The sequence below is a fragment of the Amblyomma mixtum genome, chromosome 8 (genome assembly GCF_055824585.1).
Source record: "Amblyomma mixtum isolate Tamu chromosome 8, ASM5582458v1, whole genome shotgun sequence".
NCBI lineage: Eukaryota > Metazoa > Arthropoda > Arachnida > Ixodida > Ixodidae > Amblyomma > Amblyomma mixtum.
This window is the reverse complement of record NC_143019.1, coordinates 4,294,960-4,436,206: the sequence shown is the minus strand read 5'-3', so window position 1 is coordinate 4,436,206 and position 141,247 is coordinate 4,294,960. Positions and strand designations below refer to the sequence as shown.

Below are 141,247 nucleotides of genomic sequence, written 5' to 3'. Positions count from 1 at the left end.
GCTATATAATCGGCACGCTTCAATAAACACACGTTCTTCTTGTTCTGGACATCATGCTGTTGCCACGTTCTTTCCAACTCGGATACATCGTGTCAGAAGTGGGGTTGACTTTCAATGCGCAGAAGTGCAAGTTCAATGTGACCGAAGTAAAGTTCCTCGGTGACATAATAACCGGAAATGTATTATGTCACCGAGTATGTATGTATCCGAGTTGGAAAGAACGTGGCAACAGCATGATGTCCAGAACAAGAAGAACGTGTGTTTATTGAAGCGTGCCGATAATATAGCCCGCTAGTGATAACAGGCAGCTCGCACCGCGCATGTCAGCGACAGAGACGCACCGTCATATACGTGCCTGATACATCTTTTCGCGGGAACAAACAAAAACAGTTGCAGCAACAGGGATTAGTTAAGCGCACTGATTAAATTCCTCGTCATAGCAAAGGCGTTGCGGGGCCCTCCTGTTCCGGTACGATCTCCTTAATGCTGGTGGCTGCACGGCACCCGGAGGCGAGCTTCCCGCTGTATTGGCCGCGCACGGTGGTTCCCCAGCAGTGCTTTGTGGCCCTCCCGAGGCCTGCGATGCGAGGCAGGTACCAGGCGACGAAGGCGAGGCAGGTACCCGGGGGTTGTCGATTGGCCCACTTGTGTCGCCACCGTCGTCACTGCTCGTCTCGGCATACCGCTCTCGCGTCTCTGCGAGATGTCGCCGGTTACGTCGCAGAATTCTTCCATCTTCCGTTAGAAGCTGGTACGACCTTGGAGCCGGAGCGCTTACTACCCTCGCCTTCCGGGCCCACGTTGTAGTTCCTCGCAGCCTTACCACGTCGCCTCGAGAAAGCTTCGGCAACGGTTTGCCCTGCGTTTTCTGGCGATGCTTCTCTACCTTGCTGCGCGGCACTTCTTCAAAGTCGGGAAGGTTGGCTCGCAGGCGTCTCCCTTGCAAAAGTTCCCCCGGGGATCGGCCGTCTTCGAGTGGTGTTGATCGATAGGCCAGCAGGCCTTGCCAGAAATCATCCCCGGAATCCTGGGTTTTCTTCAAGATGCGTTTGACCACCTGCACACCTTTTTCAGCCAAACCATTTGACTGAGGGTAATGGGGACTCGAAGTCACATGTGTAAAGTCATAGTTCTGTGCAAACACGGCAAACTCGTGGCTCGAAAATTGAGGACCATTGTCCGTGCACACTTCTAGTGGCACGCCATATCTTGCGAAGATAGCGCTGAGTGCAGCAATTGTAGCCCTTGCACTAGTGTCCTGAAGTTGCTGCACCTCTGGGAAGTTAGAAAATGCATCGTAAGCAACCAGGTACGAGTCTGCAGCAAAGAAAAAGATGTCCACTCCCACCCGGTACCATGCACATCGGGGAGTTGGCCGCATGAGGAGCGGTTCTTTTCCGTGCACGTAAGCGAATTTCCTGCAGGTTGGACAGCTAGCTGCCAGAGAAACAATCTCACTGTTAAGGCCCGGCCAGAAAACAAGACGACGTGCCCTCTCTTTACATTTTTGCATGACAAGGTGTCCCGCGTGAATTCTAGACAGAATTTTCTTTCGCATGCTCTTTGGTACGACCACTTTGGAGCCTTTAAAAACTATTCCATTAACCACAGAAAGGTCTTGTGTAAAAGGCTTGAGTTCACCCTCCACTGGTTGGCCCCTTGACAGACTTTGCACCACGGCTTGCAGACAGTCGTCGCACGCCGTTTCTCTCTGCAGTTCGCGCTGCGTCGTTGGCGTCACCATATAACCCAGGGATTCGACTGCGTGAATTTCCACTTCATCCATGCCTGTGTCTTGGTGGCTGCTGCTGTTGCCATCAGCTGTGGATCGTGATAACATATCTGCTAGAACCAAGTTCTTGCCGGGAATGTACTGCAAACAGAAGTCATACATAAACAAGCGCAAAAAAAATCTTTGCAGTCGAGGTGGCATGTCATCGATTGCCTTTTCCGCAATTGATAAGAGTGGCTTATGGTCAGTTTCTATTAGCAGTTGTCGCCCGTAGACAAACTGATGGAACTTTTCGCAACCAAAGCAAATGCCAAGGGCCTCCTTTTCGATTTGAGCATACCTCTGCTCTGCTTGTGTTAACACACGGGACGCGTATGCCACGGGTCGCCATTCATCAGAATGACGTTGCAGAAGGGCCGCCCCTACCCCGTTCCGCGAAGCGTCGCATGTAATCTTTGTGTCCCTTCGAGCATCAAAGATTGCGAGCACGGGAGCGGTAGTCAAAACTTGCGTTACGCTTTTCCACTCTCTAGCGTGGTTTTCAGTCCATTGAAAATCGGAGCGACATTTGATAAGATCCCTTAATAACGCCGTTCTTTCCGACAGCCGCGGCACGAATTTTCCAAAATAGTTGAGGACACCCAGCATACGTTGAACCTCTGCTTTGCTTGTTGGTTCTGGCATGTCAATCATTGTTTTAACGAGCTGTGCGCCAGGAGATATGCCATTTCCGGTTATTATGTCACCGAGGAACTTTACTTCGGTCACATTGAACTTGCACTTCTGCGCATTGAAAGTCAACCCCGCTTCTTCGACCGCTTTCAGGACAGCTACTAGTCTGTCATCGTGCTCTTGTCTCGTTGAGCCCCACACCAGAATGTCATCAATATATACTAGCACGCCTGGCAGCCTGTCTAGAACTTGCGTCATTGTTTGGTGAAACACTTCCGGTGCAGATGATATTCCAAACGGCAACCGCAAAAATCGGTACCTCCCAAAAGGTGACGAGAAAGTACATATCTTTGATGTTTCTTCGTCTAGCGGTATCTGGTGGTACCCCGAGTTAGCATCCAAGCAACTGAAGTACTTCGCGCCCGCCAACTTAGCTTCCATGTCTTCTCGTCTCGGGAGGGGAAAATGCTGCCTCTTAATGTGCCGATTGATCTGCCTGGGATCCAAACAAACTCGCAAACCGCCATCTTTTTTCTTGACGACAACCAGTGGACTTACCCAGTCAGTAGGCTCATTCACTTTCACAATGATGTTGGCTCGTTCCATTCTTTCGAGTTCCTTTTTGAGAGGCTCCTCCAACGCCAAAGGCACCCGGCGGGCTGGCTGCACGACCGGTACTGCTCCAGGTTCCAGGACCATGTGATATGGCTGCTTCAAGCAACCAAGTCCTTCGAAAATATGCCTATAATTCTTGAGAGAACCATGTTTAGGAGGCGTATTTATAACATTCACGGCACGCTGAACCAGTCCCAAAGCTTCACTGGCGTCCAGTCCGAGTATAGGCTGACGACCGTTTTTCACAATGAAAAGCTTCACTACCGTGTGGGAATTTCCAACGCGTACAGTTGCCGACACTGTCCCAAAGCACGTAATAACGCCGCCGTTATATGCCCGTAGTACTGTGCTCGTCGGAGTTAGTGCTCCAGCTGATGGCAGCTTTCGATAGACTGAAAACGGTAAGAGGCTCGCTTGCGCCCCTGTGTCTATTTTGAAGGCAATTTCCTGACCGCCGACTTCAGCATTTACAGTCCACTCATTCGTGCCACTTTTAATTCCTACGTCTAGTACGTCATCTAGCAGAACTTTTTGCTGGGCTAGTTGGTCCATTCTGACATTGGTGAAAACAGCGCGAAAGAAGAAGCCCGAAGGCGAAACGAGGAAGTGACAGGAAAGAGCGACAGGACAGCGCTCTTTCCTGTCACTTCCTCGTTTCGCCTTCGGGCTTCTTCTTTCGCGCTCAGCGCTCTTTCCTGTCACTTCCTCGTTTCGCCTTCGGGCTTCTTCTTTCGCGCTGTTTTCACCAATGTCTAGTACGTCAAAATCGTTCTCCGGAAGTGTGTCGACTTCGCTCACTTCTTTTGACTTCCTACAGCAGACAGCAAAGTGGTGAAACCTACCACACACGTAGCACCTTTTACCAAATGCTGGGCATTGCTTCGGTTTGTGCTTGCGATTACACTTTCTACACTGCCATTGCTCCCCGTCGCACTTGGGCTCTTTACTCTGTGCATGCTGCAAGTCTGTGCGCCGCCTTGAAACAAAATCCACACAACTCTCTTCTTTACGCCACACCTCTTTTTGCTGTGCTACTGATTCTGCAATTTTGCACATCTCCTCCGCTTTTGCTAACGTCAATCCTTTCTCTTGAAGCATCTTCTCCCGTAATCTAGGACTGTTGGTACCAAAGACGATCTGGTCTCTTACCATTGAGTCGTGTAACGTCCCAAAGTTACATTGTGAAGCTTGCTTCTTCAGGTCACGTAAAAATTTTTCGAATGGCTCTCCTTCCGCTTGGTTCCTCGTGCGAAAAAGGTACCGCTCATGCACCTCGTTGCTCACCTCTGTGCAGTAGGCGTCGAACTTTCCTATCAAGGTGCTGTAGTCATCCTTGTTCTCGCCCGACTCGAACTTAAAATTGTTGAACACATCGAGTGCCTCGTCACCGGCGATGCTCAGCAGGAGCGCAGCTTTCGAAGCCTCACTTCTCGGTTGGTCCTTGACTGCCGACGCTTGCAGGAAAATCTCAAATTTCTGCTTGAAACGCTTCCATGATGCCGAGACACTCCCTGCCAGACGCAGCGGTTCCGGTGCGACCAGCCGTTCCATGCTTCGTCCGCCGTCGGTGTAGCTAGATCGTCTTAGCAACGTAACGTATGTGTTTCACAAGCACTCATGTAATTTTTCTCTTCGTGCTTTATTAACGCTGCTAAAGATCACAAAGGGAAACAATGTCAGCCTGGTGCAAGATTGTGGAAGGGTTTGAAGTGAAAATCGGTTCATGGAATGGCGGCCGCATTGGCTACTGCGACTTGCTTATTACGACAGCGCAGAACAGTAGCAGGGTGCCATTGAAAAAGCGCGCTTACCATTAGGAAGTTTTGAATGGGTTTTCTGCTATCATACTTTCCGAGGGGAGACTAACGCCAGGACCACTTTAAAGCTGGTATGGCAAGAGGAAAGCTGAGACTGAGAGGGTGTTTTAGTCAGCCTTCGTCATTTTTCTTACTGTCCTTAGTTACGGAAATATTTTGGGGCTATAGCCCTAATTGAAGAAGCATTAATCTGCTGTAATAAGGTTTAGTGGGCGGTGCTTTTGTATTTTTCTATTGTTTCGATTTTTTGCAGCACTACTAACTGAATGCATCCGCCGCCTTCCACCCCCTCCCACCAAAACACACGCACTCACTCACACGCACTCACACGCGTACGCCCACATACATGCGCGCTGACATGCATACACACCGAGACACATGCATGCACACAACGACCCTACTAATCACATTAGAAAAGCAGTTCAGGAGAGCAAGCTGCCGGGCTAGTTGGTGAAGCATGTTGAATTGAATTCAGCGCAAAAATACAGACAAGGGACAAAGAGAGACACACTGAGACGTTCACGAGCGCTAACTACCAACTGTTTATTCATGCTGAAATACAGGGGATATATAGGAAGGGAATGAAGAGCATGCGCGTAGCGAGGTACAGATAATGCACATCCGTCAAGCAAACGAGTTAATCAAAAAACGAATCTAAAAAAGCACATTCAGATGAGTATATGTGTACCGACGGGTCACTGACACAACGTTCGGACAGCTTTCTGATATAATAAGCTTCTAAAACGAGCCTTGCCTTATCATTACCGCTCTTGCCAAGAATCGTGGTCTTCTCTAATCCCGCCCTACATTTACACGAAGCAAGGTGCCGCACAAGATTCACATTCGTGTCGTTATTTTCTATGTTTTTGGCATGCTCCCGTAGCCGGTCATTAATACAGCGGCCAGTTTGGCCAACGTATGAAGCCCCACATGAGAGGGGGATGCAGTACACCACACCTATTGCACATTTGGCGTAGGCGAACCCATGTTTTTTGTTGCAGCCCCTGCCGGCACAACCAGTAATGCGAGGGCATAGCTTGGACAGCTTGTTTGGAGCTGAGAATACCAAGGGCACGTGGTGCCTGCCAGCCACTTTTTTGAGGTTGTGTGAGAGTTGGTGTACATAAGGGACCACCACCGGCTTAGAAGAAGGGGATTCATGTCTTTTCTGGGCGCCTTTATGCTTCTGCAGGAGGGTTTCGGCAACAGCTGAAATGACCGGGCCAGGGAAGCCTGCTACTGAAAGTCGCGAAACCTGATCGTTCAAACTCTCTAGCATTTTATGTGGGCAGGATTTTCGAAGCGCAGATTCCAGGCAAAGCGACGCAATAGCTCGCTTTACCACCTTGGAATGAGCGGAATCAAAGCTGAGCAACTCTTTGTTGGCTCGGGGGGAGTACATCCAGCAGGTATGGTCTCGGCAGAACGTGAGCTTAAGGTCTAAAAAACGCAAAGTCTGACTTTCAGGTAGTTCATGGGTAAAAACTAAACCTTTCCCCAGTTGATTAAAAGTAGATAAAACCAGTGAAACAATATGGTCAAGGGATGTAAAGTTCCCTGACCTTAAAATAATTAAAAAGTCATCAACATATCTAAAAACTTTAAAAACTGGCCCCCCTTGAAAACTCCGTGCAAGAAGGCGGTCAATTGAAGATAAAAATATGTCACATAAAATGGGAGCTACACATGAGCCGATACAAATGCCCTTACGCTGCAGAAAAAACTCGTTGTCATGAGAGATAAAAGTTACCTGCAGGTAGTATTCTAGTAATTTTAAAAAATTGTCTACCGAGATACCAGCTGAGTTCTGAAAAGCCACAGCCCCCGAGCCTTCAATGCTTTCTCTGACCGAAGCTAACAGCTCAGCATGTGGAACAGAATAGAACAAGTCTTGGATGTCAATGGAAAAGGCTAAATCCATCCGATCGTTATTCTGCACAAAATCGGCAACTTCTTGTTGCCCTTCTTGTCGCCATCAACAGGACTATAGCCTCAAAGGCGATAAACGAAGACCAGGAACGTTGCCTACTGGATGGCGTGGACTGCTTAAAAAGGTGTGCTAAACATCCCATGTACTGTAAGACTGGTTCCATTGATGTTTTTTCCGTTGTTAAATATTTTAAGGACCATGGTTTAAGCTTATTGCAATCTGACAAAGAAGGCATGTTTGTTGTCATGCCGAACGGCCTTTTTAAAGAAAAAGCGCTCCAAGCGGTTCACAAAAATTTTATGCCTGTCAAACGAAGCCAAACCAGGGTGAAAACTAAATTCATTGCTTTTTGTAGCAGCCTACAGTTGTCTTCTCTGGCAACTGCCATCAATGCCAGCTCAAAGAATTCCTTGGATATTTTTTTCGCGGCAAAAACGCACAAACCGGATATGCCATTCAGGGCCATTGTTAGCGAGAAGGGTTCATGGCAACACAACGTGAGTCGTTTTTTGCTCAGCAAGCTTAAGCACATTCCTGTTGATGACCCCTTTCTGATAAAGAAGTCACAAGAAGTTGCCGATTTTGTGCAGAATAACGATCGGATGGATTTAGCCTTTTCCATTGACATCCAAGACTTGTTCTATTCTGTTCCACATGCTGAGCTGTTAGCTTCGGTCAGAGAAAGCATTGAAGGCTCGGGGGCTGTGGCTTTTCAGAACTCAGCTGGTATCTCGGTAGACAATTTTTTAAAATTACTAGAATACTACCTGCAGGTAACTTTTATCTCTCATGACAACGAGTTTTTTCTGCAGCGTAAGGGCATTTGTATCGGCTCATGTGTAGCTCCCATTTTATGTGACATATTTTTATCTTCAATTGACCGCCTTCTTGCACGGAGTTTTCAAGGGGGGCCAGTTTTTAAAGTTTTTAGATATGTTGATGACTTTTTAATTATTTTAAGGTCAGGGAACTTTACATCCCTTGACCATATTGTTTCACTGGTTTTATCTACTTTTAATCAACTGGGGAAAGGTTTAGTTTTTACCCATGAACTACCTGAAAGTCAGACTTTGCGTTTTTTAGACCTTAAGCTCACGTTCTGCCGAGACCATACCTGCTGGATGTACTCCCCCCGAGCCAACAAAGAGTTGCTCAGCTTTGATTCCGCTCATTCCAAGGTGGTAAAGCGAGCTATTGCGTCGCTTTGCCTGGAATCTGCGCTTCGAAAATCCTGCCCACATAAAATGCTAGAGAGTTTGAACGATCAGGTTTCGCGACTTTCAGTAGCAGGCTTCCCTGGCCCGGTCATTTCAGCTGTTGCCGAAACCCTCCTGCAGAAGCATAAAGGCGCCCAGAAAAGACATGAATCCCCTTCTTCTAAGCCGGTGGTGGTCCCTTATGTACACCAACTCTCACACAACCTCAAAAAAGTGGCTGGCAGGCACCACGTGCCCTTGGTATTCTCAGCTCCAAACAAGCTGTCCAAGCTATGCCCTCGCATTACTGGTTGTGCCGGCAGGGGCTGCAACAAAAAACATGGGTTCGCCTACGCCAAATGTGCAATAGGTGTGGTGTACTGCATCCCCCTCTCATGTGGGGCTTCATACGTTGGCCAAACTGGCCGCTGTATTAATGACCGGCTACGGGAGCATGCCAAAAACATAGAAAATAACGACACGAATGTGAATCTTGTGCGGCACCTTGCTTCGTGTAAATGTAGGGCGGGATTAGAGAAGACCACGATTCTTGGCAAGAGCGGTAATGATAAGGCAAGGCTCGTTTTAGAAGCTTATTATATCAGAAAGCTGTCCGAACGTTGTGTCAGTGACCCGTCGGTACACATATACTCATCTGAATGTGCTTTTTTAGATTCGTTTTTTGATTAACTCGTTTGCTTGACGGATGTGCATTATCTGTACCTCGCTACGCGCATGCTCTTCATTCCCTTCCTATATATCCCCTGTATTTCAGCATGAATAAACAGTTGGTAGTTAGCGCTCGTGAACGTCTCAGTGTGTCTCTCTTTGTCCCTTGTCTGTATTTTTGCGCTGAATTCAATTCCACATTAGAAAAGCATATCACATTAGAAAAGCAGGTGATTAGTGTGTTAGCACCGCTTCCTTGTCTCTTCTTGATAATTAACTCGCGTTTTTGGACCATTGCGGTTAAATGCCACGAGACGATAGTAGCGCTGTACTTAAGCTTTGGTTTCCGCAATAAAATTCAGTTGGAAGTGCAGCATACGCCCTGTAGTACTTGTGTCTTTTTTGCCCCCGTTTTTTCGTGCTGCTACGTTTTCAAGATAGATAACAAAGCCAGATTAGTGATGCTCTAGGTGACATCAGCAGCACCTAGTCATCTTTGGCTGAAGATCAGAAGCACAGAGTAGATAACCGCCATCCCCTTAGCTTAATCGTGTTGAAGCTCAGGGAAAGGCAACCTAGCCGCAAGCGACAGTGACGCAAGTGGTGAGAAAAACGCAGTAGATTTGATGAAAGATTGCCCCACAGTGGGGGCAGTTGCAGGCACACACGAGATTAGAAGAAGGGCCTTTTTTTCGTAGTGGGCTTAATCAAGTTCATTGTGAGGACAGTGACATGCCTACCTTCGTCCCCAGTTTGCCCCTGGATCCGGTGCAGCTCTTCCAGTTGGCGCTGATGGTCAACGGCTTTTCGGCAAACACGACAGCTTCGATTAGGGTTTCGTTAGAGACGCAAAAGCTATAGAGTGGCTTGAAGGTCCACAGGCTGTCCAGGCCAGTAACCTCAGGTGCGCTGATCCTGAATCCCATGATCAAGTTCTTCTCAGCACCGGATGGGGCAGTTATGGTGGTCGGTATCTTCCGTAGGAAGGCATGCACGCTTTCTGACCAGTCGACGTTGGGTGTGCCGCTGCATCTTGCTGAAAACCGAAAATCGGCATGATATGCACTTCAACACTGTCAGCTGTCAAGAGGCACACTGCTGTTATTAAGTAAAATATTAAGACTAGAAGCAGAAAACCGACATCTCATAAGAGACAACAACATGGTACACTGATCTCATTCGATACATGACATTTTCTATGCGTGTTAAAACACATTTAAGCTTCATTACATTTGAGGGTTTACTCTGTGTGTATGTAGGTTGTTAAAATTTTGCATCATTTCACAGAGTGTTCAGCAAAGCGCCACGCAAGCCTCCCACAAGACGGGCTTCGGCCAAACAGTAGAGTAGACTAATGGTAGAGCAACTTCATGTGTCATTATTATCAGCCAGATTGGATTAACTACAAGATTGATGTCTCTCAAATGTATATCCAATTTGTGTGTTATCCCGTTCTCGCCCCGGTCATCCTATCCCAAAATTTTGTGCAATCTCATCTCAGCACCTTGTTTTCTGCTTCATATCTCTAACTTATACACATCTCGATTGAATTTCTGGCCTCGCGCCGGAGTTGAATAGGGCGACAGTTTTCACGGCTGTTCAGGTGCAGTTAACGGCTTAACGAAGCGCAGCTTACGAAAAGCATTAGGATTGGTAAGAATACATCTACATAGTAAGGTAGCGACCGCGGACCCGGACAATAAGTAGGAGAACAAAGAAGAGGTTGGAGCGAATTTTGCTGGCCCTCTGAGATAATTAATTACAGTTTACCGGTAGTCCTTAAGAGCAAAGTATATAACAGCTGTATCCTACCGGTGCTCACCTATGGCGCAGAAACGTGGAGGCTAACGAAAAAGGTTGAACTTAAATTGTGGAGAATTAACGCGGCCAGCTACGAAACGAGAGTGATAGGTCGAACATTAATAAATAGGTAGACAGCAGAGTGGGAAAGAAAAGGAATGCAGTTAATGATATACTTGTAGAAATGAAGAAGAAATCGGATTGAGCAGGACATGTAATGAGAAAGCAAGATAACTTGTGCTCATTAAGGGTAAACGACTGGATACCAAGAGAGGCAAGCATAGCATAAGTCAGATGGACGGATGGAAGTTTTTGGGGATAAGGTGGCCGCAGCTGGCAAAGGACAGGGTTTATTGGAGCGTTATTGGAGACGGCTTTGCCCTGCATTGGGTGCAGTTAGTCTGATGGTGAAGAAGCTGAAAAATCGAATATTTCTTGCACGCAATCTACAGGCCATATGCGATCAATGACAAAAGCGCTTTCACCTGGACTCGACTTTGAAGGAATCCATACTGCGCTATAGCTGTAGTTGGAAACTATAGCCGGCGGGCTATACATGTATAAAGTGAAAATTTTAGCCTTTTGGGGTTATGATTAGGTGGAGACAATGCAGCATTTCATTTTTTGGATACCGCTCAATAAAACATAAAACGCCCAGCGCGATTCTACGTACCGGAAGCGGACAACATGCCGGAAGTGGCCAATGTAGTCAGTAAGATTTTTTTCAGCCAAAAAATGCGCCCCGAAGATTATACTCAGGGTGCGGACTATACACATAAAATTACGGTATTTGAGATTTCTTGCAGAGAAGGCATAAAAACTTTTCCGTAAAATGTTTTAGTTACATCCGCGGCACGCAGTAGGTGCCACTGGGGAAACTTTTTGGCTGGAATAGCGCTCAATGCTAGAGTTGGGATTCAGCAGCAAGTGCGGATGCCGCCAAAAACGTCGGTTCGCCTCGGGGCAAGAGAGTAAAATCGTTAGTTGTGTCACGAAACTGGAAATTGTTACGCCTGGGTTAAGATAGCACCCCCTCACAGGTGCTTTTTGCTGCCGGGTCGTAGACGGGTGTCTTGCCATGACGCCACTCACGTAACTGGAAGGATAGGACTGGGGTATAGCGCATTTGGCAGGTGCCCTCAGACCATGAGTAGCAGTTTGCCAGTACCCCTCAAGAGTAAAGCATATATCAGCTGTTTCTTACCGTCACTCACCTTTGAGGCAGAAACGTGGAGGCTAGCTAAAAGAGTTGAACAGAAACCCAAAGCAGCACAGCGAGCAGTGGAATGGAACATGATAGGTGTAGCGTTAGCAGACAGGCAGAGAACAGTGTGGATCAGGGTACTAACTGGAGTTAATGGTATCTTCGTCGAAATCAAGATGAAGAAATAGGCATGAGCAGAGCATGTAATGCCAATGCAAGGTACTGATGGCCCGTAAGAGTAATGAAGTTGATTAGAAGAGAAGGCAAGCTTAGGAGGCCGCGGCGGATTTGGAAGTCAGGTAGGTGGATGTGGTTTGGTCCTGCCTTGTAGGAAAAAGACAGGGTTAATTGGATAGAAATAGCGGATGAATTAATCCTGCAGTGGGAGTGGTTTGGCTTATTATGCATTCGCTTTTTCACTTGAGGAAGTTAAAAGTGTAGTTTCTTGCGCGGCTATTAAAAATTGCCATTCGGGTACAATTTTTTTTAATTTTTGGGAAATATTAGAAATAGCTGTCCTTTTGTCGTTCGCCAGCGCTATTGATGACGAGCGGGACTACTTTTTTGGGGGGTAGCATTGAACATACCCCATAAGTTGGTCTGTACAGTCAGGAAGTCCTCTATACTGTGCCGTCTGATTGAGAATCAGTGCTTTATTTAGACTTTTTCATTAGTTTCCTCTAGAATAAGAAATGATTTGTGTTTGACGGGATTAGTGTCAACACTGCTTCATTGTTAGTTTGTTCGTAACCATAGACGACATACACATTAATCATGAGTCTAGGTTTTTCAAATGCGATGGGGGCGACATTTGGAAATGATGGTGATCTAAATGATGGAGGTCGGATAGCGATTGTTGGTTGTGGCATTTGGGCCTGCAGCTTGAGGGATATAATATGCAAAATCTCTTCAAGATTAAGATTCATATTAACGCGAATGCTAAAGAATTCGTTGCGCAGAATTTGAACCCTTTCCTTCTTTTTCATCATAATGCTGATATAAAATTATTTTTTGAAACCATTCTTTCCTACTAAAGAGCTCTGCGGAAGTTGTCTGTGCGCCAGAAAGTGTGGTAAAACAAAACGTTAGAGACAGCTGTCAGTTCTAAAATATTTCACTTACGTGTAACCAGCCTCTGGGAGACTGCTGCAGCGCTGTGAAGTCCAATTGTGACAAGTAGAAATAATGCAAGGGTGTTCATTGCCATGGTCATTGGGTGGGGTCTGTATGCTGATAGGTGGTGCTGCTAGAGAAGAAAAAAGACGCTAGAATAAATCGTAGAAAGGCTGATAATTTTGGCACAGGAAGCAGACATCAGGTATTCACAGCAGAGCACGCGACTATCTGCTTGCAGCCACCAGATGTTCTTGCTCGTGCTAAAAAAAAAAGAACAGTGCCGCACTTTTAGCCCTGTGTTGGACACGTAGTACATGAAGTGTGCATCAAAAGTTTCCAAGCCATATGTCTGCTTTTCAGCCAGAGAAGAACGGCACTGGCAGACAACGGACGAGCACAAGAAGGACACACAACTGCGCAGTTGTGTGTCCTTCTTGGTCCTCATCCGTTGTCTGCCAGCGCTGTACTTCTCCGAATGATTCTTAACCAACTCGCCCAGCAGCCTAGCTTAGGTTGTTAGTCAGCGCTGTGTATCGTCCCTTCTAGTCTTCTGTCCTTGTGCCGTTGCGCTGTTTCACAAGAAATCATGTCTGACCAACGTGCTCATCAGTTATTGTTGAACATACCTTGCTTTTAAGCATTATAATTTGACATTTAGGACACCCAGAGAGTTACTAAGGTTCTCAGAAGTTACAATTATACTCTTTCTTCCTCCCACTGTTTTCATGTTAGAGTTGTCATCAACGCCACGCTACAGGCTTCAACAGCCGACCCTGTGGCTTTGGGAAATTTTGATGCGTCCTCTCTGCCGAAACTCACGAAAAGAGACACGGAAAATAAAAGAAACGGCACACTCAGACCAGCTTAGCATGAGAGCTTACGGGAACTATGCAGAACTCGAACGACGCTATGAATGTAAGCGCTTCATTAGAAGGAACTCCCCACCGTCACTGACGCAGTCAAGCTCTCACCCTCATTGCCCTCTTGCTGGGCCCTATCGCTGCTGGACATGTGAACTATCTGGATGCGCAGTTTCCCATTGCTGTCCTACCTTGAGTCCATTAATGATAGCTAAATACTGGCTTCGTTTTAGCTTTGGCCCGCTGCTCTTACAAATAAATAACTCCGAAAAAAAAGATACATCGCGGATTTTCGTATACACCGTGTCCGTCACCCGCTCGCCGCTGGGCAAATGTGAGAAGTAACCTTTTGTAGTACCTTCAGACACAGAGTACGCTGTTTCACTGAGTCCTTCATTCTAGATCCGATCAAATGCTTTGCATTTGTTCACAGGGTGTACCGTGCTGAATTACAGACGCAGAAGAATTATATTGGCTCGAGATTAGCAAAGGAATATCAACTGCGGCTTGAAGTCATCATGCGCAACATGGCAACCTAACGGAACAGTGGTCGATACATGGTCATTCAAATCATTAATTCAGGTGGAGCAATTACCTACAGGCCACTGTAAAACCAATCCCTCCTTTATACATTACCGACGCTGCCATCAACATTGCACCAGCCGGAAGTTCGATATAAAACAAAGTACTGGCCTGATGACGTAGAATGCACCAGTACCAAATCTCCCGCGGATTTAACCCTTCTCCTCAAAGGCCGCCGCGGTGGCTCAGTGGTTATGGTGATCGGTTGCTGACCCGAAAGGCGCGGTTTTGATCCCGGCCGCGACAGTCGCATTTAGATAAAGGTGAAATGCTAGAGCCCCGTTAAATGTGCGATGCCAGTGTAGGTTAAAGAACCCCAGGTGCTCGAAATCATCCTGAGCCCTCCACTACGGCGTCCCTCATAGCCTCTATTGCTCTTGGACGTTAAACCCAATAACACCAAACCTCCGCTACGAATATGTGAATACGCAGGCAGGGGTACCAACCGCAGTGCGGCTGACCCCAGTGCCACTAAGCCCATTGGCTTGGTGATCACTATTGCCGTTTGAGCAGTCACCTAGTGAAAGAAATAAAATGCATGTCATTTCAGAGCGATTATTTCTACTGCAGCGGACGCTTCAAACGGGATTAAGGTCGTGCGAGAGCGCTGCCTATATCTGTCTATTAAGATTAAATTAAGGTTAAGGTTAAGAAATTTCGGACAAAAGCAATTTTCAATGGGAAAAGTTTACGAACGCAGTTTTATCTTTCATGTATCGTAAGAATTCACTATAGCAATCAATATATCCGCAGATCTCCCGTCTGAAGGCTTGCATTTTTTATTTTAAAGTTTCTGTTATCGTCGAAAACGCTGCCTATTGGTTTTCTATACCAGTCTTAACTGCTCGATACGAGTAATGGAGAAACCCTTAAAGAAAGATTTTGCTACACATCAGAAGAATGGGCCATTACCTTCAATAGTTCCATAACAGTACCTTGCAATTTTCAAGTTATTAAAATGTTTATCCAAGAATGCTGGACATGTATTATGCTCAACAGATAAAACGGGATCGGACGGAGCCCACGGCCTTAGATATCTGGTGCGGAGTGATGTATGACGTGCGCCGAAAAGTTTTCACGTAATGCTGGTTTTAAATATGAAGAGTTTTAGTATGCTCTGGAAACAGGTACTCTTCATCGTGGCGTAGAATGCAGGGGGCGAATAATTAATTCAGTTATTAGGCGTAAACGCTTGCGAGCCGCACATTATTTTCTCATTAGTCTCGCTCTAGACGGATGATTCCTTTAACTCCTCTTTTTATTTTTATTATTTTTTATTTTATTTGAAAATACTGCAGCCCCATTCAAGGGGCTATAGCAGGAGTGGGTACAAAAATGTGGAACAATTCCACGCATACAAAAGTACATACAAGCATTACAAATATAAACGCTAGAAAAACAACATACAATGCTACGACTCAATTGCCGACGCAAAATCAGAGATTGATAGTGCACGAATGTTGCCATCCAAAGAATTCCAACACTCCACAGTGCGCGGAAAAAAACTGTATTTGAAAACGTTAGTGCGGGCAAAAAAAGGTTGGATATTAAGATCGTGATGGCTCCTGGTTGCAGATGGTTTTGAAAAAGAGATATGCTTACCCTCTGAAGGGCAATTAGCAGAATGTACTATGGAGTGAAGAAGTTTTAAGGACTCAGTTTTTCGGCGGGATGCAAGCGGGCTTATGTTTAGGGAAGACATCGCAGATGAGGGTGAAAAATGAAAGTCGTAGCGGCCGTATGCAGGAGTTAAGTGGTTATTCTACGCGAACTAAGCCTTCTGTTCCATTATGGCCTATCTTTTCCGTAGGTCAGTCTTTCCCGTCCCCACGTTTTACTCGTTGAGCGGCTTACGCCTCATTGAAGCGCCCATGGCGTAATTGGACGTCCCAGTGCCTTATCTTTACTAAAAAAAAAAAGAATTCTGTCCATTTTCATTTTTCGCAAGATACCTTGACATACCTAGGAAATTTCTCACCTTCCTGCCATCTTGCCGCTGCAGCGCGCAGTAGAGGTAGCAATGGGTCAGTTCTAGTAGCAGTAGTCGAGTAAATTCTACAGTAGTGCGCGATAAAGGAAAGTGGATTTTCGCATTTCATAAAAAAATCTTGAACAAAAATCGCGACAACTCACTGATTTTACAGGTCACCAACACAACGCTGTCATTTCTGACCTTAAAAAAGTACTTGCTTCAGCAGATGGCATGAAAGGGCTCACAAAAAATTAAGACAACTAACCTTTGCTTGCCCGTAATGCAGCCGAATATCTTTTAGGTCATTTCTGACCTCTGCAATTGGGTTTACGGTTTCACTCGTTGCTTATGCTTTGGAGAATGTCGCTACGAAAAGTTGGAGAGCAGCCTCCGTGCTTACCTTGCGTATGACCGGCGGCGCACGAACCTTCTCCTGCTGCGCCTCGCTGAGGATCTATCTCGCCAGCACAGCGACAGCGGCTTTTTAAACGTACCACTCCTTTACGTAGCTGGCCTGAAGCGTGACACAAGACGCGCCGTCGGAAAACAGCTGGAATGACCACACTGGCTGCGTCTTGACTGATGCAAACTTTTATCTCGTAGACGCACGCGTTTCCGCACCAATTAGCGACACTGGGAGCCTGGTACTGCGCGATACGTTGCACTTGGAACGGAACATACGCCGGTTGGACCGCCTCATATGCTGACAAGAACAAGAAGAACGTGTAATTGGGAACCAATCATGGCGGTCGGCTCGGTGACAGCGTGGCTGTAAGACACGGCTTCATGGAAGCACTTCAAGAATACTGAGATGCAGGTTTACGTAAAGCAATGAATTAAGCGTTGTTTTATCTTTAGTTTTCACAACCAAATGAAAAAAAAATTAAAAGAAGCTAGAACAAACGGAGTTTCTTGTATAATAAGGCATGTTAATTCGCGTTGAACGCATTGTGTTTGGCCGCGACGTCCACTTCCGCCGTTAGAACAAACTTTCTGCAGTAAACCTTTGTGACGTGTAAAGTCTTGCTTGAGTCATCGACTCCAAAACTGAAAAAAAAAGAGGATACACAAGCCGCAAAAAACAACCGCGAGGTGCAAAAACGCGTTGACAAACTTCAGCAAATGTAAAAGAACAGATATTCTTTATCCGAAATAGAAACATAAAGTTTTTACGCAAACTGCACCAAGCTTTGTAATTTAAGTCGTTTCACTGATATTCTTTGTACCTTGGCTTCATTCTTTGAAACATTTTCAGTTTCAACGCGCGCAACATGCGCTTGGAAAAAAGTGCTTGAGCACTCCGTCTATCATCCATCCATTCAAACAAACAAAAAGGTCTTTTTGGACAGTCGGGCAAAAAAAGAGCCAAAGCAAGATGCTCTGTAGCTTTTACAGTTCATGTTTCCTGTGACCTCAAGCTACTGTTTTCAATAAAATGGTGCAGGTAGTCTTTGTCCAGCTTATTTATGCACCCACACCATTCGGGATCTACGTCAAGTCAAGTAGGCCTTTAATACAATGGTGCTGCCATGAATGTGATTCCCATTTTTGCTACATCAGGTCTGATCGAGCCAACGATGAGCCGGTGCATAAGGAATGGCTGCATATGATGTCCCACTTGACAAGGCACGAATGAATGCAACAGTGGGTATTCGAGAAAAGCACATTGCTGATTCTTGAAAAGTTCATCAGAAGGCCTGGTGCATGATTACACAAAGTGACAAATGAAAGGCAATCGCTGCTCTTACTAGTTAAAAAGCGCAGAGAAGGAAAAGTGCAAGAACATGAAGTGCTCATTGCAGAGACGCATGCACTGCGATGGCAGTCATGAGCGTCTGAGAAACGCGTGTATTGCCTGGAATACAACGTGCTGTCAGTGGAACAATATCGCAACAGTGTGCAAAGCTGTCTGAAGCGTCGAGCAAAGCACACCCGTTCACAACCAAAATGAATTTCAATGCTGACAGTGGTGCTGCCATGAAAGTGATTCCATGCCGACGTCAGGTCTGATCGAGACAATGATGAGCCTGTGCATATGCTTGGTTTGGTTTAGGGGGTTTTACGTCCCAAAGCGACTAAGGCTATGAGGGACGCCGTAGTGAAGCGGAAATTTTGACCCCCTGGGGTTCTTTAACGTGCACTGACATCGCACAGTACACGGGCCTCTAGCAGTTTGCCTTCATCGAAATTCGACCGCCGCGGCCGGGATCGAACCTGCGTCTTTCGGGTCAGCAGCCGAGCATTATAGCCACTGAGCCACCGAGGCGGCTCGGGATCTACGTCCTCTTCCGTACTGATGAAAATTTGTGCTGCACCAACCCGTCCAATCATCTGCTCTCAGAAACTCCACTTAGCACAAAAACTAATTCATGCATGTCTCCTCCAGCCAGTGCTGCCAACCATAGGGATTTTTCCCTAGACCTAGAGAATTTCGACGTTGTTTAGGGGAAAAAGGATTTTTTGTATGATCTAGGAAAATTTAATCTGCTCGGGGAGTTTTTTTTCTTCCATTCTTTCATATTGGGAAGACATTACAAGCTTTTCGTTGCTTTTTCTCTACAACTGACGGAGGCCCGCACAACACCACCGCGCGCTCGAGTAAAGCCTGTTTCACATGCAAGTGAAAACGCTTTGTTGCTGCGGCGCAAAAGCTGTTTAGAGCCATCGCGGCGGCTACAGCAGCCAGAGTGGCGATCCTTCCAACAAGTTACAAATTTTTTGCAGCACTGTGCTACTCAATTTTCAGTCTCTTGCCTGCGAACCAGCCTTTACACGGACGTAATCGGACGTGCATGGTCCCTGACGTGGCCAGTGGCACCCGCTGCTGTGATCTGGCGTGCCACCGCCTTCCCTCAACACGCGCGCCCTTTCCTCACGCTGTGTTTGGAGTTCCCTGCATGACGTAAAATTCCCATTCAGTAAGCATATCTGCATGTCTATTTTGATAACTAGGAAAGAACAATGGCGTCATTTTTGCTTGAGAAAGGAGAGCCTTGCTGGAAATCGTAGCCAGTCCAACTAAGGGAACCAGTCCCAGTTCTGCCGCCGCGATGGCTCAGTGGTTATGGAGCTCAGCTGCTGATCCGAAAGACGCGGGTTCGATCCCGTGCCTCGGTGGCCGGGTTTCGATGGGGCGAAATTCTAGAGGCCCGTGTACTGTGTGATGTGAGTGCACGTCAAAGAACACCAGGTGGTCGAAATTTCCGGAGCCCTTCAATATTTCATCCCTCATAGCCTGGGCCGCTTTGGGCCGTTAGACGCCCCAAGACCATAATGCCCAGATCTACCACGACGAACAAAGTGAGTTGAGGTCACATGAGGTGCACAAAAGCTGAAAGAATCATTGCTTCATTTTTTAATTGACTCAAACTGCTACATCAGCCACCGTCTAGAGCAGTCGCAGCAAATGGACAAGCTGCTTTTATATCTCAGTTTCCGTACATTCCTCGAGCGACCTCCAGTCATTTTGCACGTAGTATCCTTCGCCTGAAGTCGTAACCGACGGAACGTGATAGAAAAAAATTCAGTTAACTCCACATGCCGATGCATGTTTACTAATATCTTGCGTACAGTAAAAAAAAAAACACATACACGATATAGAGCCATTAATTTGTAATTTCCAAAGAGCGCTATACGGTTTATCTTGCAGTTTCATTTAGGAGTTCTTCATTTTAGATCCTTCATTTCAAATTTACAGCTAATTTGCTTATCAACGTCTGATAATAGAGTAGCTGCATGATAAAACTTGCTACTGAACTACGCATAAACATTTTTTCGCAATTGATCGCTATTTTTCGTATCTAGAGAAATCGAGTGAATTTTTGATTGCGAATTGGGGGAGAAGCGGCGCTAGAGGTTGGCAGCACTGCCTCCAGCGAACACAAGGCAGCGATTGGGCACATAACTGATATAATTACTAAGCCATGCCGCATCTCATAGCGATCTAGAATGCAAACCACTGCTCATAAAAGGCGCCTTCATCAAAGGCCATGAAAATAATCATATGCATGAAAATTACAAGTGCCAATGCAACCTCGTCAGAGCTTACTGAAAACAATCATCAGCTTTTCTCGTTTACGAATAGCACGGAAAGATTCTAGGCATCCTGCTAAAACCATTTTTTTTTCGGCCCACAGCCTGAATCTATTTGTGTGCTGTACGGCGATCTGCGGCAGGCCCGAAACGAGACCTCTGATACGCCGTCAGCGTAGTCAGTAAATAACTTGACAAAAACAGAGCCAATGCTGAAGAAGGATGGATAGCTGTGATAGCTGGGAGAGTCGATAACAGTAGTTAATTGTAGATGGTGCAGCCTGAAAGAGCCGAAAAGCAAAAGCAGAAGGCGAGACACACGAGCGCTGTCCTTAACTTACTTTTTGCTGAGAGAAAACAGACATTTTACACGTGAGAGTCACGCCACACCAAAGAGCCCATAGCACTTGCACAGAGCACTTTCAAGTAATGTAACCTTCTCAGATCATCTTCCACGCGATGAACCCCAGTCAAAAACTAAGTAGATGCCTCCCCCCCCCCCCCCCCCCCCCTCCGCTTTTATTTTCCCCGAGTCACAGCAATGAACTGTTGATAAACGAAACCTGTACCTGTTCTTCTACAAGAATCAGCAGGTTGGGGAGCAATATGCCGGCTTTGATTAGTTACAGGAATGGGGCATGGTGGAATTTTGCAATAATGGCTCTAGGCGGGCCATTCGACTGATTAGGCAGAACACGAAGAATATTCTCGACGAATTTTGAGGGACCCCTTAACTAGCACGACTACCGAAGTAAAAGTTTCTTTTTAAGCATCATCACGGATGACTAAACGTGGAGTCACGCCTAGGAGCCCGAATCACCGCATCCAATGCTGTGGCGCACCTTATGGTGACCTCCAGTCGCAGACACAGAGCGTTCTGCCCTCTCCGCGACAGAGCGCCTGAATCCCGCGGAGTCCACAAGCCCCCACTCTGTGTTTGAAAGACTCACGCTCCGAACACAGCAAGCCGACTTTTCGCTCCTCCCTGAGGCTATCTGCTTTGAGTGGGAGGAAGAGAGCCTGCGTCACACAGACCTCCGGTCGAATCCGCCGATTTCGGCGGAGTAGTCCAGACTGCAACATGTAGCCAATTTGTCTCGGTGACAGCTCCCTATCTAAGATTGGAAAACGCGATCCGCGGTTGAGATCTGCGATTGGAGCGCGGCTGCTCCAAAAAGAGCAGATAATAGTGCTGTGAAAGTGCTCCAACTCTGCTACTGTAAGTCAACATTAGGCTTGTCTGGGCACTAAAAAATGAAGTGTCAGCCGAAACAGTTAAAGCGCTTTGCATATTTTTTTCGAAAATGAATCGGATAAATAGCTTATGTTCCTTGGGATGAGTAGGAACTCTCGACACTACCGCAAAAAAACAACCGTACAATAATATTGGTGAAAAAACAAATGATTTATATATTTTTTAAACGTTTGGAGAGCGCAGGTCGCTAATACGCCCATGGGTCGCTATCAATAAAGGAACATAACGACGACAGCAAGACGGAACAAGCGCTTGTCCGGTCTTGTCAGCCTCGTCGTGTTTTCGTCCCTGTGCTATGTTTCTTTAGTTACGATGTAATACCAACACGCCCAAGCCTATTCACTTCTGCTAACTATAAAGCTAACATAAATGGCAGCAGAGCTACTGCACCGGAAACTCAGCAGGAATAGTATCATTTAATCCTATGAACACCTCGAAGAAAGGGTAAGACAGTCGCAGCATTTTTATTCGTGCATTTCCTGCATAACATTTTTATCCGTGCTAACTTGGAAACTTGTTTGTTTCCGCGGAGTTTAGGCGATTAAAATTTGTCCGCGGTTTTCTTTCTTGGTCCCAAACTCACAGCATTGCCCAGGTAAACGGCTGCGTAATGTTGAAGGTGGGTCAAAGTTAAACGCTAGACAGTTGTCTTGCGCCCGCCTGCCATAACACACATGTGGTCCGGAGACCTAAAGTACCTGAAGACAGAGAAGTTCGACCTCCATAGTATGTATCATCTCTGCTCCTGTCGTCCACGCAGGAATAAGAGCTGGCGTAGAAGTGAGGTCAAAGGTGGGTGGTACGACACAGCTACCTATCTCGCATTTTCTTTCAGGAGAACAACCTCTTCCCTGTTCTTTTCACAGAGGCTAATGATTTAGGACTAGAATAAAACTAACCGCATACTTATTCAGAAGCGCACTCAAAACAAGTTTTTCTGCATGTCAGCCGTAGTTATGAGATGAACCGCGTGCTTTCAAATTTATAAAAAGCTCATCAACAACTACGGCTCGAAGACAATTTGAAAATGAGGTTCAGTGCCCAACCAGAAGGCTGATGCCCATCGCTGCAGGTTCCAGAAAAATACTCACGGAGGCCACTGCGGGAAGGGACCATGTGTTAGCTTGCTCTCTTAGGCGTTTTGGTCGCACATATTAAGCTGCATATCTCGATCTGTAAGAAGTACAAGTTTGAACTATAACCGCACGTATGGCCTTAATACCTTCAAGACAGTCGGTAAGGAAGAGAACCTGCATGTGCATGTAATCGCTGATGACCTAACCGAACGACGTGCTGGTTTGTGGTTCATGTATTTTAAACGCAGTTTCCGTTTAAATGAAGTGCACCTTGTGCGTTGAGACGAATAAATAAGGAGTTTTTACAGAGACAACGGTTTATTACTATCTACAACTGCATGAACGTTTCAGACAAATATACAGGACAAATCGCTGTTCAGCCTTCTTCCTAATGGTGGCTCGAGACGAGGTATCGTCCATCCAAGCGGAAAATCATCCTCCAGAGGTTCTCCACATGATATTTCATCAGGAAGCTGACGTAGTTCACGATCGTTGTCAGGCCTTTGGGGGCTCCTGTCAAGTAGAGCTCAGCGTCTTCCAAAACATCAGCGTGGATCTTGGAAAGTTCCAAATGAGTGGGGTCCTCGGCTGTCGGAAGGACCTTGAAGATCAGGCGCAGTTGCTTGGCCGTTGCCTTGGGGAATAAACGACACATGAAATAAGAATGTACAAACGCAATAAATGTGTAATCTCTAATGGCTTTATGATGAGGTGGGACGGGCATTTGCTTATCGGTGTAATGAGAAGGAAAAATCTTTAAATCGAATGCACCGGGCGATTACTTCTACGCATGAGTAAGAGTCCTTATTTGTTCTTTCTGGTACCTTTATTTTCACACAGTATCCCATTATTGCCTTTTAAAGCTACTACAGAAGCAAAAATAAATTTTGTTTATTTCTTTTGCTCGAGCATAGTGCTCACATTCTCTGATGAAAGAACGCGTGTATATTGTTCAGTTAAGGAGTACTTTTCTGAAACATTAGTTGCACCTAGGGATTGTTTACTCTCCCCTATTTACTATTACGGCCGCTAGGGCGCTTTAGGTACCAGAATAAATACGTAAATACTTCCATACAAAATTTAGCGGGATGTCCTTATTGCCATATTGAGAGTGAATGCCTAACTGATTTAGCAGTTAGTCCCGAAAAGTCAACCTTCCAGGTCTCCCAGGCGAGTGTGTGAATTGACCAGAAATCTCGTAATCCGCAAGGAATGCCTATTTTAGGAACAGGGTATACACGCCAGACAGTGCATTTATTGCACCAACGTGCCTTCCACGACCCGCATCGTTCGAAGCGCTCCGGCTACATCAGCGCCGAAATAGATCCTGCACTATCTGACGCCGGCTTCCCCTTAATCGCCTACGAATATTGCGCTGGATTTCTTACCAACAACATTTATGGGAGACACGCACCAGCTGAAAGCCAGGAGAGGAGGGACCGGGCGGTATGTCCGCTGAATCGGTCAGCGTTCTTAAACGCTTCAACGAAGCGGCTAGCAAGTATATTTGTGTCGAGGATTGAAACTCAGAAATGAGCTCTGGACTCTGGAGCGTACAGAAATGCAGAAGCGTTGACACAGTACACGAGAGAAGACGCGACAAAGCGGAGAATGCAGAGGGCGCCGAAGCGCATATATAAAATCCACACTCTTATCTGGCAAGGTGTCCTGGAATTTCCGTGAGGTAGCTAAGTCGTGCTATCAGAAGTGCTGCGGATAAAGTGCCACACAGAAACATGGAAGCTAGCGTTAACAGACGCCCCGCCACCTGCGTGTTGCATGGCGCACTATTGCTATTCATGCCTGATAACTCTTACCGTTATTCCCATCTGCCCGGACGCTCCGCTGCAGGACTTCCAGTTCATTTCGGCGACCAGTGGCTCATGGGCGAACGCGCTAATCTCGATGAAGCTGTCATTTCCTGTGCAGTACGTGTAGTGAGGTTTGTACGTCCACAATGTGCCGAGGCCCGTAAGGAACCCTGGTTCAATATCCACGCCCATCACCTTGTCCTCCATGAAGGGGGAGGGAAGAGTGACATTATTGGGCATCCTCCGCAGGTTGGCCTTTATGGCCTCGGTCCAGTCGGCTTGGGGAACACCCGGACAGAAGCCTGCATAAACGAAGGTGAGTTGCTTTGCTTCTCAGCTTTGTTTATAGAACTTTCTCTTGCTTTTTGCAGTTGGATGAAGCATTCCGAAATGCGTATTGACAGCTGCACGGAATACCTATAGCTCGAGTTGTGACAATGGCTCTTACGAGCAAAGAAACCAGCCAACGGGCAAAAGAGCCTACGCCTGAGAATGCAGGCGCCCTCAGGCAAGAAAGCTTCTCACGAGACTAAGATGCTATCACCATGCCGTCACCGTCCAACTAGTCGTAATACCAGGTGACTGTTTTTTGAGTACCTCAAGGACTCAGGTATCATTGATATTTATGCGCATATACCATTGCACAATTTATCCCTGCTGTGCTTTACTCTCCTTCCTTCAGGCGTGTTGTTTACTTTATCCCCCTGAATCCACCGCAGGGTCGCAACGATCAGGTTTCTATTTAATGTCCCTGCAATTTTTTTTGCCTCTAAGTTTTCTATTCTAGGCATTGAAGAGCTCAGTACACTTTACTGTGACCAAGCCAACAGCGACCAATTACATGAAGAGGCACTTGCCATGATATCAAATAAACTCGAATCATGAACATTTCGGGAGACAGCATGTGGCCTATGACAGCCCGTTGTGTGCAAAAGTGCCCTGTGCAGCGGGGTATTGCTGTGTGAAATATTACCGCATAGCACAATAGGCCTGGTCTGTTTCACACAAAACGCCGCTGATAAAGGTGTTATTTGATTTACCTTATTTTTATTATATGCAGGAAAACACATGGTCACCTTCTTTTTTGTTGTTAGGTGTTCTAAATCTCTTGATTTTAGACAACAGGAATCGTATAAAAATTCCCGTCCGTGAAAATTTTCGTTTCCAAAACACGCAAGCTTAAAAGTACTGAGTTCTTCTACTATCGATCTTAATTGTATCTTTTACTGTCAACCTCACCTTCCTGGCCCTCAGGAGTGAGAGCATTTCTAAAAAGCGAGCATACTATGCTCTAATTGTAAATACACTGTTAAAAATGCCAGGTTGCAGGCTTATCTGGCTGCGGAAGCAAAATGAAATAGTATTGTGTTATTCTCAGTTGAGTAATCACCTGCATCTCTGCTGAAAGTCTTGGTTTTGCTGTATTCATGTTTTTACTACTGCAAAAGTACGTAAACAGCGAAGAAGCAGCAAAAAATATTAGCGAAGCATTCATTTGGGAGTTTTACTGACCTGTCGAGAGGGTGAACGGATGCTCCTCAGCGTTGCTGATATGCAGGGCAACGACGGCAATGAGAATGGGCACCAGTCCGGCCATTTTACAAAATTAAGAGTAGATCCTCTTCTCCAAAGCGACTGCAAACTATAAATAAGTAATTATAAAATTACAACGGGAAACAAGGCGTTGTCATCGTGAGCCAAGCAGCAACTGCGTTGTGATAAATCAAAATGGTGATCTATGGCACTGAGGCAAACCCACGGGCTACCTACGACAGCTTCGCTGGACACCGCCTGTTGTCGGTCGCTCTTTGTGAGATCCGAAATAACGCGGTAAGACTGAGAACAAAAATCGGGCATTTCGCACATCACCAAGAAAAGAATGATAAGAACTGCTTTGGCGCAAGGGATTCCCCCTTCTTGCTTTTCCGAAAACCGGAAAAGCGAGTCGTCCCCAAATATTCATTACTGTCGATGCCCGCCAAGCAAACGGCGCTCTGTGGCAGTAAGTGAACTTGGGAATTTTTACTTCATGCTACTAATCTCAGTAAAAAAAATTACCCCCCTCCTCCCCCCCCCCCCAAAAAAAAAGCTCAGTAGGTGCCTGTAAAGCTGATCCTGCAAACGTAAATTCCGTGCATTCATTTTGTCTAAACCATGCGCACAGTTTAGAGTCACGGTAAACAATCTTAAAAGGTGTGCTTACTTCAAATGCCAGAACAGTGGGACGTCTCAAACTGGCAGCTGCAGAGGGTGTTGTGAAGTGAGCTAGAAGCATTCGCCTTTTAAATGCCTTGTCTTTTACGTCATCGTCTCAGTGTAGTCACAATAACACCTAACCAAAGCCGCCAGGGAAATGTACGTTTCAACGTTTCAAGGAAACGTGACACTGTTTGGAACACATGGCAATGGCCACAAAGAGGCTCAACGCTCTCTTCCGTACGCTTGATAGCCAGCCCCTTCCAGACATGATTCGCCTCGTCGGTTGCACGCGGGTCTCTATCATCCGCCTCTTTAACGCTGTCTGCCAAAAGGACCGTAAGTTGATCCGTCCTTGGCTCTTAAGAGTGTGCGTGCGCTAGACTCGAATAGCTCAAGGGGACGGGTGAGTAACATGAACTCAGACGGGATAACAAGCTTGCCTCACAGGCCGGGGAGGCTGTGACGATCGCAATGCTTGGGTGCAACGCGTATTCACCGGGCAATCGCAAGTGAACAAGTAAAACAGTTGTTTACTTATTCTCGTTGGCTGTTTCCACTTCTATATTGCGTGGAGGCCGCGTCAGACAACATGGTTCGTCAACTGACGTATTTGGAGTACGTCGGCGACGACTGTCAACAGGTTCGAGAACTCTAGCCCGGCACACGCAGCCTACAACACGGTAGATCGATACTATCCTGCCTGAAAGGAACTAAAACGGACCTGCAATACACAGGATGACATCACTGCATACCTTGCGAGCACAAATTAGCGCATATGACAGAAAAAGACTCCTTGTGACCGTCAAGATAATGAGGCAAATGCGTACATGACCAAACGTCTATTCATCACAACGGAGGAAGACGGTGGGGGAGTTCTCGCGCAATTCATCCTTCCGAAAGCCGAGCGCATTTCTGCCGTCCGGTTGCAGAAACACAGTGTTATTACCACATACTTTTCTCGCAGCTGCACGGAGAACCACCGCGGTAGTATGAGATATGCGCCAGGTTGCACAAAGGCCTTGAAAGGTGTTAGATGAAAGTCAAGTTAGGGAACAAATGCGTAGACAGGAAACGCTTCGTGGTCAAACGTCGGAGTTAGTGCCTTCAATAAACAACAGTTTGATCTCGGCCGCGAGGGTCGAATTTCAATGGAGGCGAAATTCTAGGGGCCCGTGTACTTTGCGATGTCAGTGCACGTTAAAGAAACCCAGGTGGTCGAAATTATCCGGAGCCCTCCACTACGGCGTCCCTCATAGACTGAGTTGCTTTGAGACGTAAAACCCCATAAAACCAACCAACAAAAAACAACATCGAATGGTCCTGCGGCGAAAGAGCTTCCTACACCGTTGCATTCTGAAAACAATGTATGCGGCTTATAGGCACCCGCCGCGGTGGTTCAGTGGTTAGGGCGCTCGTCTACTGAGCCGGAGTACCCGGGTTCGAACCTGACCCCTGACGGCGCGTTCCGATAAGTCGCAACTGCGCCTATGTGTTGTGCGGTTTTAGTGCACGTGAAATATTCCCAGGTGGTCGAAATCTGCTCCGGAGCCCTCCACTACGGCACCCCTTTTCTCTTTTTATTCTTTCACTCCCACCATCCTGACTTCCCTTACGGCGCGGTTCAGGTGTCCACCGAGTTGTGAAAGAATTACTGCGCCAGTTTCTTTAACGGAAAAGCGAATTTCAAATTTTAAATTTTTATAGGCATTAGAATGTCTAAGATTACATTAAAATTAAGATGAGAACTTTGTGGGGATAAGTTTGTCATAGCTGGTGGATGACGATATTAATTGGGTTTCAGCGAGAGGGATTTTGTTATTCAGAGGATTTAGTTACCCTGGTGATGATAATGATTTGGTACTACTAAGTGGACGGAAAAAAATCTAAATACCTGGTAACGGACCGCCGAGAGAGATACATGGAATAGAAGTGTCTTAATATAAAAAAGCAAATGAATGCGCCGCTCCATGGCGAACAAACTCAAATTGGCGGCTTCGTATGTGAAATTAAGAAGACAAAATAAATTTCTATTGGATGTATAATGCACAAGACCAAAAACCTGTGTTGAATTTAAATGGCAGATCGGTTACGAATGGAACAGGCATGGTGCCGAGAGCGGGTGACGGTAAGTTGACTGGGACAGTTGGAGATACAAGTTAATGAAGTATACCGGACTAATCTTCATTTGCTAATGACATTGCCTTGCTATGAACAGAGGGAACGAATCGCAGGACATTATTCTGGAGCTAGACAGGCAGCGCATACAGCGGGTGCAGGGAATTTTTATTCCTGGAATTTTTTCTTTTTCAGCAAATTCCCGGTTTAAAATGGGGCCACAAGGAAAAAGGTAATCTTCTCAAGTTATGAAATTTTTGCACTTGCAAAATATTATGCAAAATTTAGGGCTTAAGGTATGACAAACTGGCTGCATAATTATTGCATCCATGTAGGACGTCAGTGACTTTGCGGACGTTTAGGTTGTGTACGCAACATCTAATTTCGAGTCTTTCCTTATGCTAGTGATCGCAGTGCGCACAGATACACAGTTTTTTCTGTTGGTGCATTTCTCACGGCCTCAGAGTATCGGGAATATGAGATGGGGTGTGGATCGGTAACCATGGTCGCATTTTGATTTGATTTGAGTTTATTTCCACAAACAAGGAGACACAATAGTTGTAGGGGGTACAAGGGAAAGAAGCTGCTCAGGGGCGGCTTGACTGGCCCCAAGTACCGTTACAACGGCTGCAGCAGGGCGGAAAGAAGGATTATGAAATAGACTAAACGTTAAAACAAAAGGCAAAAATCCCCCAAAAGATACAATTCAAACATTAAAAAAAGAAAAAAGAGAACAAAGAGAAAGGAAAAAAACACCGTACACAGTTTATTACAGAACACAGTCATGCGCACAAAAATATTTCAAGCAGGTTTCTTACAGAACAAGTGAGCACGCCGATGTTACATTCAGTGAGGTCATTTAGTAACTTTGGAAACCTGTAGCTTAACATCTGTTGACCATAATCAGTTCGACGATGAGGAAAGCACCAAGTCTCCGGAGCTCGAGTAGTGTGTTGCAGTGGCAGGTTCATACCCAACAATTTTGGGCAAAAGCATTTTTGAACGGGAAACCTTTTATGAACACATTTTTTTCATATAATGTAAGATTTCGCCATACCAATCATTATATCCGCAGATCTACCGACCGCAATTTATTTTTAATGTTTTTAGTATCGTCTAAAGCGTTCCCTATTGGTTTTCCATGGGAGCCTTGACTGTTCGATGCGATCGATGGAAGCACATTAAAAGAAACATTTTCCGCATACCAGAAGAATGGATCATTACCGCTGCAGGGCTTGAGATTTGCAAATAAAGTAGATTTCATCCTCGTTTAATATCACCGTAACTTTTAGCGCTTCGAATGTTCTGAAGAGATATTTTTATTCCGAAAGCAATACTGCTTGCACTTTTCTGCCATCGATGGAGGTTCATCCTTCGCTCCGGCGCAGCTGCGGCGAGCTACCACGTGACCGCGTGACGTCACAAGAGGAGAGCTGGGGCCCAACTTGTCTCATCGGTGGAGGTTCGTTAATTTAATTAAGCAAATAAATAAATAAATACAAATAAATTAAATGTAATTAATTAATTAATTTTACTTCATGCCGAAGAAGAATCTATGAGTAGTGCGGAGCGATATAATCACAAGAGAAGAAAACGCCGTGCGGAAGAAACGCCGGAACAGAAAGAAGAGCGGCTTGCTAAAAGAAGATTCCAGTATACAGCCAAGAAGAAAGAGCAGAGCATTGTGGTGATTCGAGACGGTGACATCGTGGCTCAGCGACGTGGAGAACAAGAGATAAGAGTTGGCGAGTTCGAGTCTGCTACGCGTGAATTCGAGAAACGAAACTACCAGCAGAACCAAGCGCAGCCAGGTGTTACTGCTTTTAACCAAGCTAAGCCTTCAGCCAATTATTTCTGTTGCGAGCCATCAGTATTTCGAATTTGTAGCGATGGAAATATACCCCTGGCTTCGGACAACATACTGTACCCCTGAAAGGGAATGCACTAGTGGACAACCTACTCCCTCTTTACTCCTACATAGGCTAATTCATGTTTAGATGTTTAGAAAGGTGTTGCGTTTTGCCTCACGTGCGGCCTGCTGCTAATATAATTCCTTTTTTCAAAACACGTGGCACAAAAATTTTAAACTTTGTATAAGATGTACATCTCATCTCAAAAGCCAGACGTAAACGAGATTCCCTTAAAAGCGGAAGTAAGACGACCAGAAAAGATTAAATTTGCAACTAAATACGCAGTTTAAGTGAAAGAAAACGCCCTTATATACCATGTGAAGAAACGGCCAACAAAGTGTATAGTAGGGACTACAAAAAAGCATAAAAGCAAATTACGATTAATACTATAACACTAACACTATATGACAACACTGATACCCGATTACAACAACCAGACGCTTACGTCAGTCCAGGACCTTGGTCGGTTGTGCTGCACAGTACGAAAATAGGCCTTTTTACCCCTTCCAGTTCTCCAAGTCCCAATTCGTCAGCTTTTCTTTCTGCTTGTGAAAAAAAACGACTTCGCCATCTTTAACTTAAGTTGAACAGAAGACGTACTGGCTCATTGCAAATAAATATGCAAATAATATGGTTGTTTGTTTAAAAATTAAGGGGCGCTAAGCACTCAACCGTAAAATTTTGTCACACGTCGCATTTTGCCCCACTCTCTCATATCAATCAATCAATCAATCAATCAATCAATCAATCAATCAATCAATCAATCAATCAATCAATCAATCAATCAATCAATCAATCAATCAATCAATCAATCAATCAATCAATCAATCAATCAATCAATCAATCAATCAATCAATCAATCAATCAATCAATCAATCAATCAATCAATCAATCAATCAATCAATCAATTAATCAATCAATCAATCGAATCTTTATTTCAGTTTGTACATGCAAACTGGGGATGGTGAGAAAAAAGCAGTGAATGATACACCGCTTGACGGGCCTCACCATCCTTACAAGTCAGCAGTTGGCACGAGGCAAAAAGAGAAAAAAAACTGTTGAAAAGAGGATACAAGTGCGCTTATGAAGAACAATGTATTATGGAAACAGATATCTAGCAATTGGCAGTAATAATTATAATAAAAGACAGTGAGGTTATTACACACAGTGGCACAGTACACTGAGACACTTCGCATCACTGTAGCACAGATTGCTGATTAGAGCTTTTCCGGATGGCAGACAAAGACAAAATATTCACTTGGTCACTGAATGAGGTATTGAGGAACTTTGGCACAATATACCTTAACACACAGAATCCATAGTTCTGCATTTTAGTAGTGCAAACCTACATTGCAATCGGATGTCGTACGATGAGTGGCGATATGTCATTGGCACAATCTGAGAAATAAATGAATCACCCTTTTTTATCACTGTTTTATAAAAACATGCAAATCTGTAGTCAAATAATTTGTTGACAGGTATAATATTATAATGTAGGTAAATGTGTCTAGTAGGTGAATCATATGACCCGTTGACGATTGCACGAAGCATTTTCTTTTGCAATGTTTGCAGTTTTAGGACGTTAGACACCGTTGTGTTGCCCCAGACAAGGAAACAATAGCTTAGGTGGGAATAGAAAAATGCATAATACAAAGTAATTTTAGTTTTGATAGGTAAAGTATGCCTGTTACGCAACGTAATTCCGACGATTCTAGAAAGTGTTGATGCGAGGTTATTAACATGTGCATCCCATGTCATCGTACTGCTGAATGTTACACCCACTGATTTAAAGGTGTCCACGTATTCGATCACACTGCCACTGAGGTATAGCGAGGGGCGGTGAAATAGTTGTTTCCTTTTAGGAAGGAACAGTACTGCTTTAGTTTTCCCTTTGTTTATGTTTAGTGAGTTAACTGATGACCATGCGGCAAGTGATAAGAGCGTACGGTTTGCGGTATCTACTAAGCGGTGTTCATCATTGGAAGAAAATAATAGGCTGGTGTCGTCTGCATATATAATATATTTTGCATGGATGCTGATGTTAAGGATATCATTTATATATATATTGAACAGTAGTGGCCCCAAAATGCTACCCTGAGGGACCCCATTCGAAATTCTTAGAATCTGTGAAGAGGAATGATTAATCACCACATATTGAGACCGGGAACTCAAATAAGATTTTATTAGGCTGAGAGCATGCCCGCGTATGCCGTAGTGCTCCAGTTTTGCATAAAGAACACCGTGATTCAAGCAATCGAAGGCTTTGCTTATATCAACAAAAATACCAAGGGTTAAAAGCTGTGACTCAAAATTTTTTAATATGTATTCTTTTTGAACCAGTAGTGCATGCTCCGTAGACCTATTTTCTCTAAATCCATATTGGCAGTCAGTTATTACGGAATGTTTAGACAGGAAATGTTGAAGACGGATGCGAATTAGCTGTTCTAAACCCATAGAAAAATACGGAAGTATAGACACTGGTCTATAGTTCCCCAATTTGTTTGCATCGCCTTTTTTGTATATCACGGCTACCCTGGCTAGCTGCATGTCGGAAGGGAATTGAGCTGTCATGAGTGCGGTATTATATATATAGGTTAGGCATGGCGTTATTATGTCAAGAATATTGTGACGAAGACGAAGCTGGCAGTGGCGCGGGACGGAGCGCCCGCGCTAGGCCAGCGGCCATTAAATCATCTCATAGCCATCGTTCACCACGCCTCATTCTTCGGCTGGCCGCCGCGTTACATTTGGTGGAGGTGCGGGGGTCCCTTCATCGCCATCCTGGTCACGGAGCTTCGGCGTCCTGGGCCTGCCGTGGACGTCGGCCGTGAGCACCTGGTCCGCGCCGCACGGCCGTGCCCCAGCCCGCCCGACCTGAACCGACCTCGCCGCTCACCCCAGCTCCGTCCCCCGCCCGGACCACACGACACGACGACCCAAGACCCGACGGACCCAAGACCCCACCGACCCAAGACCCCACCGACCCAAGACCCTGCCCACACATGAGGACACCGGCCCCCTGCCCCTGCCGTTCGGTGCGTCCAAGGGCCTCGGCCGTCAGCTCCTGGCACCCTACGGCCCGGATGCTTCGTGGACCGGGACTCATTCTTTCATCTTTCTCATCGTGACGGCCAGCAATGCACCATCTTCTACATATTGTTCGATCCTTCACTCAAGACCATCGCCATTTCGCCGTCTGTTCGTCACCGATCGGGACGATCGCTCGGAGGCATCCGGTAGTGTGACGAAGACGAAGATGGCAGTGGCGCGGGACGGAGCGCCCGCGCTAGGCCAGCGGCCATTAAATCATCTCATAGCCATCGTTCACCACGCCTCATTCTTCGGCTGGCGTTACAATATATTTAACTGGTCGGCTCTGTATACTGTGTGCATCAAGACTACACGTATCTTTTAACTTTCTGCATATTGTAAAAACTTGAGCTTCGTCCGTTGGCCCGAAGAATAGGGATGCTTTTAACTTGCCGCCTAAAAAATTGGAGATGCCAGCATTAAAGTGGCTAGAACCTACTTCGGAGAAGAATTTATTAAATGTGTTTGCGAGGTGTTATCCAGAAGTTTCTGTACCATCGATTATTAAACTTGTCATCTTCCTGCCGTGTGTGTTTCTATTTAAGAGCAAGTTTAAGCGCCTCCATTTTTCTTTGGGGTTGCTAGGGAGCTGGTTATCAAACAAGTTGCTTTAGTAAGCGACCTTAGCTATCCTAATTTCTTTATTTAAATGATTGCGCAATGATTTATACCTGGCTAATACGTCCGCGTCCCTAGATTTAATGAATTGTGCAAACATCTTGTGTTTCTTTTTTACAAGTCGTGTAAGGCGACGATTCATCCAGGGTTTACGAGCGTTCTTGCAAGGCGTTATATCAACCAAAGGGAAGCAGTCATTGTACAATAAAAGAAGCATTTCAAGAAATTTGCGATAAGCGCCCTCAGCTGTGTTTTCTCTGTATACGGGATCCCAGTTCACTAAAGCAATGCGGCTCCTAAATTGCTCAAGCCTTTCTTGAGAAATAAGTTGCCGCCGAGCCTGTGCATTTGCCTTCGTATGGATTTGTTTGTCTATGCGCAAGAAAACAGGTTAGTGATCACTGATATCAAATGCGATACGGCCCGAAAAGAGTGCAGTATGATTATTTGTTACGATAAGGTCTAGCGTGGAAGAACAGGTAGCAGTGATGCGTGTTGGACTACAGATAGCGTTGTGGAAACCAGTCACCTCTAGAACCGGCGTATTCAGCATGGTATGGCCGATGGCAAGTCACCTCTAGAAGTGTTAAAAGTTTTTGCTGTGCTGAGCTGACTGTGCTTATATCCATGTTGAAATCTCCCGCTGTACAGGAAAAAAAGGTTTCTGTGTTAAAAAAGAATAATTCATGCTCGAGGTGGTCAAAAAACTTTGCTAAGTTGCCCTGGGGGGGGGGGGGGGGCGGTAAAGAAGAGAAAAAGTTTGGCAGGCCGACTTCATGGTGAGCATTTCGATATCACTATTGCAGAAGCAGTGATCAGATAAGGGTTCACAGGTATACTTGTTTTTCACTAGTACCGCAACGCCTCTCCCACGTTTCGTGGTGCGGTTAACATAAAAAGAGTTATACCCCGGAATTCGCAGCACATCAGTGTCGTGACGATACCATGTTTCGGTTAATCAGATGACATCAAACGATACCGTTCAGCTTGCCAAAAAATGAGTCAGTTGATCAACTTTGCTCACAGCTGATTGCATGTTGAAATGAATTAACATGATTTGCTTATTTTTATCTAAGCCAACATATTTATTAAACTGTGAGGGTGTGTAAAGAGGTGTAGTGCTCGATCCATTTTCCAGAGGCAAAAAAGGCATTTTCCAGAGGCAAGAGAAGTAATGACGCCGCATTACGTCATTTTTACCAAATCGGCTTGACTGCTTATCCGAATGATATCAGAAGTCTCTCTTCTGCGTGCGAGTATGCTGCCGTTTTTTGTCCAGACGTACTTCCTAGACGTTTCCTTTTTCCTTGCAATTGCGGCACCAAGAAGGCGTTTGTTGTCAGGAGTCAAATGTTCATTGACATAAATCCGTTGAGCGGGACCAGTAAAACCAATGTCAGTAGTTGATAGGGTTGCCTTTTTTGCTGCCTCAAGAAAATGGTTTCTCTTCGTACGGGTCGTGAATCTGACAACTAGGTTAATGTCATTACTGTTTTTGGTTTTAACGCTATGCGCGATGTCAATGTCTGCCAGGTCAAGCGGAATGCTGGTGGACTGTGCGATTTGCAAGGCTACCTCAGCAGCTCTGTCTTTAGCTGTGAGTGGCAAGCCCTTTATCCCCACATTGTTCGACCTGCTGTATTGCTCCAGTTCAGCAATTCTCCCTTCAGCTTTAGTTAGCCTCTCTGTTGGGTCCTTGTTTTCCTGCCTTAACACAGCACATTCCTCCTTTGTCCTCTTGACCTCGGCAGTCAGAGTTTTCAGTTCTGATAGAGCATTTTGGAAGTCATCAGCAGTGTCAGAACAAAAAGTTATGCTCTGGTTCACTGAGCGTATTTCGACACGCATTTCGCGTTTGAAATCTTCAATGGCTTTCATGACATCAGCAGTGGCAGTCGACATCGTCAACACAAATCACAAGACACTTAGTCGGCAGTGGCAAATAATGGAAAGTTTGGTCTTGTATAGGTAAACACTTCAATGCAGGTGCACTCACCTATGAGGCACAAAGTAGCATGGGAAGCAGTTAGTTTCCTGCACAACGTGCCACCGCCGACTGGATGGCAGACCCGATGAGGGGATCCTTATGTAGCCCGGGCAGCAGGTGACGTCACAACTGCATCTGTGGCTGGCAGCTCTCGTAGGCGTTGTCGATAAGACGCTCTCCCGCACGTGTCTTCTTCTTGCACAGTTCGCTGGTGCAGTTGCATGAAACCTATGAGGCACAAAGCAGCATAGGAAGCAGTTAGTTTCCTGCACAACGTGCCACCGCTGACTGGATGGCAGACCCGATGAGGGGATCCTTATGTAGCCCGGGCAGCAGGTGACGTCACAACTGCATCTGTGGCTGGCAGCTCTCGTAGGCGTTGTCGATAAGACGCTCTCCCGCACGTGTCTTCTTCTTGCACAGTTCGCTGGTGCAGTTGCATGAAACCTATGAGGCACAAAGCAGCATAGGAAGCAGTTAGTTTCCTGCACAACGTGCCACCGCCGACTGGATGGCAGACCCGATGAGGGGATCCTTATGTAGCCCGGGCAGCAGGTGACGTCACAACTGCATCTGTGGCTGGCAGCTCTCGTAGGCGTTGTCGATAAGACACTCTCCCGCACGTGTCTTCTTCTTGCACAGTTCGCTGGTGCAGTTGCATGAAACCTATGAGGCACAAAGCAGCATAGGAAGCAGTTAGTTTCCTGCACAACGTGCCACCGCCGACTGGATGGCAGACCTGATGAGGGGATCCTTATGTAGCCCGGGCAGCAGGTGACGTCACAACTGCATCTGTGGCTGGCAGCTCTCGTAGGCGTTGTCGATACGACGCTCTCCCGCCCGTGTCTTCTTCTTGCACAGTTCGCTGGTGCAGTTGCATGAAACCTATGAGGCACAAAGCAGCATAGGAAGCAGTTAGTTTCCTGCACAACGTGCCACCGCCGACTGGATGGCAGACCCGATGAGGGGATCCTTATGTAGCCCGGGCAGCAGGTGACGTCACAACTGCATCTGTGGCTGGCAGCTCTCGTAGGCGTTGTCGATAAGACGCTCTCCCGCACGTGTCTTCTTCTTGCACAGTTCGCTGGTGCAGTTGCATGAAACCTATGAGGCACAAAGCAGCATAGGAAGCAGTTAGTTTCCTGCACAACGTGCCACCGCCGACTGGATGGCAGACCCGATGAGGGGATCCTTATGTAGCCCGGGCAGCAGGTGACGTCACAACTGCATCTGTGGCTGGCAGCTCTCGTAGGCGTTGTCGATAAGACGCTCTCCCGCACGTGTCTTCTTCTTGCACAGTTCGCTGGTGCAGTTGCATGAAACCTATGAGGCACAAAGCAGCATAGGAAGCAGTTAGTTTCCTGCACAACGTGCCACCGCCGACTGGATGGCAGACCCGATGAGGGGATCCTTATGTAGCCCGGGCAGCAGGTGACGTCACAACTGCATCTGTGGCTGGCAGCTCTCGTAGGCGTTGTCGATACGACGCTCTCCCGCCCGTGTCTTCTTCTTGCACAGTTCGCTGGTGCAGTTGCATGAAACCTATGAGGCACAAAGCAGCATAGGAAGCAGTTAGTTTCCTGCACAACGTGCCACCGCCGACTGGATGGCAGACCCGATGAGGGGATCCTTATGTAGCCCGGGCAGCAGGTGACGTCACAACTGCATCTGTGGCTGGCAGCTCTCGTAGGCGTTGTCGATAAGACGCTCTCCCGCAGGTGTCTTCTTCTTGCGCAGTTCGCTGGTGCAGTTGCATGAAACCTATGAGGCACAAAGCAGCATAGGAAGCAGTTAGTTTCCTGCACAACGTGCCACCGCCGACTGGATGGCAGACCCGATGAGGGGATCCTTATGTAGCCCGGGCAGCAGGTGACGTCACAACTGCATCTGTGGCTGGCAGCTCTCGTAGGCGTTGTCGATACGACGCTCTCCCGCCCGTGTCTTCTTCTTGCACAGTTCGCTGGTGCAGTTGCATGAAACCTATGAGGCACAAAGCAGCATAGGAAGCAGTTAGTTTCCTGCACAACGTGCCACCGCCGACTGGATGGCAGACCCGATGAGGGGATCCTTATGTAGCCCGGGCAGCAGGTGACGTCACAACTGCATCTGTGGCTGGCAGCTCTCGTAGGCGTTGTCGATAAGACGCTCTCCCGCACGTGTCTTCTTCTTGCACAGTTCGCTGGTGCAGTTGCATGAAACCTATGAGGCACAAAGCAGCATAGGAAGCAGTTAGTTTCCTGCACAACGTGCCACCGCCGACTGGATGGCAGACCCGATGAGGGGATCCTTATGTAGCCCGGGCAGCAGGTGACGTCACAACTGCATCTGTGGCTGGCAGCTCTCGTAGGCGTTGTCGATACGACGCTCTCCCGCCCGTGTCTTCTTCTTGCACAGTTCGCTGGTGCAGTTGCATGAAACCTATGAGGCACAAAGCAGCATAGGAAGCAGTTAGTTTCCTGCACAACGTGCCACCGCCGACTGGATGGCAGACCCGATGAGGGGATCCTTATGTAGCCCGGGCAGCAGGTGACGTCACAACTGCATCTGTGGCTGGCAGCTCTCGTAGGCGTTGTCGATACGACGCTCTCCCGCCCGTGTCTTCTTCTTGCACAGTTCGCTGGTGCAGTTGCATGAAACCTATGAGGCACAAAGCAGCATAGGAAGCAGTTAGTTTCCTGCACAACGTGCCACCGCCGACGTTGTGGTCGGCATGCTAAGCTAAGTAAGAGGTATGAGTTTTTGGTTTTTGCTAGTCATTTACTTTTTTGTTCTGTTTGCTTCAAACAACAGCATTCTGAGTGAACGAGGCTAAAAACTGTTTCCTTTGTGCATTTTATTGGGTGAACTTTATTTAGTGTGTTTAGGTTTGGATATGACGCCGTTTGTAGTGGTCTCCATGTGACAACCTCTTCTTTGTTTAAGGATTTGTGCGGTTGTGGGTACCGTATCCTGCTGCCTTTGTAGTTGTTGAGTATGGCCGAGTATCCCTGAGGTACTGGAAGAGAATCCTCAAGGTCGTTGACGTTGGATGCTCGGTAGTTAGTATATCCTCGAGCTATCCTGTACTCCTCTTGGTTTCCTGCCACCCCCGTGTGCCCCGGTACCCAGATGATCTTATGTTTGATCGGCTTGTGTGGTTCTGCATATGTTTGTTGCGTCTTGCAATCTACAGAGGGGAGTATGCGGAGCGCTCTGTGACCAACTCTGCCGCAAAGATAGTTGCGGCAGGCTGCTTGTGAGTCAGTAAGAATTGTCAGTGACCGCCCAGTCCGATAGCCCTCCGCTGCCGCTAGAGCGATGGCCGCTTCTTCAGCCTCGGCTATCGTGCAGTCTTGCAATGAGGTGCTGGTAATCTCATGTAATTCCGAGTTGACTACAGTTGCCACTGCGCTGTTGGTGTCTTGTCCCGTTGTCATGGCCTATGTGGCAGCGTCCACGTACACTTGTATCCTGGCATGCATGTGTTTTCTGTATGAAATAGTTCGGAGTGCTAGAATGCTTAAGAGCTCGCTTTGATGAAACTCTTAGTTTATGAATTGTATATTCTCGGCAACCTCTCGTAAACATGGTCGATAAACAGCCTATAGACTTCTTATAGACTCTATTTCGCTCCTATAGATATTTCTTTTTAGCTATTAATAGCCTACAGACTGTCCATAGAAAAAAGTCTACTAAAAGTGTGTGGACATAAATCTATAGATTGTCCATAGGCTGTCTGTAGCATTTGTATTGCTTATAGGCAGTTCTCTAGGATTGGTCTATAGAGAGTCTATAGACATAATAGACAGATGTCTACGGACAGTCTATAGACTGTCTAAACATTTTTTGCACAGGTCCTTCTGCAGGATAAGAGGTATATATGGGAAGTGTCATTTGTTCGCGCCATTACTAAGGGCGTGTTGCGAGGCAGATATGTTGTTTAATATTGCAGAAGGAAGGAAACAAACTAGCAAATCATGGCACCTTTTAGAAAAACGAGGCCCCCGCTAATGACCGGGCGACTTTATCGTCATCGTCGCGGTCGCCTGGTCGAGCCATGCGTAGCAAGGCATGCATGTGCTACTTCTAACAAGTGCGGCCATAGAAACCAGCGGGAACTCCATCAGTCGGGTTGATGATGCAGCCTGAAAGAGTAGCGCTGGTCTAAGCGACAGAATCCTCTTGTTGCTTCGACTGTCACTTCTGGCGGAAAATCCAGTTAAACACTTTTGCTACGACGAAGATGACGCCAAACGCACTCTGCCCAGGGCCCCTTGCACTAACAGATAATGCTGTGAAAAAAAAGGTGGTCAAGTAGGCAGTTCTCGTCCTAGCAATGGGGTGAGTTCCGCTGCTTCTTCTGCATCTATTCGGTCATAAAGGCGAGGTTTCTGAAACAATTTAGAAATCTACCATCTGTCCGAGGGCTTTTGAGTGAGCTACGGCACCGTGAGAACATTTTTTATTCGTGTTAAATTGACAGCGCTGTGGTGAAGCTGGGTCAGTGGAAAACTTCTGGCAAAGTTTTCTTCAGCTAGCCTGCAAATGACTCACATGCGAGCCAGAGATGTAAAAAAATTCAGGGGGCACTTTGGCTCTCTAAAGTGCTGCAAGGCGAAAGCTTTTCCTGGCGCACTGTTTGTGTTCTATTTAATTTTTTTATTTTTCATATTTTATTGTTTTCATTTTATATTTATTTTTGTTTCTTGTTTTGTTTTTATTTCTTTATTTTTCATATTGTTTAGTTTATTTTTATTTTTGTTCCTTGACATTTATTGTTTTCTCCTTTTCTTTTCTTGCTTTTATTTTTATTCCATTTATTTTATTTATGAAACCCATGCATTCACTAGATGCGCCTTTATTCATGTCCAATCCATGAGCCTTCGAGGCGGAGTGGTAGCGTCAGCCGCTTCAAATGCCAATGGCCCTGGTTCGATTCCCAGCCTCGACGCAGTTTTTTTTAAAGTAGTGATGCCGAAACGCGGAAAATCTACCGACATGGCTGCTAACGACAGTATTAGGCGTTAAAGGCTTCCAGGTAGTGACGCTGAAACGCGGACAAATCTGCCGACGTGGCTGCTAACGACCGTATGAGGCATTAAAGGCTTTCGCCTTAATGCTTTTGAGGGTAGGCGAATGCACCGTCCACTGAATGTGCTATCTTTGTGTAATCCACGCGAGTGAGAGAGCGGCCACATAAGGAAGTCAAAGGTGGGTGCGCTACCTGCCTCACTTTTTCAGTCAGGGGAAGGAAGCTATACCGAGCTTTTTTTCATGTTTGGCTAAATGTTTAGGAAATCGCAATGAACCTAAAAGCATACTTATTTAGAAGCGTACCCAAAATGCGCTTTTGTGCAGGTTAGCCCGAGTTCTCACCTCGACCACGTGCTTTGAAATTTAAAAAAAAGCTCTCCGGCAACTACGGCATGAAGATAATTTGAAAATCAGGTTTAATGCCCAACCGGAAGCCCGATGCTCATAGCTACATATCTAAGAAAAACATCGCCGGAAATTTCTTTTGGAAAGGACCATGTGTTAGCTGGCTTACTTGGGCTTACTGGCTGCACAGTTAGCGTCATATTTAGATCTGCATGTATAATCAGCTTAACTTATCCCTGCACGTATCGCATTTATTATCTACAAGGAAGTCGATAAGGAACAAAAACTGCATGTGCATTTAATCGCTGGTGACCTAACAGACCGTCATGCTGGTAGGTGTACTCTAAGCACCGTTACCGCTAAATAGAAGTGCACCTTGAGCCTGAAGGTGAATGAATGAACAGTTTTGTCGGAGACAACGGTTTATTACTATCTACAACTACGTGAACATTTGAGAATCAAATATACAGGACAAATCGCCGTTCAATCTTCTTTCTAATGGTGGCTTGAGACAAGGTGCCGTCCATCCAAGCGCAAGATCATCCTCCAGAGGTTCTCCACGTGATATTTCATCAGGAAGCTGACGTAGTTCACGATCGTAGTCAGGCCTTTGGGGGCTCCTGTCAAGTAGAGCTCAGCGTCTTCCAAAACGTCAGCGTGGATCTTGGAAAGCTCCAAATGAGTCGGATCCTCGGCTGTCGGAAGGACCTTGAAGATCAGCCGCAGTTGCTTGGCCGTTGCCTTAGGGAATAAAGGACACGCGAAATAAGAATGTATGAAGGGAAAAAATTGGTGACCTATAATGCCTGTACTATAGAGTGGGACAGGCTTCGGCTACAGGCGTAACCACCAGAAAAAAGAAGGCTTTATTAGCATGCACTCAACGACTAACCTTCACGCATGAGTAAAAATCACTTTATTTTTTTTCCAGTGCCTTTTTTTTTTACAACATATCCCATTATTAGTTTTAAAAGCTGCTTCAGAAGTAGAAATTAATTTTTTAGGTGCTTTGCGCGAACATAGAAATCTTACCGTTTCATGAAACAACGCATAATTCTTTTCAGCTCGAGATTACTTTTCTAAATTAGTAGCTGAACGTGGGGATTGTTTGCTCGCCTCTCATTATTATGCTCACCAGCGCGCCATTGTTATCTGAATACATGCATAAATACTTCCGTACAAAATGCATACAGCTATTTTTATTGCCATATTGAGAGTGATCGCCAAGTTGATTTAGCGATCAGATCCGAAAAGGGAACCTTCTAGATGCCCCAGCCGAGTGTGTGAATTGACCGCACGTCTACATGTTTTGCACGAATGTAGCTTTTACAACCCGCGTTCCTCACCACTTTCCTGCTGTACCAGTGCTTGGATAGAACCTGCATTATCTGACGCCAGCTTCACCTGCATTGCCTACTTGTATTGCACTGCGTGTCTGACCAACAGCCTTTACATGGGAGGGACCAATGCACTGGAATCCAGGAATGACCGGCCCGGGCGGCATTCCCGCGAAATCGGACAGCATTTTCAAACGCTTCATCGAAGCTGCTCGCAAGAATACTTGTGTCGAGGACTGAAACATTTATATTAGAGTTTACATTAGGAATTAAACCTTTCTCGCTACCGGTAAGGGGCCGCCGCATGTTGTGTGGTGTTGACGTCCATTTTCAGCCATTGCTACGAACGGATTTCTGTTCTTTTTTTTTTTTTTTGCATCGCGACCTGTTATGGGAAAGTTCTCCCGCATTTCCCATCGGGCGTCGACGGTTGAGCTCTGCAACGTTCGCGCTTCTACGAATTCAGTACAGAGGCGCAAGTGTTGCGGGGAAGTATGTGCACCGCAGAGCGAAGAAGTGAGTGTGCGGCGGTGACGGGCGTCGGAGCGGAAATGGACGCGCCTCCGGAGAGAGCGAGGAGAGGAGAGAGCTCTGTAAGCATGCGTGTTATGACCCGTGCATTGAAATCCGCAGTGATGACTGGGCCGTAACTAGGAGGTCAACGTGTTGTGACACCACTTGCGGCGTTCCGACAAACTACTTAGCACTTCTCAGAATAAGACCATCGCAGAAAAATGGAAGAGCAGGGCACCATTGTTCGCTTACAGAGCAGCGCGTAGGCGGAGCGGCCTTCGGCTAACCTCCGGATCTGGGAGAAGCTATGTTTCGAAGCTTGGTTCTCCATCTGCTATCACCAATGAGCTCTGGGCTTTGGAGCGGGCAGAGACGCAACAGCGTAGATAGAGAACAAGGCAGCAGAGGCGACAGAGCGGAGGTAAGAGAGGAGGAGGTAAGTCATGCTGTTAGCAGTGCTGTGGATGCACTAAAAACATATAGAAGCTAGGGCTCGTAACGCGGCGAGTAAGCTAGAGGGCACAGAAACGTCAGCAATGCAGGGGTGGTGGTACGATTCTAACAAAGCATTAGATATTCGCGAAGAGAGCTTCAAAGCAAGGCTCAAGTAAACGTAACAGCAACAAGACGCATAGGTAACTTTGATTATCCGCATTACCACGGATGCAGTTAGGCGTTACTGTTCATTTTTTCTCTCTTCAGCACTTCGATCGATGAACGCTCGGAGCTAACTGGTGGTAATTGACGCCGTGTAGACAGACAGTTGTGCGCAAACGCCACCCTCCTACCTCAGGGGAGATGCGAAGAGAGTTATACATCTGAAATTTATTCTTATTCATTCATAAGCCTCCCTTATACTCCCTATGTCATTGTTTTGCACCAACCGTCCTGCGACAGGTGTCACACAGCGTTTAAATTTAGACATGATAGATTACTTGCTCGCGCAGCTGACTTTGGGTGGCGGTCACTGACGCGTGCTTCAAGTGGGGCTATAAATGAACATCAAAAATCGCGACTGCCTCTCTTCATCTTTGTTTTTACTAGAAGGAGATTTATGGTATTCAAGCTCATCCTCACCAAGCTCCTTGCATCATTTTGGCATCTTAAGGAAAAAAATTATGTATTAAACTACGGTCTGTGTCTTAACATCCGGCGTTTCAGCATAAGAACAAACGAACCGTCGTTAATTTCGAAAGTCTAAACTGTTGAAAGCAAGGAGACGATAAGATTATCTTAAGTGGTCACGTTATGTAAGCAGTCTTTGAGGTCAGGAAACCATCGACTTCAGACTGAAAAGGAACAGTGTGTACTCGCTTATGTTTATCCGAACCACTCAGAGCGCAGAATCCCCGCTACCTACCTGCTGCATGGCGCACTGTTACTATTCGTGCTTGCGAAATCTTACCTTTATTCCCATGTGTCCGGACGCTCCGTTGCAGGCCTTCCAACCCATTTCGACGACCAGAGGCTCATGAGCGAACGCGGTAACCTCAATGAAGCTGTCCTTTCCTGCGCAGTAGGTGTTGTAAGGTTTGTACGTCCACAATGTTCCGAGGCCCGTAAGGAACCCTGGTTCAAACTCAACGCCTAGCGCCCTGTCTTCCATGAAGGGGGAAGGTAGAGAGACGTTATTTAGCATCCCCCGCAGGTTGGCTTTTATGGTCTCGGTCCAGTCGGCTTCGGGAACGCCCGGACAGAGCCCTGCATAAACGAAGGTGAGTTGCGATGCTTCTCAGCTTTGTTTGTAGAAGTGTACAATGTCGGAAACAGTTTCCCTCGCTTGCTGCTGCGGGGAGCAGCATTCCGTAATGCGTATTGACAGCTGCCTGGAATACGGACAGCAAGAGTTGCGACAAAGGCGGTAATGAGCAAAGAAAGAGTCACATTGCCCTTGTCTTTATATCGATAGCCTAAGTTTTAGCCTTCGGACGAGCTCAAGCCGGCTGGGACTCCTATGAGCCTTAGTTGCTATCATCGTACTGTCACCATCCAGCTACCCGCAACAGCAATGCATTGCTTTTTGGATATCTCAAGGTCTCAAAGACACGACTTATCCGTGCTCCATTCTTTTCTTTTGCCTTCAGATGTGTTGTTCTCTTCATCATCCCCTACATCCAGCGCAGCATCGCAACGACCATTGTCTATTTAACCTCCCTGCACTTTCTTCTATCCTTCTTTCTATCTCAGGCGTACACAACACTCGCATTGAGTTGGCTTGATTGTGACCAATCGAACAGCGGCCAAGGGCATAAAGATGCACTTTTCATAATGCCATATCAGTCCGAATAAGGATTATTTCTAGAGACAGCGTGCGGCCTATGACCGTCCGTTATGTTCTTGAGTGCCCTTCTTCAGAGCGGTTACTGCTACGTAAAATAGGCCCGTATAGCCTAATAGGCTGGACTGTTTTGTACAAAACGCCGGGGATGAATTAGAACTTACTTGAAATTAATGTTTTTTAATTGATTTCTCTTATTTTTACTAAGAACAGGGGAGCGCAAGGCAACCTTTTTTGTTTTTAAGTGTTCTAAATCTAGTGATTTCGTACAACGGGAGGCGTACAGAAATTCCCGCATGTGAAAATTTGTTTCTAAAACGCACCAGCTTTGCTTACAAGTACTGTGTATATGACAGAGTTTGACGGAATACCGTCTGGCGAGGAGCGAACATAGTGGAAATAACAAATATACCCTCGCCAACAAATTCTTCAAAAGAAAACACGACGTTTCGGGGCCCGTACGGGTCCCCTTGATCACATAGAACGCTGCATGGAATGGCAGAGGCTTATACACGGTTAAAAATTCCTAGAGAGCGATTGCAGATTTCTCGCAGATTACCGCGTGTTCTGTTAAGAGCATGCTTTGTGCTATGCATATGGAATGATTCCAAAAGGAGGCGCGATGATAAGTTGTTCTCCGTGGCAATGATAGAACGTCGTGTTTCATTTTGAGGAATTTGTTGGGGAGTGTATGTTTGTTATTTCCACTAAGTGCTCTGTGCCTGAGTGATGTTCTCGTGAAACACTTTCTACCTGTTTCTACTCTCGGCCTCATCTTTCTGGCCATCAGGACTGGAAGCATTTCTATAAAAGGAAGCTTTGCCTGCCCTGACTATAAGCACTTTATGAAAATGTCAGGTTGGCAACTTATCCGGCAATCAATGCAAATGCACCGCTATGTCGCTGTTTACAATTGAGTAATTGCCTACATCTCTGCTGAAAGCCTTGCTTTCGCCGTATTCAGCTTACCAGCACTCCAAAAAAAGCTAGTCAGCGAAGAAGCGGCGAAAAAATGTATTACAAAATTATCGTTTCGGCAGCTTTACTTACCTGCTGAGATGGTGAATGGATGCTCTTCAGCGTTGCTAATATGCACTGCAACGAGTGCAATGAAAATGGTCACCAGTCCGGCCATTTCACGAAGCAAAGCGTAGAGCCTCTTCTCAAATACAACTGAAATGTAAAAACAAGTGAATTAAACTTTACAGAAGCACTATGTTCTTATCGTTGCGAGAAAGCAGCGACTAACTTGCGATAAATAAAAACGAAAATCTACAATGCTGGGTCAAACCGGTTGCTTTCAGCGGCGGCTGCTCCCGACGGCGGTCATTTCATTGCAAATTAGCAAAAACGTGGCATTAATGGAAACAAAAATCTGGATATATAGCAAAGCACCCAGAACAAAGAACTGTTAACGATAGCCTTGTCGCTAGGGGCCCGCCTCTCTTTTTGCTTTCCCCAAAAGCCATTATTAGTCTCCATATATTCATTAGTACTAATGCCCTTCAAGGAAACGTTGTTCGTCGGCAGTAATTGAACGAGAGAATTGTATTCAGTACGTGCTGCTAATTTTTGTGACGAAAAAGCCCATCTGACCGCTGAGTAGATCCTCATTAAGCTTTACATGTAAACATATATTCATTGCATTTATTTAGTCTGCATCAGGAGCACAGATGGGAGTTGCAGTAAACTTTCTTAAGGCATGCTTACCTCAAATGCCAGGACAGTGGGACGTCTCAAACTGGGAGCTGCAGAGGGTGTTGTAAAGTGCGCAGGCTCCATTCGGCTTTTAAACGCCTAGTTGTCGACGTCAACCGTCTCAGTATAGCTACTATTTCACCTAATCAAAGCTGCTAGAGAATTGCATGTTTCAAGGAAATGTGACACTGTTTGGAACACATGCCCATGGTCACAAAGGGGCGCAATGCTATTTTCCGTACGCTTGATAGCTAGCCCCTCCCTAACACGATTCGTCTCGGCAGTTGGACGCGAACCTATACCCTCCTCCTCTTTAAGGCTGTCTGCCAAAAGGGCCGTAAGTTATCCGTCCTTGACTCATATAATGTGCGTCCGCTGGCCTCGAATAGCGCAGGAGGGCAAGAGGGCATGTCAGTAACATGGGCCCAGACAGGATAACAGGCTTGCCTCACAAGCCAGGAAGCTTGCGACGATCGTATTACTTGCGTGCGACGCTTCACCAGGCAATCGCAAGTGAACAAGTACAACAGTTGTTTACTTATTCTCGTAGGCTATTTTAACTTCGGTACCGCGTGGTGGCGGCGTCTGACAGACAGCATGCTTCTTCAACAGACATGTCTGGTGACTATATGGGCTTCGAGTGTCAACAGGTTCGAGAGGTCTGGCTCTGCACAGAACACATATGAAACGCTAGGCCAGTGCTGGTATGCGTGAACGGAACTGAAACGGACCCCCCAGTATAGAGGTGGACATCTATGCGCACTTTACACGCACCATTTAGTGCGTATGAGAGAGAAGGACTCCTGGTGACAGTCCAGACAATGAAGCAAATGCGTAAATGACCACCAGTGTACTGATCACAACGCAGGAAAAAGGCGTGAGCGTGGTCGAGCACTTTCTTCTTTGAAAACAAAAAAGTGAGCTCAACCGAAAGCTATCCGTCTTTTCTTGGGTCCGGTCGCAGAAACACACTGATACCACACGCTGTTATCTCAGCTGCAGGAAGAACCATCGCGGCAGGATGAGATGTGTGCGGGTAGTACAAAGTCCTTCAAAGGTGCTAGTTGACAGTTGACTTAGGGACGAAATGAACTGTCGAAGAGAACGCAAATGTGCCTAGAGTACACAGCATTCAAATTCTTCTATCTCGAAACAGCTTCCTACACCGTAGCTGTATGAAAAAGATTCTGTGGAGCTCATAAACATGAACTATTATTCCTGTTATATGTATATAAAATTACCAATTCTGTACATTCCTCTGTTGAAGTGCGATTATTCGCTGACGGTTGTATGTTATTTTCTCGCGTTAGACATGCTCATGACCAGGTTCTGCTAAATGAATGTTTTACAAAGATTGATAGTTGGTGTTCTGATTATGATATGATTAGGGAAGGCATTCTATGCTGCCACATCAAATAAGGAACAACCTCTTGTTTTCCCATTTGCAATTAGCAGTGCTAAAATTTAATGCTTCACCAAACTGCTGATACATGGCGTCACTGTTACGAACAAACTGAACGGGAGTGAGGATTTCAACCGTATTTACTGTTTGACGCAGCGCAGGTTAAGCTTTATGCATTCAGATGTTTAACTGAAATCTTTCAACGCTATCATGAGATCAACTTTGAAATATGCGAATATTATCTGGGACTCTCTTCAACAGAACCACTTAAATTTACGAACGAGCTCAAATGCCTGGAGTCAAATTCATTTTTTTTCCGCTTACCGTCACCACTAATCCGCAACAGCACTGATTGACAGGACTCAAAATCCAGCCCTATCTACGATAAGAAAGGGGATCCGAGTGAAGTTCTTTTATCAGCTGTATCATTCTAAATTAAACCCAGATACTGGCTGGTACTTGCAACGTCTCGGAAGCCTATTTCTTCGTATTAATCGCCTGCACGTAGCTACAACCTACAGACCAAGAATCGATGTTTTTATGTGCTCTTTCCTCCCAAAAACAATGATAGCATAGAATAACCTGCACGATACTCCTCGGCAGTTGCACGCGGAGATATTTTCCGCTTTTAAACACTGGCTGCCAAAAGGGCCATAAGTTGGTCCGTCCTTGTCTCTCGGGAACTTACGTCCGCCAGCCTCGAATGAATGAATGAATGAAAAACTTTATTGTACAACAAGTGTTCTTTATCGAAGAGTAGGTGGAGCCCTCAGTCCAGGGCCCCAGCGGCCTTTGCAGTCTTGCAAGCCCTGTCGATCAGCTTGAGCTGCTCTTCAGGCTTCGAGCTGGACAGCGCAGCCTCCCACTGCTCCGGTGTTGGTGTGTTGTTTATCGGCACTGCCTGCATTTTCTGACAGGCCCATGTAACGTGGTAAAGCGTTGGGTGTTCACCGCATAGCGGGCATTTGTTGGCATATGTGGAAGGATAAATTTTGCTGAGTAAACTCAGATTGGGGTATGTATTAGTCTGCAGTTGTCTCCAGGCAACCGACTGCTCTCTACTAAGGTCTTTGTGGGGAGGAGGGTAGGCCCTACGGAGGGCTCGTTGGTGTTCTAAGATGGCTCCATACCGTCTAGTGACTGCGTCCAGTTCCCCTTCGGTGCGCGCCTCCCGGTTGGCGTATCCTCGGGCATTGGCGTCCGCACATTGGTTCCCTTTGACAGCCTCATGGCCTGGTGTCCACGTGATGAAGCAACTCGTAAAAGTGATCGTCCTCGCCTTGAATATGTGAATGGCTGCAGTGGATATGCGTCCACTGCTGTATCTTCTGCACGCCTCTTGCGAGTCTGTAATGATGTGTGCACGGGGCTCGTCACTCTGCTGGGTGATGGCGAGTGCAATTGCTGCTTCCTCAGCCTCGAGGATGTTGTTGGTTTTTATCGAAGCGCAGTTGATTTCCCTGAGCTGGTGATCCACCACGCTGGCTACCGAGCCGTATCGGTGTCTGTATGTTGTTGCGTCAACGTATAATACGTCTTTTGCCCCGGCGAAGCTTCTTTCGTGGAATTCAGATCTTGGCTTTCTTCTCGCCTTATGTATATCGGGATGCATGTTTTTAGGAATCGGGCTGATCTCAATGATCCTCCTGATCCGGCGCTCTCGGACTGCCGGTCAACACTTCGACGGAGAAATTCCTTAAACTGGGCATAAACAACACAGTACAAGAACATATCGAGGCCCACCTTCTCGCGCATAAAACAAGACTGATGCTGTCCGCAACAGGCCGAAACACGCTGCGGTTGCTCGGCATGAGGGACGCTTTGAAAGAAATAAATAGCACAGAGAGCGTTCCAAATGAAATCAGGAGGATCATTGAGATCAGCCAGCCTCGAATAGCACAAGGCGGCGGGTCAGTAACATGGGCCCAGACGGAATATCAGGCTTTGCCTCGCAAGCCAGGGAGCATGTGACGATCGCAGTCGTTGAGTACAGCGCGTCTTCGATGGGTAATTGCAGGCGAACAAGTAAAACGCTGTTTACTTATACTCGCTAGCTACTTCCACTTGTATATCGCGTGCAGACGGTGTCTGACAACCTGCTTCGTCAACCGACGTGTCTGGCCACTATGTCGGCTCCGACTGTCATCAGGGTCGCGAGCTCCGGCCCAGCACATGCAACGTGCCACGCTGTAGGTCAATACTATTTTCCGTAAAAGGAACCTAAAGGGAGTCTCAATACACAAGTTGACATCGTCGCTTGCGTTGAGTGCAGCATCTAAATGTCTATAGGAGAAAAGAACTCCTAGTGGTAGTCAAAACAATAAAGAAAATGTGTACGTGGCCATCCGTCATTGATAACAACGGCGGAGAACGTTGGGGGAGTGGTCGTGAAATTCATTCTTTGAAAAACAAAAAATTCGACCACCTGGGGTTATTTAACGTGCACTGACATCGCACAGTACATGGGCCTCTAGCAGTTCGCCTACATCCAAATGTGACCGCCACGGCCAGGATCGAGCCCACGTCTTCTTTCTGTCATTGAAGAATGTCAGTGAACTTAAAACCTCGCTTCATGTTCTCGCCTGGACTTTTAGTCTTCTTAATAGTTATTACTTTCTTGTCTAGTTGTGCGTTCAGACCTGCCGCAAATAGTAGTAATATTTGTAAATGCTGATCACAGGCGTTCGCCATGCCCACGGATTCTTGCACTAATAAAATCTAATTACACATCACGTTAACAAAGCCGCCGCAGTGGCTCAGTGGTTATATTGTTCGGCCGCTGACTCGAAACTCGCGGGTTCGATCCTGGCTTCTGCGGTCGCATTTTGATGAAGGTGAAATTCTAATTTTAAGCAAGAACAATTCAGCAATGATGTTTGCGTCGAGAGGAAATTTCCGGAAAGAAGAAAAATGAGAGGTCATACTCTGGAACAGCAAGGTTTGAATGCACTGGCAAGCATGCACCAACCACACATTAACTATTGATTGGCTATTTTCAAAAACCTCTCCGAACACCGTTTGTTGGCTATTACAAACGCCTTCTTTTATTTACTTTTTACTTCTGCTGAACCACTACCAACAATGCCACCACCGTCTTGTTTATACCACATCATTCCTGATTTGTTGTTTCAGACACCCCACAACATTGCCCATTTCGCATGGTCCATGTATGGTGCGAGGTGGATGCGCCTAGACAACGCGCCGAGGTTTTATATGCTGCTCGCGGTGGACTTCCATGACGTCAGCGGAGGCATAGCTTGCATACGTCCAGCGGTTATGGCGCTTGCCAACTGAGCCGGAGTTCGCGGGAACGAGCCCGTCCGTGGCGGCCGTGTTTCGATGAAGGCGAGACTTAAAGGCACCGATGTCAGTGCACGTTAATGATCTCCAGGTGGTCAAAATTATTCCAGAGCCCTCCACTCCCGCACCTCTTTCTTCCTTCCTTCTTTTAATCCCACCTTCCTCCCTTCCCTTACGGCGCGGTTCAGGTGTCCAGTGTGGTGCGAGACAATTACTACCTTTCTTGAAAAAACAAAAACAAAACCATATCCACCATCTGAACGCACGCGCCACCTAGGATGACGTCATGGAAAGTTCAGCTGCCACTGCATCTGCCTTACCGTGCAGTCTGTTCAGCTCTATCCATCAAATAACACGGCACTCATTGTTGCGTGGAGGTTCCGTACTCGCTTTTTGCGGAAAATTGCTGGGTTTGAATCTGACTGGTGGAACTCTTTTTCTAGGATTTTTTTCTGTATCGTGTTGCGCAAAAAATCACAGAAAGGGTGATTAATTAGCTCACCGCCGCCAGTAATACTAGCGCAATAAAGAAAGCGTCATGCCGCAGGTCGGAACCAAGGCTATGAACTCTGCATGTCGGGCAAGACGCTAAACAATAGCAGTTACGGTGCTAGCTGTCTGTGTTACGAAATGCGAAGGAAGTCACTTTCTTCTGTAGTCGATGTAGTCGACACAACAAACGTCCAGATAAAACAAATAAATGGGCAGGTTTATTAGCCTGCGAAGGTTACATAAGAACACAGAAAAGACGGAGCACAGCACGCATGTCCTTTTCCGCAAGCGAGTTCGTACGGCACTGCCCGTGTCCCTCTCTCCGACCGGATGTCGAGGGGGCCGCGGTAACCGGCGAGCAGTGTCCAGATGTGGCTCCGCGCCTCTTGGGCCTCCCGCTGCTCTTCCAAGAAGGGGAGCGTGGTCGCCGGTGCTCGGAGAATGGCGGCCGCTGCAGGACTCGAACGGCCGGCGTCGCCTGTGCACTTGTCTCAAGAAACCGGAGCGCCTCCGTCGACAACAGTCGGCCATCCTTTTCCTTTCCAGCCGCCCTCGGTTGGTGTGCATCTTCGCTTCATCTGCTTTCTTTTTTCAAGCCTCAGTTTCCTCACCCTCGTCGTTGTCCGACGAATGATCCTCGCTTGCCACCGTTCCCAGCTCAAAGCGCTTCATCCTGTCCGCCGCCACGACGCCTTCGTAGAACCGCTGCGTCCGCTGGACCTCTGGGAAGTCTTGAACTTTGTATCTGTCGTTGGGAAGTGTTTCCACGACGATATATGGGCCTCTGTACTTTTGGCACAATTTACGCGACTCCCCTGTTGCAGCTGGTTCCCTCTCGAGCAACACCATGTCGCCTGGTTGGTAGCTCGGCGCGGTCTTTCTTCGTTTGTTGTAGTTACTTCTCTGCTTTTCTTGGTCCCGGCGTATGTTGTCGATGGCCTTCTCTCTTAGTTTCAGCATACTGGCGTCCAGCTCTAGTGCGATTTCGTCGTCAACTGAGTCCCCTGTCACGTTCCGGGGGCGAAAGTTGAAAAGCAGAGTGAATGGAGTCGTCTTCGTAGCTCGGTTTACCGTGTTGTTGATTCCCCATTGCACCTGCGTGAGCGTTTCGTCCCAGTCCTTCCCGTCGCTTCGTTCGGATAAGCTGGCAATCGCAGGGGTTATCATTCTGTTGTACCTCTCGACTTGTCCGTTGGCACGAGGCGTGCAGGTTGCGTTTTTCACGTGGATTATGCTGAGAGTCTTACAGTAGTGCTCGAATTGTCGGCTGGTGTAGGCAGTTCCCTGATCGGTAACCAACCTTCGTGGGGCCCCGAATATGGAGACGATGTCCCTGAGAAAGCTTTTGGCGTAGCCCGACGCGGTGCTTCGCACGGCCCGAATGAGCACAAACTTAGTGAAGCCGTCCACTGCCACAATCACGTGTGTATTGCCACTCTTGCTGCGGATAAATGGGCCCAAGTGATCCATATGAATGGTGTCGAATGGCACGGCCACTTTTTCGATGCTGTGCAGCTTTCCAGGTTTTTTTTCCGGACGGAACCTTTCGATACAAACACTCTAAGCAGCACGAGATATGTCGCTTCACGTACCGGCGCATTCTTGGAAACCAGTATTTGCTTTCGAGCAAGGCCATGGTTTTGTCAACTGCAAAGTGACCCACATCGTCGTGGCATCGTCTCACGACCTGCCAACGTGCCGCTCGTGGCACTACCCATAGCAGACGCTCGTCGCCGTTGTTGCCACACGTTCTCCTGAAAAGCCTGCCTTCAACCAGGACATATTCTTTTCTGATGCGCTCAGCTTCTTTCGTCTCTGATGATCCCTTTAGGGAATCCACGATCGACTGTAATGTTACGTCCGTCTTCTGTGCTAGCGTTAGCCAGTCTTCGTTGGAGAGCTCTGTTACAAAGACATTAATGCCACTTGCAACGTCAACTTCTTCGGATTCCGACGCAGGAGCCCTGCTGAGGGCGTCGACGTGGCTCATCCTAGCTCCTGGTCGATGCTCTACATCAAACGTATACTCTTGCAACTTTAGATACCACCTGCCGACACGTGGCACCAGATCTCGCTTTGACAAAGCAGTTCTCAATAAGTTGCAGTCCGTAACAACAAGAAACTCGGTTCCGTACAGGTATGGTCTAAGCTTCTCAATTGTCCACACAACGGCTAATGCTTCAAGTTCGTATGAATGGTACCGTTCCTCGTCTCGCGTGGTGCTACGGCTAACATACATAACGGGGTGCATGAGGCCGTCTGGTTGCTCTTGCAACAACACTCCTCCGAGGCCGACCTTGCAAGCGTCGGTGTGCACTTCCGTTCTCGCTCCGTGTGCGTAAAGTGCCAGCGTTGGCTTGCTCATCAGCTGTCTTTGTAGCTGCCTGAATGCAGTCTCTTGATCGTCGTCCCAGCGCCATTCTTCTCCCTTGCAAAGCAGGATCGTAAGTGGCTTGGCTATCATGGCAAATCCAGCCACAAAACGTCGGAAATAGCTGCAAAGGCCCAGGAAGCGTCGGAGGTCGTGGACGTTTGCTGGTGTAGGAAAATTTGCAATTCCTATCAACTTGAGGCTGTCGGGGTTGATGGTCGATGCGGCAATTTCATAACCCAAGTAGCTAATTTTCTCTTGGAAGAAGGAGCACTTTTTCAAGCGCAGCGTGAGACCAGCCGAACGAAGGAGCTCGAGTACCTCGCCCAAGCTGTCTAATCCTTCCTCAAACGAAGCCGATGGAATCAGCAGGTCATCCATGTAGGCCATGACCTTCGTGTGCCTAAGGGAGCCGAGGACGGTGTTTATCATGCGCTGGAACACGCTCGGTGCGTTGACAAGTCCGAATGGCATGCGGGGGAATTCGTAGTGTCCATCCGGAGTGACGAACGCTGTCTTCCCTCGGCTCTCTTTATCGAGTGGCACCTGATAATAGCCGCACGCAAGGTCTAGGCTAGTAAACAGCCGTTTATCATGTAGCCTGTCAAGTTGGTCATCAATCAACGGTAGCGGATACCTGTCCTTTTTCGTTATTTTGTTGAGGGCTCGAAAGTCTACGCAAAGCCGCTTCTCGCCATTCTTCTTTGAAACAAGTAGGATAGGGCTCGCGTAAGCAGAGTTAGAGTCCGTTACTACTCCAGCCTCCTTGAGTTCGTCAATCATTGTTCTCACAGCCTGCCTTTCGGAGTAGGCTAGGCGGTATGGGCGGTACGTTACAGGAGCGTCGGTGATCACCTCAATCTTCATTTGCGCCGCGGCCGTGCACCCGATTTCTGAAAGGCACGTCGCAAAGCAGTCGCGGTACTGGTTAATCACTGCGACGAGTGCCTCTTTCTGCGTGGCAGAAATCGTTGTGCCAACCGTCAAATCTTCACCCGAGATCGCCTTTACCAGTTTTCTTTCGTTGCTGTTTGCGATCAGGGAGGGTTCGGTATTTTCTTCTTCCATGCACAACGTTCCTCTCGCGATCTTCTGGTTTTGAGCGACAATCAGAGGAGATTCGGATACGTTTGCCACGGGCAGGCATATCTCGCCCTGTTCATCTTCTCTTAATACGCAGCTTGGCACATACCCGCCGCTCGTCTCGTGCAGCCTGCCGCGAACGAAGATGTCGCTGTGCGTAACGTTGTCACTCCCAAGCGCAATGAACCCGACGTAATTAGGAGGTATGACAACGGCCTCCTTCGCCCACAAGTTCACACGTCGCGGAGGTAGGGCCGGTATAGCAAGATTGGTAAGAGTTCCGTCTTCGTCCTCCGACCCGTTACGCTCCTCGAAAATGCGCACGGTGTTCTTACGACGCACCACCGTAATGTGAGGCTGCTCAGTAAAGGGTTGACCGACAAGCAATGGGACAGCCTGCACTTGGTCGCGGACAACGTGTACCTTGACGTCGGCCGTAGCCTGGTCCACCGTCAGCCTCGCTTCGAAGCTTCCCAGGGGTGTTGTTTTTCCCATTCCAAACCCTCTGATAGTGAATGGACGGCTGAGTGCTTCATAAGAGAGGTGTAACTTTTCCGCTTCGCTTTCTCGTATCGTTAAGCATTGGCTGCCCATGTCGATGTACGCTTTGATCGCCTTCCCATTCACGTTGGCATCCATGAAGTACTTCTGATTTAGCACCATGCTGCCACTTGTACTGCTGCTTTCTTGGGCTAGGACGGCTGTTTTAGCTGTGTCGCTGGCTGTCGAGCCTTTCCTCGAATAGCAGTCTTTGCTCTCATGGCCTGCTTTTCCACAGTTCGTGCAGCGCGGTCTACGCTGAGGTTTTGGACATACTGCCGAGAAATGTCCATATGAAGAACAATTAAAACAAAGTGGCTCGCCTTTGTCGTTGAATTTTCGTCGGGGAGCCCTCGTCGATCCGTTGTCTCCAGCGCAGTGTTGAAGCTGATGCGCCGCTGGTGACGAATTGTGTCCTCCTAGGACGCGTTGAGGGTGCCGAATAGCTGGTGGTTGATACAGCGTCTTGGCTCTAGTTTCCTTTACGACTTCTGTACGCTCGTAGAGCCGCTTCATGCACCTGAGCAACTCGTCGGGGCTGGCGTAGTCTCTGACGCTGAGGGACCGCACGAGATCTTCATTGTCGAGTCCAGTGATAAGGTATTCAATACAGGCCGGGTCACCTACATTGCAGCGCCTTGCTTTCGCCAGCTTGTCGTAGAAGTACGCCTCTATACTTTCGTGGCGCTGTTTCTTGCGTGCTTCCATGTCCCGGAAGGTGTGCTGGAAGAACTCTAGTTTGGGCTAGTTGGTTCATGATTCAACAGGAAAATGGCGCAAAAGACGTGGACAAAAGAGACAAACACGACAGGACCAGCGGTCCTGTCGTGTTTGTCTCTTTTGTCCACGTCTTTTGCGCCATTTTCCTGTTGAATCGTGTGCTGGAAACTGGATGCGGATGGAAATGCCTTCTTCAACTCGTGTTTCCACTCTGCCCAAGTGCGCTGGACATTCGTCTGGCCGTCGTACCACGTCTTGGCAACGCCTTGCAGCTTTGTGAGTGCGAAACACGTCGTTTGCTGGTCGCTCCAACCGTACGCTGCAGCCAGGTTGTCTACCTTGTTCAGCCACATTTCGACTGTTGGCTGGTCGTTAGATGACGGGTCATAACTTGGCACCAGTTGTGCGCTTGCCGTGGCCAGTCGTCCATCCACGACGCTTGATGTTCCCGTCGGTGGGTGATGTGGCGTTTGGGCCGCCTGCAGAAGCTGGGCTGCTCCCTGCAAGGCCTCACGTACCGCCGTCTGCACCGCAGCCTGCATCAGCGCCTGGAAGTCGAAGGCCCCGGGGGCTCTTCCGTTGGGGTTGTCCAGTCCGTGGCCGTCTACCGTGTCGGCGTTCATGGATCCCCGCCCTGAATTAGACTGCGCCTCGTCGTTTCCTAGAGTATCGCTTTCGCTGAGTGCCGCCTCCCTTGCCCCCACATCGTTGGGCGCGTCGCTGTCCGTTGAAAGGCCCGGTCGTGGTGCTACCTTGCTCGCAGGACCTTCCGTCGTTGGCTTCGATCGGAGCATCATCGTGGCTTACGTGGTCGAAGCTCTCGGTGAAGGCGCCAGTCTTGCAAGGCAGTCTCAATCCCACTTCTGAAGATGTAGTCGATGTAGTCGACACAACAAACGTCCAGATAAAACAAATAAATGGGCAGGTTTATTAGCCTGCGAAGGTTACATAAGAACACAGAAAAGACGGAGCACAGCACGCATGTCCTTTTCCGCAAGCGAGTTCGTACGGCACTGCCCGTGTCCCTCTCTCCGACCGGATGTCGAGGGGGCCGCGGTAACCGGCGAGCAGTGTCCAGATGTGGCTCCGCGCCTCTTGGGCCTCCCGCTGCTCTTCCAAGAAGGGGAGCGTGGTCGCCGGTGCTCGGAGAATGGCGGCCGCTGCAGGACTCGAACGGCCGGCGTCGCCTGTGCACTTGTCTCAAGAAACCGGAGCGCCTCCGTCGACAACACTTCTTTATTACGCTTTGTTGATTTCCTTTTCGTGAAATAAAAATAAAGGCTAAAGCCTCCTACAACTGCTAGTACATTGGTGCCTCATGTGGTTGGAAGCTAGGGTGATTACGCATTTTACTTTGCTCTGCCTTGTTGCGGTCTCACTTGCCATTTTAAGCACTATCACAGTTGGCGTCCTCCACCTGGGTACACACATTATTACCTGCGAACTGCGCTTACCTGTTTTGAACAACGAGTTCAAGTCCGGCGCCCGTGGTGCCTACTCTGTCCGTCCGTGTGTTTTTGCGAGCTGGAATGATGTCTCATAACAGAACACTGCACCTGGATTTAATTTTTCCTTGTTCCCTTCTTATTTAAGTTTTTGTTTTGTTGTAGTCAGCAGGCTTGTTTGAAACCTCATTTTGCGTACCATTCCATACCATCTGCGACAGAGAATCAGTTTGAAGCCGATTCTTAGATATATAGCGACTTCACGGGAGTATAAAAAAACATTAGTAGGCATTAACCCGAGTCCGTCGGCAGCGCAGCGGAATCGGGTGATGTATAAGATTATCAAGAGAAATGAACAAGAAGCCATGAAACTAAGCACAAAATGAAGGCCATGATACTGTCAACAGCTTTATTCTTTCGCTTATCAATGGGCTTCGCGATTACAGTTAGCCTCTGTTTAGTGTTCTAAACTCTGAGGTCGACCCTGAGGATGTGCGGTACCTCAACGCGAAGGAATCTTCTCCAGAAGATCTCGATGTGGGGCATGGCCACAATGTTCAAGACGTCCATTAATCGACGCAATCCACTCGGAGCCCCTTGGATATACAGCTGCGCATTTTCGAGGCTGTCGGGTCCAATGATGTACGGAATAACCCTGGTTGGTTCCTCAACTGTTGGTGCTGCCATGAAGAAGAGCCGCAGCTTGCTAGAAGACACCTGTTCCGAAAAACACAAAGACCCATGAGAAGGCTGGCTGATTTATAGACAAAAAAAAAAAGAAAGCGAGAACTGTCTGCGCTAGTAACCAGAAACTCTACCTGCCAGATTTAATTTGCAAGTTCAAGACTAACCGGGTAGTTGAAAATTGCAGAACTGCTGAGTGTGAAATGTGAAACGCTGTAGAGAACCTCCGCCAGTTCGCGCACAGGCGTGCAAAGAAGTAACAGTGGTGGATATACCACCTTCACCGAACTAAGCCTTCATTCTGTACCGTGGAAACATCGCGTCATCATATTAAGTCAACTTGTCCACGCGTGGAGGAAATGCTGATACAATAGGATGACGTCACAGACCTTAAAGTGATTGGATTGAGAGAAAAATATTGTTGTTTTTGCAATCTTGGTCAAAGACTTTGCGATACTTCTCGTTCAGGTGGTGACGTCTAAAGTTTGGCAGCCTTTGGAATGCCTACCTCACGTTATTTTCCAGTAAAACAGAAGTCAGACCAAGCTGCGATTAGGAAATGGCTCTGAAATTAGAACACATGTCTGCAACGGTGTAAATTGAGCTCAGGTCATATGGTGCCTGTGTAAGACTTCGTGAACACACGAGAGCTAGCATCTGTTTAATAGCAGTTCGTTCAGTCCTTGGATAACGACCAGAATTAAGATCAAAACATATATCTATAATACGTTGGATTCTCGGAAAAAGTGCTATCACGCCGATGTGTGTCTTTTGAGAACAGGAGAAAACTCTCAGGCAAGGGGAAGGAAAGAAAAGGAACACACCAGTGTTACTGAACACTCTAGGCGTTCATTGGCTACGGTGTTTTGCACTCTTTCGATGAAGGTGAAACGCAAAAATTTCAAGTCCGTCGACACTTCGGCGCGCGCTAAGAAAAACTAGGATGTCGATATTATTTAGAGGCCTATGGCTAGGGCGCGGCTGATGGCTGTCGCAATGTATGCGAACATCCAGTACACCCTGAGGTTATTGTTTTACGATTTTTTTTTTGATAAAATTTTGGACAAAGTTTTTCAGACCCGTGCGTGTGTGTGTAAAAAGTTGCACTGCTTCAGGAATGATAAAAAGGCTCTTGGACAACGCTTCCCGTGTATTTTAAAAATAATGGCATTGAATATATAAAAAAAAACTGATTCGTGAAAAGAGGAGTTGAAATGCAGAGCTAATAGGTCCTCTGTCGATTCGCAACCTTCACACACAGGCTGAACTTTCGGGATGAAGCACACTCGCGTTTACATTCAGGAGCTCGTAGTCCTTGCGCACTAATTGTTTTCCGCGTATTGAGCGAGCATAAACCGGCAGCTCATCTGGCGCCTTATCACGGAGTGAGGCGGCACAATGACAAGGGCCTGATACACACTGCCGAAGAACGCATCCGTTTCCCCTTGTCTTGTCGTAACTTGCAAGTTCGAGCATTGCGTAACAATTTGGAGAACTCGCCCAGCATTTAGTTGAAGTGCTCACGCATTGGTGCCAGTCTCCTGTCTCGGTTTTGGGAAAGGGTGAAAAAAAAACAAACTCGCGAATGGATAACTCGCCTATGTAACACAATATCCAGCGAGAACAGTCTGCAGGCTGTCGCCCCACATGGCAACACGAAGTGAAGTTAATATCATTGTCACCCGATGATGTATTACTATACTGAATTTAAAGATTACCGAAGAGACTTTCGAAATTCTAAAATGTGCTCGGCGAAAGCCTTGTGGTCAACCCACTGCCGCTTCCCCGAACCGCTTGGCGCGGAATCACTGGGCCGCTTCGGAGCTATGCGTCTCACTAATTCGACTGCAACGAGACGTCTGGCGAAGAAGCGGCGGTGCAGCTGCCACCGCCGACGCGCGCGCGCTCGTTCTACCGCTACTGTGTGACGTCATGGTTGCTATAGGCAGCTGCGCCCCCCACCGGCGCGCCGGTTGATGAGGAGGGAGGAGGTTGCGCCGCTGCGCGGAGGAGAGGCCACAGTTGGCACAATTCTAGCGCGCACGAACGGACACCGCGAGCATGAGCCCTTAAAGGCTTTCGCCTTAAAACATTCCATCACGCCACGTGTGGCGCAGTTTGGCGCAACCATAGCACGCTCGTACGGAACAAGCACTAGTTCGAACACAGAGGGTAGCAGGGAAACGTGACGCGGCACTCGGTGCAGCTCAGATCTTATTTACTCCTCGCACTCCCCGTTACGCTACCAACAACGTCGACGACAATAGGACGCCAATACTTAAAATAGAACAAAAAGAACTGATCTGGCCGCGTCCCTAGCTCCTCCCTTTTTCTCGCAGCTAAGCAGTTATGCCAAGCCACGGGCTACATACCGCGGTTATCAATTTTCCTCTGGTTCCGGTGCAGCTCTTCCAGTCCACACTGATGGTCAGGGGCTCATCGGCGAACACAGCGGTTTCCATGAAGGTCTGGTTGTCGAAGCAGAAGGTGTAGTATGGTCGGTAGGCCCACAGGCTTCCCATACCGGTCAGCACAGGCGGGGAAATCTTGAACCCCATCATATGTGTGTCCTTGATAGGCAGCAGGGTGATGTTGTTTGGTATCCTCCGCAGATAAGCGTTGATACTTGCTGTGTAGTCGACGTCGCGGGCGCAGTCAACTGGATGCAAACAAAGTAGCCGCATGAAATGGCGCTGGTAACTTGTTCAGCCTCTCTCTTGCTTATCCAGAAAAAGGTCGCTATTACAGGATACGTTGTACTGCGGATAAGTGGATAGCCTAGAAAGCACTAAAATCTTCCCTATGCCTATGGAGCGGGGTATTTGTCGTGCGTAGGAGTTAGAAGGCTATGATTAAATAATTTACTCGTAATAGAGCAGGCTATGGGAGGTAGACTTTTTATTGCAGCAAAGACAAAATGCCGATCATAAAAGTACGAAAGAGAGCGCTCTTTATGGCGACCCGGATATCAAAAGGGGTTGAACCAACGTGTCTTATCAATATTTAAATCTCAATTTAACGTCGACTCATGAACCTGGAGTGAAGCTTGCTTTGACTATTAATTACATTTAGCAAGACGTGCAGAAATAATCACTTTTATTTGACAGAGATTTGTTTTTTTTTGTGATTGGGGTACATGCGGCACCTTAGGAAGGGAACCCTTTTTGAGCATCATTTTCTGAAGTCCAGTGCTCTATAGTGGACGCATGCAGTGTTAAAGTTTCGCATTCTTGCATGGTTGCAAGGTAGCGCTAGCGTACGAGAGGCAAGAGGAAGAGTGGTCACAACTGCGCCCTTGTCCATGCCCGTTGGACGCCAGCGTTTCCTTTACTGTATGAGAGTAATAAGTGCTAATCAACTTGCCCAACAACATAACTTGAAAGTTTACGTCACAATGTGCGAATGTGATCGTGTGCTAGTTCCCGGGTGACTAGTTTTGCGGGTTCTTGGAAGGATTCCCGCCATAATCTCAGCGCTTGGAAGTGCCTACAGGTCCAGTACGTTAGTTAGCTTTGACTACGCAATAAGTAGAGATGCAACAGAAAAACTGAGTTTTGTTTTTCGAATAAAAGTTGGCTGTCATATGCGTCTCCGGCATCACCAGAGAGTAAGGTATTATGTCCGGCAGTTTAAAGAACACTGCGCTTCACCTGTCCGTCTGAATTTTAGCATAGCTTTATGCAATTCGCTCTTTTGAGAACGCTGAATAATTCATAGCTATTAATTTTTGATAATGCGCATGCTTCGAACTGGCTGTTTAGGATAAAATTCGACCTTTGCAGGCGCACCTCAAGATACGGTTTCACATGTAATGTGTACGTTTCCTGGAGAACAACTAACGTAATTAATTGTTTTGGCACATTACGCTTGGATAAATGAATTTAGACCCGCGAGACCAAAAGCCTTGCCCAATATGGTGCGTGCTCTAGTGGTGAGCCTTGCATTGCTTGTAAAACCCACAATTCTTCAAATTTGAGGAAATCAGAGAACAAGGACGCCTTTGCGTTTTTCCTCCATGCTAACACGGGCTCCAAGGCCAGAATTAAATGCGGACAGCTTATGATGAGGAGCCAAGCTTTACAGCACTAAGGCAATGCAGCTGTGAGTGTGCCAATGAAGAAGAAATTTGCACGGGCTGGTCTGTTTATGCTCCCTGCCATCTTCCTGCCGTCCACCTTAGCGCCGCTCCGCACGTTGCTTCCGCAGGGTCTGATATTGCAAAGTACAGCCGTAACGACTCAGTGTGATGGCCATATAGGCTGTACAATACAAAAAGAACACTAAAGGTACCTGTTCGTCACAGCGCCCTGCATTGGTTCAATTGAACGCTATGGCCTTTGAGAGCAGAGCTCAAACGGGCAGCAACCGCAGCGGTGACCTAGGTGGTTTAGCATTCGCCTTGCACGTTAGATTCCGAGCGCTGCTGCACACCCACTGGTGATACAGAGGGTACAAGATTTTCAATAGCCTGGTGCTCGGCCCACTTGGGGTGAAATACTTGGGAAATTGGGGATTTACCCCACTTGTGCACAAAGAAACACCTTGTGCGATTACGATCCTTGGCCAGAGTTTCCATTTGGTGACAAAAAATCAATTTAATCATTGTTATCATCGCGATCATAACTAAACGTGTAGTAGTAAAGGGCGAGGCGCGGCATCACCATGATTTCAACTGCGCACTGCGGTGGTTCCCCGCCCTTGTTGCACAACTTGTGACTTTTTTTTTTACCGACTCTCGACTTCGTTTTGTGACGACTGAAATTCCTATAAAAAATAAATGCAGGACATCCCGACGTAAGTATGTGTAGTCGGTACCTTAGTTCCACCAACCCGGTCCCCAATCAACTGCCAGGGTGAAAATTCGCGGCTTAGTAGAAAGCAGGACTCCTTACTGCCCCGTAGGATGGAATTATTTTCAGTTTCTCGCTGCTCCTGATAACACTGTACGCCCACAAACGTCTTGATGCTTGGGCGAAGCTCGAGGAGTTTGCATATAAAGCCACGAGGAGCGTGCTTATTGGCAAGCGAAGGGAAGGCAGCTCCCTAGTCCCTCCGGACTAGGGAGCTGCAGTAACAAACCCGCACAGCTGCAAATATTTGCGCGTTATTCAGCGGCAATTTAAAAGAATTTTTATGTATTTATTCCGAATACCTTTAGCAGCCGTAAACATTTTTTATTCAAAATGTATGGTAACTTACGTCCTAATAAATGAATATAAGGTATACTCTTGCGTGCTTTTTGGACTAAAGGCTTATCATTTCTGAGTGGGTGTGCAGTGCGGTGGAAAAATTTCCGGTATATGAATGAACGCAACTAATGGGCAGTTGCTTAGGAAAAGAGACATTAATAGATATAGCTGCCCTCGAGCAAGAAATTCGAATTTGAAACGCAAGACTGCGTTCCTTAGGTAGAAGGGTATGCAAAACCCCGACGTGGTTCAATTTACGTACAACGTATAGCCGAATAATTTTCATTCGTGGCCGTCCTGTCGAACACTCTTGTTGGCATTTACGGGTTCCAAGAGTGAGAACGGTCATACAGAGTGGACCTTAGGTTTGGAGTGCCTCACAGAGAACCCGAAGTCTTTTCGGAATATTTTACTCACATTTCACCCTTCCTGAGTAGTCATGGGAAGCAGCGCTGACGCCGACTGCGACGAGAAGGAGTGCCAGGGCTGATTTGTCCATCGCGATTGAATAACGCTCTGAGGTGGAACAGAAGCGTTTTCTGGGGTACCTGCGAAATAGATCCAGAGAACATGGGTGATGATTTAAAAAAAAAAGAAAACAAGAAGTTCTGGCCGAGCAATTCAGACGAGAAAACGCAGACCATGTATATGTCTGAAATGGCCATATACAGTATATTGTGGCTTTCTGAGGCTCGCGTTCAAACTTCCTCGTCGATGCAATAAAGTCAACTGGCACCTGCCGTTATTCATATCACTGTTCATTTCGCAAGAAAGGAGCAAAACATCGTGAGATGAGTGATGTGCTGCAAAGAAATCTGTATCTATTTTCTTTTTTTTTTTTCACTCTATCCTTTCAGTGCACTTAAAACCTCGCTCCATTTTATCTCCGAATAACCACAAAAGACTGGCGGGCTTTCACTCCGGATAAAAGTACACACTTTGTTGTCAAGTTGTCTGCACCATTCTGCAGTTGCGACCTTATGAGATAGGTCGCCACTTGTAGTGATATTTGTAAAAAAAAATTTACCGACGATTACGTTACTTCCTAATGCGAAATTTGAGCGCAGCAAATAAGCTGTTTCACCTTTTCGATAGATTGAGGCAAAGAAATCGAGCAACACATGTATGCGCTATCACAGAATTTTTTTTTTATTTTTCACAAGCATTCCTTTAACAAAGACTCCACTAACAGTTCTTGACAGTCATGAAGGAAGCTTTGTGGTCGGAGAAATAGACTGATATATGTTCGACTTGGTACACCAATGCTTGATTCTCAAAGACGAGATCTATACAAGTGCCTCGCGAGGTTGTCACAGCCGTGGGACGCGTTACGAGCGAGAGGAACGGGATGTTCTCCCGCATAAGTGTTAGGAAATTGCTGTTTGTCTTTATGTCAACATTAAAGTCCCCCACTACTAACATCGGTGTGGATTGATGGACGGTTAATGCGAGTTGCAGGAAGTGCACGACGTCTTTCGTGAGTGCGGTAGGGGCGAAGTAGGCAGCTACTACCAGCAAGCCGTTGGGCAACTTTGCGGCGCACAGTTCGCCAACTTCATGTGACGTGCCAAACATTTCGACTGGTATTGCAGAGAGACCTGTGCGCAAGTAGATAGCGACTCCCGCCGCTCTGTTGTGGTCTCTGCGAGCACCACAGCAGTATAGGAAATCTATGATTTCGAGAGGCTCTTCGGGATCCATCCAGGTTTCAGCAAAGCAAAGTACAGAGGAATGGCGGAGAATGTGATCGTGGTGTACGTCCTTGGCATGTGCGGCAAGGGAGCGTACGTTAAGAATGTGGTTGTGAATGATGAATCAAGTGCTGCCAGCGAATGACGCGTCCATTAGCTGTCTGCGTGTGTTACTGATGTGTGGTTAACATGTTAAGCTTCGCCTGTAAGAGTGGAACGCGACAGCGTCTTGCAACGCTGCCAGGGAGTCCACAGAACGCCATCGCCAATTCGGCTGTACGCCTTGCTGGACGGTAAATTTATTTTTTGAGAAAAGGAAATGTATCTCTCTCGCATATCTGGGTGGACACCTGCACCTCGCCGTAAGGGAAAGGGGGAAGATGGGAGTGAACGAAGACGCCGTATTAGCTAGACGCGCCTTCGTTCATTCCAAACCATTCAATTGGCATTACGGAGTGGCTAGCGTGCTCGTATCGCACTCCGGAGACCCTGGTTCGATTCCCCAACTCGACCAATTTCGTTCTCGGTTTTATTGATTTATGCGGTCTAACTAGAAAGGTTAATTAGGCTATTTCATATTTATATTATTGTATTTCTATCCATCGTGTTCTGTCATTAACCTGTCAATTGTTGGAACTGTCTAGGATGTTCGACACAACGTATATGAAACGAGCAACGTCTTACTGAGTGGGGAAGTGCGTGGTGGTGGAGGGAACGCGGCTTCGTACTCGGTCAATCGGTCAATCGGTATATATGCATTCCTATTTTACATTGCCCATTCCTGTTAGTTACTTAGAAATGTTTATGGTACCTCTTTAATTGGCTTACCTTACATACTTAATGTCATGTGTTTTTGTAAATGTGAATGTATCTTGTAACCTTGGCATGTGTACATATGTAAATAAATTTTTCTAATCGTACTTATCTGTTTTTTTTTCAGCAGCGTCTCCTTCCGCGGACGCTGTTGCCGCTGCGGCGCACGTCTTTCTTTTCTTTTCTTCTGACCTCTTCATTCTCCTCTATATTGATTAGGCTAGTTGATTAATTAAGCAATTAACTAAACTCAGTCCAACTTAGTTGCAGCATCACTATACGATCCCTTTGATTGGTTGCATGGTTACTAGCCAAAGTACAATTGGCCCCATTTGAAATTCGCGCACTGTGACGTCACGAGCATTTCGACCAATTGAAAAGCGTGACATTGGGGGCGGAGCTGGTTACGAGGTCGACGCCGACGCCGACGACGACGCGAAACCCAGGAACGGACGCCAAAGAGCTGCGCTCTGAAAGCGAATGCAGGCATTGGTCACGCAAAACATATTCGTGCCAGCAAGGCCTAATTTCGCACCACGTTACAAAACCGGCCCAGCATAGTCTGTTGTCTAATCGCTTGCTATTTTTCCGACGCAAAACAAAAGTGCTGCACACGTCGGGCTTTTCATCGCGCTGAACAGTCATCATATTTCTTCTCTGAGGTGCACTTTGTCCCGATAATACTTGTACTTTGGAGAGCTGGACTGCTTCACCGCTTAAATATCACACTCTCTGGTTGTATTATCTCGTACGATACTCCTGCTATCTAAGATTCTGACGAAAATTAAGCGCAGAAGAAGACGGGGATAAGTGGGACAGAGGCGGGACGAAGTGCTGGTCCCCGTCTTGCACGCTTAGTTTTGGCCGACATCATGAGCCACCAACTAGCCCAAGAAACAGCCTTGTTGGCCATCTGAGACGCTGTCTAACGTCCATAGTTCCCTTCCCAGGTTCCATGGGGTTCATCAAAACGCCCTCGCTTCTTCGAACTTCAGACGTAAGTCTACAGGATGTTTCAATCACTCTATTTCCGAGTGCCAACGTTACCGCTCGGGCTTCGTGATGCTAGGAAAGCTACTAACTTGAAGAAAATCTTTTGGTATGGCCTCACAACCCTCAAAGCTCCTGCCTCTTGAGACACAAATACAGCCGAATAGTCAAAATTTTTCTCTTTCATTATTAGAAAGACTAATGGTCTTGCCGGACTTGAACAGCACCCAAAGAAATAAAAGCTCATTGACGTTACTTTTACGGCGTGGGCAGCCGTTGAATTTAAAGGGCGACTTAAGTAAGTTCTATTTGCATCATACCGCAGCTTAAATGGGCAGCCTAGTTTTCGTGCCTAGGAGCTGCGTATAAAAAAGTAAAAAAAAAAAATCCCGAGAAAGAGCGCCTAAAGGGCGTCCTGAATACACGAGGCACAATTGAAGGAAATAGAACTACTTGTTATGAAGTACAAAAGGTCAGGAAGGTTTGAGATAGGTGCAGCTGCGCTCCTGAAAAATGGTACGTAGCGCACTTGTCACTGAATAAGGTGTATTACTAAAAAGAAGCGTAAGAGCAGAAAAGCTAAGGGTAAAGTTGATCAGCGCGAACTTTAGCGCCAGTTTTAATATTGGTAAACGAAAAGATCAGAAGAATATTCCTGGTGCGAAATGCCATAACAAAAAGACCAAAATCTCGCTTCGACGAAGGAACCGTCCACATCAGCCACGTTCGAATGGGGATAAAAGGGGCCTCGTTTACCTTCTTTTGCAAGGATGCTGCCGGAGCTAGCTGTTTCTGCGGCGCTGCGGTGGTAAGTATCGACCCTGCCACTGCACGAGTTTAAGTACCCAACGTCTTTCAGGACCTAGTAGCAAGGCATACGTAGGGAACCGTCGGTGACGTCCACAAACAACTCGAAAAATACGTCTGCTTCTTCCGATAAACTGCAGTAGCAATGGCGGAGATGTTTCCGAACGAATTAGGGGTTCTGAACTGGCTCTTCTTGAACGATATCTTTCACGACCACCGCCATTCACACCCGGTGCAATTATTTGTGTTGACGTCCGCGGCTGGGAGCCAGCGTCAGATCGGGATCGGCCTTGACGAGATATTTGGTCGTTCTGAAAGCAGGAAATGAAGGCGGCTGTGCTCGGGCATCCGCTGACGGGTTGATACTATGCTGTGCCCATATTGCAGTCATCGTTTCCGCTCTTTTTTTTATCACAAAGTAAGAAAGAAGGCTTGAAGAGCCAGAAATCGTTCTTTTCGTAAACCGCAATCATCGAGCAGCATACGGATCGTCTTGACGACGAAGGTGTAGTTATCTGATGGGCTTGCATAGTAGTGCAACTCTGCGCGTTTCACAATAATGAACGAACCGGGGACATTCAAGTGCGGTTTCTGGCCCAAGTGAAAATTGTTCGCTTACACCTTTTCTATAAAAGGGCCGTGTCGGCTCTGTAACAGCTCAGTTATTTCAGTTCACACACACAACTTTTCTTACCAGCGAAAATTCAGAAAAAATTCTACAAGACAAAGACAGGAAGACTTTGTTTAACCTGATAACGCTGTTTGTGAGAGCGTTGGTTATGGCTCATTAAAAATTTTATGCCTTCACATAATAATAAATAATGCCCTAAGAAAACAAATGAATTTCAGGCATATGGCAGTCGATCGGGGCAATGATGAAATGACACCCGTAATTGCCCTTCGCATACCCATGAATGCGGAAGTGCAGTCAGCATATCACACTACGAGGATGGCCTAGACCACGTGGGAAGCGTCAACGCAGGTGAAGAATACTACTTCGCAAGCGTGCTTTCTCTATACAGACCACTGACATTTATTAAATTATTGTGGACGGTGCTACACTAACCACTGGGTTACGGTAGGTACTGCTATACTGGAGCTGAGACTCCACCAAAAATTCCGTCCAAGCGTTCTGATGGAGCTGTAGGGTAAATAACTTCCTTCAAAGAAAGAAAACCTTGTTTCTGAATAAAGCCTGTCATCAGATTATCACAAATCATCCGCCTCATAAACCGCCTCCACGCAAATTTAATGAAAACTGCTGCGTTTGCAAGCTGTGAACAGCAATGTGCGTTCTCCTTGGGGAAATGCAACTCTGAAGATATTACGTCCAATAGTTGCAGGTTTTGTTATTGAGCGGTGTCGACAACATCATTCTGGAATATCGCAAAAACGGAAACAAGAGATGCCAGAAAAAAGCGAAAAATTAGCCTGAAAACAGGTTCTCAAACTGTTAGCGTCCTTTATTTGCACTGCAATCAAACAGCCATCTAGGCAGATACAAGAAAGCAGTCATCCAGGTTCAGATGCTCTAAATCCTGAGGTCGTCCCTGAGGAGGCTCATGACATCTACGCCAAGGAATCTTCTCCAAAAGAGCTCGATGTACGGCATCGCCACGACGTTGAGGATTCCGACCAGCCCGCGCAGACCACTCGGCGCACCTTCGATAAGTAACATCGGACGATCCAGGCTTTCGGGCTCAATGTTGTACATGATAACCTTCGTGGGATCCTCAGGCGTGGGCTGAGGCATGAAATAGAGCCGTAGCTTGCTCGAGGAAACCTGAAGAAAAGGTGCCAGGAATAATTGAGGCCTGGATAGGAAAAGTAAGTTTCGAAGCAGCATTGGGAATGCGCCAGCGGTAGGGAAGCTGCAGTACAGCTCAAAGGAAGCGGAATCCCAAAGGTCAACTCTTCTCACCAGTGTTCAGCAATCGATGTAAGTGCACGTTAGCAACGCCAGCTGGCCGAAATTTATCGGGAGCCCTGCACTACAATGTCCATCACGGCCAATGTGTCGCGCTGAGACGTTAATCCTCATGCCCATACTAAAAGGTACGCGAGAGATTTGTACCGGTTACTGAGAAATGGGGGACAGCAGCTGGAGAAGCTAACAAGAGCAGAAAAACTGAAATGACCAAGTTCTTGAGCTTGACTGTGGTGTTCAACTCTGCCGCAGCTCTGTCGTGCGCACAAAGCAAGCACCACTGCTAAGCACTAAACATTTTTAAAAGCGCATCGCTTGCAAGCAGCAAGCGCAGTTGGCGGCACGTCCAGAGCCGGCCCTAAAAGATTTGTTCTGTTACTGCAGGTGAGCTGGTTTTGCTGTAGCGACTCTTCTGTACATTCCATGCCGCCAACTGCAAAACTGCCATTTGCTTGATCTACCGCGTGTGTTCTCTCGTATGCATGTGTGATGGAGGGAAAAAAATGTGCTCAATGTGGGCATAATTTCGCTGACGAGGACCGGTGCATGGAATGCTCTAACTATGCATCGTTGTATCACCTCGGTCATGAGTGCTCAGGCGTGGCTGAAGGCACATTCTCGTCGATGGGCCCGAAAAAGAGAGAAAAGTGGCGATGTAAAGCATGCAGATCAACGGATTCTTCCCAAGGCAGTTCTAGCCAGTTAACAGCTATTGCTGAAAAGCTATCGTTGCTGGATTCTATTCGCGAGAAAGTTGAGTCTCTTTCCCTGGTTCTGTCCAAAATAGACGAGCTGTTGTGCCTGAAGTCCGAGATCGAAGCAGTAAAAACAAAAATGCAGGAAATACACGACTCGGTTGACTTTCTTTCAAATAAGTATGATTCCTTGCTGAAAGAATCCGCAACGCGAGAGAAAGAGGTCACTGCATTGTCGTCTAGAGTGATGGTGCGTGAGGATCAGGTCGCTTCCCAGGCAGCTATCATTCAAGATCTTAGAGGCGAAATAAATGCCTCTGAACAGTATAGTAGGTCCTCAAACCTCGAAATTCATGGCCTACCCCAATTTCCTAGTGAAAACTTGACTACTACCGTTACTGAATTGGCAGCACAAGTGGGCATTGATTCATTCCTGCCAGGCCATGTAGTAGCTGTGCACCGGTTGCCCAGGAAGAGCAAACCAGCGCCAGTTTTAGTGCGCTTCCTTTCGGCAGGCATACGTGACAGCTGGATGGCAAAGCGAAGTAAACTGGAATCTCTGGCGAAGGAAAATGAGCCCTCGGTTTTCGATGTCGAAAACTTGACGAAATACAACAGAGAATTGTTCTGGGAGACAAAGACTAAGGCAAAGGAGGCCGATTTCAAATTCGTATCGGTGAAAAATGGCAAAATTTATGCCCGAAAGAAGGAGGGTGACCCAGTTGTGCGCATAATGAGCCCTTGTGACTTGTCTCGGCTAGTCTGTCTGTTGTAATTTTTTTCCTTGATTCATGATTTTGTGCGAACAATTTCGAGACTTTCCTTCTCTTTCTGTTTTTTTAAAACCAGGCGAAGGCACTTTCACTGTTTTTCATGTAAACGTGCGCAGTATTCGCAAGCACTGGAATGAATTTTGTGTCCACGCTGGTGCAGTACGTGATTTAGCTGATGTTTTCGTCTTAACTGAAATCAATATTGGGCAAGAACATACTGGTCTGTTTCAACTCCAAGGTTATCACAATCATTTTTTGACGCGCAAAGAGGGCCGTGGTGGTGGAATTGCCATTTTTATTAAAAATGGTTGGGTGCGATGTCAGTGCACGTTAAAGAACCCCAGGTGGTCGAAATTTCTGGAGCCCTCCACTACGGCGTCTCTCGTAGCCTTAGTCGCTTTGAGACGTTAAACCCCATAAACCAAAACCAAAAATGGTTGGATTTCAAGTCCTCTGAACATAATCTTCACAAGTGCTGAATCGCTAGCCCTTCGTATTCACACACAATCGTTTGCCATCACATTGCTCGCTATTTATAGGCCGCCCAATCAAAGTGTCAGAAAGATTGTAGATGAATTGCGTCTACTTGCTTTTCCATCTGGTCACGTGTGCATGATAGGTGATGTAAACATTGATGTGCTGAAGAAAAAACGGCACATTGTAGCTGATTACTTGAACACGCTTGCTGACGTTGGCATAGAATCCATTATCAACCTTCCCACACGTGTCGAAATTTTGGGTGCATCACTTGTGTCTTCATGCATAGATCACGTCAACGTTCGTACTGACAACGACCAGGTATTTCCGTTTATTATTGAGCAAAAGCTATCCGATCACTTCTTTGTTTGGTGCAGCTTTCTATCGTCTCAGTATGCTGCGGCTAATAACCCGGTATCACAGATAGAGGTTGTTGATAAAAGAAAGCTGGACTTGTTGTTACAACGCTTTGATTGGAAATCTTTCCGTGCAAAAGTAAGCCCGACGCAACAATTTCGTGTTGATGTCTTAGCCAAGCATAAATGCCTGATTGTTACAGGCCTTGGCGAGTCGTTGAGTACGGCGAGTGGCAGAGGAAATGTTGTGCTTGGGCATCCGCTCACCATTTGCAATAATATTTTCCGCATTGTGCCAGAAATATTTGAGCTTTATTTCTATTTTAATCGTACGAGCTGCATGAACTTGTGTCTGTTTGATAGAAACTTTTAAAGAGACAATACACATCCCCCAGCTACAAGTACAAATTTTTGATGTTAATCTTAGTCATGCGACCTTTCCTAAGAAACATGGCATCATGTGTATATGTACCGCCGATGTGTGTTTTTACTGCCCTTGCATCGCATATGTGTGACATGGAGGATGACAGGAGTCAGCCCATTAGAAATGCAGGTGCCGTGGTCTGAAAGGGTCTACATCTACATCTTGGAAACTACATCTTGTAAACAAGCGGATTGTAGAAGTATGACAAAGTTCCCGTGCGAAAATTAGTTGTGCCACTGCTTTTAATCAGTATTCTGGAACACTTAGAGAAGTAACAAGCCGTTTCTCGGGCAATGCAACTAGCAATAAAAAATTAGCTTTTTAAAAAGCTACGAGGAAGGTAACTGAGAGCTACACTACTGTTTCTGAGCACGGTACCTATTGCCAAGAATGAATTGAAATGTGTCCGAATTCTATGAGCTCGGCACTTTTTTCAGACTGTAATATTTAGACGCTGAGTTGAGCTGCAGTAATTCTTAAAAAAAAAATGGTTGGTTTCAGTCTTGGGCAGGTTGCTCGCAGTGAATCTCAACACATGCGTTCAAGTTTTGTTATATGCGCGATTTTTGCAAAAACAACAAGATAGAAATATAAAAAGTCGTTTTTCCGGTAACTGTGAGTTGACGCTCGCTCTTAGTCCTGAGGGATACTATTCAAACCGGGCGAAGGGTGCTCTGTAAGGGTGTTTTTGTCCTTCATCTCAATAAAAAAAAAGCAGCTAGGCTGTCGTCTCAGCTAGTAGAAAGACTATACATGTTATATCTTCTCTAAAGGACACACAAGAAATATGAAGTCAAGGACTGTGATATGAATAAGCTACCATGCCGGCCACACTGGCGCCCAGTGAAGCAAAGAAAAGCTGTTGCACAACTTAGGCCGTATTCTATTCAGGTCAGGATGAAGAGACCGCCAAGGACGCCTCCACTTTGCACCCGGCCAGCTGAGCCTGACGTCTGGACGCAAAATAGTGATTTCGTGTTGTCAACCTCCCCTTTGTGCTTCATAAAAACAAGTTGGTGAAGGCTGCAGTGGGAACAGAAGCAGATAGAGGACACGGTGTCCTAAAACACTCGAGGACGGAGCGAATCTGTTTACGCGCCTGGCACTGGTTGTTGTCTGCGGCATTTTATGTGATACACTTGCCGGTATTTTTCGGACTGGATTGATTAGAGACGTCTCTGAATGCATCCAGGGACGAGAGGCTTGAAAGAAGGAAAGGAATGTTTTATCGAGCCGCTAAAAAGTCTGCGGCAGTGCGCCGACAAAATTCGCCACAGACCATCTCCCCTGCATCGCTTCAAATTCTGCGCTAGGACCTACGGTCAGCCCTAGTATATGTCTGAACGAAGGTTTTCTTAGCAGTAGCATGAAAATTTGTGCTCGTTGGATTGCTCGGAACTACCTGTAACTGCGCTTGGGTGGATGTCAATGAGTAATTACGCCCCTATTACGTGTAGCTCACTCTTTAACTTGTCCGGCTCACTTTAATGTGTCCGGCTCACTAGCAGTGCTTTCAGGAGTTCCGCAGGGTTGTTTTCTGGGACCGTTGTTATATTTGGAGTGTATTAATGACATCTCTGCTGTCATGGAACCAAATGTACGGCTAAAGCTATTCGCAGATCTCTGTGTAATTTATTCTACAGTTAGAAACACGGACGACCAGCTTATAATTAACTCTTTGCAGACGTTCTGCGAATGGTGCAAGAATTGGAAGATAGAAATAAATTATTCAAAATCAACATAGACGCACATTACAACGAAGAAGTCTGTTATTTCGTTTCCATATTTCTGACAAATTTTTCGTAAACGTAACTGAGTTTAAGTGTATAGGAATGACAATAACACAAAATTTAAATTGAGGAACACATATAGAAGAGGTATGTTCCAAAGCATACCAGAGGTTATGTTTTTTCTTTGAGAAAAAAGACTAATTGCATACAAAACCTTTGTAGGCCATTCCTTGAGCACGCGTCAGTAGTATATAGTTCTAAGCATAATTATATAAAGAAACAATTAGAAAGAATTCAGAGGTACGCAGTACGCTTTGTTTGCTGCCGATATCGAAGGACATACTCAGTTGCAGATAAGCTCTCTTATAACCTGGATTTATTAGAAATACGCAGCAAAAAAAATTGGTTGAAGCTATTATTCCAGATGCTCCAAGGACAGATAAATATTCAGAAGGAAATATACATACAAGCACCAGGCAAACGGAGTTCTAGAAGAAATCGTAGTCGGATAATTCAGCCGTACTATGCGCGTAGTGAAACCTTCAGACATTCCTTCTTCCCACATGTAATTAAAATATGGAATGTCTTGCCAATGGGTGCTGCGGAACAGAGTGATCTACATGAATTAGAACGATCTCTGGATAAACACCTGCTTGAAAGTGTCATTTGATGCTTGACTGAATGTACCATTTCATGCTGATGTATTCAGTGCTCGTGTATAATGTTGTTTTGCTATGAAGTTTTCATTCCCTCTCGGTAAGGACACTCGCACAAGGGTTGACAGCACTGTGAAAAACAAAAATAAATAAAACTTCTTGGTTTAACTGAAAGAGGGTTGCGGGACATGTCGCTTTACATAATGATGATGGTTTCAACTGAGCTTCGCGCAGAGAAAAAAAGCACGGATTGCAAACAAATGGCTACTATGCGGTCATTTTAGAGTAGTAACCTTTAGAGTAACAAAGGGTGTGACGCTGAAATAAATGAACAGCTTTATGCACTTAAAGTAACCATTTATACAGCTCTAGAAAATGATAAACCAACTCGCCCACCAGTGCCTGCTATACTTCTAGTAAAGTGAATCACATGACCGCTCCGAACTGCAAGTTCCTAATTTTTGTTTTAGGAGTTGTAGAAAATTATCCTTGCAGCTTTTAAATTTCTGTTCGTCATGCGAAATGCGTTTATCGCGGAACTTATATTTCAAAATACAGATTCCCTTTACTGGCGATATTGGGTTTACTATATTTTGCAATGGTGCCTAATGCACCGAGTCGATTATTTTTTGTTCACGGAGTGCATCTTCCACCGAACTCCACACAGGTTCAGCCAACCTTTGTCGAAATGGCGTTCTTAGCCACGTTCCTGGCTGTCCTCGTAGTTCTGCATATTAGCAGTGCCGATGAGCGTCCGCTGACAGTAACAACAGGTGAGTGACACCACATATGAAAGACGTTGTAAAAGTGCTGTTATTAAATTTTTTATACCAATTCTTCATGTGAAGGCTGCTTTTCCTATGCGTAAGTTCATAGTACCGTGATTCTGCTGCCATCTTTTTTTTCGTTTGGTTATATGTCAAAAACTTTATATGGGCTGTTTCTTTGGAGATGTCTGTGGTAGTTGCCGGCGTATGAAAGACGCAAATGGAAACGCTTCGCTTCACCCGGTGACCAGTGGGAATATTCTCGAGAGGCGACATTTTTTAACGTTATATTTTTCATGACGTCAGATGTGACGAAAGCAGCCGAATATGGGAAAGGGAAGAACCAATCGCAGGCACTGCCTGCTCCCGGTGCAGCCGCTAGTTCCCTTACCGGCGTTGCCTCCGGTCCAGTCGAGCCCCATGGATCATGCTCCGTAAATTCTTCGCGCAACGTCCACACACTTGCTATTCCGAGATAATATTAGCGCCGGTGAAGTTCGTGAGGCTTGTAAAACGCGTCGTCACGATTCGTCACACTCCGGTGTCGCCACTGCGGCATGGGCATAGAGTTCGTGTATTCAAGGTAGTGACATCATGGGGTGTTCGTGGCAAGAATAGCCTGGCGTCATACCCCGCGAGCGAAGACCCTGGACCAACAACCAATAACAAAGGACTGAAAAAATATAGTAGAAACAGATCAACGTTCGATTAGGCTTGTATTGATTAGCGCCAGAAGGGAATGGAGACCCAGCAAGCTGATCTGTTCTGACCTTAGCGTCTGAACGCGGCAAATTATTCATTTTTGGTTCGGGCTTCGCAACCTAGATTTTTCACTTTTTCCTGTGTTTTCAGCACCTGATAGGCGGGTACTAAGTATTGAACAGCGTTGCCAACTGTCGCGATTTGACGGGGCAGTCCTGACCCTAGATAAACAGCGCCCGTTTAACCATGGTCAGGAAAAGCATTTGTCGCAGATAATGACCTGGAGACCATCATGACCGTCATACTGCGATGCCGTCGGTATTTTTTGGTCCTACGAGAGGAGTCTAAGTTTACGACTTATGGGGGTTTAACGCCGTAGTGAATGGCTCCGGAGGTTTCGACCTCCTGGGATTCTTTTCTTTAGCGTGCACTGACATCGCACAGCACAAGGGCATCATAATTTCGCCTCCATAGAAATTCGACCGCTGCGGCCGGGATCGAACCCGCGTCTTTCGGGCCAGTAGCCGAGCACCATAACCACTGAGCCACCGCGGAGGCTGAGAGAGTCATTGAAGGGAGGAAAATAATATGACGTTCCTGCAGAGCAAGTAAAGATCAGTCAGTTGCGTGACAGTTTCAATCGCAAAATAAGCACAATTAGAACATACATTCCTTCATGATTTTCCTTGTTTCAAGGTCGGTTCACCTTCTACTATTAGTAGAGGGTGCGAAAAATGTTGTCAGTTTCCCCAATTCTGCTTTTCAGCTGTGCAGAGGGAAACTTAGAATCCCCCCGCTCGTCTCCTCCTCCACCAATCTGAAAACACCTGCAGGGAATAGAAAAAGCGTAACTCTCATTTTCTAAGAGCTTTGGTAGCTTCAAAGGAGTATTTATTGCAAGTATATCCAGCTTAACTCCATACCCTGTGGCATCAGTCGCACCCTATAAGAAAACGCGTATACCACACAAACTCGCGAAGAAAGATTGCTTTACAGCGGCAATCAGAAAATCAATGGTTACCAATACGAAGAAGTCAGTTCATTGCATGGCAGATTTCGCATTGATGGCGTACTAATGTTATATCTGGATTCGCAATCTTTCGGCTATGGAGCACGTATAGCTACACGTGCAAGCACTTAAGTCGGTGTAGTAAGCACCACGCGACATAGGTGGGCCCACCCAGTCCCGAGGGCTGCAGAACCGTTAAGCGTAACCTGGGTGTGGCCAACAAGCTAATGTTTTGAACAAATAAATAGCAGCGCAAGGAGACGAGGACTAAACGAGACAACAAGGACGGCGCTGAACTTATTTATTGATACTGCGATCTTTATTGCCACATTTTATTGCCAACGAATCGTGCGAACATATATGCACTCTGAACAATCCGGCGTCATCGTCAGTGCATGCACAAATATGTCAGCTCTTTATCAGAGAGAGTGATAGAAGTGGAGCTAACACATGATTCTTCCCGATTATAAATCAACTCCTATTCAATGATTTCGCGCGTTACACGTTGATTATTCTTTTTTCTAATTACGATGCTAGTAAGATCTGGGGAACATTCTTCACACGTAAAGCAGTGGGCGGCCAGAAGACCTTCAAAATCTTTTCCTTTAAGGGCATTATCTACGTTTTTGGCATGTTCCCTCAACCTGTCATTCACGCATCTCCCAGTTTGGCCGACAAAAGTTTTCCCACAGTTTAACGGAGTTTCGTATACCACGCCTTCTGCGCATTCAACAAAGGGCCGCCGATGCTTCTTCCCACAGTTGTTTTGCTTCGCTGTCTCGCGATCAGTCATCTTGCACAGCTTTGACAGCTTGTGAGGAGCAGAGAAGACGACTTTCACGTCGTACCGCTGCGCTACCTTTTTCAGGTTGTGTGACAGCTTGTGAATGTAAAGTATCACAGCTACCTATTGCCTACGCTGCGTGTGGGCGTCACACTTACTCACGTCAGTGCGCAACTTTTTGAGTAGGCCTTCAGCAACCGAAATGAGAAGGTGCTGCGGATACCCGGCACTGCTCAGCCTATCGGCTTGATGGTTGAACGCTTCTGCGTTCAGGAGGGTGGATTCACTGATATGCCTAGAACAGTTTTTAAAACAAAATCTAGGGACGCTATTTCGTCAGTCTTCAACAACCATCCTAAAGTGTCCTTGACTAAAGTCAAGACCCGCGCAAAGAAACTTTGCGGACAGTTAAACCTTTCACAGCTTATAAAGGCGATCGATAACAGCAAGAAAAACTTCTTAAATGTATTCTTTAGCGCGAAAACCCATAAGTTAGAAATGCCACTAAGGACCATTTTCTCTGAAGCTGGAAAATGGCAGCATTCTGTCCCAGGTTTTTTGCAACGACAACTTAAGCTTTTACCCGTGGACGATCCGTTTCTGGTCAAGAACTCTAACCACGTTTTAGAATTCTTCTCCCATAATTATGACAAGGGCTGCCAAGCCTTCTCAGTTAATATTAAATACCTTTTTTATTCTTTACCTCACAGGCTAATCCTTGAATGCGTTGAGCACTCTATTGACAAATTTGGCTGCTTTGCCTTCCAGAACGCAGCTGGAGTTTCATTCCGAGGTTTTTTAAAGCTTTTAACCTTTTATTTAGTCAACTTAGATCCAGTTTGAAGGGACACCGCACATGCAAAAGCAGGGCGTATGCATCGGGTCTTGCATTGCCCCAGCCTTTAGTGACCTTGTACTTGCCCATTTAGACCGTCTTTTAATCTCATCCTTCAAAGACCACAACGTTCGCAGGGTCTTTAGGTTTGTAGATGATTTTTTAGTTGTTGATTGTGACGCGCAGGCAATTGAGCGTGCTGCTAGAGAGATATTGGGCACCTTTTGAACGGTGATGAGGCCTCTTGACCTAACCCACGAACTCCCAGTGAACGGCCAAATTAGGTCTTTAGATATCAGGCTTCACTTTAAAGATGATGGTGTCTGCTGGGGCTATGATGCGCGCGCCAAAAAACACTTCTGCCATTCAACTCTGCACACTCAAAGCTCGTTAAGCGAGCCATCGCCACCTCCTGCTTTAAAAACGCTCTTAGCAAAAGTTGCCCGCATCTCGCCGCAGAAGCGTTCAACCATCAAGCCGATAGGCTGAGCAGTGCCGGGTATCCGCAGCACCTTCTCATTTCGGTTGCTGAAGGCCTACTCAAAAAGTTGCGCACTGACGTGAGTAAGTGTGACGCCCACACGCAGCGTAGGCAATAGGTAGCTGTGATACTTTACATTCACAAGCTGTCACACAACCTGAAAAAGGTAGCTCAGCGGTACGACGTGAAAGTCGTCTTCTCTGCTCCTCACAAGCTGTCAAAGCTGTGCAAGATGATTGATCCCGAGACAGCGAAGCAAAACAACTGTGGAAAGAAGCATCGGCGGCCCTTTGTTGAATGCGCAGAAGGCGTAGTGTACGAAACTCCGTTAAACTGTGGGAAAACTTATGTCGGCCAAACTGGGAGATGCGTGAATGACAGGTTGAGGGAACATGCCAAAAACGTAGATAATGCCCTTAGAGGAAAAGATTTTGAAGGTCTTCTGGCCGCCCACTGCTTTACGTGTGAAGAATGTTCCCCAGATCTTACTAGCACCGTCATTAGCAAAAAAATGTACCAACACGCCCAATTTCCCACGTTAGTCAAGCTAATGTTGCGCGCGCATCGCATCGCCACATTTGCCTATACGGACAGTGGTTGATGACTCGGGATATCACGAAAAATAGTACATATTGTCCTACAGAAATCCAATCAGCGGTTTTCCAAAGCCAATCTCAATATTTTGCGGCAATGTACAAATACTGTCCAAAAAGCGCAATGATAGCAAATATTAGCACTTAAATGTGCATGATAAGCACTCGAAAAATACATGGCATTAATTCTGATTCCGTGTTGCTTATAGGCCACGAATTTCAGGCAGTGCGCGCAGCCTTCTCGACTAGGCGCAATCACGGGCCTACACGGTCCTGCTCAGAGGGTCTGCATTTATAACGTTCACAAAGCTGTGGAGCTAAAACCTGTGCTATTTGTTTACAGCACTGTGAGTGCTATCAGCACTGTTGTTCCTAAATAATGTGTCAGTTCAGACGTTTTGTAAGAGAATTTCAGAGGTACTCTGTCTGAATTTGCGCCGTCGTTATATATTTACTCCTTAAGACACGCGTAGACGTCCAGAGTCGTAGGGCGTAAGGAAATGCTCAGCCATTGAAAGTAATGTACGACATATAACTAACTGCTTACCTGAAGAACGAAAATATTTATAAGAACAAATAACGTGGTGCGCCGTATGCATGCTAAATTTTGAAATGAAATTCTAGTACAACAGAATTCACTTCGTTTGTTTTTCGTTTATTCTTTATTTCAATTAGCAGAAAAGCGTTGCATCTTAGTCTTGCTAGCTGTTTCGCATGCATATTTTTTACTTATGGGCCTATTCTAGCTTATGCCAATGCGGTAAAAAATTTTTACTTGTTTGTATACTTTTGTCTATTATAACAAAATACTATAAAAATGTAATAACGTTTTTACCATCATTACCCTAGAGGTAATAAAGGTGTCGATAGCTCAATTTGACATTGATTCTTAGACTGGGTACTGGGTTTTGTGAGCGGCGGTTTTTTTGTCCGCGGCGTGGTATAGATCGAGAGATTGCGAAGGATAAAGGATAGATGTACTCAATAAAAGATGATCATTGCGGATTTGCATCATTCTATCCAGGACCGTGCCCCGAAGTTCCAAATGTGGATTGGACAGAGAGCATTAATGCTTATCTCCGGAGGATACCGAACAACAGAACTCTTCCGGGCATTTTCGAGACCAACGAGATCCTTGGAGGCCTTGAGCAAGGGCACAGCTATCTTTACGGCCTCGGGAACCTGTGGCCTTACAAGCACAACCACAGCTACTGCATCAAGCAGCAGACCTTCATCGAGGTCATCGCTTTTGCCCATGAACCTTTGGTCGCCGAAACGGAGTGGAAGAGTTGTACCGGAGGCAGCGGACTGATTGGAACGAAGGTATGTGCGCCCATGTTGATGTCCGGTCGCTTTAGAATACTTCTTGGTCCCTTCATCCCCGAGAGACACCAACTGAACCGTTAGGGCTTTAGGAGAGATGTGCTAGGATGTTAATCCCTAAGACGCTCTCCTCAGCTCCTTGTGTCCAGAAGAGCATGGAGCTTGACTCGAAAGCTCCAGGAGTTCAAGCTCTGGACTATGCTTGCCAGTGTATTGATCTTTGTGAGTAAAGTGGCTCTCAGCGCCGCTCGGTCACTGGTGGCACTTTCCTGTCGGGGCATGTAAACATTGCCCAAGGACCTTGCCTCGGCTAGAACTTATACTAAATTCGATATAGAGATTTGTGTCTGACTGAAACAAAAGCTTATTTCGAAGAGTAATCTTAGTTAATTGTGAAAATAGGGACCGCATGTTAAAGGCCACAACTTTTATTCATGTAGTAGAATGCAGACTACGGTAAAATATTTTGCTAAATGCTCGATTATAGCGAGGCAGCAGCAGCAGCTCAGCAGTGGTGCATTATTTGCACCGTTCATTTTTCTTGAATTTTGCTGGTGGTCTATAATAGTGTAGTGGAAATCATATTCCTGCCGGTCACTTTGGCGATAGATTTAAGCAGTTTCAGGTCGTTGGGCTACGAACCCAAAACCACCGGGGTTTTTGTTGCGAAAGCAACTCTACGCGAGTCGCCAAGCCATTTCGCGGGGCCGAGGAAAGGGCATACTGCGCATGAGCGAGGAGCAGTGGCTGGCATGCCACCGCCGCCCTCGTCACTGCGCGGGTGACTCAGAGGTGCCGCCGCCGCGCTAGCCAGTTGCGCATGAGCAGTAGTTGCGCATTACTAGCGTGCCGGGGCCGTTTCCGCTGCCGCGCGCTCTGCATCGCCTCTCTGTCCATCCTCGTTGCTTTCGCAATCCTCCAGGTTTAACCAGAGCTAAACCACTGCCAATTTTTTCACTTGATTGTTCCGTTTAAAAAATATTTTGCCCGTCTAAAGATCAAACTTATTTTCTCACCTTATGCTTCATAGGACGATGGTTACATCTTTTTATTTTAATGCTTCTAAGGAAAGAGAGAGAGGGAAAGATGATTTGATTTTGATTTATTCGGGTTCAACGTCCCAAAACGACCCAGGCTATGAGGGACGCCGTAGTGAAGGGCTCCGGAAATTTCGACCACGTGGGGTTCTGTAACGTGCACTGACATCGCACAGTACAAGGGCCTCTAGAATTCCACCTCCATCCAAATTCGGCCGCCGCGGCCGGGATGGTGGTGGTGAAAACATTTATTAAGAAAGGACAGGAGGTATGCTTGGATCATCCCGTAAGGGGCCGATTCTTACAAACACTAGGTGGAGGTCCCTAGTATGGGACCCCAGTGGCGGTGGCCGCCGCCCGGGCGCGCCCGACTAAGGCTTGTTGGGCCTGTAAGTCGTGGCAGCCGAGCAGGGTCGCCTCCCAGTCCTCCCGGGTTGGGTTGGGGATGGGGGGAATAGCCGGGTTGGAGGGGCAGGCCCACACCATGTGATAGGTGTCAGAAGACACCGCACTACAGTGCGGGCAGCTGCCGTTACAGGAGGGGTCAAAATGCTTTAGTGCTGCCTGGCACAGTAATGTATTGGTGAGAAGGCGGAGAAGGAGCCGCTCATCCGCCTTCTTGAGGCCTTTACATGGGCTTGGGTAAAGGCGATTACTGTTTTGATAGTAGGCTGTAATTTCTTTGAATGTATACACCGGATTAAAATCGGGATCCTGATCGGGTGGGGAGGAGAAAACAGCCCGGTGAGAGAGCGCGCGGGCGGCTGCGTCTGCTGCCTCGTTTCCTGCCAACCCCTGATGAGCAGGGGCCCATATAATGTAACGGTGTGCGGGGTCCGTATCCCGTATGCAATTTTGGTATATTCGATAGGCTAGGAAGGGAGTGCAGCCTTGTTCGACGTTCCGACAGGCCCCTCGCGAGTCGGTGATTATGTATTTTGAATCGGAATGTGAGGCCGCGAGAGCAATCGCGACCTCTTCTGCTTGTGTTGCACTTCTGGCTCTGAAGGTGAGGCCGTTAACTGTGTTGCTGTTGTGAACTACCGCGGCCGTGTACCATCCCACGTGGTGAGGACCGGAGGCGTCCACGTAGTATACACCTGTTTTGTTGCCATAATGTCGGGCTAGCGCTTCCGCTCGTGCCAGGCGCCGACCATTATTGTCTTCATGTGACATGTTTGCTGGAAGAGGCCGCACGTGGAGGGCACGTCTCCACAGTTCCGGGATGCGAAACCTGTCTTCCATTGGAGGGGTGTGTTGGATATGGAATCGAGCAAGAAGGCGGCGACCCGACTCCGTTAGCGACAAGCGCGTGTACTGGTCTGTAAGGTGCGCCTCCCGGAGCTCCCGGAAAGTATTCACCACCCCAAGAGCCATAAGCCGGCTGTTTGAAGTAGTGATGGGGAGGTCAAGGGCACGCTTAATAACTTTGCGAAGGATGACTTCAAGGGCATCCTCCTCTTGTTTCCGTAGGTGGAGATAAGGAGTCGAATAGAGAATTCGACTGGTTACAAAGGCGTTTGCCAGCCGCAAGGCATCCTTACTTCGTAACCCCGCGCGTTTGTTGGAAACCCGGTGGACCATACGGCCCACCTGGTCCCCCACCTTTCGGAGTTTGGCCAATGTAGTGTCTGGCCGTCTGTGTTTGTGGATGTAGAGTCCTAGTACACGTATCTCGTCACTTTCGCGTATGGGACCACTCTCAAGAGAAAGAGAGATTTTAGTTGCGCACTTCTGTGAGGGGCGGAGGTGCACAAATTCCGATTTTTGAGGGGAACATTGAAGACCGCAGCGGCGGGCGTAGCGGTCTACTATCGTCGCCGCTGTTTGCAGGCTGGTTTCAATGTCTCCTGTGCTGCCCTGCGTGGCCCATATGGTTATGTCATCGGCGTACAGGGCGTGCTGCACGCCGGCGACACCATCCAGTTGTGCCGGCAGGTGCATCATAGCCAGATTGAAGAGCAGCGGGGAAAGTACCGCCCCTTGGGGGGTTCCCCGCGTGCCGAGTAGGTAAGGACCATGCTCTCTGTCTTGGATGCGGATGTAGGATTGACGATCCATTAAAAATTGGCATATGTATCTGAATGTGTTGAGGCCACAGTCGGTCTGACTTAGGTTAGTGAGTATGATCTCGTGTGTTACATTGTCAAATGCCCCTTTGAGATCCAAGGCGAGTACTAACCGGTCATTATGGGGGCATTCGAGGGGGTCAGGGACTTCCCGATTAAGTTGCAGGAGGACATCCTGTGCGGATCTGTGTGGGCGGAATCCGAACATGGTGCTCGCAAATACATGTTTGTGTTCAAGATATGCAGATAACCGATCCCGCACCATCGTCTCCATGAGTTTGTCCACACAAGAGGTGAGAGAGATGGGGCGGAGGTTATCTGTGTCAACTGGTTTGCCTGTTTTAGGGATGAAAGTGACCAGAGCCGTTTTCCAGTCAATTGGCAGGGGGGTGTCCCCGCGCCAAATTGCATTGATGTAGGCGAGGAGGGACTGGTATGCCAAGTCGGGCAGGTCCGTCAAAAGCTTGACGGTGACCTTATCCCTCCCTGGCGCAGTGCCCCGTTTCATTTTGGCGAGGGCCGCCCGCAGATCATGGAGCTGGAAAGGTTGATCCAGCTCCGTGTTCTCCTTGCCTGCATAAGAGTACGCAGATCCACGGGCGTCTTGGGCTGTACACAGATACTGGTCCCGAAGTTTCTGTGCCAGTTGAGTTGTGTTGCCAGGGAAAGCATGCATGGCTTTCTGCAAATGTTTTTGTGTTTCTGTTCGTGTTTGGGTTGGGTCGATTAGGGCTCGAAAGAGACGCCACGTGTTGCGGCTGGACATTTGTCGCGCGGCCGTGTTACATCTATCCACCCAGTTGGAGTCGGCGAGTTGGGCCGCGTACTCTGCCGCTTTCTGGGTAAGCTCGGCAATTCGAGCTTTAAGCTTTTTGTTATGTTTCTGGCGCCGCCAACGACGGACGAGGCTACGACGGGCTTCCCAGAGGTGTAGAAGGTGGTTATCCACGTCCGTGACCGCCTCTGAGAGCTGGATCTGAGTTTCATGCGAGCAAAGGTGTGTCAGCAGCTGTTGGGACCATGCCTGGTATCCTTGCTCCGAAATGGGTGTATTATCAAGTGTGTGAACATTTTGCCTGAATTTCGTCCAATCTGGGATACGGGCTTGTGTTCTGGGACGCTTGAGGGGTCGTGTGCGTAGTGTAGTGTTAAGGATGCAGTGGTCGCTACCGAGGGTCTCCTCGGTGTTGAGCCAGTCTGCGTGTCGTATGTTGCGAGTGAAGGTTAAGTCCGGACACGTATCCCGTGTCACAGAATTCCCTAGCCGTGTTGGGTGGACGGGGTCCGTGTGGAGGGTGAGGCCCAACGTGGACGCAAGTTCCGCCAACTTACATCCGCGCGACTCCTCCTTGCGATATCCCCACAGCTGACTGGGAGCGTTAAAGGCGTCCACAATCAGCAGGGGATCGCGACCCGCAACTCTTAGCGCACGGCTAAAGAGGTCCGAAAAAGTCACTCGCTTAAGTTTGGGAGAGCAGTACACGTTGAGTATATGCAACGGCGGGTCCTTGCGGCGGAGTGGTAGGATAGTCACCATTACATAAGAATACTCGAGCTGGAGATCGAGATCTACTAAGTTGGCTGTGTAGGCTTTGTGAACGAGAAGACAAGACGCGGGATCCTGTTGGAACGTCGTGTAATTTGAAAGTGTGGCGCACAGGCCTGGCTCCTGGAGGGCAACCACGGCTGGTAGGGACTCGAAGGTTTCAAGGTAGAGGCGGAAATTGGCCCGCTTAGTGCGGTCTTTAAAGCCGCTACAGTTCCATTGTGTTATTGAAGTGGACACGGCCGAATTGGAGATGGCGGAACTCCTTTGATTAAGGTGTCTCGCCATGATTTAAAATTTTTAGGGGGGAGGAGGAGGTATTGGCTGCCCCAGAGCCAGCTACTTGTGCCATCGAGGGGGTGATGACGGAAGGAGCGGGGCAACTGTCCTCATTGTCCGAATCAATAATGAGACGGTTGAATTTTGAAGGACGGGATACGTCCCTAATGGGCCCCGTCCGACGGAGGAGGCGGGAGTTGTCCAAGATGTGTTTTGAGACCAGTGCGGGGATGGCAGATTTGACCTTGGTCAAGATCTGGTCCATGGCGGTCTCGATCATAGATCGTAATTTAGAGGTTAAGCATTCCTCCATCGCGGAGATCGCTGTCACGAGGACAGGCGAGATCTCCGCGTCGCTCTCCATTGCGTCCGAGTTCGGTGGGCTCGGAACGGCGGACGCCAATTTTGATTCTAAATTTTGAATTTTGGTGAGCAAAAGCTCATTCTGTGCCCGGAGCACGTCTATCTGTTTTTTGTATTCCGCATCTAGTGTGGAGGCGGTAACTGGGGGGGGGGGGGGGGGGAGGAGGTATGGGAGGAGGAGGAGGCGATTTCAGCCCAGCTGCTCACCTGTTGTTTGCCGTGTTGAGGCGCTGATGCCCGGGCGCCGGTAGTGCCATTTGTCTTGAGGGCCGGGAAGTGGCCAGTGTCCCTGCCGCTGGGCGGTGGAGGCGGCGTCTTCTTCCCGGGCGCTGACTTAACCGATGATTGCAAAGCCGACGACACTTTGTCGTCGGTGCCGAGAGCACCACGCGGCGTTCCGGCACTGGCACCTGAATTTGGGTGTCTTGGCGGCTTGCCAGGTCGCTGGTTTCCTCGGAGCACTGTGCGTTTGGCCTTGGGGCCGGGCACCTTGGGCTGCCGGAATTTTTCCGTGCAGTCTCGGGAGTTGGTAGCGTGGGCTTGCCCACAGACTGCACATGTTGGAGTGCATTGATGAGGTGTCTTGACCCCGTCGACGGTTTTCACCATTTGGCCACAGAGGCCGCACTTTTCGTCCGGGCAGGGGCATGTGTCCGCACGGTGGCCCACAGTGCCGCACAGCACGCAGGCCGGGATGGTTTTTTTGTATGGCCGCACAAGGGTCACTTCTGAATTATAGTGAACATATCACGGCACCACTTTGCCCGCAAAGGTGAGCGCCGCGACGTCTGATTTTCCAAGCTTGCGGATATCGGCAAGCTCTCCAGCACGCCACTGGATCTTGTTTTGGAGCGACTCACTGGTCTCGTGCTTGGCCACGGTGATGACGCCGCGGCACACGTCGCCAGTGAGTTTCAGCTGCCCGTACATGGAGAGCGAGCCCTTCGATGTTGTAAGTTCGAATTCCCGCAGAAGCTTGTCCGCGACGTGCGGCTCTCGGGTGCCTGCGACGATCAGGTTTTGCTCCCATGTGGGGAGCAGGCTGAGGGATGCTGCGGCCTTGGCGCCCAGGTAGGCCGCGAACGCTGCTCCCAGCTCGCCATGTTGATACACATCCCTGAGAGCGACGGCCACCCGGGGCTTCAGGATGATGACTATGTCTTCGGCATGAAGCCGCGGAAGCGGTTTTGGTTTCCAGGAGGGCCTGGTCTTAGATTGGGGCCGGCCATGAAGCGCTGCAGTACGCGTAGCAGCGTTCTGTCGTGTTGACCGTCCTGCCACATCGGCGTCCGTTTTAGCGTTCCGCTTGCGGGAGCGGCGTTCGACGAGCTTGAAAAGCTGCATGTTTTCGGTCGGCGCAGAATTCGGGTTGTCAGGCGTTGGAGTTGTCGGAACCTCGGACCAGGCCATGGTGTCCGGGTCGTAGCCACGTTGTACAGCATTCTCTGAAGCCATCTTGCTGCGGGTGGGCGACTCACTCACGGCCGGGCGCCCAACGTTTTTAGATCCCTTTCAGTTTGAAAGCTGCGGTGCGCGGATTGTCGCCTTTCCGTTTCCTGCCGCGCGGTGGCGCTCGCCACGCTGTTTGCTCGACCAGCGTGGCCCTTCGCGTCTACGCCATCGTCGCCGCCGCCTGATTTGGAGCAGCCAGCAGATATCAGCACGGAAGATATCAGCTCGCCTGTGCCAGTTGTTGGCAGTGACGCTTATCTTACAGTATACAAAAGCTTCAAGCAAGGGTGCTTAAAGCATCCCACCAAAAAGATGCTAGAGTTTACCAACATTGTATACAAAGCAATCTCGATTTCTTTGAAAGAAGGTCCCGTTTTTGGGGACGTTTTTTGAGAGGTGTAGACGAGCTGGAATTGCAAAACGTTGATCGGCTTGGATGTGCAGAGCATATGGCCACTTTTACGTGCCAAGTGCTGCATTTTGTCACAGTGACACGCATGCACTTCTATGCGAGAGACGTGAACCGTCGGCTGGAGAACAGAGAAAAGGTTATCATTGCAAATAAAAAAGCTCGCCTTCTGTAGCCATTCCCTCCGTGCTTGATGTCGTGTTCGTCGACCAAGCGACGCCAGGCCGCTCCATTAACACTTCCGACTTAGTGTGTCTGCATTTAATGCTTGTCTGTGTTGAACGAAATTAACATTCTAAAAATGAAAGTGCAGGACGCTGCTTTCGTCTGTGCGATCATTGCAAATAAAAAGCTCTTCTATAGGTTATTCGCTCCCTGCATCCAGCTCAGTGTGTCTGCATTTATACTTGTGTTCACTGAAATTGGCAGTTTAAAGAATGTGCCAAATGCTGCTCGTTTGTGCGGTGCTTCGTTGATAATATAGCGAGGAATTTCGTGATTGATCTAGAAGCGGAACATCGCTAGTTTTAACCTTTCATTAATGTTTCGTGCATTCTCCCGAAGAAATATTGATAGCTTTACTCCAACACACGCATATCATCAGCGCTAAACATCGCAAACGCGATGCGATAAAGCGCAATGCAAACGATTGTTTTTTTGCGAACTGGCATCAGTCTGCTCTTTATCTCAGCCTTACTAGCCAGGCGAAACATTTCTTTAACCATGAGACTGAAGTTTCAATGTGGCAGCTCTAAAAGTACAGCAAATTTGAGTTCGACGTGTTCGTTCCCAATGTTATCGCGGATGACAACGGGCAACTGGCAAGCGCAAGCGCTCCGGCGGTTCCGGGCCGACAGCGACAGCAGCGCCGCGTGGTGAGTGGAAGCGGACGGGGGCCGCCTTGGGCGCGGCCCGGGGGAGCTTGCAAACTGAAAGGGATCTAAAAACGTTGCGGGCGCCGGCGTAGGCGTCAGGCCTAGCACCGTTGCCACGATACGCGTGAGGATCGGCCCTAAAAGGTCTAAATGTAGGCTCACCTGGGTGCGAGTGGTATCCCCAGGTGGCTGTCAGGTTCACAAAGACAGACGCAGCTGTATTGAAGGCGTTCCGGGCGAAATTTCGTGGCTCCAGCCAAAAGTTGGCGGAGACGATGCACTGCACGTCCTCTCGCTTCGCGCGAGGACTTTATATTTCTCCTACTAGGTATCGAGCAGCAAGCTGCGGCTTGTCTTCAAGGCCCTTCCCACAACTGACGACCCGACTCACGTGGAACTGTTCAGGATCTACGCTGACAGCCTTGAGGAGCCCTGGCTGTACGTGACTGGAGCTCCCAAGGGCCTGACGAAATTCATTAGTATTGTCGGCTACTTGTTGAAGCCTCAAATCAAGGAATTCTGGGTCCAACAATTGCGCTTCAATCATCGCTACCTCATGCTAACCCAATAGTGCCCTCCTTGTCTTTTCCTGGGTATCCCGTGCTAGCTGCGCATGGGGGAACGTTAATACGAATAAAACATTGTTCCTCATCAAAGCTCCATTTGTTTCACCTTCTCAATTCATTTCAGCTTCTCGAAGCTAATAATTGCCGCAGAGAATGTCCGAAAGTTGTTGATACAGACGTCAATACTGTAGAGCCCTCTGCAAAATTAAAATAGTCGCCTCGTTCCTTCCGTGGCGTTGGCAGCCGCATCCATCTGTTCATAATCACTGCACAGATGTCTTTTGCAACTCCTACAAGGTTCTTTGTTGCTTACTGGCCCTTCATCAACTCTGCAAAGCAGCGCATTGAATCTTCAGTGCTTCACATGCCTTTGCAAATATATTTTATTCGAACAGTTGAGATTGTAGTTGCATTAACTCGCGAGCATTCTAAAACATTATCTGTTGTTGCTCTTTGTATAGGCACCATTGAGAAATACGAAACCCGATACAGAAGAAGGATGGCCTAACTTGGCGCACAGTGAAACTAAATTTGTTAGCGCTTGCCTGGCATAGTTATCTTCAAGTGGGTACGACAATATCTCAACAGTCGCAACGCAATGCCGTGAAAACGGGCAGTACAGGAGGCCTGAAACATAGTGAGTGAAAACGCTGCTTTTCTACGCGCTTAATCATGCGCTGCTTGTAAGTGCTGCACGTTGTAACCCTTCATATAGAAAGAAGGCATTTAAAGCCGTGAGAAATTTTGACCGCTGGTATTTGCTGGTGTGTATTTAGGCAAAAGAAAACCTTAGAGTCGATGCAAAGTATAAAAGCAGCTGATGACAATCAGGGAACAGACGATCTGTTGAAGAAAGTCGCTGAGATTGAATCAGAAAAAAACTGTCCACTCTGTAAACGCAATGCTTTTTTGTCTGGAACATATCGTAATCCTGGAAGAGCGCTTACAACATCCTAATTCACAAGGTAGTGGACGTTAGGAGTTGAAAAATTACTCATCGATCCGTGTACAGTTGGTTCCCTATAAGATATTTGCGAATGTAATCGCTAATAGAATGAGAACAACCCTACAATTCAGTTAACCAAAAGAGCAGGAAGGCTGTCACACAGGCTACGAGACAGTAGATCAATGCCTGGTCACTACCGGTAGCGCGGAAGTTAGAGGCAATTATTGGAAGCCAACTGACGCCATGTGACCGGTTGGGTCAGCAATGCATCCCCCGTTACTGGCACTAAACTTTCACATATCTCTCCACTTGCGAACAAATTAGTAGGATGATTGGCAGGGTATCCGGCAAGCATGTTGGTCTTTTCGAAAAAGAAACCGTTCACCTGGTTCAGGCGTTGATCGTCAGTCGCGTGGTGTATGCGGCGCCCTAACTCAAGCTGAGGAAGAGCGACCGCGGGAACCTCAACGCGGTGTTTCGGGCGGCGGTTAAAAAGGCGCTAGGACTCCCTATTAAAGCGTCCACTGAGCGCCTGCTCCAACTTAATGTCCACAACTCGGTGCAGGAGCTGATTGAGGCCCATAGAACAAACCAAACTGCCAGGCTGTCGGTGACCAGCGCCGGCAGACAAGTCCTTCGGGACCTCAATCGTGTGCTGCTCCCCACCACCGAACGCATAGTCGACATCCCGGAGGCATGGAAAAATACTTTGCTGTTAAGCCACATCACAAAAATATGAATTGGGAGTATAATCAGGAGAGGCGTGAATCCAGAGCAAAATTTATTCAAAATTATTACGGAAATAAGACAGGCATATACTACGTGGATGCAGCGGGTCCAACCAAGGAGGGCATCAGCACCATTGCGGTGGTGCACGACGGAAAGCAGGTGAACGGGCTCTCGGTAAAAAGTAGCGAGGCGTTAATGTTGAAGGAAGTGGCGATTGCACTGGCCGCCACCCACTCCGACGCAGCGTACATAATGTCGGACTGGCAGCAGGCCTGACGAAATTACGTGCGGGGTAGGATAGCTCCACTCGACCGCAGAATATTATTAGCATTTAAGAGCAATTCGGATTTGGCTATGAGCAATAAAGCAGATAATATGGGTGCCCGGTCACCAGGAGGTTGGGGGAAACGAGGGCGCTCACGCGGCTGCCCGAACATTCCTTCCTTCGGGCTCCGCTCAATCCCCGGTTCTGACACGGCTATCATACCGATTCCGCTAATCTCTTACGCGGATATCATAAACCATTTACGCCTCTGCAGGAGGGTACTCCCGAGACCCGCCAAGGGTCTCGACAGAGCCGAGGAGTGCCCCCTTAGACGGCTCCAAACCAGGTCTTTCTTAAATCCCGCCGCACTAAAACACGTGGACCCAAGATTCACGGGCAGGTGCAAATTCTGCGGGCCGTATGCTGACCTATACCACATGGTGTGGGCCTGCCAGTACACTATATATTTTAACGTGGCGGCCAGCCGAAGAATGAGGCGTGGTGAACGATGAATAAGAGATGATTTAATGGCCGCTGGCCTAGCGCGAGCGCTCCGTCTCGCGCCACTGCCAGCGTCGTCTTCTTCGTAACATTACCCGGGGCCACCGAGCGATCGTCCCGATCGTAAACACAAGAAGACGTCGATGAAGGGATGGGCGAAACGGTGATGAGCTTCCAGGCTAGAAAGTGGCAAGGTGGTGAAGTGCTGGCCGCCACGGTGGATGAAATGATAGGCAGATGAGTCCCGGTCCACGAAGCATCCGGGGGTGCAAGGAGCTCACGGCCGAGGTCCGTGGACGCACCGGACGGCAGGGGCAGGCGGGCGGTGTCTTCACGTGTGGGTCTTGGGTCGGTCGGGTCTCGAGTCGGTCGGGTCTTGGGGCGTCGTGTCTTGTGGTCCGGGCGGGGGACGGGGCTGCGGTGAGCGGCGAGGTCGGTTCAGGTCGGGTGGGCTGGGGCAGGGCCGGGCGGCGCGGACCAGGCACGCACGGCCGACGTCCACGGCAGGCGCAGGACACCGAAGCTCCGGGACCAGGATGGCGATGAAGGGACCACAGCACCTCACACCAAATGTAACGTGGCGGCCAGCCGAAGAATGAGGTGTGGTGAACGATGGATAAGAGATGATTTAATGGCCGCTGGCCTAGCGCGAGCGCTCCGCCCCGCGCAACTGCCAGCGTCGTCTTCTTCGTGACAATATAAAGCCGTTATAAGTCAGCCAACTCGGTAGGGCTGGCAGGCGGCCCTGTCCAGCTCAGACCTGGAGGCCCATGGGGCCCTGGTTCAGAGAGCATGGCCAGTGGCGGCGGCCAATGGCGTCACAGAATAGGGACTGCCACCCAGATAAACGACCAGCCACACCTCCCTTTTCCAATTCAGTACAGTGTTACAATAAATGTATTCTCCTCATCCTCTACCATTAGTCCATTACTAACTGCGTGCAGTGGTGTCTTCTTTCACGCTGCACCATCCTGAGAGCTTTTCAAAAATGGAGCTTTTTAAAAAGCTGCGATGAAAACAATTGCAAGCTACGCTCCTGTTTCGGACCCAGGTACCAGTTGTCAAGAATGAATTGAAATGTGTCCGAATTTAGTGAGCTCGACACTTTTTTCAAAAAATGCAATATTTAGACGCTGAGTTGAGCTGCAGTGATTCTTTTAAAGAAATTTATAGATTTCAGTCTTGGGCATGTTTGTCGCTGTGGATCTGAACACATGCATTAAAATTTTGTTATATGCGCGATTTTTGCAGGAGCAAGATAGAAATAATAAAAAGTCGTTTTTCCGTCAACTGTAAGTCGACGCTCGCCCTTAGCCCTGAGGGATACTATTCAAACCGGGCAAAGGGTGCTCTGTAAGGGTGTTTTTGTCCTTCATCTCAATAAAAAGAAAGCATTTAGGCTGTCGTCTCAGCTCTTAGAAAGACTATACATGTTATCTTCTCAAAAGGGCACACAAGACATATGAAGTCAAGGACTGTGATATGAATAAGCTATTATACGGAATACCTCCTGTAAACAGGCAGTGAATAGCATAGGCGAGATCGTGTCTCCCTGCCTGACACCTTTCCTTATTGGAATTTTATTGCTGACTTTATGGAGAACTATGGTGGCTGTGCAATCGTTATAAATATCTTCCAATATTTTCACATAACACTCTTCTACACCCTGATTCCGCAATGCCTGCATGACTGCTGAGTTTTCTGCTGAGTCGAATGCTTTCTCGTAATCAATGAACGCTATATACGAGGGGGTACCCAAAAGAAACCGGACTAAATTTTTTGGTCGGCAAAGCTTCTGTTGTACCGCGTTTTGCCACTAGGAGCGCATAGAACGAACATTCTAGAGTCAGTAAGCCGAGTGCTGTCGTTGAAGGAGGTCAGACTAGTTTAGGCAGAGTTTTAGAGTGACGACTGTTTTGTGTGAATGTCGTTTTTGCAATGGCTGATTTTCGTGAACAGCGTGTGCCGGTGAAATTCTGATTTTTGCTCGGAAAAAGTTGAATGGAAACTCTTGAAATATTAAGAAAGACGTACAAGGACGATGGTATGGGGACAACTCAAGTGTTCCTGAATCGAATCCTGAATCAAAGCAACAATCATGCCAATGGAAAACTTCATGTTCATCTCGCCTCAAGAATGAAACCAAACCTCAAAACAATGCTGATTTGTTTTTTCGACATGAGAGGAGTCGTCCATTGAGAATTTGTTCCGCAGGGTCAGATAGTTAGCCAGGCTTTCTACTTGGATGTTTTGAATAGATTGGGCAAAAGTGTGCGGTGGAAGCGGCCAGATTTGTGGCGGCCGGGTGACTGGTTTTTCCATCATGGCAATGCCCCTGCTCACACAGCCCTGTCTCTACGACAATTTTGGACCAAAAATGGCATGACCCCTATTCCTCAACCTTCATACTCTCCCGACCTTGCCCCGTGCTACTTTCTTTGTTTCCTAGAATGAAAAAATAGGTGAATGGAAAGCGTTTCGCTGATATTGCTGAGGAGAAGAAAAAAACGACGGAGGCACTGTCAAGCATCACAAAAGATGAATTTAAAAAATGTTTTGAAAAATGGAATGAAAGATTTGACAAGCGTATCATTGCAAGAGGGGAATACTTTCAAGGAGAGTGAAGGTCTGTGCTTAAAATGTGAACAAATAAGTTCAAACAAAAATAAGTCCGGTTTCTTTTGGGTACCCCCTCGTATAGGGGCTGGTTATATTCTGCGCATTTCTCTATCACCTGATTGATTGCGTAAATATGGTCCATTGTCGAGTATCCTTTACGAAAGCCTAACTGGTCATTTGGTTGATTGAAGTGTAAGGTTGTCCTGACCCTATTAGCGATTACTTTAGTAAATACCTTGTAGGCAACAGACGGTAAGCTGATCGGTCTGTAATTCTTCAAGTCCTTGGCGTCTCCTTTCTTATGAATTAAAATAATATTAGCGTTTTTCCAAGCTCTAGGTACGCTCGAGGTCACAAGGCATTGCGTATGCAGGGTGGCTAGTTTTTCGAGTACAATCTCTCCTCTATCCTTCAACACGGTATGCATCGATATAACTCAACTGATTACCCATCCAGTACAATTGCCGAAAATCCTAGATTCTGGAATTCGCCACGGTGGCTCAGTGGTTTGGTGCTCGGCTGGTGATCCAAAAGATGCGAGTTCGATCCCGGTCACGGCGGTCGCATTTCGATGGAGGCGAAACGCTAGAGGCCCGTGCACGATGCGATGTCAGTGCGCGTTAGAAAACCCCAGATGATCGAAATTATTCGGAGCCCTCCACTAAGGCGTCCCTCATAGCCTGAGTCGCTTTGGGAAGGTGAGCCCCATAAACCAAACCAACCTGGTTCTGAAAATAATGTAATAATATTTTTCAGATTTCTTGAGGTTCGCCGGGATATATACTGTAGGTAGTTTGGTACGTCAGACTAGTCAGAGTGCTTGACGATAACAAAGTTCCCGTGCGAAAATTAGTCGTTGTGTCACTGCTTTTAATTAGTTTTTGGGGATGCTCAGACAAGGAAACAAACCGCTTCGCGGTCAATTCAACTAGCAATAAAGATTAAGCTTTTTAAAAAGCTGCGAGGATGGCAACTGATAGCTACACGCCTGTTTCTGAGCCAGGTACCTACTGCAAGAATGAACTGAAATGTGTCCGAGTTCAGTGAGCTCGACACTTTTTTCCCAGTGCAATATTTAGACGCTGAGTTGAGCTGCAGGGGTTCTTTTTAAGAAATTAATTGGTTTTAGTCTTGGGCAGGTTGGCCGCAGTGGATCTCAACATATGCGTTCAAATTTTGTTATATGCGCGATTTTTGCAAAAGCAGCAAGATATAAATAAAAAAATTCGTTTTTTCAGCAACTCTAAGTTGACGCTAGCTCTTAGCCGTAAATGATGCTAATGAAACCGGGTGAAGGATGCTGTGCAAGAGCGTTTTTTTCTTTCGTCTCAATTAAAAAAGGCAGTTAGGCTGCTGTATCAGCTCGTAGAAAGACTATACATGTTATATCTTCTCGAAAGGGCACACAAGAGATATGAACTTAAGGACTGTGATATGAATAAGCTACAATGCCGGCCACACTGGCCCCCAGTGAAGCCAAGAAAAGCTGTTGCACAACTTAAGTCGTATTCTACTCAAGTCAGGATGAAGAGACCGCCAAGGACGCCTCCACTTTGCGCCCGGCCGGCTGAGCCTTACGTCTGGACACAGAGTAGGGATTCGGTGTTGTCGACCTTCCATTTCTGCGCTATCGAAAAGAAGTTGGGGAAGGTTGCAGTGTGAACAGAAGCAGATAGGGGATACGGCGTCCTACTACACTCGAGGACAGAGCGATTCTTGTTACTTGCCGGGCGCTGATTGTGTGCGGAATTTTATGTGATACACTTGCCCGTATTTTTCTGGCTGGATTGATTAGAAACGGCTCGGAGTGCATCCAGTGAGGAGAGGCTTGAAAGTGCGGAAGGGATTTTTTATCGAGCCTTTAAAAAGTCTGCGGCTGTGCGCCGACAAAATTCGCAGCAGTCCATCTCCCCGCATCGCTTCAAGTTCTGCTTTAGGACCTGCGGTAAGCCCTAGTGTGATTTTCTCAGCAGGAGGATGAATGTTTGTGCTCGTTGGATTTGTTGCAACTGCATGTAACTCATTCTTTAACTTCTTGGTTTGAATGAAGGAAGGCTGCGTGACATGTCGCCTTACATAATGCCGATGGTTTCAACTGAGCTTCGAGCAGAGAGAAAATGCGTGAATTACGCACGTATGGCTACCATGAGGTCATTTTAGAGTAGTAATTTTTTAGAGTAACAAAGGTTATGACGCTGAAATAAGTGAAACAGCTTCTAGTACTTAAAGTAAACCTATAAACTGGTCGCGATAATGTGAAACAAAATTCGCCCACTAGTACGTGCTAACCTTTTAGTAAAGTGCATCAATGACCGCTCCGACCTGTAAGTTCTTTTTTAGGATTTGGCAGAACATCTTGCTTGCAGCTTTTCAATTTGTGTTTGTTTTGCTAAATGCGGTTATCGTGCAACTTTTATTTCAAAATATGAAATTCCCTTTACCGGCGATAGTGGATTTACTATATTTTGCAATGGTGCATGATGCACCGAGTATATTAGTTTTCGTTCACGGAGTTCATCTTCGACCCAACCCCACACAGGTTCAGCCGACCTTTGTCGAAATGGCGTTCCTAGCCACGTTCCTGGCTGTCCTCGTAGTTCTGCATACTAGCAGCGCCGATGAGCATCCGCTGACAGTAACAATAGGTGAGTGAGGCCACATATGAAAGGCAATGTAAGAGTGTATTTCAATTTTTTATGTAAAATTCTACATGTAAAGGCAGCTTTTCTTATGTGTAGGTTCATAAAAACTCAAATAATGTGGTGTCGTGATTCTGCTGCCAACTTTTTTTTTTCTTTCGGTTTTGCCTGAAAGACTTTATATGGGTTTTTCCTATGGAAGAGATGCCTCTGGTAGTCGCCAGCGTATAAAAGACCCGAACGAAAACGCTCCGCTTCACCCGCTGACCAGTGGTGATATTTTCGAGAATGGAAAGTTTGGCTAGTTGGAAGCTACTCATGCTGACAATAGGGGCGCGCGGAGACACAGAAAGAAGACAACAGGACGAGCGCCTTCATATTTTCGACGGGCGATATTCTGTAACCTTATCTTTGTCCTGACGTCAGATGTGACGAAATCAGCAGAACATGGGGAAAGGGAAGAACCAATCGCAGGCACTGCCTGCTCCCGGTGCCGCCGCTAGTTCCCCTACCGGTGTTGCCTCCGGTCCGGCCTAGCCGCTTGCACCATGCTCCGTTAATTCTTCGCGTAACCTCCGCACACTTGCTATTCCGGAATAATATTAACGCCTATGAAGTTCGCCAGGCTTGTCAAACGCGTCGTCACGATTCGTCACACTCCGGTGTCGCCACTGCGGCATGGGCATAGGGCTCGTGTATTCAAGGCAATGACATCAAGAGGTGTTTGTGACACGAATAGCGTGACGTCATAAACCGCGGGCTACGCCATCCGGACCAGCGACCAATAATAACGGGCTGAAAAAAATGGGAAACCTAAATGAAACACATGTACATTCAAGTAGGCTTGCATCGGTTAGCGGCAGGATGGAATGGAGCCCAAGGAAGCTAATCTATTCGGCCCTTCGCGTCTGAGTGCGGCAAATAATTCATTTCTGATGGGGGGCTTCGCAAGCTAGATTTTTCTCTTTATCCTAGGTTTTAAGCATCAGAAAGGAGCATACTAAGTTTTCAACAGCGTAGCCAACTGTCGCGATCTGGCGGGACTGTCCCGACGCTAGATAAACAGCGCCTGATTAACCATGGTCAGGAAAGGCATTTGTTGCAAATAATCACCTGCCGAAGATTAAGATGACCACCAGGCTGCCACGCCGTCGGTATGCTTTGATCCTATGAGATGAGTCAAGGTTTATGGGGGCTTAACGTTCCAAAGCGAGTCCGGTTATAAAGGAAGCCGTAGTGAATTGCTCAGGAAATTTAGACCAACTGGGGTTCTTTAAGAAGCACTGACGGTCCTCTAGAATTTACCCTACATGGAAATGCGAACTCCGAAGCCGGGATCGAATCCGCGTCTTTCGGGTCAGCAGCTGAGCGCCATAACCACTGAGCCACCGCGGCGGCTTAGAGGAGTCAAAGGAGGGTGGAAATTAATATGACACAGCTGCAGAGCAAGCCAAATTGAGGCGTTAAATTACACGACATTCATATGCACGCTGTCAAGCAAGACATCGTTCTTCAAAGCATCCGGCGGGCAGGCGATGCACGAGTTCAATCGAGTACAAGTATCCGGTGCACTTAACGGGACATCCGGAAATCGTTATTTCGGAACCCGCCAATGGCATGACTGTTTTTGTTTCCACTTTGAGCTACATTATATTCGAAATCAACCATTTATTGACAGTTTAAATCGCACAATTGGCCCAATTAGATGAACATGCATTCCTTTATGAGTTTCATTGTTTCAATGTCGGTTCAGCTTGTACCATTAGTACAGGGCGCCATAAAAGTTACAGTTCAGAGGTTCTGCGTCTGAGCTGCGTAGAGGGAAATATAGAACAATCCCACCCCCCCCCTTCGCTCCCTAGGCCTAAAACATCTGCAGGGGATATCAAAAGTACAACTCTCATTACTAAGAGCTTTGGTAGCTTCAAGGAGCCTTTTATACAGGTATATCCTGCTTAAAATTATACCCTGTGGTCTAGGAAGGTGCGACGCACGCTACACATGAATAAAACGCATATACGACACATGTTTGCAAAGTCGCTTTACAGGGCAATCAGAAAAAAAAAAAATGTTAGGAATAAGAACAAGCTAGCTTTACTCTACGATCGATTACGCGTCGATGCGGTACAAATGCTGTATTTGGATTCGCAATCGTTCGGCTGTGAAGCACGCATACCTATACCTGTCAACACTTAAGTCGGTGCTGTACGCACCACGTGACATAGGTCGACCCACCCAGTTCTGAGCGCTGCAGAACCGTTTAGTGTAACCAGGGTGTGGCAAATAAGCCAACGTGGCGCGTGTGTCGCAAGTGACAAATACTAGTAGCAGTAGCTATGCGCGATCTACAGCAACGAAGTTTGGTTTCGTGCCGCTTTGGTAACATGCTACATTTGCCTAAACGGGTAGTGGGCGATGACTCGGGGATGGGCGATGACCCGGCATATATATCACAGCAAAAATAGCACATCCTCCAATCCAATGAGTTGTTTTCTGGAGCCAACGTTAATATTTTGCGGCCATAGGGACCGGACAGCTGGACGGGTGGCGCCGCCTCTCGGCTCTTCCCTCGTCGCCGGAATGGGCCGGCGCCAGAAGGCGCATTGAGCGCGGAGTCTGTCGTTGCTTTCTGTGGAGTTTACTTTGGTGCCCTTGATTTAGGTTGTGCTGAGAGTGATTGTGTCGCAGTCTGGGCAGACGTGTTGTGCTGTTGGCTGCACTCACAGCCACGCAAACTCGTCGGACGCTGCTTCTAACCGACTTATTTTTTCTCCATTTTGGCATCGCATTTTGCGCACATTTAAATACAATATAACTTTTGCTTTCGAAACGCAGACTGATTAAAAAACATGCTGCGCTTTTTTTTCCTGCAATACAATGCTGCAAGTATGTGCACTCTAGGTCCTGAAAGCTTATGTTCACGCCGAACACAATACGAGCAGCGTAAATCTCAGAGCTTTGCAACAGAAATAGCGACCGCACCATTCGGCTCTGAAACTGAGGGAAACTCTTCGCAAGCTATCAAAGGGCGTCCACGGTCGCAGAAACGGAGTGGAAGACTTGCAGCGGAAGCACCGGACGCATTGGAATGACAGTATGTACACGCCCATAATGACGTCCGGTCGCTTTTTAGTACTCCCTGGACCCTTTGTCACAACAGAAAATCAAGTGGCATATTGGAACTATGGGAGAGATGTGTTAGGAGTTTTGTGCCAACGCACTTCTTCTCAGCTCCTAGCGTTCAGGAGAGCATCAAGCTTGAGTCCTAATCCCACTGCGTTCAAACTACGGACTACCCTTGCAATTGTCCGGTCCTTTTGTGAGCAATGTGGCCCTCTGTTAGCAATGCTCTGCCGCAGGTGTGACCTTGCTGCAAAGGCTTTAAAACTTTGGCCATGGTCCCTGTTTGGGCTAGAGCACACACTATATTTGATGCAGAAGGAATATTTTAGACTTGTTTCCCGCGCAACCATAAAACTCTCTTCGAATGGTAACCTTAGTTCAAGCTTATGAAAGCACAGACATTTATTCAGAAATAACCAAGATGATGGAAATAAAATACTATGGAAAGTGTCCGTTTACGGCTAGGTCTCAACAGTAGTCGCAACAGTGGCGTCTTTTGCGTATTATTCAGACTTCTTACATTCAGCTTGTGGTTCACAGGGGCGCAAAAAACCTGATACACCTAGAGCTGACTGTGCAGATTTATTAATTTCGTTTGCATTTCGTTAGCCTGTGTGCGGTAAGACAATGCTGTTTGTCACTTTGTTCTCTGCTTTAAAAATGTTTATGCTGTTTGTACCTTAACAGCTGCCAACATGACGCTTCAGAGAAAGACAGTTGCCTTACTTTAGTTCAGTGCATTCGCTGTATTGATGTGCGAATCGCCGCAAAACGCCCACAATTTTGCAAAATATTACGTAGTCGGGTTTTTCAAGAGAGTTGAAAGTAAGCCGTGAAGGCATATAAAGCTTTCGAAAAAGTCGCCCAATTAGAAGCTTCTTGGAATGACTAGACAAGATCGGTTCTGTCACCTTTTCAGTTTTAGGTAGGAAGTTCTTATATGAAACATTGTGGTGCACAACATGGTGCAGCTTGTTAGTACTAATCTTTTTGAAGCGTATGACGCGCAGGAAGAAATTATTGACGACAGGGAATGGCTCTTAACACTGTTTACTCTAAGCAAAAAGTGAAAAGCTCTTCCGCTGAGTGAGGCTGAATTGTTCTCTTTACTTTCGGTGCCGTATTCTGCTTAGGTGCGGAGCAGCAAGTTGGCGCTGGTCTTCAAGGCCCTTCCTACAGCCGATGACCCGACACGTGTGGAACTATACAAGATCTACGGTGACCGCCTTGAGGGCCCTACGCTACACGTGACTGGAGCTCCCAAGGGCATGACGAGCTTGATTCGTGTAGCCAGCAACTTGCTGATGCCTCACATCAAGGAGTTTTGGCGCGTTCTCCTCCGTATCGATGCTCAGTACCTCATCCGAAACCGTTCGATTGAATAGGCGCCGGCTCCCCGTCTTCTCTTGCTTATCCTCGCTGAGGTGCGGATGGGGCGAATGTGAATAAGAATAAAGCGTAGTTTTCCTTGAATCCTGGCTTCATTTTTGTTTCTGAAGGCTAATAATCGAAGCAAACTATGTGACAGTTCGCTAGTACTAGCACTGGCCAGCTCCGTAGTATCGTCTGCAGGAGAAATCGGTTGCCTCGTTCTTTCCTTGCCATGTGGCAGACGTGCCCACATATATTCTTCATCCCTCCAGTTGAGTCTTTACCGCCTTCTACAAAGTAACTCTTTCCTTAGAGTCCCGTTAGTCTCTCTAAACAACAGTGCATTATATTTCGTCGCTTTCCACACCTTTGAAAATTTATGTCATGGGAATACTTCAGCAGTAGTTGCAGGGACAGTGGGGTGACAGACACGACAACGGGCAAAGCGCGGCTGTTGTCATTTAGCGCCTCGTAACTATGAAACGAACAGTGGTATTAGCTATAAACTTCGGCGCTATGCACCGGCGTATAGCTGCTACCACTGAAGTTAGAATTAACCAAATTATTTTAAAGAAGAGAAAAAATGACCCCAAATTAGACATATTGAATCGTGAAGTGATCTAAGAAGGGCGAAATTCTGCACTCCTTATTTTCCGAAACTGTCGAGCGCGACGAACCTCTCGTCCTATATTACGAGCAGTGACTAGTCAATACAACTGGTCACTGTTATTATGGTACGCTTATGGTACCGAAAAGTCTTATGGCACTAGCGCATATATATATGGCGGAAGGATGCGCTATGCTAACGGTGCTAGGTGTGCACAGAAATGCTCGGGTGGGCTAAAGCTATGCAGCCTGGTATCGAAAACGGCATGGCGAGCTTTAGACTAGCTTTGGCTTTTGAAGAGAGTGAAAGCAAAATTAACATATGAGCCATACAAGCAAGCAACGTAATACTACAGTACTGGTCGCGTAAAAACAGAATTAAACAAATTGCACGGACTCTAACAGAAATGACAATAGTTTAGCTTAGAATATGATAAATAGCTTAATATGAGGATGTATAAATGCAGTAGGATGCAATTACAAAAAGTAAAAAGGACAATATAAATCTCCAGCTTAATTTTCTGCAGTAGTCGCCACCTATGTATTGATAGAGGTACTATAGGGTGAAAAATGGCAAGCGGTACATAGCACGAGGTGTTGTTTCTGGTGGTTCCTTACTATACAGCGTGTGGCTTTGCCATCACTGGCTCTTACATGTGCCTGGGAAACGGCGAGGAATCTCGGTGTTTTCTGTTCTCTTTTTTATCTAAGACTTCTTTCGCTCGGGAATAATGGTTGTGGCACATCATGCGCCACCGATGAGGCAGGGCATCACGCATGGATTTCTCACGAGTGGCAACATGAGTACACGAAGCCTTAAAGATAGCATGGGGCAGTCGACCAACGCACTCCACGCGTTGGTCGACTCCGCCCACCGTACGGGGAGAATTCAAAAAATAAAGGCTGGAGCCGGACGTTGGATCGATTTAATTGGGGAAATCGGCCGCACAGGGAAATAAGTCGACATTTCTAAGAATGCTCGAAACGTGTGGATCCAGTTTCCACTGCAAAAAGACGAGTTCAGATTCCTCTTCAGTGCACCTTTAACGGTGCAGCCATTTAGACACAACGGAGGGCTTTACGCGACACATATGTGTTGGCGCAGTGTAATTTTATGTACCGTTGTATCACTCCGTAACTTACGCAATAATAAAGGCGTCAGCAAGCTCAGTTAGTAAAGTTTCATGACCAAGCCGACTGCATTTCTTGTGTGAAGTTTTATTATATGATATTGCCACCTATCATTGTAGTGTCCGTTGTTCGCGCTCAAGGCCGAAGGAAAAGGGTGTTATCATTTTTCTTTGTGACGCGAGAAGCGACTGGACTAATCTCGATTGATCACAGCCATGCCGAGCTGCATCTACGTTTTTCCAGATTACTCTAGATGATCTGGACCTGTTATCTCGAAGTTTCCTTGCCGGCTTTAAATTGAGCGATGCCGCGAGCGGCGGGCATTCATAGTACGACGACTGACGAGCACGTTTGTTGCTTACGCCGCTGCCGAGTGATTCAGTTCTTTTGCGGGCGCAAGTCAGCCCAAATAAAGAGCTTCGTTTACAAGACTTCTTGGTATCTTCCTGACCGCTGGACTGCCGTCACTACAACGTGACAATATACTAGAACAGTAGCTTCAATGGCGATCTCCCAAGTGCAAAAATATGGATTGGAAAGGGATGTATGGTTCTGGCACTGGCTGAAGGAAAAACTATGTTTTGCAAAAACGACCAGGAAACACATTTGAATTCCTATACAAGTGCGCTGATTGAACAGGAGCCTGCTGAAAGTGTCAACAGAAAAAGCCTAATTTTTTGTCCTGGGTCAAATGGGCGCAGTGTATAGCGAGCGCTTCAGGAGCTTTCTATACAAAAAATAAAAATAAAAATTAACCCCCGTCATCTGAATTAGTATGAAGTTACAAAAAGTTCCGATAAATGTTATGAGCCCCATCATGATCTGCCCAACTGCGTGAGCTGGAGGACAAAGACGCCTTCCACTGAGTCGATTTTAAATGTTAAACCTCACAAGCTAAACGTAGTTAAACACAACCAGCTCCAAACGTGGTTATCTTTTGCCGTGAGCTTATAAATTTAGTCTATGGAGCTAACACTTTGCTGCGTATGCCATGGACTTTACGCTGTTAAACTCTCTGGCAATAGGTTATCATTGGTAAGCCATACATGTCTTGCTCTAGTCCATTTTCTCTAGTAGCTTTCATCTAGAAAGTCCTTAAAAACCTTTGCTTGTGGCCTTATCTATTCTTCTCCCTACCTGTCTCTTATAAAGCTTTACTTGTCATGTTACTTGGCTTTGCCTGCTGCCGTTTCTTTAATGCCGTTTCAAACATTTTCGGAAGCCTGCAAGCAACTGCACACTACTTGAGCACCGGCAAGGTTTTACCATATTGATTCCTCTTCATAGAGCTGAGTACAGTAGTATTCCTAATCAGGAAGTACCTGTTAAACGCGGTTCACGGGATTATTATTCCCGTCTATATTATTTCCACGTAACTGTCAAAATATCTACGTAACTGTCAAAATATCCGCTCATTGCTTGCTGTAGATGTGTTATTCGGCGGCCAGTTCAAAGAATTCCAAACCAGTGCTAGCCCGAACATAAAGAGACATGCCATACGGGAGGCGACTTACATTTCTAATGCCTCGCTTGCTGTAGCTAGCTGGTTTCTTCTTTCTCACTGTTCAACAATACATATACATTCTATATGTAATAATGTGAACATAAACATTCATAACAACCGTGTCTGCTCTTTATTTTGAGAGAAAGGTCCATCATAAAGGATTAAAAATTCCATCTGGTGCATTACGGCACGGTTTGGGTTGCATTAACGTTAATAGTACGGGGTAGGAGCGGGAGAGCACATCGCGAGTGGTGTGCGCCGTGAGGAAGCACTTGAACTGTTTGAACGACGACTCATGCAGCCACTGGACACGTTTGCTGTCGAATAGCGGAGTCAAGCAAGCACTGCTTCTGGGTGATATGGAAGTGGAAAGAGCCAGAAAAATTAGTAGGGAGCAGTGTGGATACTAGCATTGGTTCGCATGCGAAGGCCGCGTTGCCACGAATGACTGCGGCCACCGCAAGCCACATAGCTTCTAAGGCAAGCTTGTTATCAAGTCTTGCCTTATGTTTCTATCCCGCCATCTTGAGCTATTCGATCTTAACGGACACTCACAATCAAGAACAGCCAAGGCCGGATCCACTTACAGACCTTTTGGCAGACCACGCTAAGAAAGCGAAGGATATAGCGGCGTAAAACAGCCGTGGCGTATCATATCACGAAGAGACAAGCTTGAAAGGGCATGGTATATAGTATTTCACTCTGTTTGCAGGAATTGTCATCCATTCGAAACTCTATCCCAACTGCTGGAAATACGTATTTCTGTTGTTTGGATTATGTGCAATACTGTCTGCTTTGACAGCAGCGACGTCAGCGGCAAGGCGCTTATATGCAAGCTGACAAGGGTGAGTCCATTCCAGAACACACTTTCCATCTGCCTGTTTGAGACATCCCGTTGTGTGGCATATGAGGTAAGCTTGCCTTTCCAAGCCTTCCCGTGGTTCTCCTCAATCGCTGTGGGTTAGCTGAAGGCAAAACCATAATATTAGGCTGCTGACATAGTATTAAAGGCGTCCTCCGAGCGAAAAACAGAGGCTTAAAACGTCCGCGATCACGTAGAGTGTTTAAAGAGTGCTCGGGTCTAGACGCGCCGGACTTGTAAAGACTACCTGCGACTAACAGGGGCCGTTATGTAAAGCTTGCCATCCCGTTTAATGCTTTAGAACTAGACATGATAGCAGGTGTACGAGCGGTGGGCGTATGCTGTAACAACGATTTCCACCAGCTGACGTTGTATTGCGGTTGCTTCTTCCGCGAGAGCTAAGAGAGGCACTTTCTCCATAGTGCCTGAAGTCGCAGTTGCCGAAGGCCACGCCCGAAATCTACTCTTTCCATAAGTTGTTCAGTATTGCCTATTAGGCGACGAGGGAGTTAGGAGTAGAATATGCAGTGTTTAGAGGTCGCTGTAAAAATTGTATCATCAATGACCATGGGATGGAGAGCGAGATATAATAATAGCTCTCGTGCAATGTCAGCCGGAGATATCCCGAAAGTCTGCCAGTATTTCCAACCCCATTGATTTACTTTTGCTTTATTACCAGTCCGCCAATATTTATCTCAAATAAATAACGGCTTGTTTTGGCCCTAGTTCTGATATTGCGCTTTTTTTTCAGGCTTCTTTGACAAGGAGGTGGGCACTATTTCGCAAAATGACAGGTCCGGCGGCCATTCTTTTTGCGCTTGCTGTGCTGCGTATTAGCAACGCCGATGAACATCCATTCAGCCTCTCAGAAGGTAAGCGACTTTTCTTTGAGGGCAGGTTCTTAATTAAGTTTAATTTTTTGAAGTCAGTGGTTTATTTATTTACAGGTAGTTTGCGAGCAGAAGCATGCTGGCTGATAAAGTAATTGTAAAGTAATACAGCAAAAAATATGAAAATAATCAGATATCATCAGACGGATAACAAGTGTACATATTATGTAGAATAATACTTACTAGTGTGTTATACATAAATATTTGCACGACATATAGCAAAATGAACTATCTATTACAAAATAGTGAGTGAATTGCAAAGCGGTATGAAAGAGTGCATACAATGGGGAAAGCAATAATGGATGAATAGTGTATAGGCACCGATATATATTCATGTTTTATTAGAGAATATTGCGGCTATTTACCGTGCTAAATGCAGCTTACGGTAGAATTAATTATTAACGTTTACTAATAGTAGCAATACAAGAGACAACGCGCTTCCATAGGTTCGCCTGCGGTAGTGATGACGTAGATACTCTAAAAGAAGGCCTTTATTAGGGATGTCATCAATAAGAACACCCTGAATTGAAACAAGGGGAGATTGTGAAGAACCAGTAAAATGCCATTTTAACTTGGTGCGCGGGCATGCTAACTGGCATCGCTGAAACTGTTCACAATTAAAATCGAGAAAGGTAGTTATTTCAGACATGTTCAAACTCCACAATGCCTGCAAACAACGAGACGAATAGCGGGAGCGGGAGGTGATAAAAAGTACTGTACGGGTCTCAAACTCAAATACTGAATAAATAAAGCCGATTGTTCCAGAAACAGGGAACGCGCCCCGCAACCACAAGATAATTTGAAAACAGTTGCCTCTGCCTAAATTTTCTTTTTTTTTTTTTTTCAGCCTCCGTTCGCAGCAGGCAGTAATTCAGACGCTGCTACATTGGCCTTATGTCGCAGCGCAGATGAAACTTTCCGATCGAGGGGAGAGCATGTATAATGTAGGTAAACAGAAATTAAAAACTCTTAGGTTTCTGAAAAAAGAAGCACAATGCTCTCCTGGTTTCCAGAGTTTAAACTGGTGGCCTAGTAATATCTGAGGCAGTAAGTAAGGCGTCACCAAACACCGGGCTCCCTTGATTTAGTGTGCTTGTTGGAGGAGGCGCGCACACTACAGTGGCGCTTGATGATTTCCTTGCAAGGAGACTGCTTTCTTTAAGAACCTTCGGCAGCACGAACGGCGTCGTCGCCTTTTTGCAGCGGCCATTCTGTACACAGAATTGCCTCACACCATTTGCTTCAGTACCGCCCGTTCGGTCTTTCCAGAAATAGTCCTCAAGGACACGGCAGTTGGCGCACTTCAAGGCAGTCGGGCGACAAATGTCGCTGTGGGGCTCACAGCATCTCTGTCACAGGATAGAGTTGTTGCAGCCGCCAGTCACGGGTCCGATCCGCATGCACTTCCTGCACTGCAGCGGCTTAGCGGCGAAAGGTCGAACTGTGCGTCGAAAGTGCCCAACCTTCACGTGTTATGATACACAATTACCCTTGAAGCTCAGGTTGATGCATTCTAACCTTCCCAGGCGCTGAACTTGCAAAACTGAAGTGTTATTGCTCACCGGGTGGCGTACCGTGACATTGCAGAGTTTGGTGATGTCGAACAAACTTTCTAGTGCGCTACGCTTGCATCAATCGTAATGACGTCTTTTAAGGCGTTTAATTTGACGTCTTAGATGGTTCCTGGTACAAACATAACGGTGTTTGCAGGGGCAGTTCGCGCCTTGATGACCATTTAAGGGCTTGATGAGGACGACTCGGTTTCTCTGCGCAGTATGCGCTTTGCCTGCTCGCTATCGACCGATACGAACGCTTAGTCGGATGAGGAGTAGTCACTTGGCGCGTAGTACACCTCAGTAGCCTGGCTGCTTGAGTCTCTCATGTGACAGAGGCGCTTTATCGGGGCGGCCGCTGCAGACCCACTGTGATTTAAATGAGGCTCAGGAGCGTCCACTTCCATCGCTGTGACAAAAAAAGGAGCGACGCCTCCCCAATTATGGCACAAATGGCCGAAAACGCTGAAATCCTTGTTTGATTCCTGAATCTTGTTCACTTCAGCTACTAAAGCAGCTGTCCATCGCCATTTAGAGCTGCTGAGCAGTTACAATATGGGGATTGAATCTCCGGCTCCGAGGGCTGTCCAGCTGGCTTGACGTCATTTGCAGGGTTCATGTATTAATTTATTGGGCACCTGTGTCGTCATTTAGGCATTATAGCATGGGGTGCTGTTACGAGGACCGAGGAAGAAAATATATACAAATCCTTGCGGACGTCTGTTAGTGTTGCACGCTTGATATTCGAACCAATTATAAGTACTGTTCTACAAATGACCTTCCATATGAATGTAATGTAGAGAAATGAGGGGTTCAATTTGAGCTACAACACTTCAATGAAGCCAGTTGTCCTGGAAACGAAGAAAAGCATTCAGGAAGTTAGTTTGAAAAATTTTGTTGTGCTGATCATTATAAAGTTAATAATGTAATGATTTTATGGACGACATATCTTTAGTACCAAATGGAAGAAAAAACACCCACTGCCCCCAGCGGGATCTTATCTGACTACCTCAGTATGTCACTCACAACATGCAGTGTAATTAAGCATTGCTAAAGCTCCGAGGGCCCGCACGAAAACTTGAAAACCTCTTCACTGCGTGTGCAGGACTCTGCCCAGGCGCCCCAGAAGCTAACTGGAGCGAGAACATAAAGGCATACCTGAGAAGAATACCCGGCAACGTCACCCTTCCGGACGTCGTCATGGACCCCAGGTCGGGAGGCCTGGAGATCGAGCCGACCCATCTCTACGGCTTTGACACCTTGTGGACCTTCAAACCGTACAACGCGTATTGCGTGGTGGGAAAGGACAGCCTCATTGAGGTCACCGCTTTCGCACACGAGCCCCTGGTCGCCGAATTGAACTGGAAGACGTGCGGCGGTGGCTCCGGAAGACTAGGGATAAAGGTAAGAATGCGCATTTGTGTCGATATATGTAAAGCGCACGATTTTTTATGTAATTTGCACTGTCACCAGGGCTTCTTGAAAGCAAAGATATGTTATCATCATGACAAGCATCACCAGTATCATTATTATCCTAATAAAAATGTCGGCAAAGGCCTTTTCCACTGTAATGCGCCTACCCTACCAATGTAAAGTTCATATTATTATGTATCCGCGTGCACCTCTAACCCCCTTATGCTGCTTTTTTCTTCTGAAATCTAGTCAATAACTGTAAGGCGTCATCGTAACTTCTCTCCGAAATAATGACCTACGTTTGTCAGTTTTATCTGCTAGGATTTGTGATGGGATGCAGGTAGGACTTTCTTATAACCGAACATTTTTTGTTCATTCATCTCGTTCATTTAATGTTCGATCTTTGCGAATGATTGATAGCGCCCTTTTCATGTGAAATCCATAAAAGCCAGATTTTCTGCCCACGTTTACTACCGGTCTTTATTTGTGTAAATTTCATGGAGATGCATGCAGAAGGGCGGGAAGTATTTAAAATAATACATTTCCTATACTTAATTGGCGTTCAGTATAAGGATAGAAGAGGAAGAAGCCGGGCCACTGACTTGCGGATTACGAGAACAGTCCTGAACTTGTATGACGGGCTGGCACGTGTGGACGCCGGCTTTCCAGGGAATATATTTTAGATTACTTACGAAATCACGATCAATTGTTTTCACTGCGATCGAAAACGGACGTCAATGTTCCTTTAAGGGACGTAAAATGCAATAGTTTTTGATAATCACTCATTAGGTCTGTGTACTGCAGAGCTCCGCCTCTTTCAGCTTCCATTAGTTCACACCAGAGCGGTGTTAATTCAGGTATACCAATTAGTTCAGTATAGCGCATAAGGAAAGATACATGTCTCTAAAGGATGAAGAACTTTGAAAGAAAGTTGAAGAGATAGGAGCTGCTAGTTTTTCTCTTCAAAAAGAACATAATCCTGCAGTTGTTCATGGCTGTTCTGGAATTTCTCTGCCAGCATTATACCACTGCATGGAGCAGTCTTGCTCAGCGATTGCTGAGTTCGCCTCTCGCAGGCGGCGTGCAGACTTGGCTACAGTTCAGGGCTGCTTCCCGCGGCTCTATTCGAGGTAGTCGATTAAAATAACAGCTGAGACCTCATCTTTTCCGACCCCCTAAACCTGTTAATGTACGCAGCTTTATTTGTTTCGCTGGGGGTTTTTATATGTACGTGCCTTTAGCGAAATTACGCGAAAGCTGAATTAGTGGTTTCCACCATGTTTCAAATCTCGAAAAGGGATTGATTTGTATTAATTTCCAGTTTTTTTTTCAAGCAGGAACCATTCGCACTAACTTTCTTGTTGCTTATTTGGTGACATGCTTGCCTATACATTGTCCTGATTAGTCTTCATTAATATTATCTCTAATTCGCAGATTTCAGATGAAGGGGGTTGAATGCCTTCGAATAGAGGTTAATTTCTTTAAGGACTTGGCTACATGGAGCGCATAGTTTTTTTTCTGTTACACAGAGAGTTATCACTAATTACAGCTATAAGCCTGAAGTAACACAGGCGCTCTTCTCGTCAACTTAGTCTAATAATTCTCGCAATATGACAGCCTCGCAGTTTGGATAATATCCTGAGAGTTTGGAAAAAAAATGAATCGAACGTTTAGATTTACGTTGTGCTTTTTTACAGTAGTGATGTATTATTGCCTGTGTAGTTCTCCACAATAAGAGGCCATCAGAGGAGTCAGTACTTTGGGACGCCGCGCACGATAATGTTCCAGGGAGGTAGGAAGTTACCAGGCTGATGGCGCAGATAAAGCGAAGTGGGGGTGGTACCAGTTTTTTACGAGCCAAGGATATCGCGTGTTTCATTTAGTTCGCCGCACTTTACCGATCACGTAACTTCACATTTAAAGCTATTCGCAGACAACGGCCTTGTTTTGTGAACCCTTAACACCATAAGCTTTCGTATTTTCAAAAATTAATCTGTTGGGTGCGAAAGATGGTGGGTTGACGATAATATGTGCACATCGCTAACCGGTCATGCAAGGTAAAAAGAAAATAACCTGGTAATGCCGTGAAAAGAGTTTACTTCAGGGTAGTGCATGGTTGACCTCGCTCATCTCTTTCACTTCTTACACGTTCTGTCTTGGGCAATGCTAGGTATTGAACAGAGGTCTCAGTTTGCACAAAGAATCCGAACTTACTCGTTTAGTATTCAGCGTGAAAGGAATTAATAATATTTTTGATGCGGGAGAAAGGTAGATAGAAGGCAAAACAAAGCATTTAAAAAGTATTTTGATTGGCGTGGCTAGAAAAAGGATTGGCGTGGCTAGAAAGGTAGTTGGCCCACATGCATTGTAGGTCATGGGACCTGGTAACATCATCACAATCTGCCAATTGGACAGTCAGCAAACTGCCCAGCGGAGTCGGTGGCAGTTGAATTGATCATGGGTCGCGAGAAGGTGGGCGGGAAGAGCAACCTGGGTTTTACAAGCCCCACCATTGGGCGTGTTTGAAGCAGCCACCTGCCGAGGAAGTAGTGCATCGCTTAATTACTGCACCATGGCACCAGGAGTTAACTCGTGGTGTAAAACTCCTGGGTACTGGCCACGATATTAATGTAAGTAGAGAATGGCAATGTCCGCATATCCGGGCTAAGAGGAAGAGCCCAGGCGTACCTGCGTACTTGAAGGAGTACTTGCGCGGGAGAAACCTGCTACAGTTGCGCTGTGTTCTTAGGATAGGGTTAAGCGTTTTGACATGATGATAGCGAATGAAAGAACAGTGTCCATGTCGGCGAAGTGATACTACGCAAAGGGATCATTTGAGCGCTGAAGACACCTAATAACGCTATCGTGTCATACTGCTAAACTTCTGTGTCCCTTCAAATGTTTCTTGCTCATGTTTGGGGAGTGATTCCGGACTAGAAACATTTTAGCTACCAGCCGAGGTTCATCACCTTATTACTGGATATTTATGCATCTTACTCGTATGTTTCGTACTGGGTTGTACCCGTCTTTCAGGGGTAACTAATGCCCGGCAGCTAAAAACGTCCGTACATAATGCTAACAGTGTGTATAAAGCGGTAGCCTTGTTAACCTATACTATTTAAAAACTGTAAAGCCTGCGTTAATGCGTTCGCGTTTTGTCTGTCCTTTGTCACAAGGCAACGGCCAAGCAGCTGCGCCTTATCTTCATTGTCCTGCCGACCATTGAGGAACCAACCAACCTGGCTCTCTTCAGGGTCCACGCTGACGTCCTCGAAGACGTCGACCTCTACTTGACCGGAGCACCCAAACCTATTACGAAGATCGTGGACTACGTTAGCTTCCTGATGAAGTATCACGTGGAAATGTTATGGAGAATGATTTTCCGCCTGGACGGCCGATTCCTCGTTTCAAGTCACCCACCGGAGTAGCACTGAACGATCTTTACAACTCCATTTTTTTTATACTTGCGCTTTAAAGTAACTGTAGGGACTAATAAAATGTTGTTTTTTATATATCAATCCATTTATAAGAAGGCACGACGTGAAGTTTCCGAAAACTGTAACAAGTCCTAAGGAATACAACCCGCTTTTTCAAAAGATGTGCGGCCCTTTGTGGAGTGGGCGGAAATAGGATGAAAATCAACGCATGTGGGTTACGAGGCGTGATCCGGTTGCGAACGCCAACTGGCCTGCGAAGTGGCAGGTGCGTGCTCGACAGCTAGCGTCACCTGCCGCCTGATTATGCCAATAACATTCTCGTTCTTTCATGCCATCAACTTTTGTTTGCATCCGAAGTCTTTTACAACTACAAAATTATTGTTACAACAGCGCGGCGCGCCTCGTTTCTCTATAAAAATGGGCAGCCTTCATCACCAATAATGCGTTATCAGTTCACACTTTGTTCGTTGTGTCATTTGTTTCTTGGTCGTCACTAAAGTGTTCAGCATAGTGCATCTATGAAGGATGCGATAGTGCGCTAGGCTTCGCGGCTCTACCATGGAGCTGTCCCGAATCCCGGATAACGGATTCTCTGAAATCAACCAGCTGTGAATCAAACGCATTGAATGCAATGAACAACCCGGCTATCTCACTTCCGGAGCCGTGAAATATTTATTTTCGCGTTTCGTAGGGTTATAGCATTTGTTCTGGTGTCTCCTTGTGGCCTTTACTCAGAGATTGTGAAGCTATCTCTTATGTGTCAGATCTGTCTAGTCAAGCATTAAGGGCTAAATGATCCTAGGTGCCGAAATATATCCTTGGTATGGATATAAGAAACAGTGTAGGTTAGAGAATATGCTATATTTTGTTACTTAGCGTCACGTAAATGTTATTTAGCGTCACTTTCTTAGGCACAATACAGAACTTAGGTCCCACTTCTAGTACATGGCACACATCATGGCGAAAGTGGAGTAAGGCTCTGCCCCCCCAAAAAATTCGGGCAGTTTTGCTGCGGGCCTGGCTTGGTGGACCTATGACTGCACCAAACAATGACTTCCAATTCGAATCTGCGCTGCCTTAAAATACGCTTTGCCGTAGCGTTCGCACATGCAAGCAACCTGCATGGTGTCGTTACTTGCTGCTATCTGAGTGTGCACGCAGTTAAAAGAACGGTGTCTGCACTGCAAATTCACGAAGTGAAAGGAGCCCTTACGTGAATAACGAAGAGAGCGACGTCATTAGACAACGCCATAAGGAAAAACTCCGCCTTCTAAGCGCTACTTAGCGAGGGAGCAAGACAACTACGAAGGTAGTGCAGGAAACCGTCTACCTAATATCTTCATCTGATCCGTGATTAGAAAGCCATCGCTTTCAATGATTTCAAATCAAGCACATACGCGAACGGCATCGAGAATTGGACGTTTGAAGTGAATTTTTAGGGTTTATGGATATATGGAGATTTAACGTCCCAAAGCGACTAAGGCTATGAGGGACGCTGTACGTGAAGAGTTCCGCTAATTTCGGCCACCTGGGTTTCTTTAACGTGCACTGGCATCGCACAGTACACGGGACTAGAATTTCGCCTCCATGGACATTCGACCACCGGGCGAATTTTCAAGTGGAAAGTTGTTGCCGTCAGGACAGTTATTGTCTTTCTTTTTTGTTTTCCAGATACATAGAAATCAGAAGTGCAAATCTTCTACGCTGCCTGCGCTTCCGACGAATCGGAGCGCTCTAAATATATCAGTCTAAGTTTTTATTGTCTTGGCCTGGGGTGAGCCTTATATTAGTGTAACAGGGCAATAAGAGGCCGACGGTGACCTGCCTTATCAGCGTGGCACGGAGTAAAAATGCCTTCTGACGCCAATAATAGCAGAAGCAGGCTTCCTAACCTTCCCGTGAGAATGTCGATGGCTAACTGTCCTACACATTATTCTTATCTGTTACTTTATTTCCGGATATATATGCGTCGCATACATAAAAAAATCACGCGATTGTCGGTGGGAATGGGGTTATAGTCTTACCTAGTTTTTCCAGCCAAACTCCTACCTATGCTTGCACCTTCGAGAACAGCCACTCCGTGCCAGTCTTGGTGTGCAGGCTGTTCACAGAATCACGCCCTACTTAAATCCAAACGCAAGATGATCCCACTTCCGCAAAGGACGCACTCGGGGCCGCAGCACGGAAGCTGCCGCCATCGACGTAATCGCATCTGAGATGACTGTTCCGTTCTCATGGCAAGCAGGCTAACTAGTCTAACATCTCGTAGACAGCCGCGGGGAAACCAACCAAGACAGCCTGATTGGCGCTCGCGTGGACGTCACCTTAATCTCTGGGTAATTTATTTATTTATTTACATTTCTGCAGCGCTATGGAGGCATAATTGCCGAAGGGAATACATACATACACAATCAATCGTACAGCATGTGCCAACTTTTTGTACAGGATAGGGAAGAATGGATGGCAGACGATGAAAAATAGCGTCAACAGAGCATTCAGATCTGTCAACTGGCCGGGAAAGGATAAGAAGAGGAAAAGCAGGAAAACAGCAGGTGAGCACGCGTGCCCATCACAGTTCCGACAACAGTGCTCGAAGCTTTGCCTCAGACTGGCATTCAACAATACTATGCTGCAGCTTATTCCATTCATTTATGGCGTGCGAAAAGAAAGTTAGTACGGCATTTTATTTCACGTATTTGCCAATCGTGGTCGCACCTTCTGGATGCAAAATGAGGCGGCAGCAAATAAGTTTCGGGGTTAATAGCAGTTTTCATGAAATAAATGTGGTTAAGGAATTCTAACTTTATTCGTAGACGGCGCTTTTCCAGAGACTCCCAGCTCAGCTTCTGCTTAATACTGTTGCTTCGATAACTAAAACAATATTTATTGGTGACAAACCGCGCCGCACGATTCTGAACACGTTCCAGCATATCTCAATAGGCTTCGACGCGAAAGTCCCAGACTGGGCAGGCGTACTACATAGTTGGTCTGATGTTAGAGAAGTATAAAAGTTCCTTAACCTTCTTAGGAGCCTCCCAAAATTAAAAAAAAACAATTATCATTCTTTATGCCTTTGCCGATATATATTCAGTCTGCTTTCTCCGTGTCGAGTCAGCCGAAACATAAACCCCGAAATATTGAAAACCTGTCATTTTAGATAAAAGCTGGTTGTTTAAAACAAAGTCAAACAAAACATGAGTACCCCTGCGCGCGAAAGAAATGTAGTAACATTGTGCAGCATTTATAACCATGTCCCCTTTCTCGCACCAGCGCTGAATGCGGTCCAAATTTTGCTGCAGATTATTTGTGCCACATGAGGCTTTAATCGAACGATATGGGACACAGTAATTCGCGTACAGGCGCACTTGACAGGTTACATTTTCCACGATGTCATTGACATAGATTGAAAATGGCACAGGCCCCAGTACCGATCCCTGCGGAGCACCAGTGGTGACAGAAGCAGTATTTGAAAGCTGGCCGTTGACCAAGACGTGTTGCTGGCGCCCTTCAAGATAGTTTGTAATCCATTGAAGCACTTCCTTGTTAAGCCGAGAAACGATAGCTTGTGAAGGAGCAGGAGATGGGGAACTATGTCGAATGCCTTTTCGAAATATAAAAATACGCAGTAAATCTACTCGTGGCGGTCGAAGGCAGAGCAGAGGTCATGGTTGAATTCAGCTAGTTGAGTTACGCAAGAACGGCCAGCCCTAAAAACTTGCTGGGAGTCGGCGAAGAATTTATTCCATTCAAGATGTTTTATCACAGAACTGTAAATGATGTGTTCTAATAGTCTACACATATGCATGTGAGGAAGATGAGCCTGTACTTAGCAACATTATTCCTGGAACCAGCTTTATGAATCGGTACTGCGTTCGCTACTTTCCACTCGCCAGGCAGACAGCTTGTTTCAAGAGACTTATCGAATAACTAAATAGTGAGTAACCATATCTGTACAGGGGCGCAGGACATCCGAAGAAAACCGTCTGGCCCGCCTGCAGAGCCAGCTTTAATATTCTGAAGAAGATTGACACCGCTGTATATAACAACCAGGCCAGGCATAAGAGTGGTTACGTCCTCGGAAACAGGGGCGAGGTGACCTGAATAGAGCTGTGTAAAAGCAGACTGCAAATAAGAGTAGAATGAGCCGGCCTTTTTATGATCGTCATCTACCACAATACCGTTACCGTCAACTAAGTTCGGGATTCCTACAGGTCATCTTCCGTGAGATTTTAAGAATTTCTACACTTCTTAGAACTTGTTTGCAGCTTAGCTTCCAAGGAGTAAAAATAGTTATTCTTGGCGATCTTGATCTTAACTTTTATTTCTTTACCAAGACGCATTGGGCCATAAACATTACGATTCTTTTGTATCTGCTTAGGAGGTGGTGTTTTTTGTTGATAAGTAATATGGTGTCTCGAGTTACCCATGGCTTGTCAGCTTGACGTTTATGAGACATGCATTTACTAGGAATGTGAATGTATCCGTCTGTTCAAACACCTAAGCCGGAGCCGATTGCGAAATTATTGTTACCAGGTCCGTATCTTCCTACACTTCGACAAAGCAGTCTGAGCAGTCATTCGGCCACCCGCAGTCTGCATGCAATATTCCAAGATGAAATTCGCGCTCAGAGAGACCGCACTAAAGTTCTGGACCCGCGTGATCAACTGGATAGTACCCAAAGACGCAGGTCTGCGCATTAGTAAACAATGAGGTGGACTGGCGAGAGAGGAGTCTGTCGAGACCCACGAGCCAGCGGATCCGCTGCAAAATCTAGCTCACCTTTATACATATACCGCGCACCTACCCCTGAGCATTTAGCTCTGATAGGTCCCGACGGCCCGTTTCCTCTCTTTCGTAAAGAAACACTGTTTTTTTCCCGATCATAATACCAGAATGCCGAAGAACGGATCCCGGTCATGTTTTCCTTGATATGATATACAAAGAAGTGAACTACATAAATTTATGAATTTTCATCGCATCATCGCAGGGAGTAACGCGATATTTCTTAAGTTCATTAGGTGTAATTGCTGGCAAAAAGAATAAGCTGCGCCAAGACATTGGGATCAATCCGGTAGGTAAATTCTCATGACCGCCAAAATGTTGAAATCGCAACTGAGTGTTAAGAGTAAATGAATTTGGAAACCTTAATTAAAGTGAAATAATTTTTCAGTAGAGTGAGAAAAAAACAATACGTGCTGTTACTGTAAATAGCAACAAAAACATTTGGTTTTGATGCGAAAGAACGTCGTGTCTGTTTTCAACCTAGGTCACTCTTTACCAGATTCCTTACGAGAATGCGTAGTGTCCGGATATAAATGGTTACATATTGGCTGGTTTTTGAGATACGTCGAGGGACATAGAAAAGTTTGACACTCTTAAAGAGTAAAACAAAAAGACAGGCCGCAGAAACCATTTCGAACATAAACGGTAGGCAGTCCAAGAAAGCCGTTTTCGGCGAAAGTTCGGTGCTCTGCGGAGGCAAGAGAACGAATCCAGTCATCCATCTATCAACAAAGATTAATGATTTATTAAACTTATTCAGCATAATATGCACTTTTGTTTAAAATGCTATCCTGGAGGCAGTCGTTTCGCAAGGGACTCATTTCGTTGCGTCGAATACGTTCGGCTGCAAATATCCAAACCCAGCTTAGGGAATTATTCATACAAGGCACTAACAATGGGCGCATAATGCCTCTTAGCATGACGCGGCTCTTGCATAGGCAATTTGACACTAAAAAACTCCAATACAAACCTCACCACACAGATGGTCTGGACTGCCCCAGTGCAATTTCGGAATGCTTCGAGCCGGCTTCGCAGCAAACTGTATGTATTCGGTGGCAAGCTTGTCTGTCTCTCCGAAATATGTAAACAACGACTCTTCGAAAGGAAGCAGTCTTTTCTGGCACAGTAGTTACAACGCTCTGTCTTGCTTCACATAAAATAATCGCTTCATTCTAAAAGTTCAGACGACTGCAGTTCTCGAAGACAATTCATTGCACCCACCATCAGATTGAACAGTATGACCACAAAATAGTTTTTAGGGTTCTAAGAAAAAAACAGCAATCCAACAGCAATTGTATGCCGTGCAATTTAAGGCCCTATTCTTCAGTGAGGCGCTCTTGTGATTCACTCATGCTTCGCAAAGTGTCACCATCCAGCTGTAATCACTTTCACGCATGCGGAAATCCTGTGACCCTGAATTCCTAGCGCTATTTTACCACTGCTCAATAAAAAACACAAGGCTTACAAACTGTGCTTGCACCATGTATTTTTACTTTCAAACGTCGAAAAACCTAGCCCTTATTGTGGTTCTCATAAAGGCCCTTGGGATGAAGCCAGCGAAATGTAAAGAAGTGTCCTTTCCTTATTAATGGCTCAAGTTGATCAAAAGCGCAACAGTAATATAGTTATGTAGGCGCCAAAACCACCGATGTGTAGTAAGAACATAAATTTACGACTGAGATAGTTTGAAGTTGATTTCAAAGTATTGAAAGAAAAGAACACAAATAGGCATTTTCGCTTTACGGTGACACCATAGGAGTAAATGACATTCAAAGTTAAAAAAACTTATATGGTGAGGAAAAAAATTAGGCGAGGTTATGAATAGTAGACGAAGAAAAGGAAAAAGAAGCGCAAGTGCTATCCTATCACACTTTGAGTCGTAACGTGCGTTCCTAATAACTACGCCAGCTCCTCAATGGCTCGCTCTGGAAAGCCTCGACTTCCTGGAAAGCGAGCTGGCCGAGCTCTTGCGACGCTCGTGGAGAAAGGCACGACTCTGCCGGCGAGCTATCGTGAGCGGTGTCTTGAGCATCCACTTCTCGACATCCTCGCCGGCCCTGTCGCGAAGAGTGTTCACAGCTTGGATCTCGGTCGTCTCCGGTAGCACTGCCCATGCCAGCGCACCGAAGACCACCAGCAAGAGGGACGTTACGGCCAGCACAGTGCCTTGCAGCAGGCTTGACTCGATGGCCTCAAGGAAGGGAGTCATGGTGGCCCCGAGACGGCCGCACATGTACCCGATTGATATGCCGCAGCCTCTGAGAACGGTCGGGTACATCTCGATCGTGATGATGTAGAGGCTTATCGCAGCCAAGTCGACGGCTAGCAGCTGTGCAACGAAAACCGCCGTCCCCAAGCGAGAAGCATCGGCGCTGCCTGCAAGGTATACGATGCCGAACGTTTGTTCATGAGGTGGGAACGAGATAATTTTCAGGAGTCTGGATAACAAGAGGTCTCCAGAGCAACCACCGACGTGTTTCCTCCTTAAACGCCGGACTAACGCCATCTGAAAGTTCTATTCACCCCATGCGAGTTGATGAAGTGCGAATGGTGAAGGTTACACACGCGTTTCAACTAGACGTCCTTCTTGAGATTCGTGTGGTACGTTTTAATGATTCTTGTAGTGTGTGAACTTCAGCGAACGATTAGATTTCTCAGTTGTAACGTTTAGAGGACGCCGCACAATGAACAAAAGAAGCAAGTCAAACATTCACAAGCAAAGAGCATAGATTGATCTCTACTATAGGTAGACAGACCGTTTCATGTGTTTAAGAGCCCAAAGTGTTTGTTTCTGGCCGCTTCTCTGGTCGCTGTTGCGCCTCAATAAATCCTTGAAAGCGACTGGAACTTTCACCCTTACCACTCCGAATGTTTGAACTTGTTTATACCTTTGACAGAAGGTATAAAAGATCATATCGAACGAAAAATATGAAGCTCTGGCCCTCCGTAGTTTTGACAGAGACTCTGCTTGCACGTTATAGGGTATCCGCTACAATTATTTATAAGGCTTTCTCGAGTATACAAAGCTCTAAAATACCGAAAAATTATCAGGACCCGTTCTTCTTTAAGCTAACGAGCACCACAGCGCGAGAGCGCCGACTGAACTTTAGTTTTGAATATTGGAGGTGAGTCTCTTCTCTTGCGTTTGTGTTTGGGAACTGCCATTTTCTGCAAGCAATGAAGTGGGACAGCCCGACAAAGGTTGTATTCGCAGCTGTCAGGCAGTAATTAAAAAACCATTTCCCTTTCGAGAACTTGTCCTGGGCAAGTAAATGTTAAAGAAAACTTGTTCCGAATAGGTGTTTAAGAACGTCTTTTAAAATCGGTGACAGTGAGGACTGAACTCCTGGCGAACGTTCACTTATGAATATTGATCCCTTTTTACAGAATGAAGATGCGGGGACATACCGGGCACAATGAACGCAGCTCCCACCATGCCGGCAATCAGGCTGCCAAGAATGACCATGCTGACCGCCGTCGACAGGCGCCGTCCGTGGGTATTAAGCAGGAACACGCTGGCCGCCACGGCTGGGATAGCAAGAGCGGCGAACGCACGGTGGACTAAGCGGCTCTCCCTGCTTTCCCTGAGCCGGTAGGAGAAGCTGTTCACCAAGAACCAGCAGCCGTACACCACCATAGTCCCTTTGCGCAGTGCCTGGTTCGTGAATAGCTCTGCCGGTGACGCCTTATGCAGTCCCTCGCTCATGCTTATGCCGACCTCGACTCCCGCCTTCCTGGCCATGTCTTTGATGACTTCCAACCGCTTGGCGACGAGGTCCATGTCTGCGCCGTTCATCCAAGCCGCCGACATCACCACATCGGCGGCTCTTCTGATCCTGAACGTCGCAAGGAGCCAGCAGGGTGATTCTTTGATACTGTACACGGTTCCTATCAGCAGCACAGTGGGTACCATGCACATCAGCTGGATGACTGACCAGTCGTGGATCCAGTCGTACACCAGCTCGCCGTAGACATGGGCTGCTGCGAAGCCGCAGGTAAGGGCGATGCTGCAGTAGAGGACGCGGTGGGAGGAGTCCGTGACTTCGAATAGGAGCACGATGGAAACCACCACAAGGCTTCCGACGGACGCGGAGGTGAAGAAGCATAGAGTGGCGAACACCAGCAGCGTACTGGAGAAGGCGAGCAGCACGCCGGACACAGTGAGGACGAATAAAGAGGCGCCGAGCACGGGACGCCGGCCGAGACGGTCGGCCGCGAAGCCGACGAACGGCATGACCAGCAGGGCGCCGGTCATGTAGCAGGCTGTCAGCGTTGACATCAGCCTGCGTCGCTGGCAGACTAGGTCCCACTTGCCGACAATCGAGACGCGGCTGGACGCCTGCGTGAAGTGAAACGTCAAGGCTCAAAGGAAAACTAGGTTCGTCTTTTTTTGTGAAGAAGCATTCTTGCTCTCCAGCTGGCAAATTTCCCGCACATTCTAAATCTGTGCGCATATCAACAAGAGCCATCATTCTGGATGACAGGACTTGCTCTGGATGGCAGCACAATGGGTCACCAATGAAGTATCATTACATGTGGGCAAAAAGTTACGAAATGTACCTGGATGTACCTCAGCGTTGAGAACAGTGTGACCTTCTTGCCACTTTTGTAACTGGACATGACAGAGTAGCAATGCAGTTGTCGCAGTTTCATTTCATTTCTCTCGAAACAATAGTGCTGCCATCTGACGGTATAACAAACCCCTAGTTTCATCCCCCCCCCCGCAGCACGAATGGAAAACTAAAACTATTGTGTACTTGAATACTGTGCACTGCGCTATGACGGCGGGACCAATGATGGTGCGGCTGCCGCCGTTGCAATGAGAAGTCTATACGGCGCTTACAGTGAGAGGAATCCTCATGCAAAACTCGCGGCGTGGTGGGGCTCATGCGTGATCGGCCTTTGTTAGCTCCGTACCGCGTTTCCTGTGCAGGTGCTTGTGCAATCGCGTGTTTTATTGCGAAAACAATGCTACGCTAGGTTTTGAGCCGTCAGCGTGGTCCCGGCGGTAATCACGTTTGACCTTTAGACGACCCCCGTAGTGACGTCACACCGAGTGGAGGAAAAACTGGAGACCAGCTCGGCTCGTCGGCGTGGTACCAGGGTAACCACGGCGCGCAGCAGATCGCGAGGAGGCGCTCGCTGTGGTGACGTCACACCAAGCGGAGAGAAAACTGGAGGCCAGCTCGGCTCGTCGGCGCAGTCCCAGTCTAACCACGCCGTAGCTGCTCTCTCTCTCTCTCTCTCCTTTCCTTCCTCTCTCTGAGAGAAGATTTCGTGTGGATGGGTATATATAAGGTGTTTCGACCAAGGCCTCGTGTGCTTTCGCAACCTGCCGGGCTTAACCAAGCTAAGCCTCTGCCAATTTTTTTTTATCGTCACGAGAGGCTTTGTTGATCGAAGAGAATAGCGGAGAGATGACGCGGCGAGCGAGAGGCGAGTCGGTTTGATGCGGGCCGCAATAGTGATAGAACGCTATCATAGCGGCTGCCACTGGTGCAGAGAAGTGCGATCCTTTTTTTTCCGTTCCGCTGGAAGCCGGTCGACTTTATGCCGTGTCGAGGTACACGAAAAAAAACAGATTGACAATTTAGTTTGGCGTACTGAGGCAGTCTATTAGCGAGAAAGGTCGAGTAATGCTTGAACAGCACTTAACGTCGCGGATGCCTAAAAAGAATGGTGCAATGTGCGGCATTTAGTTGAACACCAGTCAATACAGGCGCCAAATTTAGTCAAATATACACATCTTCAATGCCAATATTTGCGATCGTTACGAGGGAAAGCCATCACGCACAAACTGTTGGAATATTCTTTCCGTTAAAAAGGTTACGGCAAGTAAACACTCAGCACAGCGTGATCCGGCTGACCTCATGAATCTTCCAGAGTGTATGGCTGAGGAAAAGCTCTTGCAAGTCAATCCCTACAGTGGGTGTTGGCGTGATGGTATATATGCTCAGCAGGTATGATTTGACGTCATGAAAAATAACGTGGGTCATTATGAACTACCTACTATACAGTTTCAATTTGTTGCGACTATCAGGATTCTTAACCCAGTGGCGGGTGTTAGTTTAATTTACTCTTCATGTCGTATTTTACCCATCTACGGACAACCTTGCAATAGAATGTCAATAATGCTATAACGAAAAAAAGTTAGTCAGGGTTTAATTACGGTTACACCTAAAGGTCGAGCGACAGTATTTTGGCCATCATCCAGGCCAAGTTTGGAGGTAAACACCGTGTCGGGCACGGTCATTTATGGTTGGACATCGATTTTGGTGAAAACCGGCCAAGGTCCAATTTCGGAGGTGGCGCGGGCCAAATTTTGGCGCTGGCCCAGAAAAAATGTGTAAGTCGCCATCGTGTCATGCATGGTCAATCATCGTTGGACATCAATTCTGAAAAAAAAAATAGGCCAAGGTCAAACTTCGGGGGTGGCCCGGGCCAAAATTAGGAACGAACCTGACAAAATTTGCAGTTCGCCAACGTTTCGGGCATCCTCAATTATGACTGAATATTGATTTTGGTCAAAATCTGCCGAGGTCAATCTGTTGTTATGCCGTGCTTCTTAAGGTTAAATAAACCAAGGTCAAATCAGACACGGAATGGTGAGCGACTTACGCGTTGAGTCGAGCTACCGCTCCAAAAAACACCCTGTACTGTGTTCCAGAATAGCCCTAAGTATGAAATGCTTTGCTGCAGCATAGCAAATTATACAGACTGAACCTCGTCGCAAGGCAGAGTCTCGTATCGGCATAACACAGCCGTCCATCAGCAGCGTCACTGGGGCGGCAGAGTGCAATGCCGTCCCTGCTCACAACAGGTTGCGCACCGCGCCGAACGACGTCGCTAATGCTCCGAGGCTCTCTCGATTCGGTCATAGCCGCGAGCGCAGCGCGTGCGGTACAACCAGTCCCAAGGGATCTGGTTGGTTTATGGTTTATGGGGTCTAATGTCCCAAAGTGACTCAGGCTATGAAGGAAGCCGTAGTGAAGGACTCTGGAAATTTCGACCACCTGGGGTTCATTAACATGCACTGACATCGCACAGCACACGGGCCTCTAGAATTTCACCTCGATCGAAATTCGACCTCCGCGGCCGGTACCGAACCCGCGTCTTTCGTGTCAGCAGTCGAGCGCCATGTCCACTGAGCCACCGCGGCGGCTTCCCAAAGGATCTATGCGTGCTGAATGGGGACGGAGATCACAGCGACCGGGACTCAAGTCTTCATCGCCCTGTTTCGTCGACGAGTGCAAATAAAGTTATTTTATTATCATCCTAAAGTAGGAAATAGGACCCGCTAGCGATCCCGCGACACTTTGCTGGATTGATTGGAGTGTTGTTTTTTCGAATGGCGCCTTTTTCCGAATCTCACTCGAAGATTCACGCTGCCAAGAGGAAATGGGCCGACATGCGCTCTTGATGCGAATATTTAGCTTTTACATTAGATAGAGACAGGCATGCGGACTAGGTTTCATATAACCGAGGGCGGCGTAATGCTTCCGTAACATAGTCTCTTATCAAAGCCGCGTTTGCGCATGTAATAGATTTCAGGATGTAGTTGCCCACTCCTAATTTTTATTTTTTTTTAGCGGTGGTACTGGTGGCGATAACATTTATTTAGAAAGGACAGGAGTTATGTTTGGATCAGCCCATAAGGGACCAATCCTTACAAACGCTAGGTGGAGGTCCCTAGTTTGGGACCCCAGTGGCGGTGGCCGCCTCCCGGGCGCGCCCGACTAAGGTAAATTTATGGGGCCTGTAAGTCGTAGCAGCCGAGCAGGGTCGCCTCCCAGTCCTCCCGGGTTGGGTTGGGGAAGTGGGGAATAGCCGGGTTGGAGGGGCAGGCATACACCATGTGATAGGTGATAAGTGATAGGTGTGCGAAGACACCCCACTAATGTGCGGGAAGCTGATGCTGAAAGAGGGGTCAAAATGTTTTAGTGCTGCCGGGCACAGCAACGTATTGGCGAGAAGGCGCAGAAGAAGCCGCTCATCCGCCTTCTTGAGGCCTTTACAGGAGCTAGGGTAAAGGCGATGGCTATCGTGATAATAGGTTGTAATATCTTTGAACGTATAGACCGGATTAAAATCGGGTTCCTGATCGGGTGGGGAGGAGAAAACAGCCCGGTGAGAGAGCGCGCGGGCGGCTGCGTCTGCTGCCTCGTTTCCTGTCAACCCCTGATGAGCAGGGACCCATATAAGGTAACGGTGTGCGGGGTCCGTATCCCGTATGCAATTTTGGTATATTCGATAGGCTAGGAAGGGAGTGCAGCCTTGGTCGACGTTCTGACAGGCCCCTCGTGAGTCGGTGATTATGTATTTGGAATCAGAATGTGAGGCCGCGAGAGAAATCGCGACCTCTTCTGCTTGTGTTGCACTGCGGGCTCTGAACGTGAGGCCGCTGTGTTGCTGTTGTGAACTACCGCTGCCGTGCAGCATCCCCCGTGGTGAGGGCCGGAGGCGTCCACCTAGTATACACCTGTTTTGTTGCCATAATGTCGGGCTAGGTGGATTGATTGATTGATTACAAACATTATAAACATCTTTATTTCTTCAATATTCTCAGAACATGTTGGTGGGCCGCCTAGTCCGGTAGTCCACTGGCTGCTGCTGCTGCTGCGCTGGCCCTCCCCACCAGCCAGTGCTGACGGTCAGGATCATCGCTGAGCAGAATAGCCTCCCACTGCTCCTCCAAGGGGTTGGGAATGGGCTCAACTAAGGGATTATATTGGCATGCCCACACCATATGGTAGAGGTTAGCTGGTGTAATTTAGCTGGTGTTTGGTATGTGTTGGTTTGTAGTCTCCTAAGGGTGTTCTCTTCTAACTTGTTGAGGGATTTGTGTGGTGTTGGGTACCCCTTTCTGGCTGTTCTGTATGGCGCAAGATTGTCAGCATACACTGCTAAACCTATTAGGTCGCGGCACCCTTCATAGTCATAAGGAAGCTTGGTGATTGTTTCGTAGTGATCATGCCCCGGGTAAGTCCCAGGTTAACAATGAAAGGATCCGACTGGCTGTGGTCGCTAGAGCTTGTGTGTAGATTGGTGAATGCGATGTCTAAGTTGCCCATTGTTACGCTGTTGGGATTAAAAGCATTTTTATCTAGCATGAATCGCCTCAGTTCATTGACCGCAACCATCAAGCATTCGTGTAATCTGGAGCACTGCGTGAGTCACTAAGATGCCGTTCGTTTAGGAGATTGTCATCTTCGGTGGGAACAAGCAATATTGGCTGATAAGAGATTGGCTTCCGTCGTGGAATTGTCATGCATAACGCGCTGAAGCTTGGTCTGCCGCAGTAAATGTAGCTTTTTATGGCACAACCTTATCCGAAAAGATGCAAGGCACGAAAAACAGTGTAAACGTTCATAAATATATAAAAAAGCAAGCACAACTGTTAACGCGTCACCACTATGTTTGAAAGGCCGTATCAGCCTTAACAAAGTCGAAGCTGCAAATGGTCTGAGCGATTGCGCGCCCCTGCGTTAATAATTCCTTTCCAGCAACCTCCAAAAAGCCAGTTTTGTTACAATAAGTTCCAACGAGCCAGTTTTCTGTGTATCTCAGGCGGCCGTGACGCTGATCGTTAGCTTGTTTGCGACTATGTTTAACAGAGGTGCCGGCTTGCGTACTGAAATATTAAGCGCGCAGATATGGCGTTTTCAAGAGAACCCATGTGGAGAAACGGCCATTTCTTATAACAACCTCGGAAGGAGAAACACATTTAGCCTAGAAGTGCACCGCGAGGAGCATGCACACCTAGAACACCTAGAAGTGCACCGCGAGGAGCATGCACAGCTGTGGCTGAAACACTGAGAAACGCCTGTTTAGTCTGGAGTTCGCGATCGAAGAGTCGAACTGCAACAAAATAAATAAGTGCGCTGAACATCAAAGCTAGACCTAAACAGCGAGAGCGTGAACGCGGAACTTAAACAACCTAAAGAGCAACTTTCGAGTCGAGCCCGCTAGCGAGTCGAACTGCAACCAAACAAATAATCCTCGCAATGCCTGCGTCATGAAAGCGTGCCCTGCATATCAAGCAGCGCGACGGGTGGGGCTCAGAGAATATTATGCGCGGTTTTCGTAGCCTGCGAACGAATGAGTCCAACTACAATCACACTGAACGTAATTTACTGCGAAGAAATACTGCTGTCGCTCGTTTCACACCAATTCTTCCGAAAAAAAATTGGCTGTGGTTTAGCTCTGGTTAAACCTGGAGGGTTGCGAAAGCAACATCTGAGCATAGCCATATATTGTTGCGTGAGCTACATTGCCCACACTCGCAGTTTCGTGTGCTCTTGCACGACCATACCGCATGCGCATGCGCGAGGAGCAAGTGACGGCACTACGCACAGCTGGCGTGCCTCGCCTCGCTCGCCATCATTTCCTTAAAATTATCGGAGTGTAAAACGTTGACAACGCCAACGCCAATGAACACAATGAACGCCGACAGCCGGTGGCTTCAGTGCCGCCTTTGTGGCACAAACGTGTCAATGCCTGCAGCTGACATCTCTTTCTCATCAGCCCACGTACCTATAAGCACGATTCAGGAGTCCACTGATCCAGGGAGCCATTATGCGCACTTCCTTTCCTTAAAATGATCGGAGTGTAAAACGTCAACGCCAATGCCAATGAACACAACAACCGCCAACGGCCTATGGCTTCAGCGCCGCCTTTCTGGCACAACGTTGTCAATACCAACACAAGCAGCGTACACCTGTCACTACCGCCACTTAGCTTAAAGCAGGGTTGAGGTGTCCACTGTTCCAAAATGCAGTTATACGCCTTCCCTTTCGTTCAGGTGTCCACCGAGATGTGGACACCTCGCCCTCACCTCATGCTACGTATATCGTGGCATAGCAGAGCTAAGCCAGTGGCAATTTCATATACACCACAAACCAAGCAGATGGCGATGCGCAATCGCTACTGCGCATCAGAGAGGGAGAGAGAGCGAGAGAGAGAGAGACTGTCGGCGAGGTAATGGAGAGCGCGCGGCGGCGGCGTGCGCCGTGTGACGTCACCTGCTCCTCGCGCATGCGCAGCTTGGCCTTTCCAGAGCGCCGCGAAATGGCTCGACGACTAGTGTAGTGTTGCTTTCGCAACAAAATTTAGGTGTGGTTCAACTACTCTTGTACCTGGTGAGAGAGCGAAAGCTATGGCGTATCGGGCAACTACAAGCGGCTTGGCGTCTGTAACGTTGAGTGCGTTCCGAACACTGGATAGGCAACGCGCCCACCCTGCCACCTGGCAGGTGAAGTTAACGGTTGATCGCGAGATGCTCACCCAAAGAACGCTGCAGCCTATTGCTGCAGTGCCGTGTCTGCCGCAACGTCGTCAGCGCTAACGCATGCAGCTCACTCTCTCTCTCTCTCACCATCCCACGTACCTTAAAGCGCTATTCAGGCGTCCACTGACCCAGGGAGGCAGTTATGCGCCTAAAACGTCGTCATCGCCAACGACAATGAACACAATGAACGCCGACGGCCTACGGCTTCAATGCCGCATTTCTGCCACACCGTTGTCAATGCAAAACGCATGCAGAGCACATCTGTCACTACCACCACGTAGCTTAAAGCGGCGGGTGCCGCCCAAGTACACGAACTGCTAGCAACCAAACAACCCCGCTTTATTGCCACATACAGTCATATATACACACATAGCGACACTGGTGCCTCTGGCGGCAGGTGATCCCCAAACCGGAACCGAAACCACATATACAACACATATCTGTCGACAAATCCCGTTCTTGTTGTTGCGACTGAAGGAAGGATGAAAAGGAAAGTGGACGGGCCTGCCCCCTGGCTCGAGTTGAGCTACAATCGCTTCCACATGCAGACAGGAGAGTCGCCAGATGTGAGAGGAAAGATGGAAAGAACAGACGCTCGTCGCAGCAACCACGTCCGCCGAAGTGGAGACGCCAGTTGCAAGACACCTCCTCTCGCCGAGCCGCCCCTTCTATATATACGATGCAACGCCGGCTCCCTCTCTGTTGTAGCAAAGCGGTTTCACCAGCTCCGCCTCTGACGTCATACCAGATGGCGCGGCGAGCGGCGCTGCCAGCTGCGGCGGATGCTAGGCAATGGCTCAGCTCGCGGTGTGGCCACCGGCCACAGCAAAACGGCGAGAATAAGGCGAATGTAGCTCTCGCTACAAAAAAAAAAAAAAAAATGGGTTGCGGTTTACCATGGTTAAGCACGAAATATTGCTCGAAAGCACGCGTTTCGATGGAAGCGAATCCCAAAAGGCGCACGTGTGCTGTGCAATTTCAGTGCACGTTAAAGATTCCCAGGTGGTAGAAATTATTCCGGAGACCTCCACTATGGCACCTCCTCTCTTTTTTCTTTCACTCCCACCTTTCGCTCTCTCGTTACAGCGTGGTTCAGGTGTCCACCGAGATATGTGAAACAGATACTGTATTCCATCCCTCAAAAAACCAATTAACATTTACATTTACACGGCTTTTTGCAGTTCGACACCACCGCCACGTCCCTCAAATCACGAGTGAGGTGTCGACAACAGAGGGAGCCACTTATGCACCATTCTTTTCCTCAAAACCAACAAACTCTAAAGAGACTATTTCAGAGCTCCAACTACGGCACATCTTTCTCTCTCTCTCCTTTCTCTCCAACATTCCTTCCTTCCCTTACGGAGCGGTTCAGGTGTCCACCGAGATTTGAGAATTACTCGCCATTTCCTTTCATCAAAAATCAATTTTCAACTTTTTATAAGCAAACTGGTAAACTGGTTTTTAATGAGGAAAGGAAAGGCGCAGTATCTGTCTCACATATCTTGGCGGACACCTGAACCGCGCTGTAAGTGAAGGGAGGAAGATGGGAGTAAAAGAGGAAAGAAAGAAAGAGGTGCCGTAGTGGAGGTCTCCGGAATAATTTTGGTATCAGTGCACGTTTTAGACTCCGATGATTTAAAGTGCGCATAATTGGCTTCCTGGGTCAGTGAACGCCTGAATGGCGCTTTGCGGTACGTGGGTGGAAAGGAGAGATGTGGGCTACATGAGGTAGCGCTGACAACGTTGTGGTAGCACGCGGCACTGCAGCAATGGGCCGCAGTGCCCATTGGGTGAGCAAACTCTCACGATCAACCATTAACTGCCGCCTGGCAGGTTGGCAGGGTGGGTGTCCGGAACGCAGTCAACGTGAAGACGCCAAGCCGCGTATAGTTGCCCAATACGCCATAGCTTTCACTCTCTTACGAGGTTCAGCAGTAGTTAAACCGCAGTTAATATTTGTTCCGTTTGTATTTATTGTAAATATCTTCCTTCGTGACTTTCATTCATTCATTTTATTTGTTTTTCACAACATGGCGTACACATTGTGAAAGGGGCCAAGAAGAAAAGCCGTTGAACCTACCCTTTTTTGTTTTAACTGGCAATGATTGTGAGCTTCTTCCGGCTTGTTTTCACTGTGCTCTTATTGTTTTATTGATTTTTGCAAACTGAGAAGAGCTTAATTCTCTGCATTTTTTCTTGTGTTCAGATGCACATGTGATGTGCTTTGCCTTTATGCCCACATGCCAGACTGCTGCACTGCTGCCAAAGAGGGGGCCCGTGGCCTTGTCAAGCAACGAAGGGCCACTTTACTCCGGGCCCCCGCCATAATCGGCACCATGCTGGCTAACTAAATTGAATTTGCAGAGAATGGACTGAACCGGAGACTGGAAATTAATTCGGACATGTTGCGGTTGATGCAAACGGAACTTGCAAAAAACGTTTGGCGGAAACATACTGAGTTCGAATTAAATTTTATAGGCTCCCACCCAGGCTTAAAAAAGGCGCCATTTTTGCTGGCTAAGGAAGTGAGTGGCGCTTACAGCGTAGATCCAGCCGTTGTCGCAGGGCACAGTTTCTCGGTCATTGAGAGAAGAGTTGGTGATTTGCTGCACGAACGGAGGCTCGTAGCGGAAGCATCGGCTGTACCTTCCGTCCGCCTCGACCGGTATGCTGGCGTTCTTCCACGTCTCCGGCGGCAGGTTGGCGTACGCGGCAGGTGGTCGGCACCAGTGGTTCACGGGCCGGGCCAGGCTCGTGGACGCCTCGGCGTGTAAGACTGTGCAGAACACTGCCAGCTGGGTGCAGACAAGGATGAGCCTCTGGAACACGCCGTGGCCGAAGATGAGGATGTGGTCGAGTGGCGACACGATGGCGTCGAACGCAACGGAGGTCGTGGCACCCCCGGTAGTCATCAGCGAGGGGATGGTATTTGAGTCAGGCCCGGTCTCTGGGGATAGCGGCGAAGTGACGGAGAACACGCCGGGCCTTGTCTCTGGGGATAGCGGCGAAGTGACTGAAAGCACGCCGGGCCTGGTCTCGGGGGGCAGCGGCGAAGCGACGCACAACACACCCAAAGCGGCCGTCGCTGGCTGAACGTTGCCGGTGGATGGTTCGACGGCACTGACGGCGCCGGACTCCTTTATCTCCTTGCTATGTCGGTCTGGCTTGGCAATGGAGGCTCTCTTGCCTTTCTTCCTGGCCATATTCTTAGGCATTCCGAGACCAGAACGGAGGGAAGCCTATGCTGGTTCGAGCCACGAAGGAGAGAGCGTGTCGCCTTGCCGGGGCGCTCCTTCTTCTTTGTCGACAGAAGCTTCGCGCTAGCACGAGCTCAGTACGCTTCTTCATGTGCTAAGGCGCGTGAAAGACGAATAACCTTCTGGATTTGCGTTATCCAGATTTACATTATCCGGACAGCCTTACAAATATAAAAAGGCGAAATATATGGAACGGCATAATTTTTTCTTTGAAATCAGGGCACAAAAAAGTGATGGAGACAAAAAATTATAAAAAGTTTCAATGCGAGACTAATATAGAACTTAACAATAGAGTCATTAACACTTAAATTTCAGCTCAGCTTACGCGCATGCCAGCTGTTATGTGCCGTTTCTGTGGCAGCGCAGAAGTGAAAAATTAAATTTTTTGTTTACGCGGATCCTAACTCAAGCTTTCATTAGTTTTACAATCCGCTTATGAAGGACTGGAGGAGCGTTGAAGCGTGAGCAGTGTTCTCGGGACAGTTAAAAAAAAAAAAAGATGTCAAAGACTTGTAAGCACTGAAACCATGGTTATTGGGTTTCTCGGTCCCGTTTCTTCTCTCCTTCGGTGCTGGCGCCAGAGGTTTTGCATTTAATCAAGTTTGCGAATATCTCCACATACGTAATAGTTACCAGCAGATTACCTTGATAATGTGTAAAAAATCGCCAATTTAAACGATCTTTCAGTAAACCTCAGGTATACAATTCTCTCTTTTTCGTTTTTTATTGTTTTTGTTTTTCTTTCCTCTTTAATTACACTAATTTATTTCCCGAATCAAAACCATTAGCTTCGCACCAGTTAACCCACTTATTTTGGCTGCCATCACGGAACCCTGGCCTATCCCCCGTCGTGGGAGAGTACCATGTCACTAAGGCCAGAACTACTGAGAAATTTTCGGTCTTTTCTTTTTTACTGAAGCAAGAAAACCGAACATTTAGGAAGGACAGTTTTAAAGTACTGGCGCAAGAAACACGCTAAATATTTTTCGCCAAGCGCTAGAACGCCGGGAAATTCTCCACGCTCAACAATTTAAGGCAGAGTTATAAAGAAAAGCAGATGAAATAATGAGAAATTTTACTTACGATGTGAAATACAAGAACAGAAAATGCAGTAACACTATCTTGCAATTTAAAAGGTCGAAAGCGGTGCTATAAGCAACTTTGGATGGAGCTCTTTTTGTATGGCGTTTTTTTTACTTTCTCGTGTAGACCTTTCGGCATTCCTCTTTTGTACCCACTGAGCGACAGAAATGGACATTACCCGGAAGACGCGGGTATGATCCCGGCCTCGGTGGTCGCATTTGTATGGAGGCGAAATTCTGGAGGCCCGTGTACTGTGCGAGGTCAGTGCACGTTAAAGAACCCCAGTTGGTCAAAATTTTCAGACACCTTCACTACGGCGTACCTCCCCACGTAGCACATGACAGCGGAACAATACCGTTGGCAAAGCATACCCCAAGAATACCGTTGGCAAAGCATGGCCCTAAGTAGGCCCAGAGTTCCCAATGAGTATCTGATATTGGCTGAGCCACTCATTGCCGCATCCAATAATGGCCCTGGTTGTCTATCGCTTTCCCATTACTGGTTGTGCCCCCACGAACTCCTGGCTATCGGGCCCAGGTTAGCCATAATTTTATTGCTGTTTGCTATTGTAGGTTGTGCCATCTTAAAGTCATGGTTATCATGGACCATGTTAGCCACAGTTCCCCCACTGTTTACCGGATTTGGCTATGCCATTTAAGAAGCTGTCTATATTGACCAAGAGGGTTGCCATCACTCATTGGGTGTTAAAAGTATACTGGCACACGGCGGTGAACCTTGTGGCATCTGCTAAAACTACATGGCAATGTTCAGTATTGCTACAACAGAGAGTGGACTTTTAAGGGGCATTTGAGTCGAATGGTATTCGGCACTTCTAATGGCATCCGGACCAAACGGAGTTGTGCGGTGTTTCACAACACTTTCCAAACGCATTCGGAAGCATTCAAAACGTATCATAGCTTAGTGCCAGTGCATTCGCTAAACCGACTTTGTGCGCAGTTTTAGCAATGTCCAGAAACGAAGCAGTTGCCTCGTCATTTAGAATTATGCGCTGCGTACGTGAAATATTAGGCCGGTGCTTCATAAACGCAAGCGGACACGCCCTAAGAGATTCCTACGCTTCCATACGTCGTGCCCTGTGATCGCGCCTTTCCCGTGCTTTCTGATTTGCTATTTCCTTCCTTTTCTGGAAATCGTAGTGTTGGAAATTGTTGTTTTTTTGCATTTTATTCTTCTGTTGCATAATTTGCATTGGGGCTTATATAGCTATTGCTCACTTCTTTGCATATTTACTCGCAAGATTTTTTTTTGTTTTCGAACATCATCTTCATTGATAGAAACCATCGGAATTAGTTGCAACCACAATTCACCATGTTTATGTTTGTTCTTGCTTTTTGGCGTGAAATTTCCTCACCAACAAAGAATTTGAGGATTCTTCGACGACCACCGAATAAATCGACTTACAACTGATCTTGTCATTTAGCTTGTTTGGCACATGTACGGTTCATGAAACTCTGAAAGTGAGCTTACTCTGCTTGGATATTTTCATAGCTTTATATTTTTTTTATTTTGTGGTAATATTTTAAGCCATCTAGTACTAACAGAAGCCACATGATACGGCCCCGCAAAATACGCAAGTCTCTAAAGTCGTTTCGGCGAAATCCATATTGAAGCTCCACGTTTTTCACTCCAAAGTTTTCAAGCTTTTGCTGCGGCTTTGAAACAATACTTTGGCGCTTCCGTGTTTCCCATCCATTTGTGACTCATTCTCCAAAAATTCACAACCCTTTTTGCATGTTTTGGCCCCATCCCCCCTCTCTTTCAAGTCCAATATCTCCCCACCTGTTCTCCCAGACGAGCTCTTTTCCAGGTAGCGGTGGCAGGTATGCGCGGTGGAGATGGTACAGGAGTGTAGCAACCTGTTGCCTGTCTTCCATTATGGCCATCTGTTTCATGCATGCTTCCGCTGCTTGCCGGAGCGAGAGTGAGCTTGGAGGCGGCGTCCTCTTGCAGTTCCAGATCGACGACCAAGAATAAGTGTCTCCAAGCTTGCAGGTTGGCTGCGATGTGGCAGAAACGGCCATTCCGACTCATGCATAGCCGGCGCCGGCGGTGGTCGACGTACAGCCCAGCATACCGGCTTCAGATTACGTCCGTCTCTTCCAGCGCCAATGTGTCGGACACCTTGGCCTGATTTGGATACACCCTCTGCGGGTCCCTCCGCCTCATCAAACACCTCAAACTTCACTAGGCCACCCTCAACAGCAGCGACTAGCCTGGCGTGCTTCGTTTCGGGCATGGATACAGCACTGGCATGTCGGGAACTGGCCGTACATCGCCGACTCCAAACTGCGTGGTATGCCGAGAAGGCCCAGATGAGTGACGTGCGACTCGGCAAAAGGAGCATCCTGCCGATGTACGCCGCCGTGAGTGACCGGTTCTGCATGTTCGCTTGATGAGCTACGGCCACCAAGTTCGGTGCCCGCCTACTGGCCGCAGGGTTAAAGCTAGTTAGTGTCGCATTTCAGGGTGTAAACGGCAGGCTATGCTATGTTCGCTGTCCGGAGTCGATGTGTTCGGCGTGGCGTTATCCACCGGAACGTCTTCGCTTTACTGCGGACAACACTAACCACCGACCGACCGACTGACCGTTCACGCATACCTGCCACTAACTTCTCCCAGCCGCGCTCTTTTCCAGGTAGTGGGCTAACCACTCGCGAAGCGCTATTTTTTCCTTTTGATTGTCACTTTCTCGAAGCTGTTTTACCTCGCGCGCAGCTACGCGCTTCGCCGTTCCTGCATCCTCCCACGATCTCCCTTTCTCCACCTTTCAGCTCGAGGCCTTTTCTCTGCGCCACAAAACCTGTGTAAAGGATATTGACTCTCTCCGCTCCAGCCAACCCCCCCCCCCCCCCCCTCCCTCCATCGTCTCCCCTGCCACTCGTCTTGGAACCGCGCGACGCATCAAAATGACACATCCTGAAGTCGACGGGTCTTGCCTTGGCTGGCACGGCGGCGCCCAACCACACAACCAACGCGACGAAAATGCATGCACACTCCAGCTGGTACCGTTCACAGTCTGTGCAAGCGAAAAGTCACATCTCATCTCATATGTTAGGAGAGCTCCGACGTAGTTCGTACCCTGGCCTTCAAGATCTTATTTGTAAGTACTGAAATTCTTTTACCTTGATATACGTCTGGAAGTTAAAGTGGTTTTGGGAGGAAATGTTGCTTTGACTACATGCGCCTTTATTTTTCCGGCAGGAAATAAGAACGAGCCGAAGCACGACGATGACTTCTGTGTAGCTGCTCTCATTGCGAAATGTCTTGCTTGACGTCGTGCGCTGTGCAAATTTGCCTGAATGGAAAGAACTTCGCTTTTCGTCTTTGGTGAATTCACCGAACATTCACTACTTTGTCTAACAGCGGGTTTGAATTATTCATCTGACCTGAGATCTGATGCATTCAAAAACACGTTTGTCATTTATCGCTTATGGGTGGCAGAAATCAGAACCGCTTAATTAATTTTCCACTGTAGACCAGTCGGTAAGAATATGTGTAACACTTCCGCACTGTTTATGGCTTTCGCACTTGCAGGCGCAATGGAAAATCCGGAATTTCTGGTCAAAGCTTTTGCCCAAGTTGTCTCTCATTAAAAAAAGGGCATTACTCTGGACTATCAGACGAGTGTTTTTGTTTGGTTTTCAAGTCGCATTTTGGAATAACCATGTAGCATGCATTCGAAGTGACTAAGATAAACTGTTAGATTTAAAAAAACAAAACAAAGAAGGGGGCCCTGAGTTTCTTGCGTTCACTGTATTTCGCAAAAAATCGCAAGCCGTATATTTAACCCTCTTAAAAAAAACTGAACCGAAGTGTTATTTTGACGTCCATGTGGAAGAGAAGCTGCGACGTGTGCATCTGTACTTTAATAAGAAATGAGCTCGCAATTTAGAGATACGAGTTATGATATTAAATCAAAATAATACATTAATTTGTTTTCAATATCACATCAATTTGCTTTTGTCGCATTGAATATGTTTACTGGAATACGACGCGGCGCATTAAACTAAACATGAACCATTTGGTGCAAGGCAAGTTTAGTAAATTAAATTCCAGTTTGTGCCACTAATGTTGCGTTAGTTAAGCATAAATTAAAAATTATACTGCAAAATATGTTGCTTGTGTCTTCAGGTAGACTGTGTTTCAGAAAATTCAGTGTTATTTAATCATTTTTGTTTTTTTCTTGTGACGGCCATAATTAGGTTTATCATGGCATCATGCATCTCTTTGCAGGCTCGGTACTTAGCGAGGTCATCGTGCAAGAGCTGGACGAGGAATTTGTTTGAATGCAGTCCAGCAGTACTCTTGCAAGAGAAGTGCAACGATTACTTCTGGTATGACTGATCAGTACACTGGAGGACAGCTCCGTTAAGCCCTTTATGGATGCCTTAGCCGTGCCACAGCAGCTTGCCCAACTGCGTCGTCCAACCTTAATGATCGGCACGCAGCAAACTTGAAAATCAATGATTTTCCCACGGCCTATGCCACCGTGCTCTTGGGCCCACCTTTCCTTACTGCCCAGGGTGGGTGGTGGTAGCGCAAGGAGAAAAGGCTGGGCGAGTTGGTTTGCATTTGCCATACTCTAACTGCTAATGCTGCCTGCCAGGTAATGCTCATCAATAAAACCTCAATATAGATGCTCGCAATTGCGATATTTATGTGCGACAGCAGTTAGGAGCACGTTTCTCGATTTCGCATCGTTGGCAGAATTGACGCCGAAAAACGACGAGTGGCAGGAAACGCAAGTTCGCTTGCGTGGCGCTCTTTCTGCACAGCTCAGCACAAGTGCTGTTTATGCCAATTATTGCTGCTGGTGGGATTCATAGAATTTTATTCTCGCAAAAGGCCACAAAAAAGAAACAGATAAAGTGTCGGAGTCACCTATCTGCGATGCGAGAGCCGAGACTAAACGGAAAAGATCGAGCAAACAGCCATCGCACGACGTCGCGTTTCGTAGTGGCTGCAACCGCCAGCTTGTGATCTTGCCATATAGTCTTGCATCGGAATGTGAAGTCTACAGCATCCACCGCACGACCGTTACTTATTTACATAGTTTACTTCTACTCATTTATAATGTCTTATTTAATTGGTTTATTTCACAAGTATTTCCGTATACTATATTCAAGTGTTTGCTGACAACCGTTGTCACCTGCCACGGATGGCCGGTGGCAAAAAAGAAATAATACCCTTGTCCATGTTTAGAGGAGCGCAGGGAAAGAGCCAGCATGAGAGTAAAGGGAAAATTATTCAGAACTGAAACATCAAAACTTATTTCAGTGTTGTTATGTTTGGGCACTCCCACGTGCAGTAAGGTCGCAGGATACTTCCGCTCTGAAGTCCGTACTTAATACATTCCGTCAGCTGTTTCTACATGTTGGCAATATAAATATTTTTGTACCCGACACTGACGCATGTTAATATGCAAATGCGGATACAGGCAAACTCGTCGCAATAACTGAATCTCAAGAATAACGAACGACACCAGACTAAATGACACGTGTCTCTCACAGTGCGAGCACAAACTACGACATGGACTCCCACAACACAAGCGCATACATTGTTCCAAAATTTTTTAAGGACGTAGTCATTTATTTGATCGATTTCCTTTCTGCGACAGCTTCAGCTCAGAAAATAAAAAAAAGTATCTAACAAACGTCGCAAACAACCAAAGGCACAAAAACACATGCAGCATCGCCTTGAACGTGCGCATCTAGGCCTGCATGTGAGCTAAGCCGCTGAGTTTAATTGACACGTGCGTAGGCGAATAACCCGCGTACTGCGCCGTGCATTCCCGAGCCGCCGGTAGTGTATACAGCAGGCATGAAATTTTTGCTCCATGCGATTTTTAGTTATCACGAGTGTATTCATCAAGATTGCTTTCTGAGTTATAATACCTAGAAAAGCTAAAATGTAGTAAAAAAAAATTTCGGCCCGCATTCCTAAAGCATGCAATCGCAATTACTCGTCGGAACAGGGACTCATGTCCGATCACTGTTTGCACAGGGCTTGTGCTTTGCGCATGTGTACTGAAGTGCACTGCATGTCCAGGCACATACGGCGTGCTAGAAAGGCCTCTAGAAGATGAATTACTTTAACTAGCCTTGAAGTGAATTTTCGTACTTTCATTTCTT

The 141,247-nt window shown here is 47.1% G+C and overlaps 7 protein-coding genes across 8 annotated transcripts in view; 2 read left to right on the top strand and 5 right to left on the bottom strand.

Moving 5' to 3' along the window:
* The window catches only part of LOC149331190 (uncharacterized), a 17,362-nt gene extending 641 nt beyond the window's left edge, over positions 1–16,721 (bottom strand). Inside the window, exons 1-3 of one of the 2 annotated variants that reach the window (XM_089556372.1) lie at positions 16,566–16,721; positions 12,758–12,878; positions 9,372–9,667 (exon numbers count right to left, since the gene is read on the bottom strand). In XM_089556372.1, the coding sequence (XP_089412498.1) occupies positions 9,372–9,667; positions 12,758–12,848 (387 nt within the window). In that variant the 5' untranslated portion in view covers positions 12,849–12,878; positions 16,566–16,721. Of the gene's footprint in view, positions 1–9,371; positions 9,668–12,757; positions 12,882–16,565 lie in introns of both variants that reach the window. The other variant, XM_089556371.1, reaches the window with a different exon arrangement.
* A 6,106-nt stretch (positions 16,722–22,827) lies between these two features.
* LOC149331189 (uncharacterized) lies at positions 22,828–26,667 on the bottom strand. Its single transcript, XM_089555414.1, has 4 exons — positions 26,543–26,667; positions 25,852–25,981; positions 24,346–24,641; positions 22,828–23,162 (listed from the first exon to the last, which is right to left on the bottom strand). Exons 2-4 carry the CDS (start codon positions 25,934–25,936, stop codon positions 22,917–22,919), a joined length of 627 nt encoding a protein of 208 aa, XP_089411540.1. The 5' UTR covers positions 25,937–25,981; positions 26,543–26,667; the 3' UTR covers positions 22,828–22,916.
* Positions 26,668–42,103: 15,436 nt separating this feature from the next.
* LOC149331188 (uncharacterized) lies at positions 42,104–47,497 on the bottom strand. Its single transcript, XM_089555413.1, has 4 exons — positions 47,455–47,497; positions 46,795–46,917; positions 44,872–45,167; positions 42,104–42,357 (listed from the first exon to the last, which is right to left on the bottom strand). Exons 2-4 carry the CDS (start codon positions 46,877–46,879, stop codon positions 42,112–42,114), a joined length of 627 nt encoding a protein of 208 aa, XP_089411539.1. The 5' UTR covers positions 46,880–46,917; positions 47,455–47,497; the 3' UTR covers positions 42,104–42,111.
* Positions 47,498–59,167: 11,670 nt separating this feature from the next.
* Positions 59,168–69,208, bottom strand: LOC149331187 (uncharacterized). The gene is made up of 4 exons (XM_089555412.1): positions 68,919–69,208; positions 65,086–65,216; positions 61,852–62,138; positions 59,168–59,512 (listed from the first exon to the last, which is right to left on the bottom strand). Exons 2-4 carry the CDS (start codon positions 65,165–65,167, stop codon positions 59,261–59,263), a joined length of 621 nt encoding a protein of 206 aa, XP_089411538.1. The 5' UTR covers positions 65,168–65,216; positions 68,919–69,208; the 3' UTR covers positions 59,168–59,260.
* A 7,487-nt stretch (positions 69,209–76,695) lies between these two features.
* LOC149331186 (uncharacterized) lies at positions 76,696–103,304 on the top strand. The gene is made up of 5 exons (XM_089555902.1): positions 76,696–76,780; positions 82,203–82,501; positions 90,860–91,101; positions 102,140–102,155; positions 103,053–103,304. The coding sequence occupies exons 1-5, from the start codon at positions 76,696–76,698 to the stop codon at positions 103,302–103,304; spliced, it is 894 nt and encodes a 297-aa protein (XP_089412028.1).
* A 4,034-nt stretch (positions 103,305–107,338) lies between these two features.
* On the top strand, positions 107,339–114,761 carry LOC149331185 (uncharacterized). Its single transcript, XM_089555411.1, has 4 exons — positions 107,339–107,442; positions 108,145–108,265; positions 110,942–111,240; positions 114,426–114,761. The coding sequence occupies exons 2-4, from the start codon at positions 108,181–108,183 to the stop codon at positions 114,675–114,677; spliced, it is 636 nt and encodes a 211-aa protein (XP_089411537.1). The 5' UTR covers positions 107,339–107,442; positions 108,145–108,180; the 3' UTR covers positions 114,678–114,761.
* Positions 114,762–121,380: 6,619 nt separating this feature from the next.
* Positions 121,381–133,958, bottom strand: LOC149331184 (solute carrier family 22 member 7-like). The gene is made up of 3 exons (XM_089555900.1): positions 133,296–133,958; positions 122,877–123,807; positions 121,381–121,844 (listed from the first exon to the last, which is right to left on the bottom strand). The coding sequence occupies exons 1-3, from the start codon at positions 133,956–133,958 to the stop codon at positions 121,381–121,383; spliced, it is 2,058 nt and encodes a 685-aa protein (XP_089412026.1).
* Between the last annotated feature and the right edge of the window lie 7,289 nt (positions 133,959–141,247).

What these genes read in the sequence shown, in the direction of transcription:
- LOC149331185 (XM_089555411.1), top strand. Translation starts at nt 108,181, where the DNA reads ATGACAGGTCCGGCGGCCATTCTTTTTGCGCTTGCTGTGCTGCGTATT. An exon ending in TCCATTCAGCCTCTCAGAAG is followed by an intron (nt 108,266 to 110,941) that starts GTAAGCGACTTT and finishes CTGCGTGTGCAG; the next exon opens with GACTCTGCCCAGGCGCCCCA. An exon ending in CCGGAAGACTAGGGATAAAG is followed by an intron (nt 111,241 to 114,425) that starts GTAAGAATGCGC and finishes CTTTGTCACAAG; the next exon opens with GCAACGGCCAAGCAGCTGCG.
- LOC149331189 (XM_089555414.1), bottom strand. Translation starts at nt 25,936, where the DNA reads ATGGCCGGACTGGTGCCCATTCTCATTGCCGTCGTTGCCCTGCATATC. An exon ending in TCCGTTCACCCTCTCGACAG is followed by an intron (nt 24,642 to 25,851) that starts GTCAGTAAAACT and finishes TCGTTTATGCAG; the next exon opens with GCTTCTGTCCGGGTGTTCCC. An exon ending in CCGGGCAGATGGGAATAACG is followed by an intron (nt 23,163 to 24,345) that starts GTAAGAGTTATC and finishes TTATTCCCCAAG; the next exon opens with GCAACGGCCAAGCAACTGCG.
- LOC149331187 (XM_089555412.1), bottom strand. Translation starts at nt 65,167, where the DNA reads ATGGACAAATCAGCCCTGGCACTCCTTCTCGTCGCAGTCGGCGTCAGC. An exon ending in CTACTCAGGAAGGGTGAAAT is followed by an intron (nt 62,139 to 65,085) that starts GTGAGTAAAATA and finishes GTTTGCATCCAG; the next exon opens with TTGACTGCGCCCGCGACGTC. An exon ending in GAGGAAAATTGATAACCGCG is followed by an intron (nt 59,513 to 61,851) that starts GTATGTAGCCCG and finishes TTTTCGGAACAG; the next exon opens with GTGTCTTCTAGCAAGCTGCG.
- LOC149331188 (XM_089555413.1), bottom strand. Translation starts at nt 46,879, where the DNA reads ATGGCCGGACTGGTGACCATTTTCATTGCACTCGTTGCAGTGCATATT. An exon ending in TCCATTCACCATCTCAGCAG is followed by an intron (nt 45,168 to 46,794) that starts GTAAGTAAAGCT and finishes TCGTTTATGCAG; the next exon opens with GGCTCTGTCCGGGCGTTCCC. An exon ending in CCGGACACATGGGAATAAAG is followed by an intron (nt 42,358 to 44,871) that starts GTAAGATTTCGC and finishes TTATTCCCTAAG; the next exon opens with GCAACGGCCAAGCAACTGCG.
- LOC149331184 (XM_089555900.1), bottom strand. Translation starts at nt 133,958, where the DNA reads ATGGCCAGGAAGAAAGGCAAGAGAGCCTCCATTGCCAAGCCAGACCGA. An exon ending in ACAACGGCTGGATCTACGCT is followed by an intron (nt 123,808 to 133,295) that starts GTAAGCGCCACT and finishes CACTTCACGCAG; the next exon opens with GCGTCCAGCCGCGTCTCGAT. An exon ending in AGCTGCGTTCATTGTGCCCG is followed by an intron (nt 121,845 to 122,876) that starts GTATGTCCCCGC and finishes TATACCTTGCAG; the next exon opens with GCAGCGCCGATGCTTCTCGC.
- LOC149331186 (XM_089555902.1), top strand. Translation starts at nt 76,696, where the DNA reads ATGGCGTTCTTAGCCACGTTCCTGGCTGTCCTCGTAGTTCTGCATATT. An exon ending in TCCGCTGACAGTAACAACAG is followed by an intron (nt 76,781 to 82,202) that starts GTGAGTGACACC and finishes CATTCTATCCAG; the next exon opens with GACCGTGCCCCGAAGTTCCA. An exon ending in GCGGACTGATTGGAACGAAG is followed by an intron (nt 82,502 to 90,859) that starts GTATGTGCGCCC and finishes TTCTCCTACTAG; the next exon opens with GTATCGAGCAGCAAGCTGCG.